This window comes from Magallana gigas, chromosome 7, assembly GCF_963853765.1.
Source record: "Magallana gigas chromosome 7, xbMagGiga1.1, whole genome shotgun sequence".
In the NCBI taxonomy this organism is placed as follows: domain Eukaryota; kingdom Metazoa; phylum Mollusca; class Bivalvia; order Ostreida; family Ostreidae; genus Magallana; species Magallana gigas.
Genome location: NC_088859.1, coordinates 25,428,366 through 25,550,261, shown reverse-complemented (window position 1 = coordinate 25,550,261; position 121,896 = coordinate 25,428,366). Strand labels below are relative to the sequence as shown.

Sequence of the window (121,896 nt, the reverse complement as noted above, 5' to 3'; positions counted from 1 at the left end):
AGCATTCCCAATCCCTCGCATGTCCTGATGTATCTAGATAAGCAGAGAAATCGTCAGATATTAAGAACTGATTTGCAATGGTTCACATGGATTTTTTTCTGGCAATTGCAGAAATTACCGTCTGTATTGCGTTCCATGTCTGGGGACAATTGCCAAGTGCTCCATGTTTGATATACATGTAGAAGGTAATTCGCCAATTATATACTAGTATACTGACGCTGATATTTTGTGCGTTTAATTCAGTAGAAAAATCACGCGTAAAAATGATTAAATAGATGTAACTTTATTTTCCATTTGAAGTATACAAGCATCTACTGTATTTCTAGACGAACATTTTTCTCAGATGATGTCCATGTATGTCCGCATCTTTTCAGAGAATAAGTCGAACAGTAAATAAGGTTCCACTCGGACGCATGGCGATTGATTCTTTGTATATGGTCGTAAAATATTTTTGTATCGCTTGACACCTGGGAGTGAGAGCACAAAGCAATAAAACAAATACATGTACTTAAATATTTTGATCTCAAATTGTCAGTCTGATATAATATTACAAACTTGTGGAAAAAATGGCAATTGACACGTACACCCCTCTCTCTCTCTCTCTCTCTCTTTGTGTGTTGAAGAAGGCACTAACCAGACAAAGGTTTTGAATTCATTTTTTTCAGCCTTGAAACTTGATCTCAAATTTAATTCAAACAGGGGTAAATAATATCCTGCTTTACTACATGACAACATTGAAATTGAACAGACCCTCCGTCAAAAATGAATAAAAGAAATTAAAATGATTAAAAGCAGCCTTATACTCAAACATCGCTTTAAACTTATTATGTGATTAACGTGGGATAATTAGGTTTACAGAAACCAATAATCTGAGGATTCAGAGATTAAATTAGAATTAGGATCAGTGGATTTACCATGTATTTTTTTTCTATAGAATTCCTCTTTCTGCTTAGGTCGACATACGCGTGACTTTACATCCAGCTGGAAAAAAAATGAAAAATACACCCAGGCGATCTAATTTCTATTTATTCCGTCATTTTCCCTTCTTCCGAAACATTTGTTACGTGGAAGATATTTTTCTTCCATTAAAATGAGGAGGACGTCGACATAGAAGTTGATGGATTTCAAAAAGATCGTTCAACTTTAATTCTTTACGGCTGACGTTCAGTGGTATGGGGTTACATTGACACAGCTAGGACTTCTAAATAATCAAAGATGTTGATATCATTGTGACCTACGGAGAATTCTGACATTGTTGTATATCTAAACAAAGGAACAAGGATCTGTCCTGTAGGTCGATGTCTTTTTCTTTTCTGCTGTTTAAAAAAGTAAGACAATTGACTTTGTTCAATGAAAAAGTTATATTGAAATGAAGGGGTGTATAGACAAAAAAAACCCACCAAAACCTATAACTAAAATTAAACTTTAAAAAATTAAGTTAACTTAATGAGTTTTTCTATCAGCTGACATATATCGAAGTGCCTCATTTCTCTCTCTCTCTCTCTCTCTCTCTCTCTGCCAGATAATACTGACTGTATATAAAGTAGCTACATGTACACCAATCTTCACTGTAGATATAGGAGAGGACACGCGAGTGACGAACAGTCAAGTTCCCGCGAATAAAGACAGAGGCACCCCCTGATGTTGCATGTTGTGATGAGCCCTCCGAAATCCTTAAACGCACCACGTAATCTTATGCCTGTCTATTAAAGCGTCGAGATGCCAGTTATTTGACAGAGCGAACGCTTGTTTGAGTGGGTTGGGACGTTCACAAACGTGCACTCCAATACAAAAATGTCAACATCGCGTACTCCTGTATTGATCAGCTGAGCAGACGATACCAAGCAATTCAAGAAACTGAAAGAAGAAAAAAAAGTTATAAACAATCAAGTCGGATTATTGAAATTCCGAGGACATCATGGAATGGATTAAACATTTGTGCATTGTGATTTTATTGTGTGCTACAAATGTACTTTCTCAGGAAAATTGTCCCGAAAAGTGTGTGTGTATTCGGGGATCCACAGTGCGATGCATGTTTCTACAGTTGGACCGGGTGCCTTCGGGAATCCCCCCAACCACAACAGTTCTGTACGTATATAAATTAATTTAAAAAAAAATTCTTCTTTTATCCATGTAGTAATTATCACACTTACAATATAGCCGAAATCATAAGTAGATAAAAAGGGTTGGTGAAAAAAAAAATTATATGGGGAGGGGGGGGGGGGGGGTGCTTGTCTTGGCTGTATGGCGTTCAATTTGTAAATAGGTTCATAATAAAGAACCCAGTCTGTTTATTAAATATTTAACCAAGGAGTCAGTTTTTGGGTGATAGTGAGCATGTTTTTTAACAACACACTTGGGCACCATCTCGTTGTATTTGACGTTTGGGTGAAAAATTGCTCAGCCACTTCCATACAAAGAGGGGGCACCTGTGTTTCACCTGTATACCTCTTATCTTAATGATAACACACCTAGCAGCCCATACACAGGACTGCTCAGTCAGACATATCACTTCCACTAGAATTCACCTTCAAAATATAAACATGCATGTCATAAAGCTGATTCTTAGATTTATAATGAAAGAGAGAGAGAGAGAAAAAAAATCAAAATTGGATAAAATTTGCATTTTCTTTAAAGGCGCTGCCCACATTTTTAGTGACAGTGACAACAGATTATGGAATATGTAAATAGTTTTCTCTTAGGATTAAAAAGTCAGATCTGTGAAATATGAGGGTTTTAAAGTCCTTAGCTTACTTCAAGTGAGTTTGATTTGATTTCGGAAGGATTTTGTTGTTTCTTGCAGTATGATAAAGGGAAAAACTTATATCCAATTTTACTCTGCTAATGGGACCTGAATTATGGAAACAGGAGGAATTGCTTGTTTGAATTCAAGAACATATCATTTTAACACTCATTTTCAAAAATATATAGAAAACTATTTTGATATGATATTAAAAACAGTGTAAAGTGTTTTTCGGTTTGCTGCAAGAATTTATAGTTTCATTGGTGAATCACACAGCTTTGAAAACATGTCCAACATGGGTGTATGAAATTTTTAATGATAAGCAGTAATGACTCTTATGTAGGCTGAACGATTTTATTACCAGCTTTAAAGATCAAATAATTCTAAAAAAGAAATTGAAACTGAGGAAAAGTAAAGGTTCGTTTAGTGAAGTTAGATTTATCTAGAGCACTCAGAAAACTATTGAACCTTGTTATGAATAGGTGCAGATGACTTTATTTTAATAGTTCAAAACTCTTTTACATGGATTAAATCCAGGTTTAAAAGAGAGAGAGAGAGGGAGAGAGAGAGAGAGAGAGAGAGAGAGAGAGAGAGAGAGAGAGAGCACCACTAATTACATGCAAGTGCATGTTTGATTTAACTTTTTTATTTTTTTTAAAATATGCTAAAACAAAGTAAATATTATTTTTCATTGCCAAAAATTAGTGGAAAAAAAATCAGAAGACCACCTGGGTAATCAGGTATTTATATGGGATCAAAATCTGCTTATGTATCTGGAAAAATTGAGATGTTATCTCAATATTTGTTTATGCAACCGATTATTTACCCAAGGATTGACCAGTCAAACATAAATACTGACCAGGTTTCTCTCTATCAACTGACCCCAGGGGCCATTTTTCAGTAGAAAATTCAATATCAAGCTTTTGTTATCTTATTTTCTGTTCGACTTTAACTTGCATTGTCAAAGGGTCCCATATACATATAGTCTCCATTAGAAGAATGATGTCTAAATTACCTATCTACCATCTATCAGTGTGTGTCCTAATTTGATGTGAAAGGCTTGTAAAGGGATTTCTGAAGCACAAATTTGCCTAATTTTGTAGAAGGAGGGTAATTTGAAATAATTGTTCACTGTGGAGGGACGTTTGATTAATTTCCATGTAATTTTAACACCCTTAAATGGCTTAATTCAATTTAATGGGCATTTGTGTAAGATTAAGTGGGGAATGCATGCTGTATGCGGCTCCTGGCTAGTGTAATAAATCAGCTGTTTGAACCAACTCACCTTCTTTGTTCGTAGATCTTTCCATTGCGGAGATGTCTTCATACATTGCATCGAGTCAATAATGATATAAGCACTGTGACTTGACAACACATTTGCTAAGCGTGTCAAAATACAACCAAATAAATCAAAACAAGGTATAAAATGCAAACAATTTTAAGTGATTGGACAATTGAATGCATTTCAAGGTGCAAAGATCGAGAATTTACGGAAACAGTGGGGGGGGGGGGGGTTTGAGTAGCGCATGGCGTGACTATTTCCTTTATAAATTGAGAGTCCTAAAAGCTTTGTTCAAAAATTCTTGATGATGTAGTCATTGAAACTTTAAATGGGGGAAGGTGGTGTAATTATCTAACAATCAAAATGCAGAAGTAGCTGGTACTGTGAAGAACTTCCTTCCCATGATGATTAAAAACTTTTAAAATAAGTCAAGTGTTGTTTTCATTTTTTTTTTAAAGGAAGGTTAATCTAGTGCACAAACCAAAATGTTCATTTTTCAATGTCAAGAAATGCAAATAATGATTAGGAAATTACAAGTCAGTCTCTAGCTTCCTATGTCAGCATTACCTCCTGGGACTTCAAAGTTTTATTTTTTTTTTTATTTCACATTGAAAATGTGATTACATAATTAGTGCATGCATAATCAGAATGTGCCATATTTAATTTGATATTTAATATACTGTCTGGTCTGTACACCTTGGAAGTTGGTACCATTTGGGAGGGGGGGGGGGGGGCTGCAAAACAAATCACACATTTATGAAAGACCTTGACTTCATAAAATGCAAATATAGTGGCATGCTAGACAGTGCTCTGAATTTAAATATTATAATAATAGCAAAAGTGTGCTTTTGACAGTTTATTGGCTGTACTTTAGGAGTGCACTTTTTATACGCCAAAAACCAAATGCTTTGTTCAAGATATAGGTACTAAATCTGAAATACTTCTAAAATCATCCCACTCTCCTAAGAGCATCACTGATATGCACTTGTACATACTTCCATTCACCAGGTGTTCATTAAACAACAAAAAAGGACACTAAGGCTGGGTGGCAATACAATGTACATGTATTGTGTACGAAAGTTACATGTGTAAATGGTGTAATACATGAGTACAGTTTTAATCCTCATGCATCAAGATAAGCAAAGCATAATTTATGTGTAAAAAATAAATTTACTAGGTCATTTGTCAACTTTATTGGTGATGTATTTAAAAATAGATAAAATCTTAGGAACCATTTCAATTTAGAAAATAAATGTTCTCTTATATGCCCTGATTGGAGAATGTTCAGTATGTAGGCAATCTGAGAGAGTTTGATAGCAGTGAGCTCCAGAGATAGCCACATAAAATCGCCACTGTTTATTCTACCATCAGATTCTATCATTAAATTAGAAATGTCTCTTTAGCCTAGATTTAATGGCTTAGACATAAACTGTTTGAAATTTCAGCCATTTAGAAAGTATCGTAATGTGTCTGGTTTGCCTGCATGCTAATATCAATTGTTGGTAGAAGGCAGATGGCGGGGAGGGGAGGGGGGTTGATGGTGGAAAAGGAGGGGGGGGGGGGGGGGTTGAGATGTTTGACGTCTTCTTGTTTGAAAATTAACACCTAGCTCATGCAAGAACTTACTGAAAAGAATGTCTACCCTTTCGTAAATTTTTTTTTTTTATAAATGATAGAGAGTGGTCATTGAACTTACACTGTCACAATTAATGGAAGTTCAGGTGAAGATGTATGGGGAGCAGTTACTGGTAGCTGTAGCCAAGAGGACCCTAGGGCTACTCAGGAAACCGCATTATCTACTCCACCCCGTGACTGCAAATGATAATTCTAGTGGTGACAAATTGGATGGAATGATTTACTTTCTCCCTCCCTCCAAATCTATAAATATGTCAATTACTTGACTGGTCTGGTGCTGTTGCAGGGAAATCTCAGCTACTAGAGGTTCCCCCTGCACCTGTTGAAGTGTTTTTGTATGCATGTTTGTTACACAATAAATCTTAAGACCTCTTGCCAGGCAATTGGTAGACTTTTTGTTAAGTAGGGAGATTATAAATATTTTTCTATGATGTGCAGGTGTACATGTATTTCTTTGTTAACGTGAACCTTTTTATAACTATATCTATAGTCTGCATGTCCCAAGATATCCTTGATTCAGATTATATATTTGAATTTAATGCTCATAATTAGTATTAAAATGTCTGTATGGAAAAGGTTATACATTCTAATGAAGAGATATACAGAAAATAGATTAGTGTAAAAAGTGGAGATAAACACAATTAAGATCCATGGCAATTTACAACTGTGTATACAATTTATAACAATCTGAATCAAAATGCTCTTGTCTATCATCAAGTGCTTATTATAGTAGATGAGCAACCCCCCCCCCCCCCCCATTCCACTTTTTATTACAATGTATCAGAATCAAAGAAAGTGCTTGGTTTATAAAGAGGGGAAAAAAAGATAGTGTTCAGATTATAGGTTAGAGTGGCAGATGAAGTCCCAGCTAGCTTCATAAACACACACAGCAAGTGGCACATGGCGTCTCTGGGTTTGGGGGGGATATGGACAGAGAATTTCTTGACTCTGACATCATCAACCCTCCAGACACCCCAGCTGGTTCACCGCTGCCGTGATTACCTAACAGATGCAACACTTCAGTGAACTTAAATTTCTTTGTGTCATATTCAGATGTTTCAAACCTCTTTATAACTTGACGAATTAGCTTGTACTTAAATTGTAAATATCATTCATAAAAAAAAAGATTTTAAGTAGAATGATGTAAGCTTTATTTATGTCAGTTCTTTCCTGTTCTAAAAATTAATCATAAGCATTTGTTAATTGGTAAAAGTACGAAGATGCTATAAGTTATTGTATACAGAGAAATATTCCCTGTTGTTTAATTTTTGCCCTTTTTGGCCTTGTAATCAGCAGGCGAATTTTACACTGGGTGAAATCAAAAACAATTTTTAAACAACTGTTAATAAGAAAGAATATATATATATATATATATATATATATATATATATATATATATATATATATATATATATATATATATATATATATATATATATATATATATATATATATGTATTTCTTACTCTGTTTGGGGCAATTCAAGATGAGACGAAACTGTTTGCAAGTGTAGAAGGGCAAAAATATCACAGGGCAAAAATAACACGATATAGAGTATGTTCCTTGTCACACTTTACACACCAATACGATTCTTTTTTTTATCTGATTTCTACATCTAGCTATGACTCAAGATGGGACAATGAACATCAGAGATCAGATATCCAAATACCCAATGTCCAGTGTTTAATTATTTCTATGATGTTGTATTTTTCAGAGATTTAAGATTTAATAGGATAAGGAACATTCCAAGAGGAACTTTTAGAGAATTGAGGAGAATATCTACCTTGTAAGTACTTATTTCTTTATATACTAATATATGCATATTTCAAGTCAAGGATATATTGAAATTGTATCAAAAGTGTTATTGAATTAAAAATGAATGAAAAATTAACGGTATGCTGTCAATTTGGGCCTTTGGATTGTCCAATATGAGATGATCATAATATAAGGTATATGCTCTAAGTATTCATATTTTCTGGTACTGTACTTGACTGCTTATTGGAGGTATCTAAATCATCTTATCTCCAAAATACATGATATGGATACTACATGTACATATATATAATTATGATTTCCATGCACTATTGGATTTTTTATGATACACTTTGAAATATCTTACAACTGAAACCTGTGTCTGTCACCTAGGTAAGCTAAATCAGTATTTGAGAAAGTCCTAAGTGCTTCTGTCTGGGATGAAAGCTGATTATGAATGAAATTTGGCCGTCATTAATCATTAGGTTCACTGCAGATCTTTCTTTTCATCTTGATGGAGGTATACATACTTAATGGGACAGTAAGTGACACAGATATGACTCACATAAAAAATGACCCAAGAACAACAGGGGGGAAAAGACAGAGTTGGCTATCTTCCTCAGGCTCTTTTTTCTCATCAATTAATCTATCTTTCTTTCTCTTTCTGTGTGTGTGTGCTCTCTCTCTCTCTCTCTCTCTCTCTCTCTCTCTCTCTCTCTCTCTCTCTCTCTCTTAAACCTGAAATCTTCTATTTTGAAATTTCCTCCACAAAAAAATAACAGAAAGAAGTTTCTTTGCCTAAAATTTTGCAACATTAATATTTTATTATACAAGAGAGTTTGCATCACCATCTATTTTGAAATTTCCTCCACACAAAAAAGTAACAGAAAGAAGTTTCTTTGCCTAAAATTTCTCAACACTATACAAGAGAGTTTGCATCATCTTCTATTTTGAAATTTCCTTCACAGAAGGAAGTAACGGAAAGAAGTTCCTTTGTTGGGGAATAGGATATGAATCATATAATAAAACAGAGAAGATGACATAAGCAAGGGTGAGGAGAATTGGGATAGCCTTTTGGTGTATGCTTTGCAGCCACTGATTGCGATAAGATATCCATGCACTCCGACAAAACAAGTGTTGAGGAATACCCAAACATTATGTTTTATGCTGCTTTGTCTCTATGACATAAAACATTGAAGGAAAGTCCCAAAAAAAAAAAATTGTGTAAAAATCCAAAAATTGTACTCTTTTGCATTGCCTGATCACACAGAATTTTCAAGTAAACAGGAAAAGAAATAAGAATTTTTTACAGAAAAATTGTCTTCATTTTTGTTTGATTCTGAAGAGACTACTGGAATGAGTATAAGATGCCACTTTTAAATTAATTATCTATAAATGGAATCTATTCACTTGTAAATTTAAGTTTCAATCTAGTTTCACTAGAGAGGATTGAAATCAAAGAAATTCAAAGAATCTTTGAAGATATTTGAATTTAAAACTTGAAACATTTCCATGTCAGAGATCATAATAAAAACTTTGATATCAATAATCCCAAAATTGAAAAAAAAAAATTAAAAATACAACCCATTCATGTTGTCTAGACAAAAGACTTTGTCTGAACTCTGAAGTTACTCATTTCCGGTGATAAATGATCTCAATGGCTATGATGTCATCAAAAGGTTATTTCTCATATCTCCTCGACTGCAAACGATAAATACTATATACCAGTAGCTGCCTTGCATGGTGTGCAGACAGCCTCATTCATCAAGGGCAGTAATCCAGCATATCTCAGGTCACTTGTAGGGAGAATCGAGAGAGGAGATTGCCAACAAGTGAATTAAGTAATTGATAGACCCCTTTTATGATTCTTGCTTTAGCAATACACTCCATGCACTGTGCTGGGTAAATCTGATTTTGTGGTGATGGATGCAGAAGCACGTGTTGGTACTTTGTCTCAAGCATTTGTTTTCATGTGTCAAAACTGTGAAGCATATATATGATGAATCCATAGTTATTTCTCAGCTATAATATTATAATAATTTTTAAAACAGTTTGTCCTGTTTTTAAAATCATTTATACATCAAAATATCTAACTAAAGTTATACAATATTTTAGACTTATTTATAATTGACTAAAATTAGTTTTGCATTGCATTACAAATTTATTATTATAGTCAGTGAAATAAAATCATTGGTATCTATCAAAGGATTATATTTTATGTCATTTGATACTCAATATTGCACCGTTTTAACATTTTGGGTGTTGGTTCATTCAAACAAGAGGATCGCAGCAAATCGAAGTCATTCTTCTTGGACACGTACCCTATATGTAGCTAATCTATGTCAACACATTTATATCTCCATAACTGTACAAGAAGACTGCGTGGGTGCATTGTGAATTCGTTGACAAGTTCTAGCTTGGATCATAATGGAATTCAAATACACATTCTTCTCAGCTAGATAGAGCTCGATCCTTGATCCTCACTCTGGTTGTGCACGTCATTGACATTCTCCTCTTTTTTTTTACCATCTCACGTAATTAAATGTAAATCAACTCTCAGCCAAAAAAACAGGAAGCCATGCAGATTAACAGTATTTATTTTTCAAATACATCTTGTCACTGAGGGATACGAACAGGCAACAGGCAGGAGAATTACTCTCTTTCATCACTGAGCCCCCCCCCCCCCAAATAGATTAATTTTTCTATTACTTATCGTATCATTGATCAATACATGAATTGATTTTATACTGTAAACCAACTTTTATTCACGTGCATGAAATTGTCATGAGGTTGGCAAGAGCTTCGTTGTCTCGAATATTTCTCGCTTCGAACCACGAACCAGTCCTTGTCATATGATTGTTATAACATCGAGGGTCTGGATAAGGCTTTGTTGCAAACATTAGTCGTTGCGAACCAGTTTATTGTAAGGTAATTGCGAATTAAAGTTGCATTAAATAAAATTTGGTTTACAGCATATAATGAGTAAAAATGTTTATTAAAATATAAGCACGGCATACAGAATACAGAGACTAAATTTTTTCTTCCAGACTGCTTAATAATAACCAGATACAAAGGTTGGAAAATGGAGCATTTGAGGGCCTTTCAGAATTACGATATCTGTAAGTATATTTATGTAAACAAAGAGATTAAGTTGTGTTCGAATCAGTGCTATATATGAATTATTTTATAAATGATAGAGTTATAAAAATGGATGTGGATGCAAATTGATAGTCAAGTTTTTCAGCCCAGAGTCAAGAAATATGTTGAGTGATAGCTTTAGGGTAGCTAGCAGTCCTATTTACTTATTTTATTTTAGCAAGATGATATTTTCATTTTGATATTTTTTGTACTGTTATACATTTGAAGGTATAACAAAGCTCTGAGGTTTTAGCAAACATTTAAACATTTCATAGCCAGTATTTGCACTCTATTTTGGACACAATTAAAAAGTATTGGAGGTTAATTGCCAGTTAGGCTTATTCTAAAAAATGTTAAAAAAAATTAATACACAGTACATGGAGTACTATTTGACATATACTGTACAGTATCCAAATTCAATTATGTTATATAACCATCATTTGTGAGTGTTTATTTCAAATAAAAATATAATGTGTATTAGATATCTATATGGTTTTTTTGCTGACCCTGACAAAAAATTTTTGTTATTCATACTTCTTACATATTACATGTGTAACATCTATCAATAAAGCTATAATATGTAAATGATATACTGCTATTGGTATACATTCCTGGAACATCTTTCTCAGTGCGCATATAGTTAAACTGATAGTTCAGCAATTGTTGCATGCATTTTAAATAAAAAGTTGAACTTTTAAAGTTTACATGACACTGAAAATGGAATACACTCTATTGGATTTGGTCTAGCTGTCATTGTTTGAATTGTGCTTGTTGTACGTTTTTCATAAATCTGAACCAGAATTTGCTCTAGGGGAAATTTGATAGGGTTCTACACACATACAGAATTTACTATAAGGGAAATTTGATAGGGAGCTTGACCCTCCTAAAATTGGGCATTGACCATCAGTCAATTAAACTGCATTCAAATTTCAATTTGAATTCAATTTGGTTTATTCAAATATTAGAATTCTTTTGTAATTTTTTTTTAAAATTTAGGTTATACCACTTTCAATTTTCTGTTGACAGACTGATAAACTTCTTTAAAAGTCTTTTGAGGGGATTTTCTTTTGAATGAGATATAAATGAATAGACATAAAGAAGGGTAAAATGGATCAAGAGTGTTTGCATAAGGATGCATTCAGGCAAGCCCTTCAGGCCCTATTTTTTTTTACACCTCCAATTCTGTAGATATCAGAATTCTGTGGTTAAATGTTAATAGAAGCTGATTTCAGTATACTTTTAATATCCCATAAGCTAGGAAAAACTTCAAAGATAAGGAGGTGATAAACTTGCTGTGAAAGCCAGAGGATGTTTATTTTTGTCATGCCTGATTATCTACAGAATTCGAAAATGATTTATTGCACTTGACAATTGATGGCTGACATTTTTACTAAAGGAATAGAAAAAAAAAATCAACAATGTTGAGAAGAGTAACATGTTTTTATATTTCTTCCCTTTTCTTTTTCAGATATTTATATAAAAATCAAATAAAATCTATAGAAAGCCAAGCTTTCAGCAACTTACGAAATCTACAGCAAATGTAAGTACATATACTACCGACCTACATTTTCTTCAAATATTCAAAGTTAATGCGACAAAAGAAATAATGTTGCTTTGTTATGGATATCTATAGATTTGAGAAAGATTCTTACAAACTCATTTCAAGCAAACCTAGCTAGCTCTACAGGAAGGGTAGACAGACAGACAGACAAATGCATGGACATATAAATGGACAGATTAATTGCCAATCTCTTGTTCACTATTGAAGAGCTACAGTTCCACAGTCATACATAAAATTACTGTGTAACATTGCCATATTGGCTATGACATTGTTAGAACTACATGTTTGATTGGCTTGACCCTTAGATTTGATAAAAAAGAATTAAGCCTATAATTCTAGATATGATCCAATGCAATGCTTTTATGCGAATATGCTTATATACATGCAGATATATGGATAAAAGATATACACAGTAGCTGAATTCAATTCTATTCAGCTTAATATCGATATTCTTACAAAGCCTTTTTGCAAGCCGTGAACATAGTATTGATGTTATATGTATAAACTCAATTGTAGAAAAAATATACTTTGTCCTGATTAATTTTTCATTATCCGTTGCCTGATTATTTGATAATCTGAAGCCAAAAGTATAGATTTTTTCCATTGAATATTGCCTTTGTTCATGGATGATGAACAATTTAATGAGAAATTTCCTTGAAATTTGCATCTATGATAACGCTTCAAAGAGAGGCTTTTGTCCGGCCGTTCAAAGAGAATAACTTGGGGCCTTATTTCTCCTCCCTTCATTTGCTTTCTACGAGTCCAGCAGATGACAGACTAACTAGATTAATGTGCATGAACTGATCATGAACTTTGAAAAAAAAGTTCTCTTAAACACAAAAATTCCACACCATAAAGTTCTAGCACCCATTTATTAAAAGCTATGTGCGGCATGTTGCCAGTTTAATTTTTTATGGCCTTTAAATAAAAATCAAATAGTGTATGACTCTTAATAAGTAAAAAATTCATTAAATTCATCGATTGTTTTCATGTCGTGCATGTGAAATCAACTGTCTTCCATTGCCTAAGATTCTAACACTTGTAATACATGTAACTTTGGGTTACCGGTAAATTGTAATAATGTAAAACATGAACATGTAATTTTAATGTGGTAATGATAAATGTAATAAGAACTACCTTTCACAGGGTGTATCACCTGTTTATGGCTGCAAAATAATGGGCTTACTTTACTGTCATACAAAAGCAATTGCTTGTCTGAGATGTCTGCATAGAAAAGATTGTCGCTGTTGCTTTATTTCTATTTTAAGTATGCATATAAATGTTGCGCAACAAATACAATTGTAAATGCCAGATATTATATTCATTGGCTGCTCTGTTTGTTGACTGCACTGAACAATGGCATTTAGAATTCAATTTTACAGTAAGGGGGAAACAATGTAATAAAAGCTAGAATTGCTCAATAAACCTTCTTTTAAAATGTTAAGAAGATTTAATATAGAATAATTGAATTCTGTCATATAAAGCTGCAGATTGAATGTAATGCTATTGAGAAGATTAAAATTGGCATAAAGTTTCTATTGGCATTGAAATAAATGGGTAAAAAAATGACATGAAAATCAATTTTATATGTGGTACATGTATGTGGAAATGAACTGCCACTGTCGTTCTGCCATCACACAGGATATGCCATTGTTTGGTTTGTGTATACATGCTGTATGTATCAGAAGGAATATAACGCTTTGTATTTGCAGATTCTTGCACCATAACAATATACAGAAACTTTCACCTGCTTTGTTTTCGCATTCCCGTAATCTAAGAAGATTGTGAGTATATATATACATAATGACATAATTGTTTACCACACAGGGAACGAATGTTTCCTACGATAAGGAGCACTCAAACATTGGTCGAATTTTTTGCGCATACATGTGTTTGAATAATAAATTGCATACCAAGGCTTTTTTTTACCCCTGTATCCACCAATGGTTTCACTTTTATCTTTGTTGTTGCAAAGGAATGACATTGCGATTCTCTTTTACTGATTGAAAGTAATATTTTGAATAATTTATTATAAATATCTCCAGTGGATAAAGGGGATTCATAAATAGCAGGAGTTTTTTCCCCTTTATGAATGAGAGATCAAAAAGCAATAGAATTTTTCTTTGCTCATGTATACAAAATTAAGTTAATTATCTTTTTATTTGAGTTATTTAGAAAGATTGGGAAAAAAAATCCCAAATAAAAAGGTTGAAATTACATAACCTTACAGAAAAAAACAAAAAATACCAACTATATATACATGTAATGAACAAACAATAATTAACATTAACAAATATATTTTTTTGGCATATAAGACCTGAGCCAGTATAGTGCTGCATTCTAAATAAAATTTTGTGCAACAATTTGGCAAGATGATTAAGTGTTTTTTGATGTGTTTTTACCCTGCTACCGTTTTAAAAATAATTTTTTTTAGCAACTAATACTGGTAGAAAATATTTTGGATCTGCATGGAAACTGATAGTTGTCTAGTTAATTAACAAATTCCACACCAACATGATGGTATTTTCATATCTCAAAGAATAGAGCAGTTTTATGGGAGAAGAAATTGCCATAAAATTTTGCCTGTGAAGATAATTCACACATTAAGTGTCAACAAAATTCCAATCTTTATTGGATGCAAGCTTTAATTAGGAGAGTTAATTGCATAGATTTGAAATTTTAAATTTAAGAGTGTCAGATAGGTCCTTCACTACGTCTTTTTTTATTAAAGGCATTCTTACTTTTATCCCATATTTTTTTGTATAATCAGCACGAGTTCCTATTCACACAGCAGTTACCTATTCTAATTGGAGGCTAATGCATTGGTGTCAGGAGTTGGCATGTTTTACTTTAAATTGAAGGACAGTTTTGTTCTCTGCAATGGCTGATGTGTCTACAATTGACAAGAAAATGATTAAATTTACATTGATTACCGTAGATATTAATTACCGTTAATAATGATCATTGTTAAAAGTGGGATGAATCTTATGAACAAAGAAATAACAATGTCTTCAAATAGAAGTTGTAGTGAATGCATAGCGGCAATCAAAAGCTGGTTAAGGTAAATCCTGTGCCGTTCATGTTTGGTTCTTTTTTTAGACAGCGTGATAAATTTCATGCAGTTATAGTTTTGTGCACAGCAATGATCATTTAAGATGACATGTATTTGGTTTTAAATATTGAGCAAGTATAAGGTTATGTGGCTTCAATACAAATATTAATTTCAAAAGGAGAGGAAAATCATAAATATGTCAAAAAATTTGATGGAAAATTACTTGACTGAAAAGGGTGGGTTGCTACTGCACTCATTTCTATGGTTTTGCTCGTTAGGACCAAACTTTTAATATTTATAATACATTTTAATTAGGATCTTCTGCCTTCAGCGGTCTTCCGGTCAGAAGTTATCGTCGATAAACGATTTTTAAAAGCGAATGTTGTCTGCGACGTTTCTTAAAAACGAGTAAAGATATAAGGCTGAAATTTTCAGAGATGATAGATCTACCGTTTTTTCTGGTGCAACACACACAAGAAAATTTCCGCGGTCACTTCCTCTCGTCATAAGAAGAAAAATTCAAAAATTCAATTTTTTCGACTTTTTAGCTCACCTGAGCTGAAAGCTCAAGTGAGCTTTTCTGATCACCTTTTGTCCGTCGTCCGTCTGTCCGTCTGTCCGTCTGTCCGTCCGTCCGTCTGTCCGTCTGTCCGTCTGTCCGTCTGTAAACTTTTTACATTTTAAACTTCTTCTCTAAAACCACTTATCCAATTTCAACCAAATTTGGCACAAAGCATCCTTATGGAAGGGCGAATATAAATTGCAGAAATAAAAGTCAGATCTGTATTCAAAGCGGAGAAAACCTTGAAATTGTAGAAAAAGGGGGGTGCATTTTTAAAAATCTTCTTCTCAAGAACTACCGAGGCAAATTCAACGTAGTTCAGCATAAATTATCCTTATGGGAAGGAAAATATAAATTGCAAAAATTAAGTGGTAATTCTGTTTCAAATCTGAGTTATTACGAAAATAATAATAAAGGAAAGGCGTGTTTCAATCAGTTTAATAGGTTCGGGTTCGGCATACAATAAAATGGGTAGACAAGACTTGGCCTGGGTAAAACAAAATATTAGCAGTTATTAATCTGCCAATCTCATTAAAATTTCAGGATATTTGATAGACTAGTATATTTGTATTCGCTGTAAATATTGCTGCAAAATAATGCGTATTTGGAATTGACGATTGCCGATCTGCCCCGGCTTTTATTTTGCCACGGCCCGGGTTTGCATACCCATTTTACCAAGACTCGTATTCCATACTTCTAAAACGAGGTTCTTTGTTTAAAGTAGTCCGAGTATCGCACTACGTCATAATACGGATTTTACAATAATGGTTCGACTTTTACAAAGCGTTTTAAATACCCGGTATTGATTTTGCTCTACATCGCTGTTGTAAACAATGGCAATAATAAGCAATTAGAACGGTAATATATGTATTCTATGAGAGATAGAAATGATTAATGTTGAGAAACTCGATTCTGTTAAAGTAAAATGAAAAACGAAGTTTCTGATTAACCAGGATCTCAGGTATGCTTATATCTTCTTTGTTTTGACCCCCCCCCCCCTCCCGAATTTTTCTTTTTCTTTTACTAAAACCGGTTTAAATTTAGAGACAGAAGCTATTGCGAATTTAATCAATTGTCAACTAATTAATGTTTAAATGATATCTGACATTGTTGACAGATCTAGGCAGAAAACTGTAGCAAAATGTGGTTTTTACGGATTTTTTCGTCAGGGTCTACTTGGTTTAGAGCTTATAGCGTGAAAAGTAATCCGTCAACATATGATTTATTTTACCAAATCTTTTTTCTAAGATGTCAATCTATAAAATAAACACCATGAATTTAAGTTTGAGTCCATAAAATAGTAAAAAAATTACCAAACGCGATACTAGCATTGCATTTTTTGTATTCCCTTTTGATACATCAGGTCCATAAAGCGTACTTACTTACGAAAACTTGCGCAAAATTATTGATGAGATAAGGCTTAAATAAATATTTATACTCTATTTTGTATGTTCAGTTCTAATTTTCCCAAAATTGGTAATTATTTTTAGGAAAAACGAACGTCTGCCAAATTTCATAATTGTCAATAATTTTCGCAAGGGGGTACACCCGTCTGAGAGGTGATAACAAACAAACTAGCATGTAAACATACATATTTTCTTTTGTATATGTATTGCTAGAATGTATATTTATCTTTTAAAGCTAAGTTTTTAATGATTGAGCCCATTTAGTGCCGAGTATAGGACTACCTTAAAGCAGCCATGACATTATACGAAAAAGGTTCGATCTGACTATGATGAATTTGCTTGTTGTGCAACAGTTCGCGTATGAAGGGAAATTTTGAAACATGCAAAATATATTGGTGCCGATTTTGTGAAATAAATTGAGGCTAGATATTTCAATGCGTTGACAGTTTTCACACATGACGTTGGTGCTAGCTTGTTCTAATTTTCGTTTCGTTTTCATTATTTATGCTTTGTTACCTGGAAACTATCGTCTGTTTTTCGTGATTTTTACGTATTAAATCAAACAGAGAATTCGTTAAATCAAACAGTTAACTGTTTACCTGCGCAAATTAAGCAAAATCTGATGTAGGGGTAGGTGCCTACTGAAATACAATTTATTCTATCGGTAATTCGGCATTATCTTTTGCGTAATGGCAGATTAATGCAATAGGTTTTGTTGAGATGCTCGGCATTTTCTCGAGTTTATTCAGTTTAAATAGAGTTTGATATCGCTGACGGAAATATGTAGGTATATACATGTAATATATATATATATGAATAATTTCGAAAAAATAAATTGTGTTCTTTATTTGTTATACATGTAGTGCATGTTTCTTGTGTTTAATTGTTTACAGTTTCTACTTACTAACCATATTTGAGTGTTAAGCTTCGAATTATAAGCAAGATACAAAGATTTGCTCACAATTCTATGTTTGTACACATATCTTAAAAACTAAAGATTAAAAAAGTAAAAAATTTGTCAATATTTATGAAGAAAATTTTCAAAGTCTGTTCTTCCAGAAACCAACGTATTGTAAACTTAACCTTTTTAGCTCACCTGAGGGTGGGGCCACAATGGGGGGTCGAAGTTTAACAAATGAATATATAGAGTAAATCTTTAAAAATCTTCTTCTCAGAAACTAATCAGCCAGGAAAGCTAAAACTTGTGTGAAAGCCTCATCAGGTAATGTAGATTCAAATTTGTAAAAAATCATGACCCCCGGGGGTAGGGTGGGGCCACAATGGGAGATTGAAGTTTAACATAGGAATATATAGAGTAAATCTTTAAAAATCTTCTTCTCAGAAACTAATCGGCCATGAAAGCTGAAACTTGTGTGGAAGCATCCTCAGGTAGTGTAGATTCAAATTTGTGAAAATAATAACCCCTGGGGGTAGGGTGGGGTCACAATGGGGGTCGAATTTTAACATATGATTATATAGAGTAAATCTTTAAAAATCTTCTTCTCAGAAACTAATTAGCCAGGAAAGCTGAAACTTGTGTAGAAGCATCCTCAGGTAGTGTAAATTCAAATTTGTAAAATCATAACCCTGGGGGTAGGTTTGGGCCACAATGGGAGGTCGATGTTTTACATAGGAATAAACAGAGTTAATCTTTAAAAATCTTCCTCTCAGAAACTAATCAGTCAGGAAAGCTGAAACTTGTGTGAAAGCATCCTCAGGTAGTGTAGATTCAAAGTTGTGAAAATCATGATCCCCAGGGGTAGGGTGGGGCCACAATGGGGGTCAAAGTTTAACAAAGGAATATATAGGGTAAATCTTTAAAAATCTTCTCAGAAACTAATCAGCCAGATGATTCTTTATAATTGTTAAGACTTTGGCCCCAGGACAATTCTTTGGCCTCACGAGAAGGTTCAGAGGTTGATGTACGTTTATATCCCATATATAAACTATTGTTAAGGATCTTTTTGAGAACTGCAATACTCAACATATGATATGACTATAAAATCATCCTGTTAGAAAAGGGACCAATGATTATAAACATAAGAATATCCAGGGGAAAATGGATTTTATTTATACAGGATCTACATGTATTATTGTACATTGTCCAGATAGTTTGTATTATGACTCCATTAAGCTGATTTTACCATACCTATTGTTCCTCAGGTGAGCGATGTGGCCCATGGGCCTCTTGTTTATTGTTTTTTATTGTTATTTTTTATTGTTTTATTTATTTCTTATTATTCATTGTTTATATTTTAACAGTTGATAAAGACCTGTTTACTGATTCAGAATATGTAATTTGTTTTAAAATCGATCAAGGCATTCTCGAGAAATGAAGCATCAAAGTCCTGAAGCGAAAGTCCGAGTAGCTCAGTCGACAGAGTCGTGGACATGGCCCAGGCAACCCGGGTTCAAGTCCCGAGTGCTGAAAATTTTTTTTACTAATTTTTTGCGTAGATTAAAAATTTCGAGTAAAAAGTCGTTTTATCTACTCAAAAAAATCGGACGGAAGACCCACTCGTTGCTCGCAACGAGAACGATCTAGTTGACAATATAATTTTTAGTGACTCTTTGGTACATTTCAATTTTTTCCAATGTTTGCAAAAACAACTTTAAAAGCTGTAGAAAATCAATAAGACTTTTTTATTTAATGAATATCATTTGATTTTCTTCAATCATAACCCAACATGATGTTTTTTGGTGCAAAGCATAAATATTTTGGCCTTTTTAGTAAGTTTATAAGCTCAAATTAAAAAGAATGTTTGTTTAGACACAAATCTCTAAAAGTCTGGGTCTACCTTAAATAGTCTTCTCACCAACTTTTTACTGTTTTAATTCAAAAGCTTGTTAAGATTGGGTTGGATGGTTGCGACTATGAAAAACCTCAATCCTTAAAAAGAAGAGCTCTGTAAAAAAACTATATAACTTAAAATTTTAAAGTGAATTTTTTCTTTAGTTGATTTAAGTTTATGGCGAGAAAAACCACATGCAAGATATATAGGTTGATCTGATTTGGCTAATTTGTTGGAAATCTCTGCCTTCCGAAACCTCAAAATGAAAGTATATGTACCTACCAGGTATAAATACAGATATGTGGATTTGTGTTTCTTTTTTCTTCAGACGCTTAGACTCCAACTTACTTGAGTGTGACTGTGATATAAAATGGTTGTGGACCTATCTGAGGACTAACGCGGGTAGAGTCCACGCCACCGCGGTATGTCACGGACCAGCGAATCTCCGGGGACGACACCTCAGCCAGCTTACAGAGGCAGACTTCAACTGCGGTATGATGTCACACACACACACAATATCTGCTTTATTAGTGAAAAAGTTCATTATTTTTTAAATCACTACTGAAAACCAACTTTTATTTGTGTGCAAGAATATTTCGTGGGGTTTGTTGGAGTCTTGTTGCTGCAAATATTTATCAATGTAAATCAGTCTTTTGTCTTTTGTATTTCCATTTTTAAGGTGCCAAGCATTGGTTTGATGGCAAAAATAAGTTGCTGCAAACCAGTTTTCCACTGGTAAATCACAAAGTAAAGTAAAAGTTGGTTTACAGTTATTTACAGCACATACAGAGAGAGGAGTCTCTGGAAAGTCATGTATATCCAGTCAAACTTTGTTATCTTGAACTAAATGGGATTGTGAAAAACTCCAAAATATCCAAGTATTCAAAATATCAAGGGTAAAATTCTTTAAAAATAAGTGGTTGGGACTTACAACTATCACTTCGCCCTATACATTGTATTTGAGATATTTGTGTTCAAGATATTGAAGTTCAACTGTACAATGTACATATCATCTGTAGAATCTCTTATAAATCACTTCATGTAGCTATATTATAGATCTATTATTGGTACATGTAATGCAATCAATGATTTGTATTAATATATTTTACTGTAAATCAGCTTTTTTGAAACCCCGTACAAACAATTGTAAATGTTTGTTACACCTAAAATTAGATGCAAAAATAGCATTGAACCATTGTTTAATTAAAAAATAAAAACTCAACACATTCTGATGTAATATATGTCACAATGTTATGTAATATAAGATAAATTACAAAAGTTTGATAAATTGCTTTGTTCATGCAAGATGTGTTTAATTTTTCTGTATAATGCACGCCAGATTACCATGAAAATTGATACATGCGGTGAAGAAGCTTAAATTATTTTTTGCATACATGAAGTGTTATATTTTTTACCACCTGGAAGTAATTTGAGATGGTTGCCATATTTTTTTTTCATATCATACTTTAAAATAGAAAATAATGATTAAATAACAATTTATGTCTGCAATATACACAGAGTCAGTTTTAAATTACATAAAAAATGTCCAGATGCCCGAAGGTAACATTTAATTTTATGCAGGTGTGAGATGTTGAGACAAGATGCATGTATTATTTTTTTTTATAACTTAATCCCTAATGTTATATTCTGTTAATTTATCTGTCTTTGCCAACAAGTATTTCATCACCATTTTTTTTACATCCCCATATGGATCAAAAAGTCATTTCATTTCTACTTTAAAAAACCTACAAAATTAATTTAATAACATGGAAGATTAAACACAATGAGTATCTGTATAGAATATTTATGACATTTGCTATTTAGGAAATCATTAAGGATATCATTTTATTTATTGTCTAAAGTTGGCCTTCCTGTACTTTGTCCATATTTAGCTCACCTGAGCCACTTGAAAAACGTGGTTGATTCTGTGTATTTAAAAACAAAATGATATTAATTTCAATGTATTAAATCTCTTTGATTTCCAAATCTTTTAAAACACCTAAAAGATTTAAACTTAATTATTAGTGAACTTTTATTTAGCTTAAGAATAAAAGAAAACTTTCTTTTTATCAAGTATTGAATTCTTTTTCAGACATACCACATTGAGTTTCATAATATTTTTCATACAATTCCATTTCCTAGAAGCTTACAATGCTGCACTTTGAATTCTTTGATCATAATTTGTTTATCAGGAAAAAGTGATGAAAAATTTTGTAGGCTGCGATTTCCCCCCTCCTTTCAATTCCCTGCCATGATTATTTTAGAGTGATATGCATTTGGTGTATGTTCACAGAGACTCCACACTTCACAATGGAGCCCCGAGATGTGATAATTACCATGGGGAACACTGCCTATTTTTCTTGCCGCGCCGATGGAAACAGCAACTACAAGATTTCCTGGCTCCATAATGAGTAGGTAAATTGTCAATGTTTTTATACCACATAACACAGGGTTACGTCAGGATGTATAAATAAACTCCCGCTAATTGATTCCAGGCAAATTTAATTCATTATGTCTCCTCTCAGGGAAACTTGAAAAACTCTTCCCAGAGTTTTGCAAAGAAAGAAAAAGGGGAAAGAAAGAGAGAGAGGAATGTGTTTATAGTTTTATTTTTGAGTACAGGGATTGCTTGAACGTCTTTGGAGGTGTGTCAATTCGTGTTAAAGGGGCTGTTCTATGAAGGAGACTTTGCACTTATATAAATTGTACCGATTTGATCTTAATAGTATGTTATTAGAAACATAATTATGATTCATGAGGTACTTTGTGGCTGCAGTTATTTTGTGTTTTGCAATGTTTAACAGTTAACCGAGAACTTGTCTTAACTCAAGTACATGCATTGCTAAATGAAAAAACTTCCCCTGAAATGTTTGCTTATATGAGAGAGAGAGAGAGAGAGAGAGAGAGAGAGAGAGAGAGAGAGAGAGAGAGAGAGAGAGAGAGAGAGAGAGATTCTGATACAATTATGATGAATACCAATCATACCCCCACACCTAAAATGAGTCAACAGTCAGTGCTGTAGATGCACATGATTACATGCAGTTCCAAAAATACCACTTTTTATTAAAAATGTTCTACAAAACAAAAAAATAAAAACGCACAACAAGGTGAATGTCTTGCAAATTTCTCTCAATCTCTGTACTTTGGCAAATTTTCTGGTTTATATCCAGGTGATCTCTCCTTAATTATGATGTTGATTGACAATTCACTCTTGATACTCTGTGTTATGTTTCACTTACATTGTTGGCAATAGCTTAGTCAGATCATTAGGATTACCGGTACATAAATATTTTCAAAGATACATTTTTTATAACCGCATGATTTTCTAATAGATATACAATTTCACACTTGCATTAAAATTTTGGTTATACATGTATATGGAAGCTTAAGATCAATGCAAGCAATGAATATAAGAAATATTTTATTTGAGCCACATTTCTGAGATTTGATACTGAACAGAGAGGTGGATCGTATTTCAGTATAGAGGTGGACCTACAAGACAACCGAGTGGCCATGCTGACGGACGGGACCCTGATGATCCACAACACAGTGGACTCGGATAAAGGAACGTACCAGTGTGTGGCCCGCACCCCCAACCAAGAAATCAGGACCAATAAAGTCCAGCTGACCTACTCCAGAGGTAATCATTTACAAACACTCAAGTAGCTTTAAATCCATACCATCTGGAGTCTGGACCAATAAAGTCCAGCTGACTTATTTCAGAAGTCATCATGTACAAACATAAATAACCAGTGAGTCCATACCTACTCCAAAGAAAATGATGTAGATACATTTTAGTAACATTCAAGTCCATACCATCTTAAGTTCAGACTGATAAAAGTACATCTGACCTTTTTCAGAGATAATCATGTACATACATGTACTTATAAATACCACTAAACTGTATGGTAACTTTTTTAAGTCCATGCCATCTGGAGTCTGGACCAATCAAGTCCAACAAAATTAATCCAGAGTTAATAATGTACATACACATCAGTAGTATTGTATACAATGTAAGTCCATAATATCTGGAATACAGACCAGTAAATTCTAGCCAAACTATTTCCATGGTCATATTATATCCATGCTTATAAGTAGACTTTCAGTACATATCATCTGGAGTCTGGACCATTAAAGTCCGACTATAGCCTACTGTAAAGGTGAATCATCACTGGAAATCCATATGATCTGAATGAATCTCCTCATTTGAGAGGAAACAAATTTCTTTATCATTAAACTCATCTTTAAGGCATTTAGCACAAGAATGTTTATACAAAATACTGGTATTCTTATTCCTGGTGCAGTGCTGTCACAATAAAAGATAAAGTAACTGCAGATTAATCAATTACCCTTATATAATTCATTATACACGTATATATATATATATACTTGAAAAGATTGTAGATTGATAGCATTTTCTTAGAACACAGTAATACTGCATCAATGCCAATTTTAATTGTTGATTTCCTGAGAGGAGACTGATGAACCTTAAGCTTGGTTCATGTTATGATAATTATGTGCAAGAGATTAAAATGACATGTATTAGTTATGGCTCTATCTCTAATAATATAGCTACCACTGATTGTCGGATCTAAATATTTGGATAAAGTCTTTAAAATACAGACTATACACAGATTCCGGCTGCCATGCTGATTCTTAGATTCCTTTATGCCCCATTTCCATTAATCTCCTAATTCCGAGACATAGTTATAATGCTTGTAGAAAGTCGAACATTGTTTGTCGCTGTCAGTTCTCGTAGAATCAAATTGTCTACAGACAGAATGGCATGAGAACAGATTTGGCAGAGTTCCTTTCATACACGACATATCACAAAGTTAGATTTCATATTTCTTGAGGATCAAATTTCACATAATGTGTTAATTTCATGTTCAAGCATCTATCTGGGTCTCATAAATATTATTAACTTTTGACAAAAGATTTTTGTTCATTCAAGTTCTAATATTGTCTCTATCATATTATTAATATTTCTTCTTCATGCCAGCATGGAACAAGTTTACAATCAATCCTTGTTTTTCATGTTTCATAAATTTGAATCTTTAACAATCAATTGGGGGAGGGGAACTTTATTTTTGTGGCTTTTATGGGTACACCTTACCCACAAATCAACATCCCTGAGGAATTATGAAATACAGTCTTCATTCGTTATTAACATAGAGCAATTCATAAAAAAAATACCTCCAAAGAGACTTATCAAACAAATTCACAATCCATGACAATTGGCCCAATTCAAATTTAAAACGTTTCCACATATCTGAGCATCTTTTTTTATCCACTTTGCAGTGACTCCTTCAATGGTGACCACTCCCTCTGACACCCAAGGTTTTCTGGGTCAGTCTGTCCGACTGTCCTGTCGGGCTACTGGTGTCCCACCCCCCACCATCACCTGGAAATTCAACTCCAACACCATCCTATCCAGCAGAAAATATGCCGTGGATTCCGTCGGAAACTTGGACGTTACAGATCTACGGAAGTCAGACGAAGGGGTGTATTCCTGTCAGGCCAGCAATGATGAGGGGTTCGCTGTGGCTGATGCCAGGGTCACTGTGCAGGGAGGTGAGGGAAAGGAGAGAGAGAGAGAGAGAGAGAGAGAGAGAGAGAGAGAGAGAGAGAGAATTCGATTGCTGAGGAAATGTTCATTCTGGGCAACAATTTATGTCTGCAATATACACAGAGTGTTTAATGTTCTCTGGATGTCATATTTGAAATGTTATTGTAAAAATGACACTCATATGTGGATATATTTTATTTTGTGTTTACAGAGGCTCCAGTCCTGGTGCGAGCCCCTGATGACCTAACTCTGAATGAGGGAGACACGGCTAGATTAACCTGTGAAATCTCCGGAAGTCCACAACCCAACATCACATGGTACAAAGGAAGTAAGTACCTGTAGTTTTTGAGAATTGAGAGAGTTCCGCAACAACATGTAGTGTGATGGCTACACCAAAAGTGATGCATGATTCTGTTTGATTTTATCACATCTTCACTTAAAGTGTGCAAACCTTAGACTGATCAAGCACCAGACAAATATTCTCTAAGAGCACTGAATATACATTAGCTGTTGATTTTTTGTACATGTACATACTGTTTTCAGTCGATTTAAGAAAAAGTCATTAAAGCACAGTGCAAAAATTTCTAGATTTCATTTGTTACAAAGATCGCTTAAGATGCCCCGTTTCATGGTGGTTTATTTCAATGATAAGGGGAAAAAAGCAGTCAAATTTACTGCAAATGGAGTTCATGTATGTCATAAAAATCACCGCCTGTGAAATTAGCCCTAATAAGGGATCAAAATTCAAGCCCTTCATGTGGGAGGATGGCCCTAACTTATGGATGGTGTGTCATCTGGTATATAAATAGACAGTGGCACATGAAGAATTTTACAAACATTATGTAATAGGGTAGTCTGATTTACAATAATGTGCCAAGAATTTAATGGCAGTGAAGATGATGGTGCCTGATAAGGGATATGATGTATGCAGAGGGGAGGATGTACATCATAGCCATCTTTGTTGTTTGGGGGTATTGAATTTCTAGTGGAAAATGGCCAAAAAAATTACTAAATGAAAAGGATTAAAAAAGAAATGAGATGTCAATGACATGAAAAAGAGCTAAACTGATTTATGGATGAAATGTTTTGTTGTTCATGACCATGTATTAAATTAAGTCTCGCTGGGGTTTTTTTTCTCTCCCAAAAAGTGGTCTAGTGTTTCGGGTAGAAGTTTCTCTTGTCAACTGTGCACTTTATAAACATGAATACCCCATTAAAGACCCATGAGTCATTATATCAAAAGTAGCAGTATAATGTTTTTCCATTTTTATAAAAGATTGTTTACAATAAGGGTGGTTGTTTAGAATATGAGCAATGACAATTCAATTGTTTACTGTAAATTTAGTGGTTTGTTTCCCCTAGACTGATATGATCTATTAAAATGGGAAAGGGGAGGGGATTTTGTTGCATGGTTATGATACAAAATAGGGTTTGAAATGGTATTGCGTATCCATTAGGGACAAACTTATGTTTGCATTGATATTATTAAGTGATAGGATTATACCAATACTGTTTTGGTATTTTGACACCTATTGCATTTTTTCATCTTCTCAAACAGATGAAGAACTTCAGTCTAGCAGACGGATTCAGATTGTGAACGAAGGTAGACAACTCCGGGTGGTCTTGCTGCAGTCTTCCGACAGAGGGACATACAGATGTAGGGGAGAGAACTCAGCTGGTTCAGTAGAAGCCTCAGCCAGATTGACTGTCACTCAAACTGGTAAGGAAAGAAGAGAGATAACCCATGGAAAGATTTCACAATCCATGAACTTATTTTTTAAGTAGCTGTTTTTTCCAAAATTAAATTCCTTATAGATGTATTCTGGAGAGACAGGAGGCTTGTCTTGGAAATCTTGAGAAAATCAAGAAAAAACAAGCATGGGATATGGGACCAATATCTCCTATTTTTCGATAAACATGAAGGAAAAAGAGAGAACTGAAAGAGTAATGAAACAAAATAAGGTTTTTTTTCAAGTTTACCTTTTAACCTGACCAAAATGTTACTTTTCTTTTTGAAGCTGTACCGACTAACAACAGGGAACATGACACGGAGGGGAGACCGGGAGAAGACATCATCTTGTTGTGTTCTGAGGATGGAGACCCACTGGAAGCCACCAGGTGGATCCGTAATGGAGTCAGCATTTTACCGGGCCCCAAGTACGCTTTACAGGGAAACCGCCTCACCATCAGACAAGCCACACGGTCTGATTTTGGGAGATATGAGTGTTTTCCTGAAAACACACTGGGATTTGCTAGGAATGTCGTCAACTTGGGCTTTAGAGGTAGTTTCTTACAGAAGTATTCTTTTCTTCATTGTTCTTCTTTGTTTTGAATAATGAGCTAGTATTTGGACAAGTTTTACATCTCTGACTTGTAGACAGGAGAATACACAACCAATCTGCTTTAAAATGTCCGTATACTCTTGACAAATATTTATCGATAGCCATGGACATATTTATATATAACAATACTTATTTGGTTACTGTATTTTCTCCACTTTCAGAGAGACAGATCCAGGCCAATTATTCAGGCCACTCCTTTGTAAATCCAGCCATTCAACAGGCCACCAATTTAGTGGATTCGGCCATCAACCAAACAATCAAGAATCTCTTCAACAAGAACCGAACACACTCCGTCCAAGACCTGATCACAATTTTTCGCTATCCGTCTGCTGATGCCCTCCAGCTAGCCAGAGCCGAAGAGATATTCGAGCAGACGCTAGAAATCATACAGCGACATGTTGTGGATGGCCACAAGTACAATCTAAGCAATAAGGGTAAATATTTTATCAGAAGAACTTCTAGAGTAAGGCTCTTTAAACATTTTTAGCTTATTTTCTATCTATCTCAGTTTAAGTATGAATTTATTTCATAGGTTAAAGAAATTTGAAAGTCATAGTTGTGCCAGAGACTGAGTATCACAATGTATGTTTAAATTTTCATGATTTTCTTTTACTTTTGTTAAGCATCCAGTTACAAGGAGATTCTCTCCCCTGGTCATTTGGAGCTGATTGCCAACATGTCCGGATGCTTTGCTAATCCACGGATTATCCGCTGCTCAGAGATGTGTTATCACAAGAGGTTCCGTTCTATGGATGGCCTGTGTAACAACCTCCACAATCCAACTTGGGGAGCTTCAGTTATTGCTCTACAGAGAATGCTGCCTCCAATTTATGAAAATGGATTCAATACACCAGTTGGCAAGTGCATTTGATCTTACCTTGCCAAAAACAAAAAACAAAAAGCAAACTCATGCTACCATGTCATAAGCTACAGGTTTTAGTCAATTTAGTGCCAAGAAAAAACATGTGAATTATTAAAAATGTTGATTTATGTCTTTGTTTATGGAGAAATAATTTTGTTTCACAAAAAAAACTTACAGGCATAAACTTACGTAATTTAATATGACAAAACTGGGTTGAAGCATTTGCTATATAGATAGCAAATTAAGTAACAATAATGTGGAACATTTTGTGCATTTGAATTAAAATTGTTGAAAAATAAAAAAAACAGTTCATTTTTTTCCAGGATGGGATGCTGCCAGAGTGTACAATGGCTACCATCTCCCAAGTCCCCGACTGGTGTCTTCCTTCTTGATGTCCACTGACCATGTGACAATGGATGAACACAGCACCCACATGTTGATGCAGTGGGGCCAGTTTCTAGACCACGACATGAGCCTCACCCCTCAGTCTGTCAGCAATGCTCGTTTTAGCGATGGCCGCTTCTGCAACGAAACCTGTGAGAACCAGTATCCATGTTTTCCCATCACAGTTCCAAGGAGTGATGCAAGAATTCAGCATACAAATTGTTTGGGATTTTCCAGAAGTAGTGCCATATGCAATTCCGGGAGTACCTCGGTGTTTTACAAGACTTTTGCACCCAGGCAGCAGATAAATGCAATCACCGCTTTCATTGATGCCAGTTCTGTGTACGGAAGTAGTGACTTCGAAGCTCAGAGATTACGAGAGTTTTCAAATGGACGTGGACTTTTGAGGGAAGGTGTTTTGTCAAAGAACAACAAGAGACTTTTACCGTTTGACACGGGAAACTTTCTTCATCATTTTGACTGTCAAATTGAGCCGAGTAAGAGACATGTTCCATGTTTCCGAGCTGGAGATAATCGTGTGAACGAGCATTTAGCTCTCACTGCAATGCACACACTATGGGTCAGACACCATAATTACATAGCCACTGAACTTCATGAAGTCAATCCACACTGGGATGGAAATATATTATACCATGAAACTAGGAAAATTCTGGGTGCCATGATGCAGCATATATCTTACAAGTTCTGGCTACCTCAAGTTATTGGAGAATCGGGGATGGCAACCCTGGGATCATACAAAGGTTACGACCCAAGTGTTGATCCTTCCATTTCCAACGAATTTGCCACTGCAGCATTCCGATTTGGTCACTCTCTAGTTCAACCCATCATGTTCCGACTGAACGAAAGTTTTGGCCCCATACCGGAAGGAAACCTACCACTACACAAGGCCTTCTTCTCGCCATACAAAATCCTAGAGGAGGGAGGCATCGATCCCCTTTTGAGGGGACTGTTTGGGGTGGCAGCCAAAAAGCGGATGCCAGAGGAAGTGATGAACAAGGAGCTCACAGAGAAACTCTTCTCCCTGGCTAATGCTGTGGGTCAGGATCTGGCCTCCCTTAACATCCAGAGGGGAAGGGATCATGGGCTGCCCTTCTACAACCACTACAGACAGATCTGTGGCCTGTCCAAAGCCACTAGCTTTGATGACCTGGCCACTGAGATGCCTCAGCGCAGTGTCAGGGACAAACTGCAGGCTCTATATGGACATCCAGGTACATGTATAAGGAAATCGGTAACTGTAGTTACAGTCCATCAATTTTCTAAGAGGGTGGGGCATGATTTGAGAAAATGAACACTACCTAGTTTTAGGGATGTTTGTAATATTGTGATTCAGCTGATATAAAATTTCAGGAATTTCAAATGTTTTCAAAGTTGGCTTGTGATAAACATAAAACTTTATTGGAAAAGTTATTGGCTTGTGGTAAACATAAAACTTCCTTGGAAAAGTCATTGCCACTAATTAAGTAAACAGGAAATCAGCAAAGATTCATGTATTTTTTCTTAAAATATTTGGAAATCAGTATTTTATCATTTAAGATATTTGACATGTCATATTTATCTGTTGGCAAAGCCAATTCAATCTTTACTACTATAATTTAAATGTATGTTTTTAATATTTAAAAAATATTATACTGAACTAGTATGTTTTGCCTTGTTCCAGACAACATAGACCTGTTTGTGGGGGGCATGGCAGAGAAACCTGTGGATGGAGGGAAGGTGGGCCCAACATTCCTTTGTATAATTGTGGACCAGTTCAAGAGGTCACGGGATGGAGACAGGTATGGATAACAAATAGGTGATAAACTGAAATATGTTACAATGTAAAAGATTTATTTGTACATGTACTAGCTGCATTGCAAATCTTTGCTATAAATACCTCCTTGAGGTAGACATATCTTAGACACCTTAGGATTTGTTAAGGTAATTAGAATTTTCAGAACTGTAATTATGCAGTAGGTTTTGTCACTGAAAAGTAAAGATAAGAGGATAATTATAAAGCTTATAACCATGCTATTTCTCTATCAATAATGAAATAAGGAAGGATATGGCATGAAATAGATACTAAGACTTTCATTTCATTTTTCTTCCAGATTTTGGTATGAGAATCCAGGAGTGTTTGAGCCTAATCAATTAGCAGAAATACAACAGGTGACCTTAGCCCAGGTGATCTGTGAGAGCAGTGATGAGATAAAGAGGGTTCAGAAAGATGTCTTCATAAAGGCGGAGAGGGATGAGGATTATCTCGAGTGTTCTCGGATTCCCAAACTGAACCTGAAAACCTGGTCCGATTGCTGTACAAGTGGGTATTTTGATTGGAAAAGGAAAATGATAAATTTATAATTATAGAATTATAAATTTTTGTAAAAAGTTTTATTTTATTACATAACTACAATTCTTTTGCTTTAAAATTTGAAAAATTGTAGTTTAGGATGAACGCTATGACACAAATTATATTATATTAATTATTAATTAATTTATTAACCCATGACATACGTGTATAATTTGTATATTAGTATTGGTTCATATAGAACCAATATTATTTTTATTTGGCATGCAAAAAAGTCAGTTGGAACTATTTTTAGGACATAACATATATGCTTAATTTGTGATTTTCTAATTTTCAGATTGTGAGAAATCAGGAAGCTTCCAATCTCTGACCAACCATTTCAGAAGTGGACAGAACTCTCAGTTTTCTCATCGAGAGGATCGGGAGCACAACACCATTCTCCAGACCCAGCCAGCGGCGGACAACTCTCAGATACGCACGCTCAATGACCAGATGTCAGTTATGGACACAAAGTTCTCCAGCATGGAGACCGAGATCAGAGGGCTCACCAAGACCGTGGTCACCTTGAAGAGAAAGGTGAAGGTCAATTTTAAACAGTACAAATTATAGCAGAGCGAAGTAAAATTCTTTTTTTTTTTCAAATTGAAGAATGATAACAGATGGACGTGCAATCACTCACTTTGTAGTACTTTGTATTATTTTGTTGAAATAAAGAAAAACTAGCCTCTATATCTACACACCAAAATACATGAATTATTGACAGGTACAATAGGACGAATTTCTTAGGAAATTACCTCTTTATGATGATGGTGCATAAAACCACCACAGAATCAGAGTACCAGTACTATAAGATGTTCTTATTGAACTTTATTTTTTCTATAGTTGAGGAAAATGAATAAGTATATGAGGAAGTCTATGAAAACAGGGTGCTATGACAACACTGGACAAAAGAGGAAGCATTTAGATACATGGACGGTCAATAACTGCAAGACCTGTACTTGTAGGGTGAGTACATGGGCACAGACAGTAGTGCTTTTGAAGAGAACATATAAAGGCAGTGCCTGCTTTCCAATCCATTTGTTTCGTATAATAAAATACTGGACAGGTATTGTTTAAATAAATAATCGAAGCATACAGTATTGCTGGGTATAAATTTGTCATATTTCATTTCTTTTATAAAATATGTTTTAAAAGTCTGTGATGTGTTTTGTCGATTTTTACTTGGTGAAGGCCTAAGTACCGGGTATAGGTGTGTTAATTAATACCCTTAATAAATTTGCTGATTAAACCTCCCTATAAACCTTTGCATATACTGTGGAATTATTAAAATTCTTGGGGGCCAATATTGGTGGATTGCTTAAATTTTACAGGTTCAAGGGGACGTTATTTCGTGTATTCTATTACACCTGCAAAGGGAGATATGACTTTTTAACTCTAATTTATATATTCGTGGAGGATGTTATTTCGTGGATGAGAGATATCCACGAATTCCACGAAAATTGAGCCACCACAAAATCTGATGATTCCACAGTACATATCAACTTTTTATGCTGTATTTAATAGTGTTTTCATTGTCTGGAAACCATTACTAGTAACGGTAGATTTTATCCAGAAATGCAATGATTAAAGTTGTAAAGTGAATTTACATCTGTGGTTTTTTTTTTCAGGGAGATCAAGTTGAGTGTACAAAGCAAACATGTCCCCCTCTACAATGTGAGAACCCTAGGACAGTGGGGGGCCAGTGTTGTCCAGCATGTTAATTAGGTCAACGGACAGTGAAACTGACAAATCTTCATTTGGTGCAAGAGGAAAACTATGATATTTGATGTGAAATTATGACCACAAGCGACAATGAAGTCCCAAGTGTGTGTTGATAGAGCAACTGTGATTGAAGCTTGCACAAGTTTTTTACTTGATATACATATATATTTTTTTTAAATTTCTCACAAAAAGTGCAATAGCAAAAAAGAAAAGCCACTTATGGTGCACACACAAAGAATATAGTATGGAGCTATAATGAAGAAAAAATATTGGGGTTGCTGATTTGGCATTGGTGAACTAATTCATTAATTTGTATGTGTACTATGTATATGGTACAGGTGAAAAAGGGAAGGATAAAAGTACATGGATAAAATCATTTACTGAATGTCTCATGGGATGAATGGATGGTTTAACTTCTTCTCATATTGTCTCCACATTTAAGATTATGTGTATTAGTGGTAAACTTTGTATTATGTACATGTATCCGTATTTACACTGTATACCAAATATGGTGATTTTTTGGTCATGTCACTTGAATATGCTTTTGTGGGGATCTGTGTAATTTTTTTGATTCCCCATTGCTTTTTTCCATGTACTCCTAATTCAGTAATAGCTGTCTTGCCTTACATAATTTTTATTGAATAAGACAAATATATAATAATATAATGTAAAATAATGATATAAGATAATGCCCTAAAATCAATTAAATGTTCAATTGATCTAATGGGCAATTATGGAAGGGAAATCCTGGAGAATACAATTTTGTTTTAATTTAATTCTACATTGAAACTGAAACCACATTGGTTATTTAATAATTGTAGTTCAATGATTATTGTAAACCCAAAAGCTTATCTTGCAGTGTTATGCATTAATACTGCATGATGAAGGAAAATAAATAATGAACCGATATTGTATTTTAGTGGCTCTAAGAAAATTGGCCATTTACCCCTTTCCTTACTTACACAGTGCACTCTAGGGTCAAATGTATCAGAAATATTTCAACAGCAGGACATGAATTTTCTTTGTATTTCTTAATTCAATTTACAGAAAAAACAGAATTTTCCCTGGAATGTGTCATTGTGAATTCTTAATCACTTCAATCAATTTAGTTATCTATATGTTGTACATTGTATTGAAATTTTCTACCTCACCCCTGGTTCTTTTCAGTTTTTGATAAAAGCATATTAAATTTTGTCATCCACCCTTATTCATTTATGAAGTATCTATGCATAACCAGTTATTATTTTTTTTTTTAGTTATCAATAGCATTTAAAAGGATTTGCCGGTCTTTTACTGGTAGAGTTTCTTCCCCTACGTTTAGCATTGTACATAATATGGAGAGTGGGTTATTACATGCTATATTTCACTATTTGTTAGACATTCTGGATCGACACATGGTTTTTAAAAATATTATGAATCAACATTAACAGAAACTACTTTGAGAATGGTAAATTTTGATAGAATGATAAAGAGTAGATTTTGTTTTAGCATCTCCCGATTTGTATGTAAATGACTTAAAAAACAAAATTGTATCTGTACTTTTATGAAATAAATATGCAAAACATTTTTTTCAGGTACCAGTATTAGCAGCAAGACTTAAGTAGATAAAAATCGTAAGGAAAGTCTCATCCCCCCCCCCCCCCCCTTAACATACCATGTATACACATGCATTTAAAGTATGGGAAGAAAATCTATTGAGAGAAATATCCTTTTAATACAGGAATTACTTTAAAAAATGTCCATTTTAAAGTGGTTGTCTTACTACAACTGCATTGCTTTAGATAAGTTTTTATTATTAAAAAACTCAAAATTTTTGTTAGCAACACTTGCGTATATTTGTTTACCTTGACAACACAGTACCATGTGGCTTTTATTGTGGACTTAGTAAAATGAAATACTCAGCAATAGCAAACTTTATATCACTGTAACATTTTAATCTGTATGCTTATCTAATTGTGAATAAATTGCTCTTGTATTAATTTAGTACAGGAGCTACATCTGAGGTTCAGGTTAATTTGATAATCCAACAATCGGTGCTTTAATTACTTTTGTACAAGCTTTGTTTCTTTGTTTAATTTTTTTTTTTTGGATAATGCAATTTTATTGTCATTTTCAGTAGAAGTACTGTACTGTTGCACTGTAACATGTAATAATTTACATGCACATCCTATTTTTATAGTTTTGTCCTCAGAGGTGCTTTTTTTATTGTGATTTTAGTGATGTATTCCATGATATTTTCAAGGAGAGAATAGAGCCATTAAATTAAGACCTTTTCCTACTAACAGTAATAAACAACCCAAAAAGAAAATGAAATAATGTTGCTATGGTCATACATGAATAATAATTGCACATACTCGTGTCAATGGGTATAGTAGCTAAACTTCAGATTTAACAAACTCAATCTGAAATGAAACTGAATGATTTACCAACACTGATGGTTTGGAACAAAAGATTTATCAGTTGGAAGTGGATTTGTAAATGCAAGTTTACCAATTTACTGATAATCTTAAATTTTAGTTTAGTTTGTTTTCATTACTAGACAAATATAATTAAGAACTCCCTCTCTTTAAGTATAAAAGTCATTAAAATAGAAACACTTCTAAACATTTTTTTCCTTTTTTTTTATCAAAGAGCTTAAACATGCAGATCTGTGTACAAAGAATAAATTTACAATTGATATTGTTTCTGCTGAATCATGAACCTCAAAATATTAATGAAATGTATACATTTTTCTGCTACATTTTATTGTGTATTTTTTATATTTACATAAATAAAAATTTCAACATGCAAACTTATTTTGGTTTCTTATTGCTTGAAGATGACTTAAAGGGCAGTGTGACATGAATAGCTAGTTGCTACTTGAAATTATACTTGCGTCTGTACTGAAGGGTATAACGAAACAGTTGTTCACTGGGATTTAGAAAACACATGATTTGTTGGACTTGACGACTGCAGAAATGTTGCCCTCGACCTTGGGCAACATTTGTGTCTTCAGGTACATCTTATCATATATTGCCCTTATATCCAGTCAGTATTTGAATCTAAATGTATAAATGATCAACCCCTACAGACATGGATTGAATTTAAGATTGAAATTTAAAATCTTATACACATGTGATTATAAACAACTGAAGAGTTGTAGTTAAACTACATCTAACTGCACAATTTGTGCAATTCTGACTGCATTTTATCTCACATCAGACTAATTAATCCATTACCAACATTGAAGGTAAATTTTTTAATAATCTCAGAGGGCTTCAATCAAGATTTGTAGAGACAGCAATATTTCTTTTACACTACCTAGAAAAAAGAACAAACCCCAACAAATCACTGACAATGTACATGTATAGACAATGTATATAATTTTTATATTAATTTGTTAGTACAATTCTCATTAAAATTACAACACGCTTGTTTAAAAAAAAAAAAAGACACCATTTCAAAATATCAGATGACGAGATTTATTGTTTAGAAATCCACAGTTTTATACCAAGAGTAAAAACTTCATGTGATGATGGTATGTGTAATGATGCATGATGAAGGTAAGATTCACAAATATGTTCCAGCTGCTCAACCAACTGTTAAAGTCCTAAGGACGTGATCAAGATGAAGTCTTTGTCCACCATTCAAAGACAAGGAGACACAATTCATCTGAACTAGTTTATCTGTCACAATAAAACGCTAGTCTTCAGGAGACCTCTGGTATTCTAATGCTCCATTTTTTGTGGAGTCCCGTTTGAGTCACTAGATTCCTTGCTTTCAGCTGCTGTTTCCTTGGCTGGCGAGGATTCTAATCAATTTGAAAATGTAAAAAATTTCATGTCAATTTTAGTACAACATCTATCATTACGTTCATAGTTTCTCTCTCTCTCTCTCTCTCTCTCTCTCTCTCTCTCTCTCTCTCTCTCTCTCTCTCTCTATATATATAATCACACCACTGAGTTTGTGCAATTTACTATAATTTCTTTACCTTTTTTCTCAGGTGCTTCTGATTTTTCTTCCGAGCTGAAATAAATAAGAATTGATTAAAGTGTGGAGTTACTTCCCATACACTGGTGTACAATAGACATGTTGTTACTACAGATGAGTTAATTCTACCATTACTAATCACCTCTTTTCTGGAGCTTTTGCCTCCTCTTTATTATTTTCTGCCTCTTTTTTAACTTCCTTTTCTTCTTTCTTTGCAACTGCAAAAAAATAAATTTATAACTGATAGAAAACATCTTCAAATTGATTAAATCAATCAGAAATTATATTTTTTAAACTTCAGCTAACTTTGCTGTATCTTTGCTATCATAATATGTATCGTCAATTGCTTTAATACTACACATACATTCCTTATCCCTTTTGTGAACTTTCAATGCCATCAACTTCTCACATCTTTTGACACAAACCAGTTTACCCCTTATCCTAACTGAAGTGTTCTGCTTTTGCATGCTTTTTGCTTCAGTTCTCTTTCAATAAACCCCCTTACATTTTGCTTCTAGCCTTTGCTATTAATCTAAAACTTCTTGTCATTTCTATTTGACATCAATTAATTCCTTACATTTTTTTGTTTTCAAGCCTTTCCTATTAATCCCTTACTTACCGGTACCTCATAGTCACCTGTCTTTTATATAATCCCTTACTTTTTATGTCGCATGCATTTGATATAAATCCCTTACCTTTTTTTGCTATCAGCCTTTCCTATTAATTCCTTACTTTTGATGTCGCCTGCCTTTAATATAAATCCCTTACCTTTGTCCCCTGTCTCCTTCTTCTCCTCTGATTCTGTCTTCATCCTCTTGGCTTTGGGTTTGTAGTTGGCCCTGTCCTTCCTCCCTCCCTCTCCCTCATCTTCACTGTCCGAATATTCACCCTCCCCAGTCACTCGCTTGTCACTGGCTCGGACTGAAATTAAATCAACAACAATGCAACACACATGTATTAGGTCAAACAGACTCAATACTTTCCACATTTAATTTAAATAACAATCACATTAATTTTCAAACAAAGAACATTTAAGGATTTGAGATAAAAATGTATAGACTTATTTTTGTCCCAACCAACATGATGCAGATTTTTCAAAGAAAAGAAAAAGTGAAATTGGGCGGGTACTAAAATATCAAGGCAAGTCAAAACTTACTTGAAATCCGTTCATCTGGATTTTCTTTGTCTTCTTCTTCTCCACTCTCATCATTTAAAGCATCCTCAGGGATAGCTTAAGTAATAAAGCCAAAACAATTGTCAACTTACACACAATACAACTGGAGAGATTCCTACTATGTCCTTATGCAGAAATCCTTATGCTAAGTTAATAATTTTTTCTTTAATTTACCTGTCATTTGAACACCAGGTGCATGTGGCAACATCCTCAAATTCTCAAAGAGACGAGTTCTGAAGAGCAAGATGAAACAGATATAACATACATAATATTTTTTTTTTTTTAATTCAAATGACCAACTTTTTTAATATTTAAAACCTTGGCTTACTTGATTTTGTCCATGTATTCCCCAGTGTTTTGATTTGCCATGTTTGAGGGGCTGATATGTAGCTTGAAGTCTGGTCCATAATACTCAAAGTAGTCATTGTATGGCAACTCTGAAATGTTTTATTTTCACATAAAATACTTTTTCGGTAATAGTTACTCTAGTAGAGTAGTAGAGACTGTAGAATTTGCCAATTAACTGGCTAAATTCTCTTACTTATGCACTGTCTTTAATTTTTTCACATAATGATTTATCCAAGCAAAAATAGGCACTTTAAAAAAATATACAAGATTTTAATTTTTAGCTCTTTTCCAAAAAAAAAAAAAAAGATATACTTTTTTATAATAATTCCAGATGAAATTTCAAGGATATATTTTCTGTGTTTAAGATGCTTGCAAACCCCAAAATTTGGAGAAAAAAACACATGAATGTAAAGCACACACATTATATGTATTTGAAATGAGCTTCTATCTCTCAACCTACCGTTGGCAATCTCCACTCCCAGAGCTATGGAGGTCTCGTAGGTCCAGCACCGGGCCACGTTTCTGATGGTGTACCCTCCCCCTCCCAGCAACAACAGGGGCAGGTTCCACTTCTTCATGTACTCCACACACTTCCCGTGACCTGCAACCACAAGCATTGGGTCTCATTTCTCTTGTTTTCAAACATGTTACCAAGAGTGCAAGGTCATAGAAAAAATGTCATACATGTGTATTACTTGCTCTGAATAAAATAACAAATGATCATTTTCAAAAGTGTTCAATATCAAATTACATGAGTCCATGTATTACATTTGTACAAACACTCCACTAATATCCCCTTTTAATACCTTTGAGTGTGAGGTTAAAACATCCCAGTCTGTCCCCTGACAGAGAGTCCGCTCCACACTGTAGGACTATTGCACTTGGTTGGTACATCTCCATAACTTTGGTCATCACCTGCAGTGTAATACACAGGAGATGATTCTTATGCAAAGTTAAAAAAATTCCTGGAAGTACACTGTATTGGAATTGATTTCTATGAAGACAATTTGTGTATTTAAACACAGCACTTTCCAATATTAGTTGTAATTCTTGTAAATATATGAGCTAGATAAACAACACTTCTCTTAGTTTTTATATCTAAATGCACTTGTTCAATGGCAATGTTTTCAAAAATAGTGTACATATATATTATGTTATTCCTGTATAAACATCAAAATACTTACGGGTTTGAAAATTGATTCGTATGACTCATCATCAATCCCGTCTCGGAGAGGAAAGTTGACAGCGTAATATTTACCCTTGCCTGCTCCAATGTCCTAGAGAAATAATTAAGTAAGCAATAATTCATTACAAAATGCAAACATGCTTAAAAAATAAAGAAATAAACTGGCATGAAATATATATGGTACTTATGAGATGTAAAATATATGTTACACAAATTGCCACAATCTACTGCTGTTAAAGGACATTTTCACAACAAAAGTCTTTTAAAATTTACACATAACATTTTGTGCAGCTACAAAAATGTAATCTCCTGACAATGTGTTAAAGGAAGGATATTCCATATATGCAATATACTTGAAATTCATTGCACACATTAACAGTTATTACAGTCCCCCTCCCCCCCCCCCAAAAAAAAATTTCTTGACAATCCTAACCTTTGCTTGCTCAAATGAAAATTATAGCATATAAAGATTATTATCATAAAATTTTTTGTCATCCATCAAATGAATGCACGAGACCTTAATTATATAAAATTGTACATGCTGTACATAATTTCTTACCCTCAGGTCACCAGTTCCTGGGAAGTACTCTCCGTACTTGTGAAATGAGACTGTCATGACTCGGTCAGTGGTGTAGAATGCTTCCTCCACACCGTCGCCATGGTGAATGTCAATGTCCACGTACAACACTCTCTGGTGGTACCTGATCGGAGTCATTGTTTTTTATTGAGAAAAAATATATACAAACAGGGCAACACAAAACAAACATTTAGTCGCAAATGGTGAGTGAGCAATTGTTAATTTTAACCCCTGACACACCCACGGCCAAAATTTTTCAAAGATGTTGGCAAAAATCAATAGAATTTCGAAGAAAAGATTTTAAGCTTTTGAAATTAAATTTAAAACTCTATCTAGTCATTTAGGACATATAAATATATAAACTTTCTGGTTTTGAAAATCTTACTTGAGAAGTTCCAGAATGGCCAGCACAATGTCATTTACATAACAGAAGCCTGAAGCCTCGGACTTTTTGGCATGGTGAAGTCCGCCCGCCCAGTTAATGGCAATGTCTGCTGCCTGTTTGTTCAGCTTCACTGCTCCAGCTACACAGCAGATTAAAGTATAAATTGGATTCATTCAGCTCTGTACAAATATCCCCAAACTCTCTGTGTTCATTAATTTTCAAAATTGCAATATTAAAATTTACTAAACCATATACTGTCATAATCTATTAGTATTGGTAATTTCTTCTGTTACCTATAAATGCCCCTAGTAGTACAGAGTATATTTAATAACTTTAATTTGGGGTGTCCAAGTGCTCAGCTAGCCCAAAAATCAAAATATATTGTCCAATTGCAAGGTTGATAAAATTCAACTTTCACCCCCCCCCCACACACACACCCAACCAAAGGTTGAGAGCTGAAAGACTTAAACTTACCCACAGATCCCCCTGTTGAGAGCTGACAGAATTCATACATCCCATCAAACACTGGACAATCCTCTCCTACATTAACTGTGCAAAAGAGAAAAAAATATTTTAAAAATGGTAACAGATTCTTCTGAAAAAATGTCCAAGACAATGCTTTACACTTCTTGTCTATATCTATGAAAAACATGGAATATTTAAAAGATGTTCTTTGGAATGCTAACTTACATCTCTGCATCTGTTTGTTGTAATCTGACATATTGTCTGGCCGGATGCTGCGTAAAAACTTAATGTAGTCATCACTGTGAAATTTTGTCATTTCTTCTTGAGTTGCTTTGTGAGGTCTCTAAAAAGATGGCACAACAAAGATATGCTTCAAATTATTTTTAAAAAATCATCAATTTTTGATTTGTTCCTTGTTTAACAGATTCATACTTTTAACACATCGTCTTCTTCAAAAGTTTAAAAAGAATCTATTCTTCCTTTCAAATTTTTTGATCACTTATGTAATTAACATAATTATATGAAAATAGTCATGCTTACATATATTTCCATTTTCCTGTAGAGTCCATAATTAAGGATGAGATTGTGGGTCATTCTAATTCTGTGTGGCTTCATTGGATGACCTTGGCCATAATAGTAATTGCCAATGTCACCTAAAATATTGATGAAAAATTGTTATTCAAGACAATTTCTGTCTTATTTCTGTTGACAGGTTTTTGACAAGCACCATTTCTTGCAACCAGTTGGTTTTATGAGGTAAACTGCAACTTTTTAATGCAATTGCAAGAACTGGTATCTGGCAAGAAATTAATTTTGTCCTACGCAAGTAAAATCTTTGTTTTCAAACAAAAGAAAATATTCTTTTACAACCTTGATTTATTTGGAGAGGATGTTTGGCTGGGTTTTTTTCTTAAATTTAATCTAAACTTGTTTTTGTATAAATTAAACAGTTTAATCAAATCAAATATAAAAAATCTTCCAATAAAGACCATTTTCCCTTCTCCAATAAACAACGTGGGCAGGGCTTCCATACACGCAAAAATCCTTGTAAATCTCTACATTTTCAGAAAATTCGCCAAAATCATTAATGACCACATGGATTTGTATCTCATTATAACATATAAATCGCAAATAATTATCTCAGTTGTAGTTTAAGGCTTCAAATTCATTTTGAAAATCCGTACGCATGCTTCGGGTGGGTTTGGCTTCCATAGTTTTCACACAAACGCTATTACCCGCGTTGTTAAATTCATCGTAAATATCGCTTGAAATACGTTTAAAAAGCAATCAATTAGTCAGATCTGTTATACCTAACAATTTATTATCAAAGAAAATTACAAACATCCGTTTTTTCTTTGAAAAACTTATTTTTCTTATTGCGGCTTCTACTATTGTTTCCTGGGGCTCCGGTGGGAACATCAAGTTTCTCTTATTTTAGGCTTAAACATAAATAATTCTAAAGCTGAAAAAACAAGAAACTAGAGGATAAAAAAGTAAGTTTACCATCATAATAGTAACAGATTTTCTTCTTGTTGTGCGGCTGAGTTGTCATTCTGTAGCACTTTTCAAAACAGAGAGGCTTCGAAGCTGAATGAATGACCCGGAAACGCACCGACCTATGAGCGACACCTATGAAACGCGAACGCTTTAAAATACGGTAGATAACTCGCACTTCGGTTTATAAATAAATTATTAATTTATTTTATAAAAAATAAATGATCAAAACATACTATAGAACAATTTTTTAAAAATATGAAAATAATTTTATTTAGGGTAATAAAAAAATATCAGTGTATTTCAAATATTTGTACACAACTCATAAACCCCCCCCCCCCAACCACACCACCATCATATTCATTGACACAATTTATGGAATAGCTTAACACTGATCTGTTTTCAAAATTGATCTTATGATGATTAACATTCAAACTATTGGAACATTCTTTAACAAAAATAATAGAGATTTTGTCTTTTATAAAATTTTATTTGCCTTTATTTAAACAATAAAATGCTAAATTCTTTGGTCAGATTCATTCGGGATATGAAGGTAGCGACATTGCAGGAAAAATATATAACCCGCATTAGCGGGTTATGTAAATTTTTCCTGCAATGATCGCTACCTTCATAACCCGCATGAATCATCAAAGAAAGCGTTTTATTGTTTATATTAACATCTTTAATATTTAATAAACTGATTATGAAAAGTTAGTAAAATTCACTAAATTACTGTTATTTTATGTACATAAGTAAGTTAGCTAAAAGAAACAGCCAAATCGTCTCCTGTGAGACTTTGAGTCTGGCATCATCATGTTTATTTCGTGCAGTCTGGGATTTTACTAAGGTCGCTGTAGGTACAGACCAATCGATAAACAGGGCGTGTCAATTTCAGCCGCTGTGGATTTCGACCAATCATAAAAAGGGCATGTAGATTTCAGTATGGCTGTATCTATAGAGTTATGAATTAACTATAACTTTCCGTGAGAAATAGAGGTAATTTATGATGCTTGGTAGATGTAAAAATAATACAATGCCAGATGAATCAAGTATGTACATAATGATTTGTCATCAAGACATTTTTTTATTCATTATACAGAACAGAGAAAATTGTTTATATTTCAAATTTTAATATACGGTTCTCCTTTTGTACAAATACAAAGGTACATGTGTTCAAATTTCATAGTGGATAAAAATAATGCTATGAGTTAAATTGTCACCCCCCCCCCCCACCAAAAATTAAGATTTTAAAATTTATTATAATAAATCAATTCAAGTGCATATATATGTACCGGCTTTTTAAATCTCTTTATTGTTCTCTTTAAGACCTGAACCTTTCCGAAATATATATTAATTATTGTCAATATTACAGACTTGATATAAATCATCACAACTTATAATATGCATCTAACATGCAGATTAAATTAATTCATAAATGACATAATACATGTACAAATGCTTTTTTCAGTAACAAAGTGATTAAGAATCCTAGTCCAAATGAAAAATGGTGACTTCATCTGTCAGCTGTTTCATCATCTTTATCTTCTTCTGTTTCATCAGAATAAAGGTCCTCCGATTCAAACTTAAGTTCCTCCATTTGTTCATTGATGGCACAAATGACATCCTTTATGCTTTAAAAAAGAAAAGAAAAAGGAATAATTTTAAGTTACTAAATACTTAATCTTTATCACATTTATGGTCAAGGTAAAGTACCGGTTAATGAAAGGAGTTTTCAATAAAATTTGAGATTAGAACTTTTTAAATGATGCTTGTTAACAATATATAGCTTGGTTTAAATTAATAAAATGTAGCTTAGCTAAAATTTTATAGAAAATGTGTGATTTGTTTATCATTTTCAATGTCAAGAAATATTGGTACATGTACAATCTCAAAGGTTTTTCCTGACAAAAGAAATAATTCAGAGGGAGAAAAGCTGCATATGCAAATAAAAAACACCCATACAAGATGTTTTCAGGTACAATTAATTTCAAATCGCAATCTTAATTAATTCTAGTAGATTTCTTTGACATTGATCAATTTCTTCGTTCCATTACTGATAGTAACTGTACATGTATTACTATGAGTTTGTAATCTCAAAATTTTGATACCTCAGTTTAATACAGTAAAACTAGGTTATAGCGAAGTCCTAGGGACCAATGGATTTACTTTTTTTTATCCGTAATTTGTTATATCCATATAACGAATTCATTATAATATCTATAGCGAATTCACTATATACATGTACATGTTTTCTTTGAAATTCTTTCACCGTAAAATACCTTTGTTTTAAGTCTGCTTCTTCTTTAAAATTAGAATCTGTTGGGTGGTCTGTAGCATTTTGCCGTGCTAGTTGCAATTTTACCGTCTGCAAATATTTTCAAACCTAAGCATCGACTTTAAGAAGAACATCACATATATCTTTTGACTCCATGTGCACACATATCAAAATATGAAGGATACAGAACAAACTGGTAATAAAAGCTTGTACCAAAAATATATTTTTCTTTAAAAATATTCATAGCTGCTGCAAATGCTTCACAAACCTTTTCAAGTTTATCTTTTTCATTGTTTTGAATTCCAGTTACAATTTTAGCAATGGTGGTCATACTGTGGTCATCTTCTAATTGCTTAGTGATCAGTATTATATCTTGGGAGATTTTGGTGAATGTTTGAGTTATTTCATGGACGAGTTGTCTGTACATAGGAAAGTTGTAATTTGGTGCCCCATTCAAGTATGCTTGAAACCCTCTATAGAAATAAGAAAATTAAATAGACATTTACAAATAACATAATTAAAAATACATGTGTACATGTAGCTGAGGGCTAAATTATTGCAGATAGAGGGCTAAATTATTGCAGCTAGTGTACATATATTTTAACAAAGCGTTGAATTTTGAGACTTGTACTTGTTCTTATAGCTAAATTTGTTCTGCCAAGTATAATGTGCAAAGTATAAAATTAAAATTTATGTATTTATGAACAATTTCTATTTTATATCTATTTATGTACAACATAAATACATACTCTTCAAACAAAGCGTAAGTTTCTACTCTTTCTCCTTGTAAAATATGAAATCGTTTCAGTAAATCTTTTGCAGGTAAGCCTTCTAATGAATGATTTCCATCCATGATTTCTTCTGACATGCTACTTTCATTTTCTCGTTCAGCATCTTCTACACGTTTTACTAAGGGTCGTTTTTCATCCTCAAGCGTGTAAAAGACTAAGACTAGATTGTAAATATAAACAACCACGGAAGTAATGGGGGACACTAACTACACATCGTATAAAGAGTTAAAAGAGCAGTTTGTAAGCGGACACCAAGGATCACCAGCCGCAGAAATAACACTGATTTATTTGGGCATTGCATGCTGTGTGTTTCTTCACAATGCCGGGGGTATAGGATACAGAAAACAATGGTAGCTTTGTACATGTACATGTATAGCATGGTAACAGGTTAAAAATATTTTATCACAGACGCAAACTCCCCACTTAAAAAGATGTTGACCAATTGCCCAAATGATGGACAACCCCCTCCTCCCTTCCCCACCACCAAAAAAAGGAATAAATAGTTAAAAAGATATAAAATCTGTGAATAATTAGGCATGGGGTGCATGTGACTTTATATCTAAATGTTAAATTTTGTACAATGAAAAAAAAACTTCCCAGGAAAACCAACCAAATATTCAGATTTTTTGCAAATTAAACAAAAATTTCAATCATTTGCTCTGTAAATGTATATCTTATTCGAATATTACTGAGAAATCCCAATTAGGCTATTACCATGATTACCAACTATAGATCATGTATAATATGGATGTTATCCCAGTCTGCTATATTCGTAAACATTATACATACTGACCTACAGATTACGCTCGGACAAACATAGTAATTACTATGTGTACATGTATATGCACTATTTTTTGTGAAGTCTTGAAGTATGTTTTATTTTATTTGTAGGTTTCACTGGCTTGGGGATTTCCTTGTCCTTGTACTCCCTGGCCTATCATCCGTCACTTTTCTCAGCGAATCAAAAGCCATTGTCATTGTCACTCTTCTCTCTTTGGCAGCCATTTCACTTACGATATCTCACCAATTCAACAGGACAGCTCCCAAATCGTCTTCTTCTTTCTTGAGACAAGAATTCGGCAACAAGCTGGAGTTTGTCAGTAATTTTAGAGCATATGCCTTAATTTGTACAGCCATATGTATCTTAGCCGTAGATTTTAATGTGTTTCCAAGAAGATTTTGTAAAGCTGAGACTTTTGGAACTGGTTTGATGGATACTGGTGTAGGGCTCTTTATAGTGGCGAATGGAATTGTGTCACCCGAGTCTCGTAACAAAGGAAAAGTCAGCAGTCTAAAAAGGTAGGAAAGAATATTGTATTTGAATACTGACACTTGTACAATTTACATGGAAATATAAAGGGTCAAGTCACAACAAGCATTCTGAGAGTATTGCATAAGCATTACACGTCCCCTACCGGTTTGTGGAAATTGTGAAAACAATGCACTATTATGCAGAATATCGAACACAAACATTAAAAAATTGGAATATAAAAAATTAATTTTCTCGAAAATATGTCAACCAGATGCAACAAAAGTGTAAACTTGATCTGTAGTTTGACATTTTGAAGCTGTTCAGCAAATTTCATATTATTCCTCCACGCATAAAGAAAAAAAGTGTGGAAAACTGAAGTGGGACAGACAGACGGATGCAGGGGAAAGCTAAAGTTCCCTCCGGTGAAAACCGGTAGGGGACTAATAAAACTTTAAAATGTACCATCTAAGGCCCATCTTGCTAGCCAAGGGAAATAATCTGCGCATCTCCAATCATGGCATTGCGAGCCACACCTGTTCTATCATGTCATTGCTAGCCAAGGGAGATAATCTGCTCCCCTCTTTTCATGTACACTATTCAAAAAAAGGGGAGATAACTTTTTCCTCTCCTATCATGGCAATGCTAATCAGGGTAGATAATATGCTCCTATCCTATCATGGCATTGCTAGAAAGGGGATATAATATGCTCCTCTCCTACCATGGCCTTGCTAGCAAGGGGAGATGATGTGCTCCTTCCTTATTATGACATATGTGTCCAGGGGAGATAATATGCTCCTCCTTTATCATGGCATTGCTAATTAGGAGATATAATATGCTCCTATCCTATCATGGCATTGCTAGCAAGGGGAGATTATATGCTCCTCTCCTATCATGGCTTTGCTAGCAAGGGGGAGATAATATGTTCCTATCTTATCATGGAATTGCTTAGTCTCGCTTTCCTCAGACTCTCGCCCAAGAGACTTGTACGAGTCAAGTCTCCAGAGCGAGAGTCTGGGGAAAGCGAGACTAGGCATTTTTACCAAGGGGAGATAATATGCTCTTTTACTATCATGGCATTGGTAATCAGGGGATATAATATGCTCCTCTACTATCATGGAATTGCTAGGAGTGTGGCTACAGTATTTTCCTCTCCTACTAATGCTATGACAGACACCCTACTCCTATTTTCTTATTTTTAAAAGATGAGGAAAACATTTAACTCAATCAGTGATTCTAAATAAGAGGAGATAACAAGGCAAACATTTGATATACCAATTTATAATTTTTCTAGAAGAAACTTCTATATGACTATGAATATTAAATTCGTAAATTTATTTTACACTTTCTCAGAAACATATTTCTTACTAGTATTAGAATGCATTATGGTTATGGGTATTTTCTGGGTAATTTTTTTCTATTGTGTGGAATTTTTTTTACAGCTCTCTTCTGTCATCACTCCCACTCATCGTCCTGGGTCTGGGCCGAGTTTTATCGACCAAAGGTGTCAACTACCAGGAGCATGTGACGGAGTACGGAGTCCAATGGAACTTCTTCTTCACAGTCTCCGCAGTCAAGGTAATGCAACACAAGACATGTATAGACTCTACAATTTTTAAACAATCTTTTATCAGTGCTTTTTTACAAAGACCATGGTTCTCAGGTTGATGGAATTATTAATAGTTCACCATCATTCAAAACAAATTAAAAATGATGGATTTAAATTGAACATGTGTGCACTGATAAGCTTGCCATTGACTTATAAATAACCGACACTGACATTGACAGTTCTGTTTCAAATTCCTTCTTGACACCTATCAGTACTATCTTAAGTCCAAGGTCTTGTTAGTATGACTTAAATGTTTTTAGCAATGAATCCGAGAAATGTTGACAAATTATAATCCCAGAATTTTTCGGCTTGTAGAAAACAGATTTATATGTATGTGGCGTCAACGTACTTATGGAGATTTTAATATTGATAACTTCTAAACGTTCAAAAAGAATCTGACTTTTTATGATATTCTTTGTATGTATATATTTTTTTTAATTTGATGCTTTGTTTTGGTATAATATACAAAATTAATTATGAATTTTTAACCATATTCTAAAATATATCTGATTCTATGTACCGGTAGTACGTCCATTTAGGAGGTGCAATTACAACTACGTGTTTAGAACAAATAGATCTTTGTTTGCAGATTTGCTCAAGTCTTCTCTTGACCATCCTTGGAAACATTAATCTCACTGGACCTGCCATTATACTCATTCTCTCCTATCAACTGTTTCTCACCAAACTGGGCCTGAGCGATTACTTGGTCCTAGGAGCAGACGGTCAGGGAGGCAGAGTGGGCTTCTTCGACTCCAACAGAGAGGGCATCGTGTCCTGTCTGGGATACTTGTCTTTGTATTTTCTAGCTGTAGAACTTGGAAAACACATTTTCAACAAAGAGAGGTATATGTTCATGTATTAAAGACAAATTACAACTGCTCAGTATTTTTTTACCTATACTATTTTTAATGTTTTACTTAATATTTAATTCTTGTATGAACAAATGTGCCCATTCCCATTGTTTATGTACCATACTTATATACTTTTGTACATGTTTATGCATTATTTTTGACCTGGTTTTTTCTGAACCCCTCCCAGGAAGACAGTAGGTGACTGGGTACCCTTTCTGGGAGTGCTGGGTTTGTTACAGGCTGTTTTATGGTGCACCATGATGTGGTCAGAATCTCATGTACAACAAGTGTCAAGGCGGTTTGCCAATCTATCCTACATAGTTTGGATAGTAAGTACTTTATATGTCCTCATTTACGTAAATGCTATGAAATCTGGTTTATTGTTTTATGATTCAGTATTTGAACTTTGGAAGAAAAATTTTATTTCACAAGTTAATTTTGATCAGTATGCCAATTTATAAATTTTTGGTCATTTTTTTTTTACCGGTATACATGCACCTTTTTAATATCTAAAAATAAAAACATGTGTCTGGGTGTATTTAATATATTGTTTTTATTTTCTAGCTGGCCTTGTCCGTTTTCCTCCTCTTTCTGCTGTTGCTGATAGATCTATTTAGCCACTTCCAGTCATTCATATTTGCCAAGAAAAAAGAAGGTATGTATATAGAATAAAACATTTTTATGTATTCTTTAATACAAAAGTATAATAATGTTCTTGTACATGTGTATATATTTTTCTTTATTATCTCCCCTCGGATACAGAATGGAAAGACTGGGGGGGGGGGGGGCATTACATTTACACTGTATCTGTAAAACAAAGTGCATGTAGAATATCACTAAAATAGTTGAGTTGTTTAAGGCTTTCCATGGTAAAACTCAATTTATAAATGTTTTTTTAAGTACCAGTATCATAAAAGAAATTGAAAATCTGAAGGTATAATTCACAATATACATTGCAGTAATGTATGAATGTGTATTGATCTACCTAAATTGTAAAGTTGTAAATGATGTTTTTTTATTTCTTTTTTTCCAGAAGATGTATGCCTATTGTCCGCTGTGAACTATAATGGACTTCTGTACTTCTTGTTCGCCAATGTCTTAACAGGACTTGTGAATCTGAGCATAGATACTTTACAATTGTCCACAGCACAAAGCATGACCATACTCATTTCCTATATGGGAATTCTTAGTTTTGTAACTTTGATGCTATACAAATGGAAAATAAGATTAAAATTCTGGTAGATAAAAAGCTATTTGATGTTATATTTAGGGCCAAGTCGGTTTGGGGTTGTTTAGTGGCAGACAACCTTTGATAGATCTCAAAATCACGTATCTTCTTGTACTGAAATTAACAACATAATTATCATAATTTGATATATCTTTCTGATTAGACAATCAAGCATAAACTCATTGAAAAATTAAGATTTCGAAACTTGGATAACTAAAGTTGTTGACTACGGAATTTATGCAAACTATCACCATTATGTTTAGCAAGCTTGAAAAATGACAATTACTATAAAAGTCAACATTATTATTTCTAGTGTTTAAAGCTGTGACTGATTTCTATGCCATACATGAACCGTACAAGTTTGTAAGTATGAGTTTCCAAAGTCTGCATTTTATCAAATGAAAAGAAAATCTATCAGAATGCATACATGCCTAGCTTATGCAATAAAAAATACAAATTCTACTGGCTGTTTAATAGATTTATTTGATCATGATGTAATATCCTTCCCTGCATTTCAAATCTCTTTTAGAGTTATCACAGTCATATAATGATTCAACTTCCAAAAATATTGGGTATAATGAAGTAATACTGGTACATGCAAAATGATAAGCATCATCCAATATATAAAATGTTTGTGAAACATAAAATATATCAACTACCTTAGCACTACAAAACCTATCAACACAACTCTATAATTTAGATCTGTCCATTTTGTTCATCAGTTTCTCTAACTTCATGGCCAGTCCCATATCGCCTTGGATCTTTAACTTCCCGGACATGAAAGCTGACACTGCTTTCAATTCTCCTTTGAACATCTTTACAAAATCCTCACTGTCCAGGGTCATTGTGCAGTTCGCTCCCCCTGGGGCCTCTCCCTGACCTAATTTTCCTGACCCAGTTTTAAGGTCAATGAACCATACACCTTCTTCTGGACCTAGAAAATTAGAATTAAGTTTTAAAATAACTGCATGCATGCATTAAAAGATTCTCTCTGTGAATTAAAAACTAATATGCTTACTGCTTTCAGATACCAAAAACGGTAAATGATAAAGACTAATTTGCTTACTGCTTTCAGATTCCAAAAAAAATTCCTTTCAAATGATTAAATACCGGTACAATGATTTTTACCTGTTAAATTGAATTGAAAGACCCCGTTCATGGAAGACACAAGATCTTCACTCAGGAGCCCCTCTATAGCACTGAATGTCTGTGCTGGTCCTCCTGCAGCAGACTTGGATCCACCACCAAAGGCTGGGGTGCCCCCCTTCTCTTCCATCTGTTGTCGGATTTTGTGTGGATCTTCACCATCCAGGAAGAAATCAGGGAGCAAGGTACTACCTGCAACAGAATAAACTGTAGGATGTGAAATGTGCTGGGAAAAAGGATTCAGGGATAGTCAAATTGTTTAAAGACTGAATGAAACAATCTACCGGTGTAACCTTTAATGTGGATTATTTTCCTCACTTTTAAATTCAATTTATATTACCGGTAAACAATGAATAAATATGGTTACAATCCTAGAAGGACACTTTCTTCATAAAACTAACAACTCTCTTGCTTAAAAAAAAAAAGAAAAGACAATTAATTAACGTTTATGGATGTTGTTTCTTTTAAGGTAGAATAATAGAATTCCTCAGTCTAATTTATCAAACAATAAAATTCATAGAAATTTAGGGCAGTACGGTACATCTCTAATATTTTACCTGGGACCCAGGCGTACTGATCAAGGTCAGTAACTCCTGCACTGGTCAGAACTTCGTCATCAATGGCAAAGTTCCCTGTGTATTCCGAGCTCTTTCTTGTCAGCATCACATAAGCAGCGTCGCTCATTATCTCGGGCTTTCTGCACTGATTAGCAACCTCTGATCCTCCCCCTAACATCTCCATGGCAGCAGTGTAAATTGCTACAAAAATTTGATAGAAAATAAAGACAACAAATAAACAAGAGCTGTGAACAGTTTTACTGTAGATTACAGTTTCCCTGAAAACTAACCCAGCTATATATCATAATGGTTAATAAGTTTTATACCATCATGATATAACATACTTTTCTGGCCAACATTCAATGAATCAGTTCTACAGTGATTGGTTGAAACATTGAGTAAAAAACCTAGGTTGCCTTATGTTACAGTATGACTTGTTTCAAAATCTTCTCAACCCATTTGACATTACTATTGAATTCTAAAGTTATATTTTAGGATACAGGTACATGTGTACATACAAATATGTTTTCTGATACAGTAACGGTTATTTTTCTCTTAAAAAAAAAATAATTCTGTTTCAGAGAGCATGAATTCTGCATATTTAGCAACTCTTTGATATAACAGATCCTAATGAGAGCTTGTTTAACTCACCAGTACGGGGCCAGAGAGCATTCACTGCAATCGACAAAGGTTTAAACTCCTCCGACATCCCCAACACGCACATGGACATCCCATATTTGGCCATAGTGTAAGCTGGAAAAAAAATGCAATGATATTGTAAAAAGCTTGAACAATTCACCTCGATTTATCCAAGAATTTATAGGAAGAAGAAATATGACATTAGATACTAATATGTTGAACTACCCTGATTTTATTGTCATCACTGACCTACATGGTCCTTGAACCATCTTGGATTCATATTAAGTGGGGGGCTGATGTTAAGGATGTGTGGGTTGCTGGACTTCTGCAGATAGGGCAGGGCAAACTTAGAGCTGAAATACCATGTCAATTCTTATCATCAATTTTAAATTAAGCAGATGAAGTGGAATTTATTAAAATACATATTAAAATGAAAAACAAGAAATAAATCTGACCACATGTATGTGCCTCTAGCATTGATTCCCATCATGAGATCGAATCTCTTGGGGTCTGTTGCAGCTGTCCCGGTCAAGCTGATGGCACTGGCATTGTTGATCAGGATATCTATCCCCCCAAACTTGTCCGCTGCTTCCTTCATGGCCGACTGGATGGCCCCATCATTCCTGATATCCACAGCACAGGCCAGGCATTTTCCCCCTGCATCCTCAACTAAATTTGATCAATCAAGAAATTGCATCAAAAATTTATTTGAAATTGTGGTGTAAAAGACACTTTAAAAAACAAAATACATGCAAGTTAAATAACCCAAGAATATGTGCAGAGTAAAAATGCATTTATATCTCTCTACAAGCTAGGTAAAAAGCTATCAAATATTGATATTCATTACTGTAACAGTAAGGTACACTTAAATTAACAGAACTACATGTACATGTAAAGGAATTAAACCCTTCACATTTAAAGATCATGAACACTTTGCCAGAATTCATCTGATTCAGTAGATTAATTTTGTTGACCCCAGTATCCACATGAGCAATAATCATCAAACTAATAAAGTTCTATTTGCCATAATAGATACATGTACATATATGAATATATGGATCAAATATATGTATCAATTTTTCATTAAAATCATAATAATAGATAGCTATAAGCCTATTAAGTTCTTTATCCAAATAAAATTGACAATGCATGATCTTGCATACAGTGCAAAATTTCTCTTGAAAACTCTACAAGATGATACACAGCGTTCACCCTTCACAGGACCTTACCTTCTTTGGCAGCAGTGTAAATGGTCCCTGGGAGTTTGGGGTGAGGTGTGGTGGTCTTGGCTGCTATGATGATGTTGGCCCCATCCTTTGCTGCCTTCAGAGCAATGGCCTTCCCAATGCCTCTGCTTGCTCCAGTGATGAATATGGTCTTCCCTGCCAACAACCTGCAATATTAAGATTCCTAAGGTGGAATAACACGCCTGAAAAAAGTAACTCAAATTAACAGCAAGTTATTTTATTATGAAAGATATAATGATAAATAAACTGTACACATGTCAAATAAGCGAAAAATTTGCAGTTTGGGGATAAAAAGTGAATATCTAAAATATTCGATTCAGTAAGTTAAAACCAAAAGCCACTGTGGGATTCGAACTCAGGATGTACGGATCACAAGCCCGTCACTTTATCCACTTGGCTTTATAGTAAGGTACATGTTGTAGTCAACAAAATCCTATTAATACTAAGCAATATCGTTTCGATCAGAGGTCAGCCATTTTGTGATGATGTGTTATTCCATCTTATTAAATGATACCTATTACAAATAGGTGTTCTCCCTGTGAACAAATCTAGGTTTTCCTGAATATTACAAAGATTTCTACAAGAGAACCATATAGGCCCTCTAAAAATCTGTTTGAAGCTGTAATCCTCAGAAGTAGTAACTATATAGTAATAGCTATATACATGAAAAAAAAAACTTCTTGTGGCTTTAGTAGAATCAGTAATACCTGTTAAGTGTTTACTTTGGAAAAAAAGCCTATAAAATGAAATACCCTGAGAATTATACAGGAACCAATCTATAAATATGTACAAGAGAACTAAAATTCAATCTGATAGTTAAAGAATTTTACAAACTAGAATATCATATACACACTAAAAAAACAAGAAATATGTATCTTATTATTTTTTTTTTGTGCTTTATTACATACAGTTCTCATACATATTTACCCACAATCCTTCTTCACACAAAAATACTCATGTCTAAAGTTCTGCATTTTACGTCTCTAAAAGTTTGTGATATGTGACAAATTTTGGTTTGGCATGAAGCTGCGTCTCAATTTTGTGCTCTAGCAAAGCAACTATTTTGGCTTCTTGCAAAAAGAGGTACAACCTTCATATTTCCAGTTCTTATCAATAAGTTGATTTTAAACAATTTTACCGGTAGTCTTCAAAAGGTCAAATTCTACATTTTGACGGTCTGAATTTTTTTCATTCTATGTGATCCATGTTTTCTGAGTAATAGTTGACTTGGGTTACCTGAAGTAATCTACTAATTAAACTTGTACAGTTTGTTTTGGGGGTATGATGACTGTATAATACACACATGATAGGGATCTGATCAAAAAAGGGAAAATCAATAATGACATTACCCTGTGTTTGGTACCCTGCAAAATAATGCAGTCAATATCAATTAATGAAAATATTGCTGCAGAAATAGCTATTTACTTCTACAAACATAGTCAACTAACATTTAAGCCCTTTATTAAAATCAAGCTAATAGTAATAGCTAATAGTAACCTAGCTTCCAGATTCTTAGCATTGTATTCCACATCATGAAAACATATTAAATTAAAATGCATCTTTGCATAGGTCGAAGATAAAAATAATTATATGGGGTTTTTTCTTCAATAATCTGTATCAATAAATAAGTTTTGGTGAATAGCGTATTGAACAGTTTTTTTCTTCGGAGGATGAGGTACCGGTAATGCAAATTAGGAAATACTGAAGTCAAGGTCATTAGACACGTCAAGGACAGAAGAGTATGACACAGCTGATCGATACCACCCACATTTATCTTTGAAAGGACTGTATATTGTTTGAGCCTAAAATTGCCCCCTTAAATGAACATCGTCATTTTACTGTTATTCTTTGTTTTCTTGGTACAGGATTACATTTACAGTTTTTTCATGACTTTCATTTTGATTTAAATGCCCCTAGTTTAAAAATATGACATCATAAAGTTTATCTTTTCCCACCATTTTCGCATAAAACGGCTTGTTTTGAAGCAGTTTTCCCTTAAGAAAACATTGAGAGATTGCTTTAACAACCAAAATATTTTCACCAAAGATGTATCTATCCAGTACTTGTAAGTGACAAAAAGTTTGTTCTTCTTCAAAGCATCGCTTTATATTTCCCATTCGAAAAAAGATTGAAAAAATGTCAAACTTTGAATGATTTTGATTGAATCTTAAAAAAAGAGCATCACTTCTGACGTCATATACTGCCAGTGAGTGCAAATAAATAGGCCAAAAATATAATTTATATCAATTAACTCTTGTGAAAAATAACAAAACAATTTAATGTACCTGAATCACTTGAAAAACTTGCAGAAGTTGCAGTTGTTTGAAAAAGGTTAATAATTTTTTTTGGTTAAGTGTCATTGAAACTACTGTACAGTAAGCTAAATACTAGCTGTAGGTCTGTATCTCCCGGTCTGAAAAAATTCAGATGGACGACCTGGGAGCTACAGTGCCTCCCATAGTAAAAACTGCAATTTACAGCGCACAAAAAAATGCACTAGTTTTCGACTGATATATCTCATTTCCAAACATATTCTGTACAAATGTTTGATTCCAAAAAATTCAGATATTGTCACTTCACTATCCTCTGTTATTCTTTTAACAGTTGTTTAAACACCATCACCAGCCCCGTAAAGTGAAGTGGTGCAGTTTGTTTACATGTAAAAGTGGCAACTCTCAATCTCGATGTGAATTAATATACTTCATTTTCTGAGGTCAGATAGCATGTTTAAGAGAAAGTCAGAGGCAAGTAAAGTGACGATATCAGTAGTAAATTGCCTGAAAATTTTAATGGTACTAACTGTTTTCCAGACAGAATTTTTGTGAGAATAAATTTAATCAGTCCAAAACTAGCACATTTTTTGTGCACCTTACATTGCAGTTTTTTTACTATTGGAGGCACTATAGCTCCGAGGTCATCCATCCAATTTTTTCAGTCGTTTTTTAAATGATGTATATATGTGTATGAACATACAACAGTTTGAGTAACATTTCGCAAATTATTTCAAGTAACAGCTAAATTTACTTCCAGTTTAATAATTTGGATATTACAAACAAAATAAGAGGAGTGCAAATTGTCACAGTCAGGGTTCCCAGGAACGTCATACGACAGAGGCATTTCGAGTTTCTGCCCAAACCACAGCATGTACACAAGCGAAAGACAACGCCAACATTTCACCATGGAATTAATTGAAATCATGCAAGTTGCAATGTATAAAATGTTCACTTTACCCTGAATTTGCAGCCATGTTCCGGATACTCTGTCACCAAATACGCGTCAACGAATATGTTTGGACTTTGACACACAAATTTTGCCGGTGCGCCCACCTCAGCTTTAGGAATAGAAAAACCAACAAAACGCATACAATTTATAAGAATATACTGTCTATGAAAAACAGAATACAGATTATTTTTGGTACAAAAGCAGTATAAATTTATTTATTACAAATGCACATATAATAATATTTTAGTTTGAAGAAATATTAAATTACTCCAACCAATTATCCTGATTGACATTTTTTATCTTAAAAAATAAACCAACTTATTTTTGTAATGTTGACATGCAGGTGAATCCAAACTAGGACGTCAGGTGACACTACGTAGCTATTATTATAGTTTTCAGTTGCTATATCTTTTGCATTACCCCCCTCTCTCTCTCTCTCTCTCTCTCTCTCTCTCTCTCTCTCTCTCTCTCTGTGTATCTCTCTCTCTCCCTCTCCATGCTCTCTCTCATTTCTTAGTTTTGATCTTGTGCCATCAGTCACTGTTAGACTTACCTTTTTTGCTATTTGCTACAGGATGTCTGTCAATGGAGGAGCACCGCCAAAGAGAGCTTTCGTTGTGGGAGTGGGTGTCACTAAATTTGAGAAACCTCTCACCAAAGAATGGGACTATCCAGACATGGGGAGAGAAGCTGGTACAATCATTGTATAGAATGCTAGTTGCAGGTCTAGCTGTAGCTCCCAGTCTTAAAAAATTCGGATAGATGACCTAGCTGTGAGCTTCCTAGGTCGTCAATCCAAATTTTTTACAGACCGGGAGCTACAGACCTGCAGCTAGTAGAATTCAATTTTAGTGAGATTTGTCGAGACCAGAAAGTTTTGATTTTACTTCTTATTAAAAGGAGAGATGTCATTACATGTATATATTTTTTGGGGACAAACCTCAGCATGTTGCTCAGTAGACACAAACATTAATTTTAAAGTATGATTAAGATATAAAGAGCCCCCCCCCCCCTAAAGTGTTAATTTAATATATATAGTCTATATATTTTAGGGTTCTTTGTTAATCTAAAACTTTATAATACCACGTTAATAAAAATTCTGCACATAAAAAATAAACTTATTCACAATTTTCAATTCTCGTGACCTCTCAATGCAAATAACAATTATTTTATACATTTTTATTCAATTGCTTATATAATGTTTGCTCATTATCTCAATTCTAAAATTGGTAAAAAAAATTATAATGTTTAATAAAAACTAACTTTATGTGGGATTATGTGCTTCAGGTCTGGCTGCACTGACAGATGCTGAGATAGACTACCGGCAGATTCAGGCCGTGGTGGCTAGCTACTGCTATGGAGAGCCCACCTCCGGGCAGCGAGCTGTGTATGAGCTGGGCCTTACAGGGGTGCCTGTATTTAATGTCAACAACAACTGCTCCTCCGGCTCCAGTGCTCTCATGCTGGCTCGAAGGCTCGTCCAGAGTGGTGTTGAGGATTGTGTCCTAGCCCTCGGTAAATTTGTGCACTTAATCTAGTGTCCTATCCTATTGTTATATAGAAATGAATTAAGACCTAAAAAGTTAACATATATACCAGTATATAAAACTTATTTTGGTGGACTAACTATTTAATTACATGCATTAATAATTTGGAAGGCTTTGAAAAGATGGAGAGGGGTTTGTCAGAGAAATACACTGATCGAACGTCTCCGGTGAAACGTCACATGGACCACATGGTTAACATTGGTGCAGAACCAGGACTGATACAACCGAGGATGAACAACATGACCTCAGATGTCGTCAAGCTCTATGCTTATGCTGCCAGAGAATATATCAAGAAATATCCAGGAACCACAGTGGATGACTTTGTGGATATTGCATATAAAAATCACAAACAAAGTGTGAACAATCCATGGGCCACCATTCAGAGGGAGATGTCAAAGGAGGACATCAAATCCAAACTAATGCTGTGTTATCCAATCACATTTTGGATGTCTGCTCCGACAGCTGATGGAGGGGCAGCTGCTGTCGTCTGCAGTGAAGAATTCATGATCAGAAACAACTTACAGAGGCAGGCAGTGGAAATCCTCTCCCAACACATGGTGACCGACACTGGAGCCTCGTTTAAAGAAAGCTTTATGGACCTGTCTGGATACCACATGGCTAAAGAAGCCGCCAACCGTTGCTACAGAGATACTGGACTCTCGTCCTCTGATGTTGATGTTTTGGAAGTGCATGACTGTTTTTCTTGCAACGAGCTTTTTATGTACGAGGCTCTACAGCTAGCCCCGGAGGGGAGAGGTGCGGATCTTATCAGGAATGGCAAGTGGGTGACCAACAAGAACGGAGGACAAATGTGCGTGTTGAACAATAAATGGGTTGTTAATCCGTCAGGAGGTCTGGAATCCAAGGGTCATCCTATAGGAGCTACAGGTTAGAAAAAACCATTTGACGTTATAAATGTATAAATACTGAATGGATTTAAACTGGTTTCATATCATATCATAAAAACAAAGAAAAAATTATTTTTCTATATAATCATAATGTCAATATCCATAATTCCAAAGTGGAAATAGAATTAATCACTCAAAGCAATATGAAACATTGTACTAGTGGTTTATCATAAATTTATATCTCCAATAGACTATTATTTTCGATAGAATCCTCTAAGGCACAGAATTTGGACAACAGCAGTTTGATATTTTATGATCTACCTACTTTAGTGACCCTGTCCCTCCCCTTTCCAAATTCATTAAAGCCACTTCTTAATAACTTTATAAAATTATGTCAAACAAAAAATGTAGATATTGAACTGAATCATGTTTTGAGAATACAAAACGAGAGAAAATATTAGACAGAGCAATGCTATATTTATGCTAGTCAAGCATTACATATACAGAAGCAGATGCTTTAAAAGTAACTTTATATCAGTCCTTGGAGTATTAACACTGCAAATGTGGAAAACAAAATGAATGAATTTAATAACACAGGGGAAAGATGGCAACATTTATTAACATAATTTTTCTCTCTCTCCTCTCTCTCTCTTCTTCAGATAAGTTTTTGAATGTATGTCATTGGTCTAAAACTTTCATGTTTTGTCATTGTAAATGATGTTCTTGCTTGAAAAAGATAAATTCATTTTTTTTAATTTCTTACACTTTCAATAATTATTAATGGTTAACTAAATAAATGCTTTTCATTATGTAAATTACCTGTATATTCTCTGTAGAAAGAAAGGGTATTGCTCTCTTACTGTATGCACCATTTATTGAACATGTCACGTATAAAAAACCCTACTGACATATCTTTCTAGGGTTAGCCCAGTGTACAGAGCTTGTGAAGCAGCTACGAGGCCTAGCGGATAAAAGACAAGTGGATGGAGCCAAAATAGCCATGCAGCACAACTTTGGGATAGGTGGAGCAGCCGTGGTAACCATGTACAAGAAATACCAACCACTGCCAGTGCATGCTAAACTGTGAGGGAAAATCTTGCCTCCTGTTTAACAATCATTATATATTATCGGTAATACAATCATTCTATTTAGGCATGAATTTATTCTAGTGAATATAACAGTATGTGAATATATTCAAATGAATATTAAAATGGCTGTGATTTTGATTTCTGTAAATAGTCTTATCATGCATAATATTATATTTCATGAGAAATTCTTTTTTGAGTATGTGTGTTTTTTGTTGACATATGTATTGTAATAAATGAGAGAGAAGTTTTATTGAATGAACAAATGGTTGATATTGTGATTGTTGGATTTTACATGTATGTACTGATAAGAAATGATAAAACATCAACTGAATGAACTGTACATGATTTTGTATCTTGATTGTATGCATCATTATATTGTTTGACATAAAGCAGGTACGTACCGGTAATTCCTTGGAACATACCTGGTAAGTTGAGCTAGAATTGATAACAGATTTTTTGCATAAAATTTTTACAAAAAAATTCCTTTTAAGTTAATGAATTTAAAGTTCTTATTTCATGTGGATTTCAATCTACATGTAGCTTTGTGATTAAAATATAATTTTTCTTTGTCATTAAAAATCAAGTCAAATTATGTTATAAGTGTGGATGATTTAATTTGCCTAAAAGACAGTGTGCCATAATTGATACATTCTCACAATATCATCGGAACTGAGTTTACCTGTGGCAATGGGTCCAATGTGGATGTTGAGAGGATGTATTCATTGCCAAGTGTTTAGTAAATTCATTGACCTTGTATTTTTTTTTATAGTTTTTTTCACTTGTGAATATTAAACAAAGTAATGATTATTGCTGTCAAAAAAAAAAAATCAATGAAAAAAGTCTTATGTCAGAAAATCTTCACGACAGTTTATGCACGAGTAGTTGGTAAATAAATGTTCAAGTAATTAAAATTAAATTTGCTGAAAACAGCTTCTAATACTGTAAATTCCTAATTAAATGCGAGAAATTAATATCCGCATAAAATCGCAATAAGCACATCTCACGGATTTTAAAATCTTGCTTTAATTTTACTACTGATGTAAACTTTTTGGAATTATGATAAAAATTCGGCATTCCAATTTTACATTCACACGATTTGATGCTAAACCGTTGAATCGCGGTATTAAGTACTCGCGTAAAATAAGGAAACAACAGTATTACATGCAAATTGCTATTGCATTCTGTGGAATGGAACTTTAAAATATATGTTTGATAACTACATTGTTCTTAATTATGCTGGTATGTTGGAAGGATTAAAAGATGGCTTAAATCATTCATGTATCATAAATGAATCAATGTGTCATTGAAATGTTATTTATGTAATTGTTGATGAAATCATTAATTCAAATAAAGTTACTAATTGCTATAAATACCATTACCATTGATGTTTTTTGTACTATAAAATGCACAAATTTGCTTTGATCAACAATTTTTGGTCATTTTAGTTTATTCAGGTGCCATATTGTCGATATAAACTTTAGAAAAATTAATTTTGGAGATTACAAAAAATTTCTGGAGATGACTGGACACAACTTTATTCTATTATTAATTTACAAGTTATTTTGACAAACCAACATTTTGATAATTAAGGTCCAGTTTAACCATTACATGCATCATTCATATACAATTCAATACAATTCTATATTTAGTACCGGTATACAGAAACACTAAAATTATTCCTCATTCTTAGACTGTTGTGGCTGTTCTTTAGCCACAGCAATATCAGAGTCCTTTGGGGAGTCAACAGATTTTAATCGTGACTTGCAAGAAAAGGTTAAGATAAAACTGCTGACGGCAACAAATGTCAAAAGCATGCGTAATCCCCGGAACCAGGCTGGATACGACTCTGTCACAGCATCATGGCATCCAACTCCAGTTAACCCCAACATAATGATAAGCTGTGAAACAGGTTCTGGACACAGGACTGCTGAGAAAGCAACTAGAGAGGGAACAATACTGATGACCATGTTATTCATGTTGTCCCATTCTGCAGGAGTTGTCTTCCCCTCACAGACTCCAAAGCCCCATCTTACTCCGCCCAAGAAAGACAGAATGCAGGCTCCATACACCATCTGAGCATTTGCTAAAAATGCCACAGAAGACTGGCCAAATATCATCATTAGACCGGGGGCTCCAATGAAAGGTAGCAGTCCAGATGTACCCAAAACTAGGGCTGGGTACGGACAATGTCTTAGCCCTATTATGCCATCTATAACCAAACCAGTTTTCCCTGTCCGGAAAGTACTGGTTACACTGGTTAATTTATTTGATAAATTGCTGACAACGGACCGAAAACCTCTTCTATTTAGTAGTGCACAGTCAGATGTTCTTTGTTGAATCTTTTTCTCATCACCAACAGAAACCATTCCCAATGATGCGTAAATGTTCCTCCTGTTCAGAAAGAAGGTTTGCCTATTAGCAAATGCATATCTGCAAAGAGCTGTCATTCTTCTTCGGGAGGATTAACCTTTAATAAAAGAAAATTTAGATGTAGAATAATGAGTTGAACTGTTAAAGAAAATTTAAACAAGAAGCAAAGGAACATGCTGTATAAACTCTTTATTTTGAATTTTTTTAACATTAAATTTATGATAAGCAATGCTTAGAAAACTTACTTACACAATGTCGAATCTTCGATTAGATGAATTTTGTTGACAAAATGATGAGAAAGTAGACTACTTTCACTTTGCAATGTCGAAGGTCGCTTATGGTGCTAAAACGAGACTAGGGGAATATTTATGGGGATGTATGAAGTTCAAATTGATTTTCGAATATGCTAGTATATAATAATGCAGACAAATAAAGATCTTTAATGTCTTAGATACAAAAATTCCAAGAGATATTTTAACAATGCAATAAATCGGGTGCTGGTCACTTCGCCCCAAAGCCAAAGCGCCCCATGCACGAGCGCCCCAAATTTTTCTTGGTGCGCCCCAAGTACAATTCACGAGCGCCCCAAGTGCATGTCACGAGCGCCCCAAATGTTGCTTTTTTTCATGATTAAATTTTTTCAAGTGTATGTCACGAGCGCCCCAAATGTTGTTTTTTTTCATGATTAAATTTTTTCACGAGCACTGAAATTGATATTCATCAAACAATATCAATCAAACAATATGACAATTATCTACCCAATTGACCTTCCAACGCCCCCCCCCCCCATTACGTCACATATTGTGTTGGGTGTTATTCCTTCGTTGACATTCGTACGATTGCAAGAAAAAGGTAAGTGAATATTATACATATATTACATGGCATCGAGGGCGACATACCAGAATATTTGCCCCGAGGTGGCAGGAAAGCCCTGGAGTGTTATGTCGCCCGATGCCGAAGGCAGAGGGCGACATAACACTCCAGGGCTTTCCTGTCACCGAGGGACAAATATTCTGGTATTGTCGCCCGAGAAGACATGTAATATATGTTATATAACATTTTTAAACAAATCAAAGTCGGGTTATGAACATATTTATTTAATTCACAAGGCAGAGGCAAATATATTTAAAACACTCACGCTTGAGTTTATCACTTTTGTCGTATTTGCCGAATTTTTTTCATCAATTAAACTATCGAGTTCATCTGAATTTAGATGAACAAACCGCAGACGTTGGCCTGACATGTTTAAAATTCGCGGATCTGTTTACGTTTGCTTGCCAACTGGCTCGTTGAATTTCGAATCCGACGTAATTAATATGCAGAATTCTTGCACGCGATGGTGATATTACGGTTTCGGGAGGGCAATATAACTATTTCCTGTGAAATATAACTGTTTCCGGGAGGGCAATATAACTGTTTCCGGTGTGATTCAGCAATTTTCGGGGCATAGTAATAAAATTATCTCATTTGTGACATAACGAGAAAACTTATTCAAAAATGGTATATTATATAAATAGTGCCTGTTTGGGAGGGTAACAGTTGAAATTGACACCCCGAGAAAACCATTGTCAACCGACGCGAAGCGGAGGTTGACAATGGTTTTCGAGGGGTGTCAATTTCAACTGTTATCCTCCCAAACAGGCACTATTTATTTTGTTATACTGAATGTCTTTTTTAAAATTTTTAAGAAAATTTTACTGCTTTTATATAGGAATAACGTGAATTCTTCAGCGAACCGTACGCGCATAATTTTCGCGCATGTAACATTTTTTAATGTTACCCGTTGCCAAGTGCGTTGCTAACGCTGAGGGTAATAGTAAATATTATTAACTGCGTCTTAACCAATCAGATTTCAGTATTTAACATGAAAGTATAACAATCTCATTTATTTTCTCTCTCTACTTAACAAAACATTAATTTATTTATTTAATTTATAATTTTTCTTTTATTTATTTTAATTTTATTTAGCACGGTTATACTAATATGTATCTTTAGGAAACTTTTGCAACCAATTTAACAACAGAATCAATAATGTTCGGATCTTTAATATACCTGAGTTTACCTAAACATATTCCCCTGTTCGGTGAGGTTTCTTTAATTAAATTTTTTTAAGAATCTCGGAAAGAGGTATGCAAATATATATGCATTTAATCGTTCATATTCTATCGACTCAAGATAAAACATTCAGAAATGGGGGGGGGGGGGTCGTAATATTTTAAGTTAACAAATGTTCATATATACAGATATAAACAGAATCTTTATATAAAGGTTTCTTGGTGTTTACGCCAAATTAAAGAATTTACAAATAAGGACAATTTGAAGAACCTACAACTATGCATACCTTCAAAGTTTTAACTGGATACTTATTACGAAATTCGAATCATAAGAACAAACTTAGATCAAAATTTTCCATGTAATTAGATTTTCTTGTTTAGTAATAATTAATTTAAAGAATATATGCCAATATTTGTAAACAGGTCTGTTTATTGCTTCCTTTATAAATATCACGTTTCTTTTTGGTGTGTTTTAATTCATTATTGATAGTTTCTACAAAATACCGAACACAATTAATGTATACATACAATACACACAGTGATTACTAGTACATGGTGTACACACATCTAATCAAAGGGGTACGCGACGAAGCCAACGTCTCCCGCGTGTCTGGGTACGTTTTCTCCTGATACCGTGACAGGATACCCCCTCCCTTGACACCTTTTAATGTTTCCAAATATACCCTTCTATTACATCATCGTCAGTTGTCTTCGGAAGCTGATGTTTTAACACATACGGTATATGTAATACAAAATAAATAATGACACACCCGTCCCATTGGCCCTATATATCACTGCAAATACAATTATAACATATATAATACACATATTACGCATTCTATTTTTTTTTCTTATAAATAATGATTGACTGTAAATGTAAGCTTAAAAAACATATTTAGAGGTTTGCGCGGAAAATTTGAGAGTAGAAGAACAATTGTGTTGGATTATATCTGACATTATAAAAAAATTTCCTTCAAAAATAAGAATACTTTGTACAATTCAACAGAATTGGTGCGCTCGAAATAAAAAAAAAAATTGAGGTATGTATTTTGGGGCGCTCGGAATAATAATGTGTAAGTTTAATGAGATTCCATCGAAGATTAATAAGGACTAATAAACAAAACCATTTTGGGGCGCTCGTGAAATTAATCCAAACTTGGGGAATCACACACCAACGTTGATTTTAGTTCAAAATAGAATAATCTCATTGGGGGGGGGGGGGGGGGCGTTCGTGTAACTGATGCTTATTTAACGTAAAAGTGAGATTCTCCAACATACATTTTAAAGCAAAATCAGGTTTCAAATATTTATTACACATGAGGTCAAATATTAACTTTATAGCAACATAGAATGCTGATTTGAATTATTTTGGGGCGCTCGTGGAAATGATTTCCTAATCATAAGATAGTTTTCTTACAAATCTTAGGCAACTCCAGGGCACGTTCGTAAAAAAAAATAATCCAACAAGATTCTATGCTGAAAGACATAATCAGGAAAATCATTTTGGGGCGCTTGTGAAAACGATCCCGATTTTAGTACAATATTGGAAAATCCAATTTGGGGCGCTCGGGCAAATTATTCAAGACGTAAGGTGTAATGATACAACAAGATTCTATGCAGAAAGACATAATCAGGAAAATCATTTTGGGGCGCTCGTGAAAACGATCCCGATTTTAGTACAATATTGGAAAATCCAATTTGGAGCGCTCGTGCAAATTTTCCAAGACGTAAGGTATAATGATAATTTTACTTTGGGGCGCTCGTGAGTACATTTGGGGCGCTCGTGAAACGTAATTGGGGCGCTCCAAAAAAAATTTGGGGCGCTCGTGCATGGGGCGCTTTGACTTTGGGGCGATACGACAGTAACCCCTTGGAAAATTTGCACGAGCGCCCCAAATTGGATTTTCCAATATTATTCTGTTGAATTGTACAAAGTATTCTTATTTTTGAAGGAAATTTTTTTATAATGTCAGATATAATCCAACACAATTGTTCTTCTACTCTCAAATTTTCCGCGCAAACCTCTAAATATGTTTTTTAAGCTTACATTTACAGTCAATCATTATTTATAAGAAAAAAAAATAGAATGCGTAATATGTGTATTATATATGTTATAATTGTATTTGCAGTGATATATAGGGCCAATGGGACGGGTGTGTCATTATTTATTTTGTATTACATATACCGTATGTGTTAAAACATCAGCTTCCGAAGACAACTGACGATGATGTAATAGAAGGGTATATTTGGAAACATTAAAAGGTGTCAAGGGAGGGGGTATCCTGTCACGGTATCAGGAGAAAACGTACCCAGACACGCGGGAGACGTTGGCTTCGTCGCGTACCCCTTTGATTAGATGTGTGTACACCATGTACTAGTAATCACTGTGTGTATTGTATGTATACATTAATTGTGTTCGGTATTTTGTAGAAACTATCAATAATGAATTAAAACACACCAAAAAGAAACGTGATATTTATAAAGGAAGCAATAAAACAGACCTGTTTACAAATATTGGCATATATTCTTTAAATTAATTATTACTAAACAAGAAAATCTAATTACATGGAAAATTTTGATCTAAGTTTGTTCTTATGATTCGAATTTCGTAATAAGTATCCAGTTAAAACTTTGAAGGTATGCATAGTTGTAGGTTCTTCAAATTGTCCTTATTTGTAAATTCTTTAATTTGGCGTAAACACCAAGAAACCTTTATATAAAGATTCTGTTTATATCTGTATATATGAACATTTGTTAACTTAAAATATTACGACCCCCCCCCCCCATTTCTGAATGTTTTATCTTGAGTCGATAGAATATGAACGATTAAATGCATATATATTTGCATACCTCTTTCCGAGATTCTTAAAAAAATTTAATTAAAGAAACCTCACCGAACAGGGGAATATGTTTAGGTAAACTCAGGTATATTAAAGATCCGAACATTATTGATTCTGTTGTTAAATTGGTTGCAAAAGTTTCCTAAAGATACATATTAGTATAACCGTGCTAAATAAAATTAAAATAAATAAAAGAAAAATTATAAATTAAATAAATAAATTAATGTTTTGTTAAGTAGAGAGAGAAAATAAATGAGATTGTTATACTTTCATGTTAAATACTGAAATCTGATTGGTTAAGACGCAGTTAATAATATTTACTATTACCCTCAGCGTTAGCAACGCACTTGGCAACGGGTAACATTAAAAAATGTTACATGCGCGAAAATTATGCGCGTACGGTTCGCTGAAGAATTCACGTTATTCCTATATAAAAGCAGTAAAATTTTCTTAAAAATTTTAAAAAAGACATTCAGTATAACAAAATAAATAGTGCCTGTTTGGGAGGATAACAGTTGAAATTGACACCCCTCGAAAACCATTGTCAACCTCCGCTTCGCGTCGGTTGACAATGGTTTTCTCGGGGTGTCAATTTCAACTGTTACCCTCCCAAACAGGCACTATTTATATAATATACCATTTTTGAATAAGTTTTCTCGTTATGTCACAAATGAGATAATTTTATTACTATGCCCCGAAAATTGCTGAATCACACCGGAAACAGTTATATTGCCCTCCCGGAAACAGTTATATTTCACAGGAAATAGTTATATTGCCCTCCCGAAACCGTAATATCACCATCGCGTGCAAGAATTCTGCATATTAATTACGTCGGATTCGAAATTCAACGAGCCAGTTGGCAAGCAAACGTAAACAGATCCGCGAATTTTAAACATGTCAGGCCAACGTCTGCGGTTTGTTCATCTAAATTCAGATGAACTCGATAGTTTAATTGATGAAAAAAATTCGGCAAATACGACAAAAGTGATAAACTCAAGCGTGAGTGTTTTAAATATATTTGCCTCTGCCTTGTGAATTAAATAAATATGTTCATAACCCGACTTTGATTTGTTTAAAAATGTTATATAACATATATTACATGTCTTCTCGGGCGACAATACCAGAATATTTGTCCCTCGGTGACAGGAAAGCCCTGGAGTGTTATGTCGCCCTCTGCCTTCGGCATCGGGCGACATAACACTCCAGGGCTTTCCTGCCACCTCGGGGCAAATATTCTGGTATGTCGCCCTCGATGCCATGTAATATATGTATAATATTCACTTACCTTTTTCTTGCAATCGTACGAATGTCAACGAAGGAATAACACCCAACACAATATGTGACGTAATGGGGGGGGGGGCGTTGGAAGGTCAATTGGGTAGATAATTGTCATATTGTTTGATTGATATTGTTTGATGAATATCAATTTCAGTGCTCGTGAAAAAATTTAATCATGAAAAAAAACAACATTTGGGGCGCTCGTGACATACACTTGAAAAAATTTAATCATGAAAAAAAGCAACATTTGGGGCGCTCGTGACATGCACTTGGGGCGCTCGTGAATTGTACTTGGGGCGCACCAAGAAAAATTTGGGGCGCTCGTGCATGGGGCGCTTTGGCTTTGGGGCGAAGTGACCAGCACCCTTTCCAAGACGTAAGGTATAATGATAATTTTACTTTGGGGCGCTCGTGAATACATTTGGGGCGCTCGTGAAACGTAATTGGGGCGCTCCAAAAAAAATTTGGGGCGCTCGTGCATGGGGCGCTTTGACTTTGGGGCGATACGACAGTAACCCAATAAATCAAAAGATATATAAGCGACCTTCTGTACCAACATGGCGGCTAGTTCGAAATCCATGCCAGAAAAATAGAAAAATCTGAAAATGAGACATGTCATTTGGATTATTTTTGATTTAATAACAGTATTTTCGGTAATTTGTATTGGTTATTGGTATTTTATGATTAACAGATTGATTGATATCAAAGTCATATCTATATCATACAGTAATTAAAGAATTAAGATACTTTGGGCTGGCAAATAAAATATCAAAATCGTGAAAAAAGAAAGTAAAACGTCAGAGATTTCGGGCAAGTAAAATATCAAAATCGTTAAAAAAGCCAGGAAAATTTTGGAATAACTTTTGGTATATCAACTTTTTCTAAAGACCTGTCATACTGTGATACACTTAAAACAATTTATCTTGCATGTGCACCTTGTATTGACAGACTACTGGCGTACGACCAGTTCTGGCCAAGTACCATTTCTCGCTAGTACACTGTGACGTCATTTTATCAACACATGAAGTTATACATCACAATGTAATGGCGAGAAATGGTACTCGGCCAGAACTGATGTTACGCCAGTAAAGGTAAACCAGTCAAAGGCACCTGAATTTATATCAATCAGTCGCTCAATAAGCCAAATTTAAAAAAAAAATCTACCTTGTGTATTTATATTTAGAGAAGGTAATTTTTTTTTACATTTGGCTTATTGAGCGACTGATTAATAAAAGTTCAGGTGTCTGTGACCCAATTTACAATTAAAGGCTATACATTGGTGATTGCCCCAATATAGCCCTCTGCATTTATCTGATGTTCAAATGAGTGTCATTCTGACTTCATCTTTTTTACTTCGTTTAAGCCATGGGCTCATGATTTCAACTGCAGACATTCAGCAAAATTTGTCTAAAATAGCTCATTTGAGGTGTAAAATGTGATATTATGTTGCAGGATAAACAAAATATATAATAACAGTCTCGAAAATATGTGCGATATTTGAGCTCCGTTAGGGCATTTTAACAAACTTGAAGGATTTAAATGGATACATTTTACTTAGTGAATAACAATAAATTGCACAAAATTTTAAGGTAATATTATATAAATTGAAATAATTGTTAGCGGGATTAAATTGTGACCACATTCAGAGTTGAATCAAATAGGGTATAAGAAAAAAAATGTTAATTATAAAGGTTTTGTAACATCACTTCAAAACTTGATTTCATTCAAGTCAGATTTGGTCTTTACTTCTTAACTCTATCTTTATTATATTTTACTTTAGCCATACCCTGAATCGAAGAGCTTAGTAGATATTTCCACAAAAAAATCATGTGGTCAGATAATGAAAGCAGCAGGGATTCAGTGGTGGACCTAACAGATTCACCTCCTCTGAAAACCAAAAAGAGAAAAAGAGAAACATTTACTTCTAAACCAGTACCAAAAGTAAGTGTTATCAAAAAAGGAACTTGTTCTTGCATAATCTGATTCTTTGATATAAAGTTATGGATGTGTTGTACAAGTGATATGCATGTCTGGAGCATATTTTCTCTCCCTTTGGCTTAAGCTGGCTCATACTTCACCACAAAATGTGTTTGAGTAAAGGGTGTTCAATATCTGACCTCTTTTATACATGTAATACTTTGTCCAAACCATCTATTCTATTCTCTTCCCCCTTTTTGATCCATGCTTCACACAGAGAGTGCTTGTGAGTTTAAAGTGTGCAGTGTCCTTGAATCAAGTTTCTTGGTCTTAGTTGAAGGTCATAGCAGATCTCTTTAAAAGTCGGTGTGGAACCATAATTTTTTCCCCTTTACCCACTTTAACCAAGACTTTACTAAATGACTGCTCACATGTAAGAAGTGTGCAGTCATCTTGAATCAACTTTCTATATTTAATGTCAAGGTCATAGCAGTCCTCTATTGAAAAAAAAAACACTCATGGAATTCTTGTTGGACAAAGTCTGTGCAGGGATCTTAAACTAAATGTTTCAAGTCAGATGTTAAGATCAAAACGAAATCCTGTAAAATGCTTTTTAATTAAACTCTCATGTCCTTATTATAGCAAGGCCTTTGAGATGGCCATCATCTCAATGAATTATTTCCATATCTTGTTATAATTTTCACATTTCAGCTGCCAGTCTATCTTTGATCCATATATCAGTTTTACTTTTTGAAAAAAAAAAATATAAAATCAAACAACTTCAATTGACAACCAAGAAACATATTTAACTTCAAATTGCTTTCAGAGACTATATGGTATACAGGTTTATTTTTGCCGTTTTTCAGTCTTCACTTAGAAACAACGTTGGCCCATTTTGAATTTGCCCAGACATAGCTATGTTAAGAAAGATAATATGAAATATTGAAATTCACCCAGTCTGAAGCCAATTGACAATGAGGGCAAAAGTGGCAAAAATAACATTGGGGGGGGGGGGGGGGATTTTCCCTGTATAAAGTAATTTTTAAATGCTTTGCATGTGTTTGTGTCTGTATTCTCACAAGCGTAGGAAATTTGGGAAAGAATTTTCTATCTGATATATTTCTCTTGTAACCACAGAAGGCTAGTTCTTCCCAATGGGTGACTTCTGCTTTTGGAGACTTTGATGATTTTGCTGGATTTGGATCTTCTACGCAGCCTGCAGCAAAAACCAAGCAATCTAAACTAGTCACTAAACCTCTGTCCCAGTGTCCTCCGAGGACTAACGTCAGTAAGCGGCCATCTTATGAAGACGAGCTGTGGTCTGACAAACACACTCCCAAATCTGTGGTAACTTGAATACTGAAAATTCGTAATTTCTTTATTTTACAGGAGAAAATAATTTCATGATTCCCACTGTTTTGCATCGAATATGAAATAGTCAGCTCCTAATTTTTGTTATAATTTCATATATCTCAAAATGTCTGAAAAATAAAAGTGAGATTTTAAAATCTGCCAAGAATGCTTCTTGTGATTTAACTTGGATATTGATTCCTTGCGTTTAATTAGGAATTTTTAGTACATGTTATTTCTAATTTGCTAGGGTATAGAAGCAAGTACATTTTTAAGTGAGGAAAAAAACTTACTTTACTTAAGAAGTTTTATTTCTAAAATGACAGTGCCCATGCTTAACCATATACATGTATATGTATATATATTTTTTCTTTTACTTCCCAGTCAGATTTAGCTGTCCATAAGAAGAAGATAGAGGAATTACAGACATGGCTTCAGAGACACCTGAATACCAAGTCAATGGTAACATTTTTATAGACTGTTGAAGCAACAAAAGGACACAGCTCTCATTCTGTCACATAGTACTGTATTTCATTCCAGAAATAAATTAACATTTTTGCATACTAATTAAACTATTAAACTGAATTGCTATAATTTGCTATATAATTTGAATCCATAAATTACAATGTTTATACACACTTCTTGGTCTTTATCTAAACTGTGTAAATAATTCAAAATCAGCATGCATACTTACAATAAATTTGTTAAAAGAACATATATGGAATGTTACAGAGATCACCAATGGTTCTGTTGACTGGACCAGCGGGTGCAGGGAAATCAGCCTTGGTTCAAGTGCTGGCCAAGGAGCTAAATTGTGAGCTGAAGGAGTGGTCCAACCCTATAGCTGCTGCTTATGATGAGTTATCTTTTCTTGATAAAAGGAATAACTGGTCAGGTACTGTTTTATCTTTGGGTTTATTTTTTATCAAAATGGATAAAAGTATGAAATCAATATATACAGTCTACATGTATATCTGGGGCATGAAATAAGTTCTGTGACAGAGTAGAACTGTTTGTGTTGCTTATTCTTCTTTTTCTGAGAAAGATTTTGTATAGGATGTTTCACCTTTTTAGATTACTCCCGAGTGGAAGGCAGCTACTCAAGTTCTCAGCTCTCACAGTTCCAACAGTTTCTACTGAGGGCAGACAAGTACAACTCCCTGGACATATTTGGAAATGGAACACAGGGAAAAATCATCCTAGTAGAGGTCACTTATAAGATGATTTATTTTTATTAAAGTTGTTGATTAAAATTTTGTATTGATTCATCTTTTGTAAATTGAAATAAAACATTGGTACATGTAGTGCCAATGAAACTCCCACAGTAATACAGTCAAACCTCGTTATCTCAAACTAGATGGATGGGTCTGGTTAAAAACTTGCAAGATATCCAAGTATTCGAGATATCAAGGGTAAAATACTTAAATTTTAAGTGTTTGGTGTTTGGGACTTACAAATCACTTCGACATAATCATGGTATTTGAGACATCGGTGTTCGAGATACCGAAGTACAACTGTAGTTATAGTATCATTCATGATCAAGTTTAAGTGTGTAATAGGTTTATTATGCATAAATTAATTACAAATATCAATTTGGCACATGTATTTCAATTAATGCCAATTATAAGTTAAGAAATTTTCATGTTTATGTTTCAGGAATTCCCAAACATAGTTTACAAAGATGCCACATCTTTCCATGATATTTTGAGGTAAAGTTAATTGTTGTGTGATTTTCCACAACAATGATGCATTTATGAACATTTTATTTACCGGTATCCAAGATTTTATTGCAGCATGTTGTGGTATTGCATTATTTTTGTCTCATAGCTTTTTGTTGTGTTTAATAAGTGTCGGTTTTTCCTTGTTTTTATCAGAATTTTCTTTGCTATGCATTTAGAAATTACCGTAAGATATATTTTGGGAATTTATCACATGGGAATTAGTGACCTTAAACCTTTGTTCTTTTATTTTTGGGTATCTACCGGTATATCATACTCTGTGTATTAACACGTGATTATAGGTTGTTATTTTCTCTCATAATACATGTATTGGAGCCTCAAACTTGTTTATGTTCTGTTTTAAAAGCAGATTGCTCATGTAAATGAACATGTATATCATACTGGTATGAACTTTGTGCCTATTGCAGGATTTATTGTTAGACCCATATTATTGTACTTTTAAGTCATCTCTTAACCGATTACTAACTACAATCTACATTTTTGTTTCAACATTTCTTTAAAAAGGAAGTATTCAAAAGTAGGGAGGTGTCCCCTCATCTTCATCATCAGTGACTCCAGCAGTGGGGAGAGCAACGAGAGACTCCTGTTTCCCAAGCACTTACAGGAGGAGCTTCACATCGAAAATATCAGGTACTGTGGAACTGTTTAAATTCATTGGGGCAATTTTAGTGGACTGTTTAATATTTTAAGGTTGGTTGGAATGTAATTGTATGTGGATTTGGTTGTAGCTATGAAAAATAAAGATTGTTTCATAATTTGTTAGGGATATTAAATCATAGATAATGGGAAACCCACATTAAATGCAAAATTTGAGCCACTATGAATTATAATGATTCCTTAGAAAACTATGTATCAGTTTAGTATATTTCCCTTAGTGAGTATGAATGAATATACATTTACAATGTTGAAGCCTTTGAAGGAGGGGGAGGGGTATCTTAGAATGGTTTGAGTCTAACTATTACCTGATTCAAAATAGTAAACCACAGAAGCTAACTTTAATGTGGCATAAACTGTTTCTCCTCTTCACGTTGCTTCATATTAGATTTGAACCTTGTCGTCTTCTTGACCTACATCTACATTAATGCTGTCTCATATTTTTTTAATGAAGATTTCATGCAAAGTTTTAATACGCCATAACAGATTTTGTTTTTTTCTAAACACTTTACAAAATGTTATTGCCATCATACACAATACAGTATCATTTTAATATCTTTTCAGCTTCAATCCTATAGCAGCAACTACAATGCTAAAAATTTTAACAAAAATAGCAACAGAAGAAGCCGCTCATGTAAGTCTATGTTAACAGGTCATTGTTTAAACTGTTTAACATTCGTACTTATTTAGCATAACTACAATAATAGAAAACTTTTGATTTGCACACACACAAATATTAAAATAGAAATGTGACCAAAAACAAAACTGCACTAACTTACTTTGGAAGACAATTGAAATTTCAATCCAAATGTGTATGTGACTGTAAAAAACATTTATTTATTTAACAGGTGTATGTAATTAAAAAACATGAAATTGCAACTTTCCTTTTTTAGGGTATGCACAAGTTTTCCATACCATCCAAAGCTGTGATAGAATCAATTTCCATGTCCAGTGCTGGAGACATTAGAGGAGCCATCAATGCTCTACAGTTTGCATGTCTCAAAGGTTAGATGAGTTTATACTGTTTTGTTGCAACTATTTTCCCTATATACTGTACAATAATTAAAGGAACTGTACATAGGCTTCATAAATGATACTGCAAATTAAGTATTTTACACACCATTTTTTTTAATTGCGAATGGTTAATTGAAATGTGAAAACAAATTTGCAATAATTATTTTTTGTGAGCAAAATATCCAGAAACAGAACATTTCTCATCAATCTTTAGGACATACATGTACATGTACCGGTATCTAAAACATGTGTTTACAGTTCCTCCATCGACTTCAGTAACAAGACAATAAACTTCATAGAATTTAAATTGTAACAGAAAATTGGCATTTAAAAGTTCTTTACCTTGTAGACACACATGATCTTCTTCCTACCACATCTAAAGGCAGACAATCAAAGAAAAAAACATCAGGAGAAGCGTCAAAATCGAAGAGAGCAGGAAACAAGAGTTCTGCTGACTCGGACTCCACCCTGGCGGCCATAGGTGGCAGGGATACCTCTCTGTTCCTCTTTAGAGCTCTGGGCAAAATTTTGTATTGTAAAAGTGAGTGAAATTGTTTAGTTTGATGAAGTATGGTATGTCTCAATGTTTTATTCTTTGTTGATGAAATCTTGAAATCCACAGATTTAAGAATTTCTGAGTACTGTAACATTTAAAAAGTGGAAGACAATAGTAGATATGGATTTACATACCTGTACCGGTATGCAACTAAACATCTTCCCAAGTCAAGTTTCTGAAATCCTGATAGCGAGCGGATTGGACCAAAAACCCTTGGCTAGCGATGATGGCAACTACTGTGGTTTCATCAATATTCGTTGAATAACAATTTTCATAGATTTCATTGTTGTGTTTATCTACAAATCTATTGATATTTTGTATTGATAGGATCATTGGCCACGAATATACATGTATGTACCCTTGAAACTATGATTTTCACTTTATCCATGAAAAATTATGCCCACGGATAATGGAATTCTTGTAGTATCACAAAGTTAATGTTTAAGTAAACAAATTTTGATAAAACCACAGTATTCTATTATAATTACATTGATAAAACAAGTCCTGTGAGGTTAATTTGTGTAGATCTCCCATCTTTTACAGGGTTGTGAAAAGTAACAGAATTACTACATATGTACATCATAAGCGACAGGGAAATAAATTCCATGAAAATGGATTCTTAAGAATATAAAGCACCTCAAGTTGTATTGATTCTACATACAATGCACCCTTTTTGTGCATGAAAAAGTTTCCCAACGGTTAACCAGTTTCATAAATTTACCACAAATATTTTTCAGCAGTTCCTAATAATTTGTTACTAAGCTAAGTTTTTTGTACCAGAATAAGCTAGTAACACTTTAACATAGAATTTTGTGTTTATCACAGGAGATGATCCCTCAAACCATCCAGAATTAGCAAAGTTACCTCCACATCTTAGAGAACATGAGAGAGATCCTCTCAGTTTGAATCCAGAGGTATTCTTTAATGACTGTCCTTTTTTTTTTTTTTTTACATATTGCTCTCCTGTTATCCAGTGATCATTTTTGGTACTTCACCATACGTATGAAGAAAACAGTTGTCTAGTGAAGTGGAAATCACTACTGTAGATTCATTCTTTTAAGGTCAGACGACACGTTCCTCAATTTTAGATAACTTTTTCCAGGAATTTGTTAATGGTTTACTACTACTTTGACAATCTTTCTTGCAAAAAATTATGGTACCTTACCAGGCATTTCTGCAAAATACTAGAGTATGCAATTTCCTATATAATCTTCTTGAAAACACACTTGAATTGCTGATATAAAAATAAATCTACAGCACAGCGAAATTCACTATATTAGAAACACATCTCCGCCGAGGCGAGGCTTTGAACTCACGACCTCTAGAACCTATACACTTCTGACAGTGTGCGGCCACGGTTCTAACCACTCAACCATCTAGACGCGTAAATAAATTCAAGTAAATTTTTAACATTTTTAAAGTAATTATAAAATTAATATTTTTATTGGAACTCTTTATTACGAGGAGATAGAAAAAAGATTCTTGAGGAACGTGTCGTCTGACCTTAAGGCGTCGAGCTAATGCTCGGCAGCCTTCTAGCGATCATCTGGATTGGCAATCGTCCAAATATTCTTGCTCTGCACCGCCTTTTAAATGCGCATAAGAAATAAGTTCCTTTAAGTATTAAACGTATTACAAGATTTTTATTCCATTTATTCAACTAAATTGTGTACAAAAAACCCATCTTTGCCTCCCTGGTTATTGACAACTGATTGCATAAGTATAAATTTGCTTAATCAAGAAATGGCGGATGAATACAATAAGGTGTAAACATTTACTAAATAGTAATTGAGTTTATCGCTTACATTTTAATTAGAGACCGTGCCCGATAGAAATAAAATTTGATATGTAAATTTATTTCTATCGGGCACGGTGTCCAAAATTAAATGTAAGTGATAAACGTATCTAGTGATTTTGTTGCAATAAGAAAACACGATAATGCAGTTGGTGGTGTCGAGCATTTTAGATAGCACGTGTTGTGGATTAGTTTGTAAACAATCATACCATAGGTAATCTTGTTTCAAACGGGAATTGATATTAATAAAAGTATGTTTTATCAATATGATTGGAGACACACTGTTAATTATTCAAATTATGAACCTGTGAAAATTGTTTAAAGCAGAAAAAAATATTTTTTATACCCCCGCTTCGAAGGAGAGGGGGTATACTGTTTTACCCTCGTGTGTCTGTCTGTCCGTCTGTAACAAAAATTTCTGTCGCATTTATCTCAGCAACTATTTATCGCAGATGCTTGAAATTTTTACACAGTGTTTGTTAAGGCATGCCATATCATGGGATATATTTTTGTACCAATCGGACGTCAACTTCCTGTTAAATGAGTACTTTGTTTATTTTAGCCAAGATTTTCAAACAAATTTCCCTCAAAGATTTCTCAGCAGCTATTTATTGCAGATGCTTGAAATTTTAAGACACTATTTGTCTAGGCATGCCATATTGTGGGATATATTTCTGTACCAATCGGATGCCAGCTTTCTGTTAAATGTCGACTTTGCTTATTTTGCATATTCACATCAGAGCGGGGGTATCACTAGTGCGCATTGGCTCACAGATGTCTTGTTTTGAACTTTGAAATTTCTTTGATTTTTGTATCCATGATGAGTTATTGTATTATAAACGCATCACTACATATTTTATAAAGAAATATACTGATTTTTGTTTTTAAAGCAGCACAAATCACAATTAATTTACTTTTTAATTCTAGTATTATTTGATATACGACTATTAGTAGAGAACTGGCCCTGGAGAAATTCAAATTATTGATATCATATATATTCTATATAAAAGAAAATGTCAGCTCGACGCCTTTGTGGCCGTTCCGGCCTTTGATTTTTGCCAGTACATGCATGTAACTTAATGATTCTGATGAACTTTTGTTATGATTTTATTTTTGTTATTAACTGTCTGAAAAATAAAAGCAGGATTTTAAAGTTTGTGAGGGATAATTTTTGCAAAATTTTGCAGATATGAATTCCATAAGTTTTTTAGCTCACCTGAGCTGAAAGCTCAAGTGAGCTATTCTGATCACATTTTGTCTGTCGTCCGTCTGTCTGCCCGTCTGTCCGTAAACTTTTCACATTTTCAACATCTTCTCAAGAACTACTAGGCCAATTTCAACCAAACTTGGCACAAATCATCCTTAGGCAAAGGGGATTCAAAGTTGTGAATATTAAGGGCCACACCCGTTTTCAAGGGGAGATAATTAGAAATTAATGAAAAATTTCAGAAATTTTCAAAGATCTTCTTCTCAAGAACCAGAAAGCCAGGAAAGCTGAAACTTGTGTGGAAGCATCCTCAGGTAGTGTAGATTCAAAGTTGTGAAATTCATGAACCCTGGGGGTAGGGTGGGGCCACAATGGGGGGGTCGAAGTTTTACATAGGAATATATAGAGTAAATCTTTAAAAATCTTCTTCTCAGAAACTAAACAGCCAGGAAAGCTGAAACTAGTGTGAAAGCATCCTCAGGTAGTGTAGATTCAAAGTTGTGAAATTCATGACCCCCGGGGGTAGGGTGGGGCCACAATGGGGGGTCGAAGTTTTACATAGGAATATATAGAGTAAATCTTTAAAAATCTTCTTCTCAGAAACTTATCAGCCAGGAAAGCTGAAACTTGTGTGGAAGCATCCTCAGGTAGTGTAGATTCAAAGTTGTGAAAATCATGATCCCTGGGGGTAGGGTGGGGCACAATGGGGGGTCGAAGTTCTACATAGGAATATATAGAGTAAATCTTTAAAAATCTTCTTCTCAGAAACTAATCAGCCAGGAAAGCTGAAACTTGTGGGAAGTATCCTCAGGTAGTGTAGATTCAAAGTTGTGAAAATCATGACCCCTAGGGGTAGGGTGAGGCCCCATTGGGGGGGGGGGTGGGGTGTTAAAGTTTTACATAGGAATATATAGAGTAAATCTTTAAAAATCTTCTCAGAAACTAATCAGCAAGATGATTCTTTATAATTGTTAAGACTTTGGCTCCAGGACAATTCTTCGGCCTCACAAGAAGGTTCAGAGTTTGATGTCATGCGCGGATCCAGAAAATTTTTCCAGGGGGGGTCCGAAGGATAATTGTGTTTGCCAGGGGGGGTCCGAGGCATATTTTCGCGATAATTTTACTATGTAAATTTAATAAATTTTCATTTTCCAGGGGGGGTCGGGACCCCCCCAACCCCCCCTCTAGATCCGCGCATGGATGTAGCTAAATATCCCCTATAGAAACAATTGTAAAGGATCTTTTTGAGAACTGCAATACTCAACATGTGATATGACTATAAAATTGAAGCAGGCAGCTATTTTTTCATTAGAATCTTTTTGTATTACTGTTTTGAGTTATTGCCCTTGATTTATTGATTCTTGATTATTTTAATTAATGCATCCACTGTTAACCAATTATTGTGATGATTATTTTTATACAATAATAAATATTCAATGTATATAAGTTGTTCTGCTTAAGTAGTTTTGGGTTAGGCCAGATTAGTTTGTTTATTTTTTATTTCCAATTTTTAGTTACTATGAATTATTTTAGGCTGGCACATATATAGGGACAGTGTCTATTGCGTTATGACGAGCGAATGTTTGGGGTTAAACTTGAACAGATACGGATGGATTGAGTGTGGACTTCCCTGCTCTATCTAATCTTCGTGTTTTTCAAACCTACGATATAGAATGTTCGGTCATTTCTGCCCTGTATCGCATTAATACAAGTGTGCGGTCATACCTGCTTGTATTGGTGGTGGTTGCGGCGGAGCACTAGTGTATGGTCATCCCTGCTGGTGTTCTGGCCTTTCTAGAGCAATTGTGTGGCACTCCCTGCGTTAGGTTGAGCTGTTGCAGTGTGCGGTCATCCCTGCTTGCTATATCTCTGCTTACGTTGACAATGGTACCTGTTGAGTTGCGTAGGTGTGTGGTCATCCCTGCCTGCGTAACGTTGAGTCTCTATATATGTGCAGGAGCGGTGATTAAGTCTGCTCTTGTAAATATTGGCAGCAATCAGGGCTATCCAAGTTCCAAGGGGGAAAAATAGATTTTATTTATACAGGATTTACATGTATTATTGTACATTGTCCAGATTGTTTGTATTATGACTCCATTAAGCTGACTTTATCATACCTATTGTTCCTCAGGTGAGCGATGTGGCCCATGGGCCCCTTTTTTAAAAAAAATTACAGTATGCATATATACATTAGATACAAGTAGACCCGTTTACAAAATTATGTACTTTGTGGCAATATGCTTGTTATTCTAAATAAGAAATGCCTCTTTTTAAGCAATGTATAAAGGTTTGAAAGATTTGAATTAGTCTTGGATTTCTGTTTCAGGATGTGATTGAGAAATGTAACTTGTCAGGGGACTACTTCAATGCCTATCTCCACCAGAACTACCTCGAGTTTTTCTCAGAAATTTCTGATGTTGTCAGAGCATCGGAGTATCTCAGTGATTCAGATTTCATGACTTTTGAATGGTCTGTAAGTGACACTATTGTTTTATTGTCTAATACATTGATCCACCAAGTGAATTCTTTACTGGTACAAGAATATCTTGAGCACTTTTTATGGTTAATACTTAGTATAGAATATGTGGCATGTCGTAGGTTTGTTTATTTTCTCTGATATTTAATATTTCCTTATGATAATTTATACTGTGAAATCATCTTTATAAAAAATTCTTGGGGGCCAATTTTCGTGGATTTTGATTATTTGGCTTATTTGTGGGGTTGTATTTTCATGGATGTGTCAGTTTTCAGTTTCATTAAAAAGATAACTCTTTCAAAATTTGATTTCATCAAGAATATAAATTTGTAGGGGGAGGGGGCTACCAACGAATACCCTGAATATTGAGCACCATGAGTTCTAATGAATCCACAGTATGTCATATAAATCAAGAGATGATTTGAATTTTAAAAAACTTGTATCTTAAATATTAATGTTAAGTCTATATTTATTCATTTCTTTCATTAAAAATTCTTGATATAATAAGCCTGACTTGTTTAATTCTTAGTAGAGACCTTGCATTTTTAATACAGACACGGTCAATATTAGAAGCGTATGCATCCTCAGTAGCAACAAGAGGAATGCTTCATTCTAACTCTAGTCGATCCAAGCATTCATCTACTGGATCAGGCCTTGGATGGAAACCTCTCCATAAACCACAGTGGTACTCTACATGTAAAACAGTAAGTAATATGGTAAGGGGTCCTCACCCGAACCATAGTTGGTTTCTAGGATTATGAAATGACACTAAGAAGTGCATAATACAGAGTCTACTCCAGAGTCCATTTGTATTTCTCCTTAGTATTACAACTGAGAGACTGAGCTCCCTCCAAAGGCCTATTGTAAATAATATATGCTTTATAAACATAAATAAACTTACAATTACACATGGTCACTCAAATTAGAATGCATATTATCAGTAACACTTCTAGATTTTATGAAAAAAATAATTTTCCATAATTAATCTTCGAATTTTCTTGTTATGATTATGAAATGACTCAATGTATTTATTTTAAAATATCTTTTTGTTCCAGGAGAGACAGAACTGTGAAACTGCAAGACATTTATTTAAAAGTAAGATTCCAGAACTTTAAAGATAATGTTACTATTATTTGGAGTAAGGTCAGTCGATGTTCAACAATATTGGTACATGTTCTTTGTATGGTACTTAATAATCTGATAAAAATATTACATGTATATGTTGATATATTAATTGCTTTAATTGTGGGACTTGAACGAGGCATGTTCACCAATTCTTTGTTGTGTATATCCCAAATACACTGTACCAGTAGTACATGTAATAATATTTCAAAAATATCTAATGTTCAACCTTAATAATGAGATCACATTAAATCGCTGGGTATTTAATATCATAGTTTAATTACAAATATATTCACAGTTTTTACAGTATATATAGATATATAGTAAAATTATTTCTTTCATTTGTACACACCATGCAGTTGCAATTCATCTTTGATATTTGTTAACAGGTTATGCGTGTCCTCCAGATTTACTGCAGACAGAGTTAGTTCCCTTTCTTTCACTCATTGATGTTACACTCCATGACCCAGGTATTGGTTTATCATTACAGTCATAACCCCCACCCCAGATAAAAATAATTAGGGCCCCGCAAGGATTTGCGGGTGCCCTATAGTAATCACTCTGTCCGTCCGTCCTTCTGTCCGTCCGTCTGTCACTCTTCCGTCCACAAATTTCCTGTTTTTTTCTAATAACTTTTTTTATGGTTGCCCAATCAAGTTCAAATTTGGTATGGTAGTTCAGTAGGCAGAAATACATATTTTGATGCTGAGTTTGGTTCTCTATGTCTTCTGGTTTGGAGCTGGGGTGGTGGGGTATATTCCTAACTATGCATAAGAATGAATGGGGAAAGAGAGATAACTGCTGAGAATGAATGGGCAAAGAGAGATAACTGCTGAGAATGTTACCATTGTATACATGGAAGGCTGTGCAATATTTGTCCTTTGGGATTAATTAACCTTCCACAGGAAGAAAATCCTAAGCTTTATCTTTATCTGTCACATTGAGATTAATTACTGCACTGCCTGTGTCTGCAAAGAACTTTGTTTTGAAGTTAAGGTCAATTTTGAATGATGTGTAGTATTGTGTACATTCTTTGAAATATGGATTTAAAATATATTGATATTCATATTTTATTTGGGTTAAAATACCGTACACAATGATTTATGATAATTTTAATGAATTCTAAAATCAAGATATATATTAAGATATCCTTTTTCACTATTTTATTTTTAAATTATATATTTTATTTTTTTCTGCCTTAATACTGTTAATTTTAACAGGTAATCAGATAATAACCCCATTCTGTCATTTCTGAAAAAAAAAAATCTTATTGTAAATTTAGAAGAAAAGGATGAGAGAGCAGAACAATTAACCCCCTGGGATTAATTATCTTGCCTGCTGCAGAAAATTTAGAGGCTTATCTCTATCTGTCATATCGAGATTAATGAACATCTTTGTCTGCACTGATGTTTGTTTTGAAGCAAATTAAACTCTCATTCCATGAGTTGCACCCTAATATTTTTACCCCTCAGTTTAAAGGATGGTATTTGATAAAGAATATATTTCATTCTAGTCCAAATACTTATATTCTGTAAAATATATGAATTACAATAAATTTAAATTTTTTTTTTTATTAGATATAAGTTTTATTTATTCTGTTTTTTTTCTTTTTTAATGGATGTTTTGGTGTTGTTGTTGTTTTTGGTTGCTATGTTTATATTAAAGGAAACTTAAGAATATCTTTTTAGGCTTGGAAAAAAAGCACCAAACACAGAATACTATTTATGAACTAAAAAATAAAAATATTGAAACTCTTTCTACTGATGATGACATATTAGGTGAAATGTGTAGCTTTTATGAAGAACTCTATCGCAGTAAAAATATAAGTAGTTCTGATATTGAAAACTACTTACAAAATAGTAATATCATGTGTTTATCTGAAAATGTAAAAAATACATGTGATCAATTTCCAAACTTTGAAGAGTGTAGAGATTCTGTAATGAACATGAAACATAATAAATCACCAGGGTTAGACGGATTACCAGTTGAATTCTATCAATGTTTCTGGGATAAAATATCAATACTCTTTCATAATATGCTTAAAGAAATATTCAGTTTAGACGAAATGACATTTTCACAACGACTTGCTGTATTAGCTTTAATTCACAAAAAAGGAGAACGGTCACAGCTTACAAACTATAGACCAATTAGTCTCACTAATACTGATTACAAAATAATTGCCTTTATATTTGCTCGCCGTCTGCAAAAGGTTATTGATAACTATATAGGAAATGAACAAACAGCATATATAAAAGGAAGATATATTGGAAGCAACGCAAGGCTTATTCTTGATATTTTCGAATATTGTGAAAATAATAATCAAAACGGTATATTACTATTCCTAGACTTTGAAAAAGCTTTCGACTCAGTTGAATGGAATTTTCTTTTTAAAACTTTGAAAAAATTTAATTTTGGACCAGATTTTATAAAATGGATAAAAATCCTTTATAAAAACCCCGTTTTCCGTTTAAAAAATAATGGATGGATTTCAAAAACATGCGCAATGAATAGAGGTATAAGACAAGGGTGTCCGATTTCTGCTATATTATATTTATTTGTTGCGGAAATTTTATCAAGTAAAATTAAAGAAAATAATTTAATACATGGATTTACCTCGAAAAATTTACAAGATGAAATAAAAAATGTACAGCACGCGGACGATATGACGGTTACTTTAGGAGATATAGAATCCATGAAACATGCTATTGGCACCATAGATAAATTTTGCAAATTAGCTGGATCAAAGATAAACCTATCAAAAACTGAATGCATATTGTTAGGAAATTTAAAAGACCAGTTCGAAAATCTAGAAGGTATTAAAGTAGCAAAACAAGCTGTAAAATGCTTAGGTATTTTTGTAGGACACGACAAAATCGAGTGTTATAATAAAAACTGGATGAAGATTTACCACGATATTGAAATTTTGTTTGAATCATGGAAAAAGAGAAAATTAACATTATTCGGTAAAGTTACTGTAGTTAATTCTCTTGCCTTACCTAAACTTATATATGTTTCTAGCATTTTAGAACTTCCCGGAAGAAATTATGTGAATGATATAAATAGAGTAATATACAATTTCATATGGAATAAAACAGACAGAATCAAACGAAATACGATGATAGGTGATATTATGGATGGCGGTATAGGCATTACCGACATAGACTCTAAATTAAAGGCTATAAAGGCAACGTGGATTGCCCGCCTAATTACAACTAATCATGTTGTAAAAAAATATATAGATAGTCTCTGTAAAGCGCTGAATATCAATATAAACTATTTAATGAGCACAACAGAAATATCGACTGAAAATTATGGTATACTTAAAAAATTTCCAGAATTTTATAAGCAAGTTTTTACCTGTTTTAATCTATGTAAAGATTTTAAGCAAAATAATGACAGATCAATAAATACCGAATCGTTTTTATTACAACCAATTTGGTCGAATATTTCATTTACTTTTAAAGGTAAAACGATATGTTTTGATGAATGGATTAAAAGCGGAATACTGTATGTTAAAGATATCTTTGAAGAAAATGGTAAATTAAAAAGTACAAGAGATATATTTGATAGGTTAAACAAAAAAAGCAATTGGATCTGCGAGTATAAAATAATACAAAAAGTGTTTAAGAAATTTGAATTCATGTATGATTTTTCTAAAATCCCCTATATCAAAATGCAACAGAATGACGAAGAATACAAAACTAAATGTTTTTATTCGAAGCTTGTAAAGCTCAAATTTCAAAGTCCAATTTCACAAGGAAAGCTTGGTAGGGATTTCCAGATCCAAGATAAGGAAATTTGGAAATCAATATATTTCAACAAAATTAAAAATGTCAAAGATAAAAGTATTGCGGAATTTAATTATAAACTTCTAAACAATTTACTAAGTAATAATCTGTTAATCAGTAAGTGGAATAAAGGGGTAAATAACAAATGCAAAATATGTAGAACCGAGATAGAAAATGCACAGCATCTAATTTTTGATTGTGTAAATGTAAAACATGTTTGGCATATGGCAAGCCAATGCTTAAATTTTAATATTGTTTGGAAAAATGTCATTGTTGGCTTTTTTGTTGATGATAACGAAACAACAAAGCTTTATAATATCTTCCTCTCATTTATAGCATTCAGAATTTACAAATATAAAATGTTCTGTAGAGTTGAAAACTTAGAAGAAACAAGCCAATCGTTAAGAATGTATATTAAAGAGAATACTTTATCTTATTGTTCTGTTCTATCTTTTTTACATCAAATGAAAGAAAAGAAACTTTTTCAAAATTTTGCATTTTTACTATGAATATTCATTTATGCTATGAATATGTACTTATGCTTATATCTATTATGTATGTATATATATATTTATATACGCCCACCCTCCGAGGGAGACAGTCCCTCTGTTGTATACAAGGGTTTCTAACATGGACACAGACTTTGACTGATGGTAGGGAAACCCTTTGTTATGTGTGGGCCAAAATATAAAAAAAAAAATCACATGTAAATTATCAATGCAAGGATTTATTTTCTCTCACTTTTTTTTGATTAACACATACATGTTTAAATGTACGTACGGTGTACATGTAACATTTTTTTTCCCATAAAACTTGATATATATCGTATACGTTTTTTCAACATATATTGATTTTTTTCCCCTTTTTTTCTGATTATCTCATATACATATACAGTGTACATTTTTAGTTTATAAAAACCTGATATATATTGTAACTCTGTTTTCACCATATGCTATTTTCTGATATGTTATTATGTACTTGTTTATAAGGAATCAATAAATGGTATTAAAAAAAAAAAAAACAAAACAAAAAAAAAAAAAACAACTTAAGAATAGTACCTGAAAATGTTCCTTCTGTAAGCCCTGATTAAATTCAATAAATGGATGAGAACAGGATAATTAATTCCCTGAGATTAATTATCTTGCCTGTTTCAGAAAATCTAAGGTCTGTCTTTATTTGTTATATGTATTACCGTACACATGTGTCTGCAAGTGATGTTTGTTTGAAGTTGAGGCAAAGCCTAGGTATCATTGAATTGGTATCAATTCTTTGTTTTTTTAACAAATTTTATTTCATCCCATGTTAACCCCCTTTATCACGTGGATATGACTCATTGGATATTTTTTTGATATCCCACAGCTGTGACTTTACAATGGAATTTGCGTAGGCATAATGAAGTAAAATAATGTGGAGTTTTATAAACAGTGTAAACATTGATTGTGGTGTATAAAACATGGGATAAATAGAATCTCATATGATTTGTAGTATAATATGATTTTTATCCAACTTGTGTGTTTTATCCCTTCACTAAGGCTTAAGAAAAAAACACTTTAATTGGTGGATGAAAATCATATCCAACTACAAATCACGAGATCCAATATATTCCAGTTCTTTACATCTTCTGCCAGGCATTTATTTTTCATCATTGTTAATATAAAGAGGATGGAATTCAAAGTTTTTTTCACTTCTCTATATTAATTGTCATAGCGGGGCCCTTCCTGACTGGTCAGTTTTCTAGTTAAGACATAAATGACGCTAGAAAAATGAAATGCCAATAATATGCACAGACAGAAAGTATTCTTTATGCCTAATAGAAACTTATTGATGTTATAAATAATGGATATCAGATGAATGAAATTTTATCAACTTAACTTAAAGTTTTGATCCTGTGTTGTAGGATTTAATGCCCAATTTTTGTTTTCAGGTCAGATTTCATTTATAAATGAAATAACCAAGTTTTCTAATGTCAAAATAAGGTAAGTGTTTTCCACTTTTGTTGAAATAATTATCATAAATTAAATAAAAATGAAGGAATCTTAACATTCAATTTTATTTGATAAATGGATAAGCTAATGATAGTATGTATTATTCTGCTAACTCTCATCATCAGATATTTGGAATGGTGTTTGTTTCACTGGATCCATATATCAATTGCTCAGAATGGTTTTTATATGACATATGTAAACAATTATTTTTATCTTGCACAGAATGTAATTGACATAGTAATGTAGCTCCTCATAAATTATTCTTACAAAGTAATGATCATTGGAGGTACTTGTACACAGTCACTGTGTTGGTGTCCCTTTGTCCCACATGGAGATTGTTCTCATCATCCACACACAGACCACAATAAAACCCAACCGCTGGTCGTAGTGGGAGTATTAGAAACAAGAACTGTCCGTCTTGATCCAGTAGATGAACTGTGTTATCACCTGGCATCAAGAACGTGCCAAAGCGAGGACAGTTGCACACTAGAATGTGACCAAGGAGATCAGTACATATACCATAGGGACGAATCCTTAACCCATGGCCTGTGTAGGAGAACCTATGTTGTCCTGATTTATTCACCACCACTACAGCTCGTTTGTCCAAGTCTGATGTACATATATCACCATTGATGTTTTCTGTTATGTAGTGTGGATTATCATACAGTCCCTGTCCTTTGCTGTCCCTCTGTATGTTCTGTATTTCTTTCCCTGTCTTGTTGTACCTGGTGACTTTAGCCTCTCCATCCTTTATCATCCCCACCGATATGTCCCCGTTGATGTGGGAGGAGTGTAAGCTGATTGGTTCCCAGTCTCTCGTTTTGATAAATTTAGTAATTGTATTATCCGTTTTTATCTTACAAATGACCTTGTTCTTTCTGTCTGTAAAGATTAGATCCCCGTCCTCTGTAGCTCTGTGGTAGCCATATTCACCACTGGTTTGTATCTTCTGTAGCCGATTCCCAAGTAGATCTGTTTGGACTAGACTCCTACCATCATCACTTGCCCAGAGTCTGCCTGATTTACCTAGTGATATATGACATGCATAATCAACACCTGGTACTGTGTACTGCCTGACCTTGGTGACAGAGGAAGACAGAGACAGTTTCATGGCAGATTTCTCTCTGTCTTGTTTCCTCTGTTCCGTGGGTTTAAACTGTGTAGAGGCAGTCTCCATGGGTTTTATTTTTCTGTTCTCTGGTTTAGTGTCAGGAACAGTTACTCTACCCAATATTTTGGAGACATCTTTCTTGCTGTATTGACCAGCAGTAAATACTGGAGGGACTGGTATAATGGTTTTTGGTATGGGTTTGATTTTCAGCTGGTCAGGTTTAGAAAGAATGAGTGGATTGCTTTGGACTTTGGTAGAGGACAGGTAGCCATTGAACTCTATAACAAGTTTCTCAAGATAGGAGATGTAATCTTGATAGGCATTTTCTTGACTCTTAAGATTCTCCTTTAGAGACTCTTCCATTTTGTTGACTCGTTCTATTTCATCCAATGCTACAGTGTCCACCAAACGTTTAAGGGATTCAGCTTTAGCCTTTATGGATGTTCTTATTTTATCTATGGTTGCTTTTATTTCTTTGACATTTTCCTTTATATCTTCTTGTATATCATGTGAAGTTGGGAGAAAATACTGATGGATTTTGTAAATTTCATTAAGGCAAAGAGTGAATTTCTCTGAATAAATTGTCTCTAAATCATTCAGTGCATGTTTTCGGTGGTTTTTTGTTGCACATTTGGAACATACTGGAACTTGACAGTCCTCGCAAGTCATGTCTATATCTTTAGTCGGATGGTCTTTGCATTTCTCTACAGGAAGTTGTCTTTTGCGTTGTGTATAAGGGACCACTTCATGGTTCTCAGTTTCCAGACTCTTTTGATGTTCATCTTTGCATTGTTTACATACTCGTAGGTGACAGTGATTACAGTAAAACTGGCAGTTCTTCTCACAGCCATCAGTACCACACATCAAATAGTCCTGGCCAATGATTGGTTCCTCCTGGACAGAATCTGAAACTTCTTGGTTGGATAATGCCATCTACAATTTTTGATTTGATTACTAGTCATTTATAAAAAGAAAATACTTGCGAAATTAAAAATTCTATCAACTATGTTTTGTATGGTTAAATAAACGTTGTTTGCATGACATTTAATATTGTTTAACACAGGAGAAGAGGCTGGCTAGGCGATCCTTTTAAAAGAATGAACCATTTTCTTATATCTTTCTGAAAGTATTGATTTGATTAGATTTGCACCATCATTTTACAAAGTTAAAGGTTTAGACAACTTTATCTTAAATAAACATCTGTACGATCTACATTTTTATGCAGGAAAAGGGTTTCCATTATTTTTTGATCGACTCACCTTGATTTTGTAAACGTTGTAGAATCGGACGATGATTGAAGTGAGACTTCACGAGATCTGTAATTTACTTCCTGGTTCTTGACAAAAATAGATTTAAATCAATATAGCAATTTTTAATCAATAAACGGTTGGCAATTTCATGTGTTAAAACACGCAGTACATATATACATGTACTATACTACAGTCGGTGTTAACAAAGCTGCAGCCATTCAAAGGTTGTAGCGTACATCAAGCTATTTTAATATCTAGTACATATTTTATATAGGCTTGCATCTTTAAGCCTTCTGTCTTACGGATCCAGTTGAGGGTCAGCTCAAACTTAGTGATGACAAGTCCAGTATTTCTTTCTCAGGCGGTTTCATTAAGCGTGATCGTATAGTTACAATTACATCAGCTAATAGCAGCCATAATCAAGAGTCTCATTAAGCGGAATCTTTTTATAAGCGGAATCTCTCCAAATCTGTTCAACATCATTTTACATGGGTATATATAACATTTTACTTATGATGGACAGTTCTGACTAGTTCGGCCCATATACGACGACCATGAGTGTACATTTAGTGTTCAAAATTAAGATTAATATTTTATTCCTAAATAAAGTAACAAAACCGTCAAAACTGCCAATCAAAGAGTCTGGATGCAGGATGTGAGTCTCCGAGTCCTGGGTCTCGGAGTCCCCCACCTAGTATGAGGCATCACTTACTCATAATACGTTCATTCATACATGGCATGAAAGGTTACAAAGCTTATTATATAGAATACACAATACATGAGTCAATATAGAGTACTAGAGCTATCGTTGCAGACACAGAATCGCCAAATATGACACTTGTTTTTAAACTCTCAATTTGGATATTATTATGCCCGTATTATTCGCCTGGTTTTATAACATCATTTAGTAATACTACGCAGTGCTACATAATTCACAGAGTTCATTCTATTAATTATCATTAACACCATTCACTGCGCAGTACCTATGTACACTTAAATATCATAGTGACCATTATTTAATACTAGCAATTTAAGGTCATAGCATGGCTATCTGTTTACACATCGTCGGAAACCCACGGTTGATTACGCGTCGTTCCACTCTCCAAGGCTCTACGCGTAATTAACCGCGGGTTTCCGACGATGATAGGCTTGTCGCCGATATGCAGTAAACATTCAATATGTTACAGGTCCGAGAAGCTGGGCGAAAAGGATCTAGGAGTGGATAAAGATTCACAGGAGACGGGGACTTCCGGAGAGACAGTGTCGTCCAACAAGATGGAAGAGGACAATATTTCAAACAGCCAGTCAAAAGTTGTCACGGAGGAAATGGAAGAGGAGGAAGAATACGAGATCACGGAGTTTGATGACTGAGACTTCAATGTTCCTGTTCATTCTCTTTTTTCTAGACTAGAATATTTGATAAATATTTTCATTTTCATTTTGAGTTTGTTTGATGAATTGTAATGAAATTACAACCTTGCGTGGATTACTTTACAATCTTACATGCAATACTTGTAAAAAATACATCAGACAATTTTACTTTCCTCTAAACTTTGCAATCACATAGCAAAGAAAAGTGGCATATGTTTGCTCTATTTTAAACGTTAAATAAAATATAAAAGATTTAAATAAATGAGAAGAAGTTGCCACAAGCAAATGTGGCCGTGAAATATAAATAGTCTAACACATGCATGGATCTGTCGGAGAGTCTGTCCAGTTACCTCTTGAATTTGAAAAATTATAAATTTGATACAGTAAACTGATGAGAAATACTGAGTAGACAACGAATCTTCAATTCCCTGCAAAACCTAGACAGCACAATATACACGTACTTGTTATGATCCACCGCTGTTCGTATAAAAGTATTGGCCACGGAAAATTTGATATCAGTACCATTATTCACATTAGCAATTTACGGCCGTAGCGCAGTGAAGGCAAATCAGGCAGTTGCCTCACATTTGAAATGACGATCAGTATTTTAAACTTTTTTTTTATGTCAGTGTTATGAGGACGAGTACAAACTACAGTTATGAAAAAAGTTAAATTACAGAAATAATTTATAAAGTCTTGAAGATGACAATATTATGTTCTTGATCCATATTGAACCCACCGACTCCCATATCAATCTTCAACCGTCAAACTGCTTGTACCCCCTCTATACCTTTAGAAGTGTTCCTTAAACATAAACTACCCAAATTTGACGAATCTGTTCTTTAAAAAAAATAACAGAGCAAGATATTGAAATCCCATCTACGTGTTCGAAGCCAACATAGTGCAAAAGGCAGTTATTGAGATAACAACAAAAAACAGGGAAACGCTTTTGCAATAGAAAGAAAAAAGACAATACTACCCGTCCAAGAATTTATAAAGAATCTTTCTATTCTGTATACTAACGAAAGTGTGTGCAAGTACAGCACTAATACTAGTTCAATAATAGGTCGCACCTACAACATGTTAGATAATAAGTCTTGTCGCACAGACTATTGCATTCATCTCATTAGCTGAAAGATTTGGTCAAAAGTGTACGTTGGAGAAAAAAGTTACCTTCTCAAAAGCAACCACCGTTCCATCATAAAGACCAAACAAACGAAAATCAGAAAAAGAGTCTGTCGGGATCGAACATTTCAACCCCAGTGTTCACAAATCATTAATGGAAAGATATGACATGTAGTGATTATTTATATTATTCCTCACTGGACAGACACAGAGTGAAAAGGTTTGGATGCACAGACTTGCACAAAGGCTGATTTCAGACTTCCAAGAACACTGTAGTTTCAAAAAGTTGTAGTTACCATGGCCTAGTAACCTAGACATATGTTGAGAATCGACTGTTCCTTTTGTGTAACTTTCTGATCAACAGTAATGATGATTTAGTAGTTTTAATAACTTTTATGGATAATTCATGACATGATTTAGATGACATGGGACAGTTTTTATCGATACAATTCACTGTAGCAAGGGGATGTCTTATTACTAGAATTTCCTCAGTTTCTATTCAGCGCAAATTCCTTTAATTCACTTCTTTATGGCCAATCACCAATTTTTGAGAAAAATTACTAGTACCAGTCAGAACATGAACATTTTTCTATATACTGCTTTTTTTAAAACTTGCAATTTCACAGTGTAAACTTATGTGATAGTGCACTTTTTATGATTAACACTTGCTAAAATATACAGGATGTGGTATATCGTTCCTTTTTTTCTTACATTTCGTTATCAATTACTAACTTAAATAAATCAGGAGATGAAATGAATTTAAGAAAAACTTGTATCTTAAATAAACACTATGAAAAAATTACGTTAATTCTAGAGTAAAAATCATTCATTTCTTTTCAGTAAAATTGACTTGTTTAATTCTTAGTAGAGACCTTGCATTTTTGATACAGACACGGTCAATATTAGAAGAGTATGCATCCTCAATAGCAACTAGAGGAATGCTTCATTCTAACTCTAGTCGATCCAAGCATTCATCTACTGGATCAGGCCTTCGATGGAAACCTCTCCATAAACCACAGTGGTACTCTACATGTAAAACAGTGAGTAATATGGAAAAAGGTCCTCACCCGAGCCGTTAGTTTGTTTTTAGGATTATGAAAAGGCACTAAGAAGTGCATAATACAGAGTCTACTTCAGAGTCTGTAATATTTCCTCTTTGTCTTTCAACTGAGAGACTGAGCTCCCTCAGAGGGCCTATTGTAAATGACATATGCTTTATAAACATAAATAAACTTACAAGTACACATGGTCACTAAAATTAGAATGCATATTATCAGTAACACTTCTAGCTTTTATAAAAAAAAAGATTTCCATAATTAATCTTCGAATTTTCTTATTATGATTATGAGATAAATTAATGAATTCAAAATTCACTGTATTTATTTGAAAATATCTTTTTGTTCCAGGAGAGACAAAACTGTGAAACTGCAAGACATTTGTTAAAAAGTAAGATTCAAGAACTTTAAAGATAAAGTTACTATTATCAGGAGTAAGGTCAGTCGATGATAAACATTTTTGTAATAATAATCTGAGCAGTATCAAACTTAATTCATGCATTAAAATAGAGTTATTTCAAAAGCTTTCAAACTTGAACATGTTCTTTTAAACTTTGTATGGTACTTACTAATTTGATAAAAATATTGTATGTTGATATATTCATTGCTTTAATTGTTGGACTTGCACGAGGCATGTTCACCAATTCTTTGTTGTGTCCATGATATTACTAACTTTAATAATGAAACCACAATAAATTGCTAGGTATTCAATATCATAGTTAAATTACTCACAAATATATTCATGAATTTTACAGTATATATAGATATATAGTAAAATAATTTCTTTCATTTGTACACACCCTGCAGTTGCAGTTCATCTTTGATATTTGTTGACAGGTTATGCTTGTCCTCCAGATATACTTCAGACAGAGTTAGTTCCCTTTCTTTCACTCATTGATGTTCCACTCCATGACCCAGGTATTACTTTATGATTAGTCATTAACCCCACCCCAAACAAAAATATCTAACTTAAAAGATGCTAGAAAAATAAAATGCTTAAGATATTCACAGACAGAAAGTATTATGTATGCCTGATAGAAACTTATTGATGTGATAAACAATGGATACCAGATTTATGAAATTCTATCAACATTCAACTTAAAGTTTTCATTCCTGTGTTTTTTTGTGTGATTTAATGCTCAATCTTTGTTTTTCAGGTCAAATTTCATTTAATTTATAAATGAAATTACCAAGTTTTCCAATGTCAAAATAAGTTTAGCGTTATCAACTTTTGTTGAAATATTTACTGGCATCATAAATTAAAAATTGAAGCGATCTTGATTAACATACGATGTTGTTGTATAGGTACATGGTCTGATGAATAATCTAATTATAATGCCCTAGTATGTAATACCGGTATTTTTCTAACTCTTATCATCAGATAGATGGAATGGTATTTGTTTCACTGGATCCGTATACAAATTGCTTAGAAGGGTTTTCATATGACAAATGTAAACATTCTTTTTTATCTTGCACAAAATGTGATTTAAATTTATGTAACTGACATATAATGTTGTTCCATATAAATTATTCTTACAAAGTAAATATCACCGGAGGTACTTGTACACTGTCATTGAGTTTTTGTTCCATTGTCCCACAATGAGATTGTTCTCATTGTCCACACACAAACTACAGGGTCCGTCTATTCTTTGCTGTAGTAGTCACAGGAACCGTCCATCCTGGTCAAGGAGATGAACTGTGCTACCGATAAACTCCATGAATAAGCCTCAGCCGGGAGTATTGCACACTAGAATGTGACCGAAGAGATCGGTACAGATACCACAGGGAACGAACGGTGATCCCTTACCTGTGTAGGAGAACCTGTGTTGTCCTGATTTATTCACCACCATTACTGCATATTTGTTTATGTCTGATGTACAGATATCCCCATTGATGTTTTCTGTGATGTAGTTTAGAGACTTATACAGTCTCTGTCCTTTGTTATCCCTCTGTATGTTCTGTATTTCTTTCCCTAACTTGTTGTACCTGGTGATTTTAGCCTCTTTACCTTTTATCATCCCCACCAGTAAGTCCCCATTGATGCGGGAGGAGTGTATGCTGATTGGTTCCCAGTCTCCTGTTTTAAATAATTCAGTTATTGTTTTATCCTCTTTTATCCAATTGATGACTTTGTTCTTTCTGTCTGTAAGAATCAGATTCCCATCCTCTGTGACCGTGTGGTAGCCATATCTACCACTGGTTTGTATCTTCTGTAGCTGATTCCTATGTAGATCTATTTGGACAAGGTTACCTTTACTATCACTGCCCCAGAGTCTTCCTGATTTACCTAGTGATATATGACGTACATTGTCAACACCTGGTACTGTGTATTCCCTGACCTTGGTGACAGAGGAAGACATATACAGTGTTTGTTTCTCGTAAAATTTCTTTCCGTCCTCTTTCCTCTGTTTCTTTGTAGGCTTCAATTCTGAAGAGGCAGTCTTCATAGGTTTTATTTTTCTGTTCTCTGATTTAGTGCCAGGAACAGTTACTCTACCCAGTAGTTTGATGACATCTTCCTTGCTGTATTGACCAGCAGTAAATACTGGAGGGAATGGTTTGGTTGTCTCTGGTATGGGATGGATTTTTAGCTGGTCAGGCCGAGAAAGAATGAGTGGATTGCTTTGGACTTTAGTAGAGGACAGGTAGCCATGATACCGTTTGACAAGGTCCACAAGATAGGAAATGTAATCTTGATACGTTTTGTCTTGACTCTTAAGATTCTCCTCCAGAGACTCTTCCATTTTGTTGACTTGTTCTATTTCATCTGATGCCACAGTGTCTACCAAACGTTTAAGGGATTCAGCTTTGGCCTTTATCAATGTTCTTATTTTAGCCATGGTTGCCTTTATTTCTTTGACGTTTTCCCTTATATCTTCTTGGATATCATGTGAAGTTGGGAGAAAATACTGATATATTTTATAAATTTCATCAAGACAAAGAGTAACTTTCCCTGAATAAATTGTCTCTAAATCATTCAATGCATGTCTTCTATGGTCTTGTATTGCACATTTGGAACATACTGGAATTTGACAGTCCTCGCAAGTCATGTCTATATCTTTAGTCGGGTGATCTTTGCATTTCTCTACAGGAAGTTGTCTTTTGCGTTGTGTATGAGGGACCACTTCATGATTCTTGGGTTTTTTTGATGTTCATCTTTGCATTGTTTACATACTCGTAGGTGACAGTGATTACAATAAAACTGGCAGTTCTTCTCACAGCCTTCAGTACCACACATCAAATAGTCCTGGCCAATGATTGGTTCCTCCTGGACAGAATCTGAAATTTCTGGGTTGGATAATGCCATCTAAAATTTATAATTTGATTTTATTGTCCCCATCATTTATAAAAAGAAAATACATGTGAAATGAAAAATTCCATCCACTATGTTTTATATGGTTAAATAAACGTTTGTATGCTTGACATTTTATATTGTTTAACAAAGGAGGGGAGGCTAGCTATGCGATCCTTTTAAAAGAATGTACCCTTTTCTTACATCTAAATGAAATTATTGATTTGATTAGATTTGCATTATCATTTTATAAAGTGAAAGTAAAAGTTTAAGACAACTTTATCTTCAATAAACGTCTGCACGATCTATATTTTTATGCAGGAAAAAAGGTTTTCATTATTTTTTGGTCGACTCACCTTGGTTTTGTAAGCGTTGTAGCATCGGACGATGGTTGAAGTGAGACTTCACAAGATCTGTAATTTACTTCCTTTTATTTGACAAAAATAGATTTAAATCAATTCAGCAATTTTAATAAATAAACGGTTGGCGATTTCATGTGTTATAACACGCAGTACAAATATACTATACTACAGTCGGTGTTACTGAATAAACGTTTAGAATGTTACAGCCATCTAAAGGTTGTAGCATACATCAAGCTACTTTATCTAGTACATTGCATATTTTATATAGGCTTGCATCGTCGGAAACCAACGGTTGATTACGCGTCGTTCCTCTCTCCAAGGCTCTTCGCGTAATTAATTGCGGGTTTCCGACGATGATAGGCTTGTCGCCGATATGCAGTAAACATTCAATTTGTTACAGTTCCGAGAAGCTGGACGAGAAGGATCTAGGAGTGGATAAAGATTCACAGGAGACGGGGACTTCCGGGGAGACAGCGTGGTCCAACAAGATGGAAGAGGACAATATTTCAAACAGCCAGTCAAAAGTTGTCACGGACTAAATGGAAGAGGAGGAAGAGTACGAGATCACGGAGTTTGATGACTGAGACTTTTATGTTTCTGGTTTCATTCTCTTTTTTCCAGACTAAAATATTTGATAAATATTTTCATTTTCATTTTGAGTTTGTTTGATGAATTGTAATGAAATTACAACCTTGCGTGGATTACTTTACAACCTTACATGCAATACTTGTATAAATTACAACAGACAATTTCACTCTCCTCTAAACTTTGCAATCACATAGCAAAGAAAAGTGGCATACTTTCACTCTATTTCAAATGTAAAATTTAAAAGGTTTAAATAAATGAGAAAAAGTTGTCACAAGCAAGTGTACACGTAAAATATTGTAGTCTAAGTTCACAAGCATGGATCTTTCGGGGAGTGTTGAAATGCACCATCCACATAATTAACCTCGTGTTTTGTGCCCTACAATGAAATATCTACGAATGTTAAGGATATCTACGACAGAAAGTCCAAAATAAAATGATGAAGCGGATATTTGTAAATTGAAAAGCCCTTGCTACCCCGTAGCATTACACGTATAAAAATATTGCATCTGGCCACGGGGAATTTGAACTCAAAACCTTTATTCACATCAGCACTTTACGGCCGTAGCGCATCGTAGGCAAATAGAAAAGTTGCCTTACATTTAAAATGACAATCACTGTTTTTAACAAAGTTTTTTTATGTCAGGGTTAAAAAGGACCAAAACAGTTAATGAAAAAAGTTAAATTACAGAAATTATACACAGTATATAAAGTCTTGAGGATGACAACATAATATTCAGTCTTGATCCATATTGAACTCACCGACTCTCCTATCTTAAACTGTCAAACTGCTTGTACTGACCACCTTTAGAGGTGCTCCTTAAAAGATAAACTACCCAAATCTGACAAATCAGAAAAGGGTAAGATAATGAAAGCCCATCTGCGTGTTCGAGGCTACAAAGCCCACACAGTGCAAAAGGAATGTTATGAGATACCCACAAAAGGCAGGGAAACGTATTTGCAATAGAAAGAAGAAATACAATACTAACCGTCCATGAATTCAGAAAAAATCTTTCCATTCTGTATACTAACTAAAGTGTGCGCAAGTACAGCACTCGAACCAGTTCAATTATGGATCGCACTTACAAAATATTAGATAGTACGTCTTGTCGCACAGACTATTTATCTCATTAGCTGTAAGATTTGCTCAAAACAGACCGTTGGAGAAGACCTCCACAAAAGCAGCCACCGTACCATCATAGAGACCAAACAAACGAAATTCAGAAAAAGAGTCCGTCGGAATAAAACATTTCAACCCAAGTGTTCACAAATCATTAATGGAAAGATATGACAGTGCACGTGGTGATTATTGCCATTATTCCTCACTGGACGGACACAGAGTGAGAAGTCTTGCACACGGGCTGATTTCAGACTTCCGAGTACAGTGTAGTTTCAAGTAGTTGTAGTTACCATGGCGTATTAACCTAGACATATAATGAAAACCATCTGTTCCTTTTGTGCAACTTTCGGATCAACATTCATGATGATTTAGTAGTTTTAATAACTTTTATGGATAATTCATGACATGATTTAGTTGACATGGGACAGTTTTTTTTCTCGATACAATTCATTGTAAGAAGGGGATGTCTGTAACTACTAGAATTTCCTCAGTTTCTATTCAGCGTAAATACCTTTAATTCACTTCCTAATGGCCAATCACCAATTTTTGAGAAAAATTACTAGTACCAGTCAGAACATGAAAAATTTTCTATATACTGCTTTTTTTTTAAAACTTGCAGTTTCACAGTGTAAACTTATGTTATAGTGCACTTTTTATGATTAACACTTCTTATAATATACAGGATGTGGAATATCGTTCCATTTTTACTTACATTTCGTTATCAATTACTAACTTTAATAAATCAGGAGATAAAGTGAATTTAAGAAAAACTTGTATCTTAAATAAACACTATGAAAAAAGTACGTTAATTCTAGAGTAAAAATCATTCATTTCTTTTCAGTAAAATTTCTTGATAGCCTGACTTGTTTAATTCTTAGTAGAGACCTTTCATTTTTATTACAGACAGGGTCAATATTAGAAGAGTATGCATCCTCAATAGCAACTAGAGGAATGCTTCATTCTAATTCTAGTCGATCCAAGCATTTATCTACTGGATTAGGCCTTGGATGGAAATCTCTCCATAAACCACAGTGGTACTCTACATGTAAATCAGTGAGTAATATGGAAAGGGGTCCTCACCCAGGCTGTAAGTTTGTTTCTAAGATTATGAAATATGACCCTGAGAAGTGCATAATACAGAGTCTACTCTATAGTCCATTAATATTTCCTCTTTGTCTTTCAAATGAGAGACTGAGCTCCCTCAGAGGGCCTGTTGTAAATGACATGTTTTATAAACATAAAGAACACATGTTCACTCAAATTAGAATACTTATTATCTGTAACACTCCCAACGTCTATTAAGAATAATTTTCCATATTTAAGTTATTCTTCGAATTTTCTAATTATGATTATTAGATGACTTAATGAATTCAAAATTCAAAGTATTTATTTGAAAATTTCTTTTGTGCCAGGAAAGACACAATTCTGAAACAACAAGACATTTGTTTAAAAGTAAGATTCAAGAATATTTAAAATGACGTTATTATCTAATACCAGGAGTTAAGTCAGTCGATGATTAAAATTTTAGCTCACCTGAGGTGAAAGCTCAAGTGAGCTTTTCTTATCAAAATTTGACCGTTGTCTGTCGTCCTTGTTGTAAACTTTTCACATATTTATCTTCAGAACCATTAGGCTGATTTCAACCAAACTTGGCACAAAACATCAGTGGGTGAAGGGGATTCAAGTTTGTTCAAGTGAAGAACCACACCCTCTTTAAAGGAGAGATAATTGAAAAGGACTATGTGCGGTATGGTCAAATATTTGCCCCCGATTTCAACCAATTTTTAAATAGTATCGTATAAAAATGAAATCTTCACAAATCATTGTACAGAGGATGCCTATAAATTCAATGTTGATATTAGTTATCATTGCTGATTCGCTGTTTATCTATGACGTCATCTAAATGACCTAATTCCCGCAAATTTGCAAACAAATGAAATAATTCTCATTTTTGCTCTATATTTTGCATTCGGAAGTATAGAGCGCAGGTTTGCTCAAGTACGATTTTAACATATGTTTTTCTTCAGATAGTTATACAAATTATACTAAAAAATGGTACTTGAGCAAGCCTGCGTTCGATGTTTCCCAGTCGAAAAACCATCGGAAAACACCCATATTTTGCCACAAAACATCAATTTATTAAAATGATGCAATCTCCATGACGTCATTTCTATATTATGACGTCACTGTGGTGATAACCTTTTACACCTTTATTTCTAATATGATTTTAACTATCTTTCACCTTATTTTTAAAGCTTTTTCTAAAACTTTTATTTTGGGGGCAAAAAATGCATAAAATCGCACATAGTCCTTTGTTGGTATTTTTTAAAAATCTTCTTCTCAAAAACTTATAGACCAGAAAAGCCATAACTTGTATGGAAGCATTCTCAGGTAGTGTAGATTCAAGTTCATACAAATCTTGTCCCCAGGGGAAGGATGGGGTAACAATGGGGAATGGATATTTACATATTACAAGGTTGCATAGAGAAAATCTTTAAAAAATGCTCTAAAAAACTATAAGGCCAGAAAAGCTTAAACTTGTCTTGAAGCATCCTCAGGTAGGGTAAATTCAAGTTAGTTCAAATCATGGGTCCCAGGGGTAGGGTGGGGCCACAATGGGGGTATATATTTTCACATTGAAAAACATAAAGAAAATCTTTAAAAATCTTCTCAAAACTATTAAGCCAGGAAAGCTCAAATTTAAGAAGAAGTATGGTCCTCGGGGATAAGATGGGGCTACAATGGGGGATGAATATTTTACATAGGAATATATGGAGAAAATCTTCAAAATCTTTTTCTCAAAAACTATTCGGCCAGAAATGCTCAAATTGGAATGGAATCATCCTCAGATAGTGTAGATTCAAGTTTGATTATACATGGTCCACATAGGAATGTATAGAAGTATCTCTAAAAAATCTTCTCAAAAACTATTGAGCCAGAAAAGGTTAAACTTGTGTGGAAGCATCCTCAGATGTTTCAAATTCAAGTTTGTGCAAATTATTGTCCAATGGGGTAGGGAGGGGCCACAATGGGAGGGGGGCGGATAAATTTTTACATAGAAGTATATAAAGGGGAAAAAAGGAAAATAAGTTTTCAGTCCAAAAAGCAGTAACTTGTGTGAAAGCACGGGTTGTGCAGATTAAAGTTTGATCAAACCATGGTTCCCTAGAAAAAAAGTGGGACCACAAAGTGGGGGGTGGAGGTATACAGGAATAGAAAAAACTCTTCTTACAGGTACAACAACAAAAGGGATTGTTATATACCATAAAAATATGTGGGTAAAAATTGGCAGATTTTCAAAAAAAAAAATTAGCAAGATCTACTGTACTTAGTTGTCGAGATATTTTGATTTTGATACTGTAATGCTAATTTGATCAGAATTAAGGCTATTGTTGCTTAGGTGAGCGATGTGACCCGTGGGCCTCTTGTTTGTATTAATATTCTGATTGAAACTGAGCAATAAACTTAACTTGTACCTTAATAAAGAGTTATTTCAAATGCTTTCACGCTAGTTCTTTTAAACTATGGATAGTATTTAATAATTTGATAGAAATATATGTTGATATATTTATTGCTTAGCTTGTGGGACTTGAATTTGAGCTTAAACTTGACACTCTTTAATGAATAAATAAGGTATTTCTTTAAAAAAGGTCATTCAAAATTTGAATGACAGATGTCAAGTTTCAAGTGATGTACACTATTCTTTGTTGCGTCCATGATATTACACGTACTTAGCCAAAGTCCTTAAAGTATTCCAGTTTGTAATATAGAGACTTTAAGCTTATATCATATTTCCAAAACACTTGTAGTACACGTTATAATGGTTCCAAAATATCTATATAAAACCTAATGGAACCACATTAAATCGCTGGGGATTACATATCATAGTTAAATTACATATATAATATGATTTTTACAGTTTATATAGATATATAGTTACATTATTTTCTCATTTGTACGCACCATGCAGTTGCAGTTCATTTTGAAATTTGTTAAAGGTTATGCGTGTCCTCCAGATGTACTACAGAAAGAGTTAGTTCCTTTTCTTTCACTTATTGATGTAACACTCCATGACCCAGGTATTAATTTATAATTACACTCATTACCCCCACCATAAATCAGAAATAATAAACTTAAAAGATGCTAGAAAAGTAAAATGCTTAAGATGTGAACAGATGGAAAGTATTCTTTATGCCTAATAAAAACTTATTGATATTACCAGATTTATGAAATTATATCAACTTAAAGTTTTGATTCCTGTGTTGTAGAATATAATGCCTGCCCAATCATTGTTTTCAGGTCAAATATCATTTATAACTGAAATTACCAACTTTTCCAATGTCAAAATAAGGTAAGTGTTTCCATCTTGTGTTGAAATATCTATCATCAATTAAAAAATGAAGGGATCAAAACATACAATTTTATGTTATGTTGTAGTTGTATTGGTACATGGTCTGATGGATAATCTAATGATAATGTTCCAGTATGTATTATTCTGCTAACTCTTAACATTAGATAGATGGAATGGTACTTGTTTCACTAGATACATAAACCAATTGCTTAGACTGGTTTTCATATTACAAATGTAAACAATTTTTCAATCTTGCACAGAATGGAATTTAAATTAATGTTATTGGCATAGTAATGTAGTTCCTAATAAATTATTCATAATCACTGTGGATACTTGTACACTGTCATGGTGTTTTTGTCCGATTGTCCCACAAGCAGATTGTTCTCATTATCCACACACAGACTACTGGGTCCATGCTGTAGTGTCAGTAGTAGTGACAAGAACCGACCATCCTGGTCAAGGAGATGAACTTTGTTATTGCAAAGCTCCAGGAAACAGTCAAGGCGAGAAATATTGCACACCAGAATGTGACCAAAGAGATCAGTACAGATACCACAGGGAACAAACCGTGACCCCTGACCTGTGTAGGAGAACCTGTGTTGTCCTGATTTATTCACTGCCACTACAGCATGGTTGTTCAAGTCTGATGTACAGATATCCCCATTGATGTTTTCGGTGATGTAGTGTGGATATCTATACAGTTTCAGTCCTCTGTTGTCCACCTCCATGTTCCGTATTTCTTCTCCTGTCTTGTTGTACCTGGTCACTTTAGCCTCTTTACCTTTTTTCATCCCCACAAGTATGTCCCCGTTGATTTGGGAGGAGTGTGTACTGATTGGTTCCCACTCTCCTGTTTTAATTAATTCAGTGATCGTTTTATCCTGTTCTATACTATTGATGACCTTTTTGTCTTTGTCTGTATAGATAAGACACCCGTCCTGTGTGACTGTGTGGTAGCCATAATCACCGCTGGTTTGTATCTTCTGTAGCTGATTTCCCTGAAGATCTGTTTGGACAAGACTACCATCATCATCACTTGCCCAGAGTCTGCCTGATTTACCTAATGACATATGACATACATTGTTAACACCTGGTACTTCGTACTCCTTGACCTTGGTGAAAAAGGATGATAGAGACAATGTTTGTTTCATGTCAGATTTCTCTCTGTCTTTGAACTCTGTAGAGGCAGTCTCCGTGGGGTATATATTTCTGTTCTTTAATTTAGTCTTAGGAACTGTTACTCTACCCAGTAGTTTGGTGACATCGTCCTTGCTGTATTGACCAGCAGTAAATACTGGAAGGACTGGTATAGTGGTTTTTGGTATTGGTTTGATTTTCATCTGGTCGGGCAATGCAAAAATAAGTGGATTGCATTGGACTTTAGTAGAGGACAGGTAGCCATGAATTTCCCTGACAAGTTCCTCAAGATAAGAGATATAATCTTGGTAAGTTTTGTCTTGACTCTTAAAATTCTCTTTTAGAGACTCTTCCATTTTGTTGACTTGCTCTATTTCATATGATGCCAAAGTGTCCACCAAACGTTTAAGGGATTCAGCTTCAGCCTTTATCGATGTTCTTATTTTATCCATGGTTTCTTTTATTTCTTTAAAATTTTCCTTTATATCTTCTTGTATATCATGTGACGTTGGGAGAAAATACTGATATATTTTATAAATTTCATCAAGACAAAGAGTGAATTTCTCTGAATAAATTGTCTCTAAATCATTGAGTGTGTGTTTTTGATGGTTTTGTATTACACACTTAGAACATACTGGAATTTGACAGTCTTCACAGATCATATCTATATCCTTAGTAGGATGATCTTTACATTTCTCTACAGGAAGCTGTCGTCTGCGTTGTTTGTATGGGACCACTTCATGATTTTTTGTGTCTGGACTTTCCTGATGTTCATCTCTGCATTGTTCACACATTGGTCGGTGACAAAGATTGCAGTAAAACTGGCAGTTCTTTTCGCAGTTTTCCATTCCACACACCAAATAGTGCTGGCCAACGATTGGTTCATTCTGGACAATATCTGAAACTGCTTGCTTGGATAATGCCATCTGAAATTGTTGATTTTAATAGATTTGCACCTTCATTTATAAAAGTGAAAGTGAAAGTTTCAGACAACTTGATCTTCAATTAACCTCTGTATGCTGTACATTTTTATGCAGGATAAAATACCAACAAGAAACACATCATTCGGAGGGGTGGTGATGGGGTCTTGCTCATCTCCTTAAAAATTGTACCTTTTTCTTATATTTATAGAAAAAATTTTCTTGCATCAAAAAAACCCTTCACTTTTTTTTGCCCCTATAATTTAAAACACGATAAATCGTGTTTGTCAACAGAAAACACTTTTATCATTTATTTTATGGTCGACTCACCTTGATTTCGTAAGCGTTGTAGAATCGGACGATTTTCTAAGTGAGACTTTACGAGATCTGCTATTTACTTTCTGGTTTTTTACAAAAATAGATTTAAATCAATACTAAGAACAATTTAAATCAATAAACGGTAGAAGACTTTATGCGTTAAACGCACAATACATAAGAACCATAGTCGTTGCTATTGTTATAAAGTAAACATTAACTTAAAGAATGTTACACCCAGTCAAAGCTTGAAACGTACGGCTTTATGTGACTTTATGTGGTACATTGCATATTTAGGCTTGTCGCTGTTATACAGAAAAAATTCAATAAATAACAGGTCGGAGAATCTCGAAGAGAAGGATCTAGAAGTTGATAAAAATTCACAGGAGACAGTGTGGTCCAACAAGAAAGAAGATGAGAATATTTCAAACACCCAGTCAAAAGTTGTCACGGAGGAAATGGAAGAGGAGGACGAGTACGAGATCAAGGAGTTTGATGACTGAGGCTTCAATGTTCCTGTTTCATTCTCTTTTTCCAGACTAGAATATTTAATAAATATTTTCATTTTGAGTTTGATGTTTTGTAATAAAAATACATCTTTGCGTAGATTACTTGTACAAAATACCACAGACAATTTTACTCTTCTCTTAAAACTTCGCAATCATATCTCTTAGCAAAGAAAAGTGCCATACCTTTTTTAAATTCTGCTTTCTCGATCGCTCTATTTTAGACGTTGAAATATAAACGTTCAAATAAATTGGAAGTTGTCACAAGCCAGTGACCGTGAGAAAATTGCATGGATCTGTCGGCAAGGGAGGAGTCCAGTTACCTTTTGAATTTTAAAAAAATAATAATTTGATATAGTAAACTGATGGTAGATAGAAAACGAACCTTCCATTCTCTGCGAAACCAAGACGACACAATATATATTTTTTTTGTGTATATCGTAAGAATATTGGAATATACCTACATTAAAATTACATAGATATAAAAGTTATATGTGATATTTGCATTATACCGAATTTCCTCAAACAACATAAATTGTGCTAAATAAGATTATAAAAATGCTATCAACTAAGAGAGTGTGTGATTTAAATTATTTTATACTGTAATGGAAAAGGTTTTAAAAGAAGTTATGAGGGGAAAAAAGGATGAAAAATAAAATTAATTTTGAGTTTACAACTCTAAAAATACGCATATCATGTTGAAATGCACCATCCAAATAATTACCCTCGTGTTTTTGTACTACAACAATGAAATATCTACGGATGCTAGGGATCTACGAGTGAAAATCCAAAATTAAATGTTAATGAAGCGGATATTTGTAACTTGAAAAGCCCTTTTTACCTTACCAAAATGACCCCGTAGCATTACACATTTTACCACGGAAAGTTCAATATGAAAACCTTTATTCACATCAGCAATTCACGACCGTAGCGCAATGTAGACAACTCAGGCAGTTGCCTCACATTTGAAATGATGATCAGTATTTTTAACAAAGTTTTTCTGTCAGAGTTAATAGTTAAGAGGACCAAATTTACAGTTAATATGAAAAAGTTAAATTACAGAAAAGTCTTGAAGACGACAACATAATGTAAAGGTTTGATCCCTATTAAACCTACCGACTCTAATATCTATTTTAAACCGTCAAACTGTTTGTACCCACCTATAACTTAAGAGGTGCTCCTTAAAAGATAAACTACCCAAATTTGACGATTTTGTTATGTAAAGATCAGAGCAAGATATTAAAATCCAATGTGCGTGTTCAAGGCTACAAAGCCCACACAATGCAAAAGACAATTTGTGAGATAACCACAAAAGACAGGGAGACTTATTTGCAATAAAGAGAAGAAAGACAATACTACCCGTCCAAGAATTTAGAATGACTATTTTTATTCCTTATACTAATGAACGTGTGTGCAAGTACAACACTCACACTAGTTCATTCATAGTTTGCGTTTGCCCTACAAAATTTTAGATAATACGTCTTGTCGCACAAACTAATGCATCCATCTCATCAGCTGTAGGATTTGCTTAAAACAGTACGTTGGGGAAACAAGTGACCTCTGCAAAAGCAACCACAGTTCCACCATAAAAACCAAACACACAAATATCAGAAAAAAGAGCCCGTCTGGATCGAACATTTCAACTTTGCTGTAGTTGTGACAATAACTGACCATCCTGGTCAAGGATATGAACATTGCTGCCTATAAACTGTATTATTGAGTATAAGAAAGGAATACTGCACACCAAAATGTGACCGTAAATATTAGTACAGATACCACAGGGAACAAACTCTGACCCCTGACATGTGTAGGAGAACCTGTTTTGTCCTGATTTATTTACCACCACTACAGCTTGTTTGTCATAGTCTGATGTACATATATCACCATTGAGGTTTTCTGTGATGTGATGTGGATCACCATACAGTTCTTGTCCTTTGTTGTCCCTCTGTATATTTTGTATTTCTTCTCCTTTCTTGTTGTACCTGGTGATTTTTGCCTCTCGACCTTTTCTCATCCCCACCAGTATGTTCCCGTTCATGTGGGAGGAGTGTATGCTGTGTGGTCCTCAGTCCCCTGTTTTAATGAACTCAGTAATAGTGTTATTCTGTTTTATCCTATAGATAACTTTTTTCTTTCTATCTGTAAAGATCAGATCCCCGTCTTGTGTGACTGTGTGGTAGCCACGTCTACCACTAGTTTGTATCTCCTGTAGCTGATTCCCCTGTAGATCTGTTTGGACAAGGTTACCATAGTCATCACTGGCCCAGAGTCCCCCTGATTTACCTAGTGACATATGATGTACATATTTAACACCTGGTACTCTGTATTCCCCGACCTTGGTGACAGAGGAGAAAATAGACAATGTTTGTTTGGCGTCAGATTTCTCTCTGTTTTGTTTCCTCTGTTGTTCTGTAGGTTTTAACCCTGTAGAGGCAGTCTCCATGGGCTTTGTATTGCTGTTCTTTGGTTTAGTGTCAGGAACAGTTACTTACCCAGTAGTTTCATGACATTCTTTTTGCTGTATTGACCAGCAGTAAATACTGGAAGGATTGGTATAATGGTTTTTGGTATGGGTTTGATTTTCAGTTTGTCAGGTCGAGAGAGAATGAGTGGATTGTTTTTGACTTTAGTAGAGGACATGTAGCCATAGAACTTTCTGACAAGGTCCTCAAGATGGAAGACATAATCTTGATAAGTTTTGTATTGTTTCTTAAGCTTTTTGTTCAGAGACTCTTCCATTTTGTTGACTTGTTCTATTTCATCCAATGCCACGCTATCCACCAAACGTTTAAGGGATTCAGCTACACCTTTATTGATATTCTTATTTTATCCATGGTTTCTTTTATTTCTTTGAAATTTTCCTTAATATCTTTTTGTAAATCATGTGAAGTTGGGAGAAAATATTGATGGATTTTATGAATTTCATCAAGGCAAAGAGTGAATTTATCTGAATAAATTGTCTCTTAATCATTAAGTGTGTGTTTTTGATGGTCTTGTATTGCACATTTAGAACATACTGGAATTTGGCAGTCTTCACATATCATATCTATATCCTTAGTTGGATGATCTTTACATTTCTCAATAGGAAGCTGTCTTCTGCGTTGTCTATATGGGACCACCTCATGGTTCTTTGTGTCCAGACTCCTCGATGTTCATTTCTGCATTGTTCACACATTGGTCGGTAACAAGGATTGCAGTAAAACTGACAGTTCTTCTCACAGTCGTCAGTGCCACACTCCAAATAGTGCTGACCAATGTCGGTATCATCCTTGTCACTAATTGGGAGTACTGGTTGGGAGAATGTCATCTGAAATTGTTGATTTGATTAGATTTGCACCATCATTTATAAAATCAAAGTATAAAAGTTTCAGACACCTTATCTTTAATAAACGTCCGTATTATTTACATTTTTATGCAGTATGAAATACCAACTAGACACGTAACAGAGAGATGTTGGTGGCGGATTGCTTATTCACTTAAAAAATGTATCTTTTTCTTACATTTATTTAAACCTTAAACCTTATCTTACCCAATAATATAAACTCTTGCATGGCCCCTCCACTTTGAAAAACGATGGTTTGTGTCTGTTGACTGAATACATATACTGTTTTCATTATTTATTTTTTAGTCGACTCACCTTTATTTTGTACACGTTGTAGAATCGAACGATGATTTAAGTGAGACTTCACGAAATCTGTAATCTATATCCCTGTTGTTAAACGTTGTTTTTTTTAGACAAAAATTTGAATATGCAATACATATATACCATAGTCATAAACATTTATAATGTTCCAGCCATTCAAAGATGGTGACTTTATGTATATCATTGCACAGATAGGCATGTCGCTGTTCTGTAATACACATTTGAAATGTTACAGGTTCGAGAAGCTGGACGAGAAGGATCTAGGAATGGATAATGATTCACAGGAGACGGGGACGTCCAGGGAGCCACCGTGGTCCAACAAGACGGAAGATGAGAATATCTCAGACAGCCAGTCAATTGTCACCGAGGGAATGGAAGAGGAGGAAGAATACGAAATCATGGAGTTTGACGACTGAGACTTTTATGTTCCGTTTCATTTTCTTTTTTCCAGACAAAAACATTTATAAATATTTTCATTTTGAGTTTAATGTTTTGTAATGAAATTACAAGCTTACATAGATTACTTGTATAAACGTTTATTCTACGTAGAAAAATGACCCTTTTGGCTGAAGAATAAATGTCATTTTCATAGATATTAGCCCATTATACGTGAATAAAATTGACTCTTGTAGAATAATGACCCTATTAAAAATTTAGGGTTTTCAGTATCTTTTATTGTTTTTAATGGGTAAAATAGTCTCTACAATATTGTAATTTTTATTGCAGTAAAAAGAAAGTAAGAAAATATAAAATTAATATTCAATTAAACTTAAAATTGAAAGAATGCGCATATTTTAGAAGCAAAAAATCTTTAGTTAGAACTAGATACCAACGGTGGCTGCTATAGGATCTTATAACAACCACCGTAAGATACTGACAAATTGCACCGAATTAAAATTCCCATCACAACGAGAAACATGCATCTCATTATTACGAGTGAAAACACATTGATATTATTTCAAGATACAAGTCACTATAAAATGAAATTCTGTTTATTTGCTCTATATTGGTTAAGAATTACAATCGTAAATAATTTTCATCTACAACTGAGATCTGGGTATGCAAGCGCAGAACTAAGAATTAATTATTAAGGTGTAATATCCCTCTGCTTTTAATTTTACCATATATTTTGAAAAAATTTCATATTGATTTTCTTCAAAGTCAATATCAACAGATTCAATGAAGCTCTGCTAGATTTTTCAAAAATTGATAATGCGTCTATTAAATAATGATATGAGGAAAACTTGCCATAGTGATTAAAAAAGCAAAACTTTACCATCGCAGCAGAACATTAAAAATATCAAATGTGTTGAAAAATAATATATAGTTATATACATTGCCAATTCATGTTACAAAACATAATGAAGCGCTGCTCTTTAGTTCAGAATAGCACTTTATTGTATTGGTTTGTAACAAAATTGCTTCAATCAGTAAGAGTTATCTTTCTTTATCATAACCCATTGAAGGTTTTTACAAAAAGTACATGATAAATTGCCATAGTTTCTTATTTTTCAGAAACGATTTCCAGTTTCAAAATTTGGATAAGATAATAGTAAATGGATCCTTATGTTTTAGAACTGCTAAAAATGTAAACCAGAGCATTTTGTTATGACACAAAAAGAGGATCAAATGAATTATCTTCCAATACTTGGTACGATCTCAATATAGGGATATATTTTTTTGAATAAAATGTGACATTAGGTTTTTTAAAATTGTTTTCCCTCATCTGCTCTCTTAGAATAGAAACCAAAATGTTCAATTTTTAACAAATAAAATGTTATAAGTTTCAAACGATAATAACTAGGTCTCAACAATATTGTAATTTTTATTGCAGTAAACAGAAAGTAACAAAATATAAAACTAATATTCAATTAAACTTAAAATTGAAAAAATGCGCATATTTTAGAAGTAAAAAATCTTTAGTTAGAACTAGATACCAACGGTGGCTGCTATAGCATCCTATAACAACCACCGTAAGATACTGACAAATTGCACCGAATTAAAATTCCCATCACAACGAGAAACATGCATCTCATTATTACGAGTGAAAACACATTGATATTATTTCAAGATACAGGTCACTATAAAATGAAATTCTGTTTATTTGCTCTATATTGGTTAAGAATTACAATCGTAAATAATTTTCATCTACAATTGAGATCTGGGTATGCAAGCGCAGCACTAAGAATTAATTATTAAGGTGTAATATCTCTCTGCTTTTAATTTTACCATGTATTTTGAAAAAATTTCATATTGATTTTCATCAAAGTCAATATCAACAGATTCAGATGAAACAAAGTTGAAGTAATGAAGCTCTGCTAGATTTTTCAAAAATTGATAATGCGTCTATTAAATAATGATATGAGGAAAACTATAGTTATATACATTGCCAATTCATGTTAAAAACATAATGAAGCGCTGCTCTTTAGTTCAGAATAGCACTTTATTGTATTGGTTTGTAACAAAATTGCTTCAATCAGTAAGAGTTATCTTTCTTTATCATAACCCATTGAAGGTTTTACAAAAAGTACATTTCTTATTTTTCAGAAACGATTTCCAGTTTCAACATTTTGATAAGATAATAGTAAATGGATCCTTATGTTTTAGAACTGCTAAAAATGTAAACCAGAGCATTTTGTTATGACACAAAAAGGGGATCAAATGAATTATCTTCCAGTACTTGGTATGATCTCAATATAGGGATATATTTTTTTGAATAAAATGTGACATTAGGTTTTTTAAAATTGTTTTCCCTTATCTGCTCTCTTAGAATAGAAACCAAAATGTTCAATTTTTAACAAATAAAATGTTATAAGTTTCAAACGATAATAACTAGGTCTCAACAATATTGTAATTTTTATTGGAGTAAACAGAAAGTAACAAAATATAAAACTAATATTCAATTAAACTTAAAATTGAAAGAATGCGCATATTTTAGAAGTAAAAAATCTTTAGTTAGAACTAGATACCAACGGTGGCTGCTATAGCATCCTATAACAACCACCGTAAGATACTGACAAATTGCACCGAATTAAAATTCCCATCACAACGAGAAACATGCATCTCATTATTACGAGTGAAAACACATTGATATTATTTCAATATACTGGTCACTATAAAATGAAATTCTGTTTATTTGCTCTATATTGGTTAAGAATTACAATCGTAAATAATTTTCATCTACAATTGAGATCTGGGTATGCAAGCGCAGCACTAAGAATTAATTATTAAGGTGTAATATCTCTCTGCTTTTAATTTTACCATGTATTTTGAAAAAATTTCATATTGATTTTCATCAAAGTCAATATCAACAGATTCAGATGAAACAAAGTTGAAGTAATGAAGCTCTGCTAGATTTTTCAAAAATTGATAATGCGTCTATTAAATAATGATATGAGGAAAACTATAGTTATATACATTGCCAATTCATGTTAAAAAACATAATGAAGCGCTGCTCTTTAGTTCAGAATAGCACTTTATTGTATTGGTTTGTAACAAAATTGCTTCAATCAGTAAGAGTTATCTTTCTTTATCATAACCCATTGAAGGTTTTACAAAAAGTACATTTCTTATTTTTCAGAAACGATTTCCAGTTTCAACATTTTGATAAGATAATAGTAAATGGATCCTTATGTTTTAGAACTGCTAAAAATGTAAACCAGAGCATTTTGTTATGACACAAAAAGGGGATCAAATGAATTATCTTCCAGTACTTGGTATGATCTCAATATAGGGATATATTTTTTTGAATAAAATGTGACATTAGGTTTTTTAAAATTGTTTTCCCTTATCTGCTCTCTTAGAATAGAAACCAAAATGTTCAATTTTTAACAAATAAAATGTTATAAGTTTCAAACGATAATAACTAGGTCTAGAGTTTGCAATGGTCTTAGTAATTTTTTTCACAATTATAATTCATTAACCTCTAAAAAAAATTCCACCCAAAAATACTCTTGTCTGAAACATGAAACGCGTACTAAACTAGTATGTAAAATTTAGTTATATTTTAACATAATTAATTCATCGGGGGGGGGGGGGTACATACAAAATACATATAATGATTTAAAACCGATATTGGTCTCTGTTTTGTGAAATCACATTTCAAAAAAAATAATTATCGATCCATCATATTGCTGTATGTGTGGTGTGTCGATGAATCTTAAATCAAAATATTGAGGATCCTCGACACCCTGTAACTTCAATTTTTATGACAGCTCGTCACATTATGGCGATTTAACGCATTGTGAAAGAATTTAATTATTGAGTTTTAGTACTGCAGGGACATTTATTTTCAAGAGGAGTGGTAAAAAAAGTTGACCTCCCCCCCCCCCCCCCCCCCCAATTTTTTTCTGGGTCATTGTCAAGTCGAACACATGCAAAAAAAATCGATAAATTTAGAAGATAGGCTTGCATGCATGGTTGAACACGAACGATAACTCTGTTCTGAATATCATTATTTAGTTTAGATAACCGCTAGATAATGAAATATGACATATATCTAGTATATTTTCAAGTTTTAACATAAATCATTTCATGTTTTAATATTAATCAAAGTAGGATATGATATGAAAAACGGCCAGTACTTGCGTATTTTGAAAATATTTTCCGAACACTTATACTCTCGCTCGAAATTTCACAGGAACTGAACAAATCTCGGGGAAGTCTCGTGAACTTTCATCCGAACACCTCTAGATTTATTACATACTTAGCAACGACGAGAAAGCATTCCGACCACATTGGCAGGGGTGTATATACGGTTCTTGAAACGATGAGCCTTACAATAGAAATCGACAACTTATATGGCGATAATCTGAGATAAAAGGGGAATAATGCGTACTTATAAAATTCATGTCAACTTTAACTGTTTGAACATTAAAATTTTGTTCATCCATCCGTTTCGTATAGACATAAGTTCAATTCTGTGCGAACTTAAATGGAAACCGCCCATTGTAAGCCTTTCTCAGACGTAAATATAAGTAATAAACAGCAATATCAAAATGTTCACAGGTATATGAAATTGGTTGGTACGTGATCAAATCATCTGAGAAGTCCGTCGGGCCTCACAAGATTTGATGCAAACTCTCAACAAACGAATTGTCTTGTTTCATTTATTCAGAATTTGTCAAATCTTAACTTCTATGTATAATCCAAGTAAATTTCCAATAAATATCTTCACTGTTTACATAACCATTCAATATTATTTCATTACAAGTATATATTTTGATGCTAACTCCCACTGACGTGAATCCACACCCTTACTCCTATGTTTGCTATTTCGGGCTGGTTGTATGAAAGTAGGTTTTCAATTTATATATTTCTCAATAATTATTTATCAGTGCAAATTTAATTATAGCTTACGGATATCAATCACACTTGTTGAAATACCAAAGATGTAAGCAGTTACTCTAGTGCAGGCACATTGCTGTTTATTTGCAAAATGTCTTAATTTATAAATATAGATGTTTGAACTGCGGTAGAATGTAAGTAATAAGTGATGTTATATTTCACAAAATCAACAGTTTGTATTAAAGTAAATATATATTCATATTCATGTAGCTGACAAAATTTACTGGAGGAACTTAATTACCAAAACGGGCCGTTTTGTTTTATGTCCCGATTTTAATTTCTATGAATTGAGCGATTTCATTCATCGTGAAAAGGGTGTAACTTGCGTAACAGCTCGATATCAGAAAGAGTTCTCCTGTAATGAGATACGCCGGAGCACACCATGTATACATTTGCAGCAGTATTAAAAAAAAAATACAAAAACAAAAACAAATCTTTCCTGTTACAAACCTTTGCTTGTAAATGACAGAAAAGCCTTTAACTTGTCACCTTAACATACCAAAAACAATTTAAATAAAATTTAAAAACTAGGTTTTTTCCCTGCTTTCAATCTCATAATTTTTTCATACACATAGTTTCCTAAAATAAACTGGAATAATTTTATTGCAAGATATATATATATATATATATATATATATATATATATATATATATATATATATATATATATATATATGCACTAAAATCAAAAGCACAATACTTTATGCTTCTTAAATCTGCACGTTCTATTGATGAATAAACGAACAACAGCGAAAATTCAAATTTGTTTCTTATTCCCAATTGAATAATTCGATTTAGTCAAAAAGCTTTTTGAAAAGTTATTACTTGTTTAATATAAATTGAATACACTTTTTAATGGATACATGGGTTTTCTCAATACACGGAAATACACATAAGATTACCAAGTTCAATCATTTTTGTATTCGGGAACAAATAATAAAGAACGCCACTATCTTTCAACGAGCTCCTGTGTAATGACACCGTTGGGACGTCAACCGTTTACCTATGTGGCTTGGTTTGAATTCGCATTTCTCGCAGATGTAACCAAAAGAAAAAATAAATAAAGTAAAATGAAGATTTCAACATATTTCATCTATAAAGTATAAGTTGTATGAGTATTATTATATATTGAAATTAATGATCCCGACAGATGCCTTTACACATCTTGTTGTATTTTGTACACGGTTATCGTATTATTTTTATTTTCTCCAACATAAAGGTTATTTTCATCATCAAAACACACACTATGGGGAGACTTATCCGATTGTTGTGGTGAGAGTAAAAGTGATAAGAACTGACCCTCCTTATTCAGAAGATGAATGGTGCGATTGATACTGTCACACACCAAGATGTGACCGACGCCTTCAGTACAGATACCGCATGGATAAAACTCTGCCATCTGACCTGTGTAAGAGAACTTGGTTTCTCCTGATTTATTCACCACCACAACAGTATTCTTGTTATAGTCTGATGCACAGATATCACCATTGATGTTTTCTGCGATGTAATATGGATAATCATACAGTTTTTGTCCTTTGTTGTCTCTGTATATGTTCTGTATTTCTTTCCCTCTCTTGTTGTACCTGGTGACTTTAGCCTCTTCATCCTTATTCATCCCCACCAGTATGTCCCCGTTTAGGTGGGAGCAGTGTATGCTGAGCGGTTTCCAATCTCCTGTTTTTATATATTCAACTATTTCATTGGTATGAAGGTTTATCTTTTTGATCATTTTGTTGTCACCATCAGTGTACATTAGGTCCCCGTTTTGTCTCATTGTGTGATAGCCTTCGGACCCAACACTAGCTTGAAAACTCTGTAACTGATTACCTTGCAGATCTATTTCAACAAGATTACCAATGTTATCGCTGACCCATCTTTTTCCTGATACATCTATTGACATATGAAAAACATTCAAAACACCTGACACTTTAAAATTTCTCAGCTGGGTCATAAAGTAAGGCAGAGACAGTGGATGTGTTTCTGGTTCAGTGCAAGGAATATTTATTTTACCCAATAATTTCTCGACGTCATCTTCGTTGTATTGGCCAGCAGTGAATTCTGGTGGGGTTATTTTGTACGTCACCGGTATGGGTTGGATATTAAAGTATTCACGAGGCGAAAAAATAATTGGATTGTTCTGAACTCTAGTACATGCTCGGTGGGCTTGTAAATCTTGGAAAAGGTTTTCAAGGTAAGAAATGTACTCGTGGTATGTTTTTTCTTGGTTCTGAAGATTTTCCAGGAGTGAATCTTCTATTTCTTGAAGTTTATCAAGTTTGTTTGACGTCATTCTATGCACCAAACGTATGAAAGATTTGGTTTCGTCCTTCACGGATGTTCTTATATATTCCATGGACACTTTTATTGCATCTTTATTGTCTGCAACATTTTTCTTTATATGTTTAGAGGCTGGGAGCAACTCCTGATTAATTTGATAAATTTTTTTAAGACAAGAAATGGACCTTTCGGAATATATTTTCTCCAAATCTTCAAATGCGTGCCCTTGATGGTTTTGTGTTACACATTTAGAACAAACTGGAATTTGACAGTTATTACAGAGCATGTCTAAATCTTTGGTCGGGTGATCCTTGCATTTATCCACAGGAAGTTTCAGTTTTCTTTGTCGGTAACCGACCATTTCATGATGTTTTGTTTCCGGACTCTTTCGGTGTTCATCTCTGCATCGTTTACACATTGGTCTGTGACAAAGATTGCAGTAAAACTGACAGTTCTTCTTACAGTTTTTAATGCCACACACCAAATAGTGCTGGGCCATGTCCAATGTGTCCTGGACAATAACTGAATCATCTGGTTTGGATAATGCCATCTGAAACTGTTATGGTTTTTTTGTTCAAATATTTATGCAGTACTCATCAAAACGAAAACGAATAGTCCTCACTGATTGTAACATTGTTGATTCAATATATTCCATAGTTTACTTACGATATCAATGGTATGATTAATTTGAATATCCATAGCTCAACAAGCCTTTGCTAGTTGAAATATCAAACTTAAATGGAAGCAAGCCTTTACAATCTAATACATGTTGATTTTAGTCCTGTTGTAAACTGTCTGTGTGTAGGGCTTACGTTTATGAACTTGGATACTAACTGCCAGGTTTTAGTAATTTACAAGTGTTACTCTTTTATAACTGTGATTTTTTAAGTCTTAAAACAACGACGAATGGGCCCTATTGATATTTATATGTAATGTAACTATGCAAAATCTGAAAACACCCTTCTCAACAACGATTTACTAGATGCTTAGCATTACCCACGCAAAGATACTTAGTGTGTATGCTTGTCCAGGAGTAAGATTTTAGAAAGTTGCATTTTTTGTTCGAAAATACCCACGTCATAAATATTATGTCATTCGCACCCTTACCTTTTACATACCAGTACCTATATATCTAGATGCTTATCTTTTTTGTTTTAAAAAGAGACATTTTACTTGTTTACCAGTAACAATCTTTTTAAGAATCTCCTTTTTTATTTCATAAACATACATGTACGGAAATGTTTGTTCTAAATTCCAGCAGCGGCATAATCAAGCAATAGATTCTTAACAATTCAAAGCAACCTGTCGCCAAATAGGTGGTCTATTTGCAAGCTTAATTACAAAGAAATTGTATGTTTGACCCAGATTGGATAAAATCACAGACTATGCAATTTCTTGCGAAAAAAAGAAGTCCTTGTTGGAATTTGTGAACATGTATGGTTTGAGAGATATATTTTCGATACGATATGATCCAATCCTACACAGCTGTATAAAGTTTGTGGTCGCTCTATGATATCCATAATATTGATTTGTGTAACAAAATGACCTTCTATAAGCTTTACATGAATTAAAAAAAGATTTTGTTGTGTGACATCAATATTATTAGGAACAAAGAGCTAAGATTCTTTTTTTTTTTTTGGTTTGGGTTTGTTGCAATGAGGATTGAGAGATATTCTTAGTGAATATGGTAATATATTTACTTCAATATTACTTCAGCAAAAAACATATTGATTATATTGTGATTCCTTGAATTTCAATTTCTCGGCAATTCAGCTCTCTTGAAGTAAAATGACGTATGCAAGTTAAAATACGTCTCCTTCTCCTTCCCAATTTTTCTCATATATCCGATTGCACATTTTTTTTTGGAAATTTTGGGTACCAATTTCTTTATCAGACTCTCAACATTCACTTTCCTAATCACGATCCGACATCTTGAAATTAAAGCTATTGAATATTATATTTAAAAAAAAATTGAACACTAGTCTACGAAAATGATCTGATTCCTTTTTAATTTAAATCTATCCAAACTCGTTTCTCTTAATACTCAATAAAAAAAAAAGTGTGGTATGTATATAATGGTCACAACCATCAAGTACCGTTATCATGATAATTTATTACACTCATTTTATTGGTTTATATATACAGTATACCTGTGTTTTTCGTATGGTCATAGCTTTATTCGACAAGTTTACGATGCAAAAAAATACTTATAAAACGCACTTCGTGATTATGTCATCCAAACAAATATACTCATTCATTATCAGTTTTTCCAAACCGATTTCAGGACCCAATCACTGATAAAACAACAAAAATGTTTTAATCTTCATAGAGACTGAGTTGTGGTATTACGGGAAATAATTTGACCGCATCAATTTCTTAATTCCAGTGGTTTTCGAGTCCAGTTCTTTTTTTTACACGTCGTGATAAGGTTTAGGTTATAGTTTTGCTTACAACAATGATCATTTATGATTAAAAGTATTATATAAGTATGGTTCAGTGGCTTCAGTACAAATATATAGCTCATATTTTCAAAAGGAGATCTAAAGGAAAACCATAAATATGCCAAAAAACTTTGGCGGAAAATTACTTGACGGAAAGAAGAATTAAGGTGGTGCGACAGTTCTCGTTTCGCCGGTGTTGCCATAACGTATAATACAATTTGATTGAATATATGATTTTTAATGACTGTTAAATTGTATCTGTTTAGAGCATTTTAACTCATTTGGTACATTTCAATTTTTAATGTTTGCAAAAAAGAAAATATATATTCAACAATATAGGGTATACATGTTTAAGAGACTATCAACAAAAAATAGCCGGTCGATTACAGTAAACTATGTTTTTGTTAACAAAATATATAAAACCCCTTATCAAAAATATGTATGCTAACAGTACAATTTCAGAGAAATTTCCTAAAATAATTATAGTTGTTAGATTTTTA

The 121,896-nt window shown here is 33.9% G+C and overlaps 9 protein-coding genes across 16 annotated transcripts; 4 read left to right on the top strand and 5 right to left on the bottom strand.

Moving 5' to 3' along the window:
- The first annotated feature begins 1,850 nt into the window (after nt 1-1,850).
- On the top strand, nt 1,851-35,940 carry LOC105337122 (peroxidasin). Of its 2 annotated transcripts, XM_034456190.2 has the most exons (20): nt 1,851-2,088; nt 7,375-7,446; nt 10,460-10,531; nt 12,019-12,090; nt 13,824-13,895; nt 20,252-20,415; nt 22,217-22,334; nt 23,403-23,563; nt 25,225-25,497; nt 25,704-25,820; nt 27,051-27,212; nt 27,511-27,774; nt 27,996-28,268; nt 28,458-28,691; nt 29,020-30,312; nt 30,762-30,879; nt 31,192-31,400; nt 31,726-31,964; nt 32,271-32,393; nt 33,056-35,940. In XM_034456190.2, exons 1-20 carry the CDS (start codon nt 1,919-1,921, stop codon nt 33,146-33,148), a joined length of 4,299 nt encoding a protein of 1,432 aa, XP_034312081.2. In that variant the 5' UTR covers nt 1,851-1,918; the 3' UTR covers nt 33,149-35,940. The 2 variants fall into 2 exon arrangements, with proteins under 2 accessions (XP_034312081.2, XP_011439996.3); XM_011441694.4 differs by lacking the exon at nt 13,824-13,895.
- A 646-nt stretch (nt 35,941-36,586) lies between these two features.
- Nucleotides 36,587-42,911, bottom strand: LOC105337120 (probable histone deacetylase 1-B). The gene is made up of 16 exons (XM_034456207.2): nt 42,757-42,911; nt 41,794-41,906; nt 41,479-41,596; nt 41,263-41,337; nt 40,789-40,927; nt 40,386-40,527; nt 39,825-39,917; nt 39,447-39,555; nt 39,101-39,241; nt 38,621-38,729; nt 38,467-38,525; nt 38,275-38,349; nt 37,887-38,039; nt 37,261-37,336; nt 37,120-37,154; nt 36,587-36,939 (listed from the first exon to the last, which is right to left on the bottom strand). The coding sequence occupies exons 1-16, from the start codon at nt 42,803-42,805 to the stop codon at nt 36,857-36,859; spliced, it is 1,569 nt and encodes a 522-aa protein (XP_034312098.2). The 5' UTR covers nt 42,806-42,911; the 3' UTR covers nt 36,587-36,856.
- A 1,312-nt stretch (nt 42,912-44,223) lies between these two features.
- On the bottom strand, nt 44,224-45,927 carry LOC117684380 (required for excision 1-B domain-containing protein). Its single transcript, XM_034456217.2, has 4 exons — nt 45,772-45,927; nt 45,291-45,495; nt 45,027-45,112; nt 44,224-44,378 (listed from the first exon to the last, which is right to left on the bottom strand). The coding sequence occupies exons 1-4, from the start codon at nt 45,888-45,890 to the stop codon at nt 44,261-44,263; spliced, it is 528 nt and encodes a 175-aa protein (XP_034312108.2). The 5' UTR covers nt 45,891-45,927; the 3' UTR covers nt 44,224-44,260.
- Nucleotides 45,928-45,968: 41 nt separating this feature from the next.
- Nucleotides 45,969-50,771, top strand: LOC117684378 (phosphatidylinositol-glycan biosynthesis class W protein). Its single transcript, XM_034456211.2, has 7 exons — nt 45,969-46,163; nt 46,705-47,112; nt 48,505-48,640; nt 49,261-49,514; nt 49,710-49,851; nt 50,087-50,177; nt 50,556-50,771. Exons 1-7 carry the CDS (start codon nt 46,006-46,008, stop codon nt 50,762-50,764), a joined length of 1,398 nt encoding a protein of 465 aa, XP_034312102.2. The 5' UTR covers nt 45,969-46,005; the 3' UTR covers nt 50,765-50,771.
- A 442-nt stretch (nt 50,772-51,213) lies between these two features.
- Nucleotides 51,214-57,676, bottom strand: LOC105320623 (hydroxysteroid dehydrogenase-like protein 2). 2 transcript variants are annotated; one of them, XM_011418623.4, is made up of 9 exons: nt 57,570-57,676; nt 55,689-55,703; nt 54,322-54,485; nt 53,548-53,761; nt 53,342-53,445; nt 53,105-53,206; nt 52,454-52,654; nt 51,879-52,088; nt 51,214-51,684 (listed from the first exon to the last, which is right to left on the bottom strand). In XM_011418623.4, the coding sequence occupies exons 1-9, from the start codon at nt 57,584-57,586 to the stop codon at nt 51,440-51,442; spliced, it is 1,272 nt and encodes a 423-aa protein (XP_011416925.3). In that variant the 5' UTR covers nt 57,587-57,676; the 3' UTR covers nt 51,214-51,439. The 2 variants fall into 2 exon arrangements, with proteins under 2 accessions (XP_011416925.3, XP_065921113.1); XM_066065041.1 differs by lacking the exon at nt 55,689-55,703.
- Nucleotides 57,677-57,838: 162 nt separating this feature from the next.
- LOC105320624 (sterol carrier protein 2) lies at nt 57,839-61,478 on the top strand. 3 transcript variants are annotated; one of them, XM_011418625.4, is made up of 5 exons: nt 57,839-57,927; nt 58,136-58,254; nt 58,849-59,076; nt 59,220-59,996; nt 60,877-61,478. In XM_011418625.4, exons 2-5 carry the CDS (start codon nt 58,137-58,139, stop codon nt 61,041-61,043), a joined length of 1,290 nt encoding a protein of 429 aa, XP_011416927.3. In that variant the 5' UTR covers nt 57,839-57,927; nt 58,136; the 3' UTR covers nt 61,044-61,478. The 3 variants fall into 3 exon arrangements, with proteins under 3 accessions (XP_011416927.3, XP_011416928.3, XP_011416929.3); XM_011418626.4 differs by having other exon boundaries at nt 57,863-57,937; XM_011418627.4 differs by lacking the exon at nt 57,839-57,927 and adding an exon at nt 57,935-57,959.
- An 8,667-nt stretch (nt 61,479-70,145) lies between these two features.
- Nucleotides 70,146-99,406, top strand: LOC105320658 (cell cycle checkpoint protein RAD17). 4 transcript variants are annotated; one of them, XM_066066172.1, is made up of 18 exons: nt 70,146-70,239; nt 71,367-71,527; nt 72,641-72,850; nt 73,238-73,315; nt 73,586-73,748; nt 73,928-74,061; nt 74,510-74,562; nt 75,097-75,222; nt 75,811-75,880; nt 76,140-76,251; nt 76,610-76,801; nt 77,642-77,730; nt 82,145-82,291; nt 82,849-82,998; nt 83,350-83,389; nt 83,806-83,886; nt 89,129-89,180; nt 99,156-99,406. In XM_066066172.1, the coding sequence occupies exons 2-18, from the start codon at nt 71,414-71,416 to the stop codon at nt 99,292-99,294; spliced, it is 1,950 nt and encodes a 649-aa protein (XP_065922244.1). In that variant the 5' UTR covers nt 70,146-70,239; nt 71,367-71,413; the 3' UTR covers nt 99,295-99,406. The 4 variants fall into 4 exon arrangements, with proteins under 4 accessions (XP_065922244.1, XP_065922241.1, XP_065922245.1 ...); XM_066066169.1 differs by lacking the exon at nt 99,156-99,406 and adding an exon at nt 92,738-92,988; XM_066066171.1 differs by lacking the exons at nt 70,146-70,239; nt 99,156-99,406 and adding exons at nt 70,429-70,452; nt 92,738-92,988.
- LOC117684377 (uncharacterized) lies at nt 89,236-91,648 on the bottom strand. The gene is made up of 2 exons (XM_066066174.1): nt 91,560-91,648; nt 89,236-91,233 (listed from the first exon to the last, which is right to left on the bottom strand). Exon 2 carries the CDS (start codon nt 91,231-91,233, stop codon nt 89,467-89,469), a length of 1,767 nt encoding a protein of 588 aa, XP_065922246.1. The 5' UTR covers nt 91,560-91,648; the 3' UTR covers nt 89,236-89,466.
- Nucleotides 99,407-117,834: 18,428 nt separating the features above from the next.
- LOC136269839 (tripartite motif-containing protein 2-like) lies at nt 117,835-119,505 on the bottom strand. The gene is made up of 2 exons (XM_066065216.1): nt 119,235-119,505; nt 117,835-118,568 (listed from the first exon to the last, which is right to left on the bottom strand). The coding sequence occupies exons 1-2, from the start codon at nt 119,503-119,505 to the stop codon at nt 117,835-117,837; spliced, it is 1,005 nt and encodes a 334-aa protein (XP_065921288.1).
- Nucleotides 119,506-121,896: the final 2,391 nt, after the last annotated feature.

Bases quoted from the DNA above. Each gene is read 5' to 3' on its own strand.
- LOC105337122 (XM_034456190.2), top strand. From the start codon at position 1,919: ATGGAATGGATTAAACATTTGTGCATTGTGATTTTATTGTGTGCTACA. The intron at 25,821-27,050 runs GTAAGTACCTGT...CTTCTCAAACAG, and splicing joins CATCACATGGTACAAAGGAA to ATGAAGAACTTCAGTCTAGC. The intron at 27,213-27,510 runs GTAAGGAAAGAA...TTCTTTTTGAAG, and splicing joins ATTGACTGTCACTCAAACTG to CTGTACCGACTAACAACAGG.
- LOC105337120 (XM_034456207.2), bottom strand. From the start codon at position 42,805: ATGACAACTCAGCCGCACAACAAGAAGAAAATCTGTTACTATTATGAT. The intron at 38,350-38,466 runs GTAAATTAAAGA...TTATTACTTAAG, and splicing joins ACCTGGTGTTCAAATGACAG to CTATCCCTGAGGATGCTTTA. The intron at 38,040-38,274 runs GTAAGTTTTGAC...ATTTAATTTCAG, and splicing joins TCCAGATGAACGGATTTCAA to TCCGAGCCAGTGACAAGCGA.
- LOC117684380 (XM_034456217.2), bottom strand. From the start codon at position 45,890: ATGTCAGAAGAAATCATGGATGGAAATCATTCATTAGAAGGCTTACCT. The intron at 45,496-45,771 runs GTATGTATTTAT...TTATTTCTATAG, and splicing joins ACTTACGCTTTGTTTGAAGA to AGGGTTTCAAGCATACTTGA. The intron at 44,379-45,026 runs GTATTTTACGGT...TCTTTTTTAAAG, and splicing joins GAAGCAGACTTAAAACAAAG to CATAAAGGATGTCATTTGTG.
- LOC117684378 (XM_034456211.2), top strand. From the start codon at position 46,006: ATGGGGGACACTAACTACACATCGTATAAAGAGTTAAAAGAGCAGTTT. The intron at 49,515-49,709 runs GTATATGTTCAT...AACCCCTCCCAG, and splicing joins CACATTTTCAACAAAGAGAG to GAAGACAGTAGGTGACTGGG. The intron at 50,178-50,555 runs GTATGTATATAG...CTTTTTTTCCAG, and splicing joins ATTTGCCAAGAAAAAAGAAG to AAGATGTATGCCTATTGTCC.
- LOC105320623 (XM_011418623.4), bottom strand. The intron at 52,655-53,104 runs GTGAGTTAAACA...AAATTTTTGTAG, and splicing joins TGCTCTCTGGCCCCGTACTG to CAATTTACACTGCTGCCATG. The intron at 51,685-51,878 runs GTAAAAATCATT...CTAATTTTCTAG, and splicing joins CTTTCAATTCAATTTAACAG to GTCCAGAAGAAGGTGTATGG.
- LOC105320624 (XM_011418625.4), top strand. From the start codon at position 58,137: ATGTCTGTCAATGGAGGAGCACCGCCAAAGAGAGCTTTCGTTGTGGGA. The intron at 58,255-58,848 runs GTACAATCATTG...TATGTGCTTCAG, and splicing joins AGACATGGGGAGAGAAGCTG to GTCTGGCTGCACTGACAGAT. The intron at 59,077-59,219 runs GTAAATTTGTGC...ATAATTTGGAAG, and splicing joins GGATTGTGTCCTAGCCCTCG to GCTTTGAAAAGATGGAGAGG.
- LOC105320658 (XM_066066169.1), top strand. From the start codon at position 71,414: ATGTGGTCAGATAATGAAAGCAGCAGGGATTCAGTGGTGGACCTAACA. The intron at 76,802-77,641 runs GTGAGTGAAATT...TGTTTATCACAG, and splicing joins CAAAATTTTGTATTGTAAAA to GAGATGATCCCTCAAACCAT. The intron at 77,731-82,144 runs GTATTCTTTAAT...TTTCTGTTTCAG, and splicing joins CTCTCAGTTTGAATCCAGAG to GATGTGATTGAGAAATGTAA.
- LOC117684377 (XM_066066174.1), bottom strand. From the start codon at position 91,233: ATGGCATTATCCAACCAAGAAGTTTCAGATTCTGTCCAGGAGGAACCA.
- LOC136269839 (XM_066065216.1), bottom strand. From the start codon at position 119,505: ATGGCATTATCCAAACCAGATGATTCAGTTATTGTCCAGGACACATTG. The intron at 118,569-119,234 runs GTAATAACTGTC...ATATGTCAATAG, and splicing joins CAAAGATTTAGACATGCTCT to ATGTATCAGGAAAAAGATGG.